The sequence below is a fragment of the Spodoptera frugiperda genome, chromosome 30 (assembly GCF_023101765.2).
Source record: "Spodoptera frugiperda isolate SF20-4 chromosome 30, AGI-APGP_CSIRO_Sfru_2.0, whole genome shotgun sequence".
NCBI lineage: Eukaryota > Metazoa > Arthropoda > Insecta > Lepidoptera > Noctuidae > Spodoptera > Spodoptera frugiperda.
In genome coordinates this window covers 6262039-6406217 of record NC_064241.1, presented here as the reverse complement: position 1 = coordinate 6406217, position 144179 = coordinate 6262039, and the positions used below count along the sequence as shown (strand labels likewise).

The window sequence follows — 144179 nt, the reverse complement described above, 5'->3', positions numbered from 1 at the left end:
GGTACCGACGAGTACGCATCTGGTGAAACATGTGTGAACTCTTGCGAAGAACTAGGCCGAGAGGCAAGAGCTGAAGCCCAACGCATGGCTGAGTTATACAAAGCAGGTAGTCATCTAAGATTAGAGCTTATAGAAAAAGGAAATGCTAAGCGAAATGAAATGGCAGAACAGTTACAACAACTCGAAAAAGACAAAGCTGAGGCTGTGCAGTTGAAGGATGAAAAAGAAAACCTTAAAAATATGCTGGAGGCTAAAGAGAATGAGGCTCTGAAAGTATACAGAGAGGCTGAAGAGCAGGAAAAACAAAGGAAAGCAGAGGAAGAGAAGCAAAAGACTATTAAAGAAGCATTAGAACACTTCAATAAATATGACACTAACCAAGATGAAGTGTTGACAATGGATGAAATAATTGCAGCCCAAGTCTTTGACAAAGACCATGATGGTAACCTTGCATCAGAAGAACTTACATACTTCTTTGGAGAACATGAGAGTGTAGATAAGGAAACATTTGTAACTACAACATGGTCATTGTTGAAACCATTGCTGATGGTCAAAGATGGAATGTTCAAGCCAGTTGAGGAACATGAGGAACTAGAACAAGAGGATGCTGATGAGGCTGCTGGTGATCTTGACACTGAATATCCTGGACAGGATGATGAAGCCAGTGATCTGGACCTTCCTCAAGATGATACTGAAGAACACGAACAAGAAGCTGAAGCAGACCATGGAAGTGTTTATGATGATGAAACTCAAAAGTTAGTTGATGAGGCCACTGAAGCACGTCGCCAACACACTGATGCTGAACGCACAGTTAGAGAAATAGAAGCTAACATTAGGAAAATTCAACAAAATCTGGAGAAAGATTATGGCCTGCAGCAAGAGTTTGCCACACTAGACGGAGAATGTTGGGAATATGAGGATAAGGAGTATGTGTACAAATTGTGTGTTTTCCAGAAAGTAACACAAAAATCCAAGAATGGTGGTGCAGAAGTTGGTCTTGGAAACTGGGGAGAATGGGCCGGTGGAGATCAAAATAAATATGCTATTATGAAATATACTAATGGTGTATCCTGCTGGAACGGGCCTAGCCGAATGACAACAGTACATATCAGTTGTGGTTTGGAAACAAAACTCTTGTCCGTCACAGAACCTTTCCGTTGTGAATACAAAATGGAGTTTAGTACACCTGCAGCCTGTGATGAATCCAGCCCTTCTGCACAGCATTCATCACACGATGAACTTTAATAATTTCAGTGTTTAAATTTTCGCACTTGTATGTGATGTGTTTAACACTAAGTTACAAATATAAATCAGTCATCCATTATCATGTTTCTTTAAGGACAAGTCTCAAATCACACTGCGAATACACATGAGTATAAATAGTAAACGTAAATGTACTGGAAATCAATAAAATTAATATATATCATGATAAAGTAGATGAGTAACAAGTAGTAAATTTATTTTTGTTTAAGTGGAAGTGGCAATTATTTGGAAGATTATTCATCAGTGTTTTGATGTAAAGACTGAAATATACAACATCATACCTACTTTATTTTCTCTCACATTCCTCAAATGCAAGGCTGTTTTAGTTCAAGTAGAAAGAATAAATTTTTAAATGAAGTGAACAAAACATTGTGAGTGATCAATAAAATTATTGTTTTAATATTACCTTGTGTTTTATTGATCATAATTATTATTTTTTATTAACTGATGTCATAAAGGTGCATAAGTGCCTTAATATCCTTATATAAGTATCTGTTTTCCCCTAAGACTAATTATTTTGATGATTCAACTTAAAAGGAAAAAAAATAGGTTCATACTCCAAGTTAACACACTTCACAATCATCAAAAACAAAATTGTAAGCAAAAGCACATAATTAAATGTCGCTCTAAAATTTGAGAACTGCATTGAAAATCATTTTTCAACATATCTAGGTACATGTAAATAATTCATAATCGATATGACATACAATCGATTTAAAAATTCGACTCGTTATATGTGTCTGTAAAGAAAAACTTGAGATAGTTTAGGTATTGAATTAATATAACATGTTGTAGTATCATTACGCAGAAATGTGTTGGAACGGTAATATTATTTCTTATATTGAATCATACATAAAATCAGTAATAGGAATGTAGTAATCGATTATTCGGATCGTTTCCTCCTGACATTCGTCTTAATCGATTGTTTCATAAGTAGCTGTCAGTGTCAATGTCATTGTGTTCTAAAAACGTAAACAAATACACATGGCAATTGCACGAAGCACAATATTACGACTAATAAATTGTAATTTGTGACAGAAAACTGTGATAAATATTCGTTTTTATTTAATTTTGTTCGATACCTGTTAGTGAATATTAAAGATGGATGTAGATCAAATAGTGTCGCGTTCTTCTTTTTCAATGTTAGAAGGAAAAGTAGACAGCAGAATATTGAAAGCATTGAATTCAATGGGTATGGAGAAACCAACGCGTATTCAAGCTGAAGCTCTACCACATTTGCTGCAAGGGAAAGATCTTATTGGTGCGGCTAAAACGGGCAGCGGAAAGACATTGGCATTCCTAATACCAGTTGTTGATAATTTACTCAAGTTAAAATGGTCTGCTAAAGGAGGTAAGAACTCATTTTGCGTTGAATCATTCATAATCAGTTTATAGCATAAGTACCATACCAGTGGATATGCTAACATGAGACAGTAGGTACATGTTTTTGATTAGTAGTATTTTTAGTTTATAGTTTACTGCAAATCCCATAACTAACTAATCCTCTTTTTTCTGCACTCATTTACACCATTATAATAAAAGATAATAATATGTTTGGTATGTACCTACCTCTATAAATACTATAGTCTCTAAGGTATGATAAACTCTTTAAAATCTAAGTAAAAACTACTGCAGACTAATATAATATTACTAAATACTTACCACTTTCTATGACCAGGCACTGGATGTATAATTTTATCACCTACAAGAGAATTAGCATTACAAACATCTGATGTATTGAAGAAACTTCTAATGAACATTCCTCTATCACATTGCCTTATTGTGGGAGGTGAGAAAAGAGCTAAAGATATTATAAAATTGAAGAAAGGTGAGTTATTACCCAACTGCTCTTTACTTATTTATTTATTCTATGTTTTTAAACTTTTCACTACCTCATTGGCTAGACCAATTGGTCTAGCCAATGAGGTAGTCAATAGGCTTGCGAGTATGACTGCTGGGTCAGAGGTTTTGGGTTTGATTCCTGGTTGGGCAAAGTATTACTGGGCTTTTTCAGACTTTTGAAAATTTCTCAGTAGTAGCATGGAGACTGGAACTGTGCCCTAGTTTATGGCAATAGGCACACTCCCTATTACATGGGACTTTTATCATAAATGGTGAAAGGTATACATTGAACAGTGGCATTTCTGACAATATAATGTTTATTCGGATATTACATGAGACATCTATCACAAATGGTGAAAGGTGGAATGTACATTGTTCAGTGGCGTTACATGCCGTAGTACGCAGTACCTATCCCTTCCGGGATTAATGTGACAATAGAGTACCATATTTTTATTTTTTACATTTTATATCGCCGACACAAATCAGAATTTTATATTTATATTCATGAAACATGTTTTGCTAATTTATTCATAACTATATCTAATTTTCAAAAACTTTAGTAGATTCAGAGAATTAGTTATTCATTGCCTTTTTATTGAGCAATCATAAAAAATATTTTAAAAATACAGTGTTTATTCTAACATTTTACATTCTCTGCCCATTTGGCTAATGTAAAATATCCTTCAAATGGATCTAGTTTCTTATGCATGCTTGTACTTAAACCAGATGCATGACTTTATTTCAGTAAAATATTAATAAATGAATCAGTGAGATTCTGTATACACTTTTCTTTGCTGTATTTTATCTATATCTTATGTTGTAGGTGCAAACATCATAGTCGGAACTCCAGGTCGGTTATTAGACCATCTGCAAAGTACTGAAAAGTTTAATTGCAACAAACTGCAGTGTCTAGTGTTGGATGAAGCTGATAAACTTTTGGAAGCAGGCTTTCAGAAGCACATAACTGGCATTGTTAATTTGTTACCAAGTAAGTCAGACTGTGTTTTTTCTAATGTTCTCATTAGTATAAAAATATAATTACTTCATGGTTGGTATGGTGGCTGGGCAATCGCGCCACGAGTAGCGGGTTCGATTCCAGCATGGAACAACTTACTATTTAAAGGGTTGTTGGGGAATCGGCGTTTGGGAAGAGGTGGTAATTAGGCTTCTGATAACCTCAGACAAATGTTTCAAAATTGTTTTGGTTATTTAAAGGCATCAATGAAGAAAATGTTCGACCTTTTCAGATTTTATCGAATTTTATTACATTATGATTCAGAGTTTATGAATTATTTATTAATATAAGTTAACAATATTTTGAAGCAACTGTTCAAACACCTGCCTCAATATATTGTCCAAGTTGTATCTATATTTTTTCAATATGTAAATTTAAATGTTAATTTAAATTTTATTATTACAGCAAAACGACAAACAGTTTTATTCAGTGCTACTATGGGCGAAAATGTCAAGAATCTCGCTAGATTGGCATTGAGAAGTGATCCAATTTTAGTATCTGTGACTGATAACAAAACATCCACAGTGACGGGATTGCAACAGGGGTAAATATACCTATTTATATGTATTACGACTAGGTACTGACTGTCTCGTTGGCCGACTGGTCGTAAAACACAAATGGTGAAAAGTGGGTGTACATTGTATAGCGGATGTATTCTGTGCTACTGCCGCGCGGTTTCACCTGCTGCTCGACTCCTATTGATCGCAACGTGATGTTTGATAGCTAAATCGTTTGCATAACGCTGACGTGTAAGCGGGTTGGCAGGGTAACCGACTGCTGCGTAACGAGTTGCGGGTTCGTTTCCTGCAAGAAATAAGTAAAAAGTCTGGAATTCTGGATTTATACTTGGTGTTAAGCACTCACCCTCTATTAAAAGGAGACTTATTACATTACATCAGACATTTTATAAGCACTTTATAATTCACTATGCTACACTAAAACGAACTCACATGTGGTAAACATGTGGAATTTTTGTTTATTTATATTTACTGATTACCCAAAGCGAAGCGGCTGTCGCTCTTTCCGCATCTATTCAGTTAACTTTAAGTACTTAGTACTTATCTATTGAGTATCAATGAAGTCTAGAGTAGTTATAATAACAAATACTAGACTGATGTTGTTTTTGCAGGTATTATATTTGTCCAGTAGAAAAAAGGATAGCATGGTTGTACAAAATGTTGAAGAAAAGTAAAAAGCTAAAAGTCATGGTGTTCTTCTCGTCATGTAGGTCTGTGGATTTTCATCACGAATTTTTCCAAGAACATTGCAAAGCTTCTGTTTTAAGTATACACGTGAGTATTTAATTCTTATTTACTTTGTTGCTTGCGATGTATAAGTGAGGATACCAGAAGCTCAATTCCTCCCCCCCCCCCCAATCTTCCCAATCCCCGATTCCCCAACAATCTATTCTTCCTTATCTTTTTCCTTTTATTTATCTTTTTTTTATTAATTTTTTTATTAATATTTTATTTATTAATCTTAATTCCTAACCCCTAAAGCCGCCAACGCACTTGCAACGCCTCTGGTGTTTCGGGTGTCCTTGGGCGGATTGCTTACCATCAGGTGATTCATCTGCTCGTTTACCAGCTTATACCATAAAAAACTTTCATTAGTACCAACACCAATGTTACATAAGGCTACGCCATTTACACACCATGGGGGTTGGTAAAGGTGGGGGTTATACGTATAACGTATACCTACAATAGAACCTACCTATATTTAATTTCATCATCATTATGTTTATTTACGTCAGTATTATTTCTATTTTCAATATCATTTATTTTTAGGGCCAGCAAAGTCAAGCTAGGAGGAAAGAAGCGTATCACAATTTTATTGAAGCGCAAAGCGGGGTTTTGTTTTGTACTGACGTCGCTGCACGCGGCTTGGATATTCCCAGTGTTGACTGGATTGTGCAGTATGACCCACCTTCGGATCCTAAGGTATGTTGGACATGACACACTCAAGGAAATCTTTCTCAAATATCATTAAGCGTTAGATATTCTGTTGCATCATCTAAGGTTTATTTTGGTATGCCGTGAAATGTTAGAAATGGCATTTAGGCCACTTAATATAATTGTAAGGAATATTGAGGATATTGCTGGCTCTCGATGGTTGAACGAAACACAACTTCAGGTCTCCGACTTTGGTACACCCTGCCATTTTATTAACATTTCGCCAGCATAGAAGAAAATGATGCTTCTTTTTACGACCGACGCACATACAAACTAAACACCATTCTGTCGGTTCGGTCTTATTTTTTTTTAGCGCTTAATATTGCTACATTTTTCAATGTTGTATCTTGATAAAAGAAATAAAAATAGATTTTTTAACTGGAAGCCTGTTTTACGATACAAGTATACGAGCCATATCAGCGGCTATTAGTATAATTTGAATTATCAACAGTACAATAAAACTGCGACTGATAAACAGTTGAACACAAATTGGGCACGTTGCAAGCATGGGTCATTCATTCCCTCTCTTCTCTTAACATTACAGAATGTTGACATTTAGGTACCTACCTACTATTTTCATAGCCAAACCAAGCCTAGATTGGCATGTTTACTATTTCACCGATATCTTATCTTTTAGGAATATATCCATCGCGTTGGTCGCACGGCTAGAGGACTCAATAATAAAGGGAATGCAGTCATATTATTAAGACCAGAAGAAGAGAACTTTATCAAGTTTTTGGAAAAAGAAAAGGTGTTTTTAGACAAATACACTTTTGGAGAACCTCCTAATGAAGTTCAAGAGATGGTAAGCCTTTCCAAACGTTTTTATACCATACACAATCTTCTAAGGGTGTAATCTAAATTATCCAGATTTTGCTACATCACATTTAGACTGCATGTGACAGCAAATTCAACCTTATTTCCACAAACTAATGCACATATTCCTTCCTAAATAAAAATCAGTGTTGGACGCACGAATCTTGTCAAATACAAAATTAAGCCTTTTGTTTTTATCTGAAAAGGAATGTGTACTTTACTTTGATAAGGATGAATTTGGTTTAACATTTCATACTCAATCCCTGCTTGTTAAATTAGCTGTAAGCATTTTGTCTATATGTATATTTGTTTCTACTTTCTAGCTAGAAGATTTAATAGCGAATAATGGAGTAATGAAGACATCAGCAAGAAAGGCGTACCTATCGTTTCTCAGATGTTATAAGAAGCATCCGCTGAAGAAGATATTTGATATCAACTCCTTGGATTTAAAATTAGCTGCAAAGGCCTTTGGGTTTCAAGAACAGCCTCACGTGGATTTTTGTATCCTTTCTAAAAAGAAGTAGATTGTATAGATACTGTCTATATGTTTTTAAATATTTTGCCTCACATTAGATTTTTTCCTGTGTCGTTTACAAACATAGACACAAATGATATCGAGACCCGAAATAACAATTTATGGATCACACAAAGAGTTGCTCCGTGCGGGAATTACACGTTGCGCGGTTGCTGGTTGCCCAGCGACGTACCAACTGTGCTGTCTTCGTGATTCAATGATCACGTAACTACAGTCACAGTTAATCAAAATTTTTAACTTTTTTAAATAGCTTTACCTACCTATCTTACTTTAACTAAACAATTATTTTCTCAGACGTAGCTCAAACCGAAATGTTAAGTTACTCTTGTTACATTAATCAGAGATATACACTTAAAAAATAAAAACACGTGGCAGTTTATTGGCGTAAAATAAATTGCATTATTATACCTACATGTTTGTTAACACGTAGCTCTTAAAATTAATCTCAGTGCACCCGAAATGATATCACTCTAGATAAATTGCCGCCAAAACATATAACAAGATAATACAAAATATACATAATTATTTTCTTAACTGTATCTTCCCAGTACCGAATAAGAAATGAATTTCCGAGAATGGAAGAAGCCTCATCAAGAATACAAGATTTTGTACCTAACAATGGTTTATCAATTTGTAATCTTATGAGATTATAAATTGTACCGATGTCTAGATATAGGTACCTACTAGTAAGTGTACATACAGATAGGTATACGAGTAGGGTTATTGTAAATAGAGCATTGAAATGTGATAAGTATTTACAACATTGTTGACGACATGTTTATTTAGATTATGTAATTTATTACAATAAAACAAATGTATACATAAATAAAATCGATTTATTTATTTATATTAACCTACGCCTTCCTATTATTTCCTTTTTGCCTGTATATTTTAGTTTTTTCCGCTTTTTGTTTGAAGTTTGTTGGGGCGTTCAAAGACTTGAAGTATCCGTATCCACCACCTCCTTTCCTCTTTTGAGGAGGTCCCTTGTTAGCCACCTTCAGCTCAACTGCTGGTGGCACTGTAAAACCGAATGACTTGGAGACCTTTGCCAAATCGATAGTGTCAATGTCGAATATAGTCTTCAAATGATGAGAATCGTATGCTCTCAAATAACTCTTGAACGCTTCCTTAGCAGACTGGTTCAGGAAATAGTTTTTAGATATTAATTTTTCCAGCTGAAACAATACAAAAAGGTATTAATTTAAATAGTAACAGATACATTTTTCATGATACGGAACGCTTGAGACAATGGAACGTCATAATATACGCTTTTGCTTCATCACCTTTCACATGAATCAATCTCTCTATACATACTCGTCGATTGATTTATAAATATAATTTTTGATATGTGAAATTATTCATTGTTGTGGATTACTAACCTGCAATTGAATATCGGCGACTTTACTCCAAGAAAACTCAAATTCATTGAGTGTGACTCTGGACTGCTTCAAGTACCGGAGGAAGCCAAGCTCTTCGGGGCGGAGGAACAACAATGCATGACCGCTCGTTCCAAGTCCTCGCGCCGTTCTACCTACACGATGGATGTATTCCTGAAATAAGATAATTTCGTCAATTTAAGTAGTCTCAGAAAACATTGGTTGGTCTTGGTTTTGAGTTGGCTGTTGATAAGAGGTCACACAGGTCACACATCCAGAACAAAAATTGGTAGATCCTACAAAGAAATGTTCCGCGACAGATTCAAACCGCGTTTGCGCGACAGCCAGTTGCTCAGCTACTGTCTCAATCGCACAGTCAAAGATTCTCATATTTATTCAATTTTATTTCTTGTTTGAACTAACAAAAATAATGAGAATCTTGCAAGAATAAAAATCAATATGGTGTACAAAGACTCGACAGCTTATGTGTACTACATATAATGAAATAGAAAAGTAGCTGTACCTTAGGATCATCTGGAGGATCATACTGCACAATCCAGTCGACGGCGGGTATATCTAATCCTCTGGCAGCCACGTCCGTACACAACAGTATTCCAGATTCGGCATTACAGAATTGGAAGAAAGTCGTCGTACGTTTTGTTTGCTGTTGTTTTCCCTGGGAAACAAATATTGATAGAATTAATTAAATTAGTAGTAACACCTTAGACGCCATGTCGGACAACGCTGTCCGATACTAGTGGAGGAATAGCCTTTAACAGTTTTTTGTTGGCAGTGAAGGTGTTAAAAAAAGAGCTAGTGCAAATATTAATGGCCTATTTCATCACTTGTTTCGTGCATAAGTTTGTATCTGTCGTAAAATATGCATATAGACTTTGGCTATGGTGAAATCAAGACTTACTAGCGTACTAAACATGTTTGTAGTATTTGAATTCTATGGTTACCTTAAGCCAGCGTTATAACTATAACAGATACTTACATGTATAGACATGACAGGTAAATCAATATAGTTGAAGAGCTCATGATGATATTTCACAGACATACAAGTTGAAAAGAACACCATCACTTTCTTCTTTCTATTCTTCTTCAGGAATGTAAATAGAACCATCATGCGTTTATCTGAAGGGCATACTATGTATCTGTGAAAAAGATGTATAAAGTTAATAACATGTAAATATAAATCTTGGAAGAAATATGTACACCTATATTTTTATAAGTCGTCTCATGTTCTAGGGAATGAGTTTATTGTATAATATTTCCACTTTAGTCAGGTCTCAAGTTTTATAAAAAAACAAGCCAATCAATTCAGCAAAGCACTTTAATATGAGTTTGTTTTACGTTTAACGTTATCGAAATGAGAACGCGTTTAGCGCTTTGATTGACCGGTTCGAATAAACCAACCAACCAGAGCGCCGAACGCGCCCTCGTTTCGATTATCTATATTATCACGTTATGAAACTGCACAGGAATAGCTAGGATGGAATAAAATAATATTTGTATAAGGAATGCAAATAGAAGACACTGCATCATCATTACATGGTTATTATACATACCCTTGTTCTAAAGATTCAACAGTGGCTTGTTCTTTGTGGTCATCAACTCCGACGTAAACTGGTTCTTGTTTCACTGCCAATGCGGTTAAAGATTCTGTTTTCTTAGTTTGCGTAGCACTGAACAACATTGTTTGGCGTTTTTCTGAAAGGAAAACGTTTCATAAAAGTTAGGATATGAGCTTCAATTTTATAAAGAACAGAACTTACTTAATTTTAGTAGGGGGATAATCACTTGTTATATAGGAAATGTTTTCTATAACCCAGGGCAATAACGAGTTAATCTAGACTATCTACACTAATATATAAAGCTGAAGAGTTTGTTCGTCTGTTTGAACACGCTAATCTGTCGTAGCCGTAGCTCCGGTTTGAAAAACTACGCTAGGTAGTCCACAGCTCCGGTTATTAGTTTACTTAAGTCTAAATATAAAATAAGAACTTGTTACATAGGAAACAATTTTACTGAGAATCTCTATCACTTACTTGGCAACAGTCTAATGATCTGTTTAACTTCTTCCTCAAAACCAATCTCCAATATCCTGTCAGCTTCATCAATCACAAGGCATTGCAAGTTTTTGAACAAGAAGTCAGGTGTGTTTTGCAAATGATCCAATAATCGGCCAGGCGTTGCCACTAATATGTTGATACCTAAAATGTAAATATATAAACATTATTAACAAAAATCTGCAACATTTCATAATACATAACTACTAACTACTATACAAGGCGTGAGCCTGATTATGGCGATTTATAATTTTCTTTTTGACCCTTAGTCTAATAATAAAAAAAAAAAAATGAGGGACAATCTTACCTTTAGAAAGTTTTTGGGCTTCTGTACTTCTATTGGCACCACCCATCACCAAACCATAAGTGTGATGATGATACTTCATCAATTCCATTAACACTCCAAATGTCTGCATAGCCAATTCTCTTGTTGGAGACAGAATGATCACACCAGTGCCTAAAAGAAACAAAACCTCTTTAGCTATTCTGCAAGTACATTTCTATCAGTTTGCTTTGTTTTTAAAAGTTCAGATATCCATTCTGTGTTCACAAAACAACCGTTTTTTAAACTCCGCAGCAAATGATGGACAACAACACAAAAGGTGCCTCGACAGTTATTCACCGGAGCCTCACACTACTCTCGTGTTGATGTTTACAAATGTCTTGGAGATATGACAGTCAGTTTTCACATTCGCCTTTGTATCATCATTACATTTTGTGAGAAAAATATAGGAAGAATTAATGTATTTTTAATAATGTTGCCCCAAACTAGTAATATCTCCTGTGTCGTGGGCGTGTTTACAAATATACAAGCTCACATGCACATGACACCCAGGTCAGAAACAATAATAACTATGTAGATCACAAAAGAGTTACTGTGTGCAGGAATCAAAACTGCTACATGTTGCACAGTAGCCAGTTGCCTAGCCACCGCGCCAACCCCACACAATGCATCAAAAATAAGTGTAATATTGTATGTAATCTTTACCAAATGAAATAGAAAATAATTAATAACATATTAAGTTCAAATAACTTACCATTCCGAGGCTTAAATTTCAACTTATAGATAAGTTCTATAGCTGGTATTAAAAAGGCTAAAGTTTTGCCAGATCCTGTCTTAGCTGCACCCACTAGGTCCCTGCCTTCAAGTAGTGGGGGGATTGCTTTAGCTTGAATCTCTGTCATGGTTGTGAAGCCCATTTCTTTGACACCCATAAGAGTTGCTTCACAAACTTTTTCTTCTAGCGCAGTGAATTTTTGTTCAGATAATATGCCAAGGCATAGACTGGAACCTGGCACTGCAAAAAAAAAATGTTTAATATAATGTTATAATTATAAAAGATTTTAAATTTCGTCATATGGGTAGACTTTATATGTGGCTCACAGCAACCCTCTGATAGAATGCTCCCTTGATTTTAAGATGTCAACAATAACTAAAATGTAATGTGCACCTATCAAATGTTTTCATGTGAATTACAAAGGAAAGCAGGTGGAAAGAAATATCAAATGCACAAAAGCTACTGAAGAAATCGGGATAGATTATGGTCTGGAATAACACATAAGCACATTTTTATCCCACTGAAAACACCGGCGAAGGTGCTGGCAGAAGCTAGTAATGTTACTTGTACTTATTATTATGTGGTAATGTATACAAAGAATGAATCTTACTTTCAGCACTGTTCTCATTTTTATCTTCATTTTCTACATTTTCAGTGTCACTGTCATCTTCTTCACTTTCTTCTTCTACAGGTTCAGGCTTCGGTTCCGGTTTTACTTCTTGCTTCACCTTCTTTTTCTTTTCTACAAAATTCAGGGGATTTATTAAAGAAAATGTAACACTTACCATAATATTAGTTTGTTGATATTACTTTTTTTACAACTTTTTAGGTGATAATACTATAATGGGTTTTTATGACAAACTTCTTTTAAAAGCAACAAAGGTAATAAATAAATACTACTTAAACCTCATTGTTATAAAGTTTATATTTATTTAACAAGGAAATGTTAAAATATCTCTCAATAAACACTTACTTTTGGGTACTGTTTTTGTATTTTCATCATCATGTGGCCTTTTCTTTACTACCTTTTCTGTGTTAGTTACAGCTTCAGCTTCTGAAATGTAATAAACTCAAATAAGAAAACATGATTTATATGATATGTTAAAATACTATTTTGTCTAGTTATGAAACTAAATTGGAGCATTCCGCAAATCCAGAAACTATAAAGAATCATGATGGCTATACCGTATAATACGCGTAAATGTTAATGCCATGCCACAAAATAAAAAAAATATAATTGGTCAGTGGGTCGTCTTAGGGATGGATTAGTACACATGCATTAGGTTTATTTTAGGGACTGTGTATTTCATTTTAGTTGTGCAATCTCCATAATTATAACATAATAACCTCCTCTAAGAATAATAACACCATTGCATAAAAAACTGTAACACATGTTATTTTATTATTTTACAGATTTATGAATAACTCTTTGTACATGGCGTTACATTGCATATAATGTAAATAGGCAGTAAGTATAAGTAAGACATTAATATATTAGGCTTAAATATAAAATAAAAGTCCTGAGTTTAGGAAAATAACATTTCAATGTGAGTTTTTAGAGGTTATGTTACCTGCTTTATCTTCCGTAATACCATTTTCGTTCTTATTATTAAGCTTTAACTTTTTCTTCTCACGCTTCTTATTCTTCTTCTTAAGAATTTGTTCAGGTGTAGGCATATTGAATACGGTTTGTTTCAATTATTTATTGATTTCATAAATTCACATAAATACGAGACACACACGAACGAAACGCACGTTTTGAAATACGTCAACGTCAAACATCAAATGTCAATTTCATCGGCAGGCCACAGAGTATAAATATTTAGTGCTGTCATATTCAGTTGTCAAGAGTTAGTTGATTAAATTAGTCGAATCTTCTACGATTAGCTAATACTTTTCTCTGTTATTTAATAAATAAATAAATACTTATTATTAAATTACTACTCTTATATTGATTAATTAATCAAATTACTCCTACCGCTCTAGGTGAGGTGGCATGGAGTCTCAGAATCTTATGCTGAGTTCACATTACGCTAGTATTTTAGGCATTACTGATCCAGCCAGCCGTTTTGTCGCGAGTGAATCGTAATTGCTTGCAAACTACATTTCATACATTTTCTAAGAGAGTACTTATGCTGCAACATTTGAGACTTTGTAAATCTCATTAAGTGTGCCCCTAGCAAAACACATGATTAAAGTAATAAAACAAAAAATATTAAAATAAATTTATTTTATTAATAGATATTCTACTATTTTTTACATTAAATAGTTTAATATTTTTACATTATTGATTTTTATTTTGTTGCCTCTTAAATTTATTTTTTTCTCCTTTTTGTTTAAAGTTTGATGGTGCCTTTCGAGATTTGTTCTGACCCTGTCTACGGTCTTCTTTTTTCTTTTGAGGTTTTAGGCTGGCCACTTTTAGGTCAACATAGGGTCGAACTGCGAAACCAAAGGATTTTGCGGCCGCGTTTAAATCCAATGAATTGATGTCGAATATATTCTTCAGATGATGAGAATCATATGCTCTTACATAAGTCGTGTAAGCGTCTTTAGCTGACTGGTTCAGGGAAGAGTTTCTTAATATCAGTTGTTCTAGCTGTAACATGAAAAAAATAATTAAATTAACTTGCGTAGCAGGTAAAACATACAATATGCATACAAAATTTGTATCTTTTCTCCAGAAAGGAAGAAAGTGTGATGAATTTAATACTTTAAAATATTTTCTATTACAGATTAATTTTGCATTATTTTTATGTGATTTTTAGACTTTTTAATGAAAACTATCGGATAAATAGGGACTAATAAATAGGGACTGCGTTCATATTTCAACACTTTTAATGTGGCATATTATTTTTATATTTAAATATGGCGAAAAATTATATTCATATTATATTACTAGCTGGTGCCCGCGAACTCCGTTTCGCCAAGAGATGTTAATGCGCCAACAGAAGATAAAAAACTATTATAATAGAGTCATTTCCGTATGTTTTTAAAGTGAAGGTGTTGCATGCCAGTTAAATAACCAGTTCTCATATATGTTGATCAGGACACTTTGTACTTCCACCATACCGAACGTCGAAATACATCGCAATAAGCCTAAAGAATTTCTTTATACACCACATTTGATGTTCTACCTGTAGGAGCCAATACAAACAAATTATCGGAGCTAGTGACACGCGAGAAAGCCACATAAAGCTGTCCGTGTGAAAAACAGCTCGTCCTAAGATCGACACCAGCGGCTCGAAGTGTCTGACCTTGTGACTTGTTAATGGTCATCGCAAAACATGGAGTAACGGGAAACTGCACGCGCTTAAATTGAAATGGGAAATGATTTGGGATTAGCGGTATGCGTGGTATAAATACTACTTCACCAGATCCACAACCCGTGAGAATTTCGGCTTCTATGATATTACTTCGAAGTGCAATTACTTTTAGCCGAGTTCCATTGCACAGCTTAGGGGTGTTAAATTACGAAGCAACATTATGGGAATGCCTACTTTTAAAGTAATATTATGTGCGGGGAGTCCAGGTGCAGCGAGAGAGTTTAAAAATTCAACCGGGTAATTTGTAACATCCATTTGATCTACCACTGTATTTATAGACCGGTATACAACTTGGTCTCCTTCAATTCGCTCCTTTGCGAAGCTGTTTCCGAAGATACCAATTCAGCATAATATTCCCGCCTCGCAGCTAAACGTGCCTCATGTTCTTCCTCAGTTTCTTGAGATCTAACTTGTCTCTGGCGTTTACAGGCTCTCGAATATTGAGAAAGACCTGATCTACTAAGTTTGATGCATAAACACACATAAACATTAATGATGGCCGACAACTGTGGAGGGAGTGAGAGAAACAGGAGACCGGCTTCGGTCTCATCCCCACTCCGCGTTGTTCACTGGGTAGTTACACCGATATAGTCTGGCCAATGAGTATCCAGAGTAAAAGCGCGGAAAATTTTAAAAATTAATTAAATTACTAAAATGATTAATAAAAAATAGGGGTTGGTGATAGAAGGGCAAAAACTTAGGGTTGTATGTATTTTTGAATATCGTATCATAAAAAAATAAATAAAAAAAAAATTGTCGAAAAAATGAAAAAAAAAATTTGAGGGGTGGACCACCCTTATTATTTAGGGGTGTGAAAAATAGATGTTAGCCGATTCTCAGACCTACTCAATATGCTTACCAAATTTCAGAGGAATCGGTCGAGCCGTTTCGGAGGAGTTTGGAGACTAACTTTGTGACACGAGAATTTTATATATAAGATAAAAACTTTTAATACTAATATACTATAATCTACTGATTATTAGTATTAAAAGTAAGTTAAATAATTATTGTAAGTTACTAACCGGCTCTTGAATATCGATAACTTTGTCCCAAGAAAATACAAACTCATTCAGTACAACTTTGGCTCGCTTCAAATGGTGGAGGAAGTTAAACTCTTCAGGGCGGAGGAACAATAACGCATGTCCATTTGCTCTGAGACCACGTGCCGTTCTACCTACACGATGAATATAGTCCTGAAAAAACATAATGTAGTCAGTGCTTATGACAATGATAGTATGGACTATGGATGTATCACCGGAAAATAACAATAACCAAACATTTATAATATTAAAACTTGCGGATCTTGTTATTTTTCGGTAACATGTGTGTTTCGCCAATTTACGAAATATGAATATTAAAAACGTTTTAAGCTACTTCGCCAATTTATTATTTAAAATCAGTTCCAGCATTGTTATTTTCCAAACATTTATTATATTAAAACTTGCGAATTTTGTTATTTTTCGGTAACAGATGTGTTTCGCCAATTTACGAAATATGAATATTAAAATCGTTTTAAGCTACTTCGCCAATTTATTATTTAAAATCAGTTCCCAGCATATTTAATGTTAAAAAATCATCACAAAACACAGAGACAACCATACCTTCGGATCATCTGGAGGATCATACTGCACAATCCAGTCGACGGCGGGTATATCTAATCCTCTGGCAGCCACGTCCGTACATAACAGTATTCCAGATTCGGCATTACAGAATTGGAAGAAAGTCGTCGTACGTTTCGACTGCTCTTGTTTTCCCTAAGAAATAAAAATAGATAGAATTAAACAAAAATAAACACTAATCATTAAGAATGCTAAAATTAAATTTTAATTGAATTGCTTCAGATACTTACATGTATAGACTTAACAGGTAGGTCTATATAGTTGAACAGGTCATTATGAAATTTGACAGAATTGCATGTGGAGAAAAACACCATGACTTTCTTATGATTAGTCCTCTTTAGGAATGAGTATAGGATCAACAAGCGTTTTTCTAACGGGCACATTACAAATCCTTGTTGTAAAGACTCTACAGTAGCTTGTTCTTTATGATCATCGACTCCTATATAAAGTGGATCTCCCACCGAAAAGGCAGATGTTATGGCCTCTAACTTTTTACTTTGAGTGGCGCTGAACAAAATTGTTTGACGCTCCGGTCGTAACCGATTTAGGATCTGTTTGATTTCTACTTCGAAGCCCATCTCCAACATTCTGTCAACTTCGTCTATCACAACACAAAATACTTTATTGTAGATAAAGTTGGGTGTGTTTTGCATATGATCTAACAATCGACCAGGTGTTGCTACTAATATGTTAACGCCATTAAATAGCTTTCTTGCCTCTTTCTTTCTGTCAGCACCTCCCATCACCAAACCAATAGTTTGGCGATGATATTTCATCAATTCCATTAACTGTCCATATGTCTGCATAGCCAATTCCCTCGTTGGTGACAGAATAATTGCGCCTGTACCATTTCTAGGTTTGAATCTAAGTTTATAAACAAGTTCAATGGCTGGTATTAAGAAAGCTAGAGTTTTGCCAGATCCCGTCCTAGCAGCACCCACCACATTCTTTAAATCAAGTAGTGGAGGGATAGTTTTGGCTTGAATCTCTGTCATCATAGTGAACCCCATGTCTTTGATACTCTTGAGAGTTTGTTCACAAACCTTTCCTTCCAGTGCAGAGAATTCGTAAACGGATAATATACCGGGTCTTAGGCTGGAATTTGGCACTGTAAAAAAATTAAAGAAATAACCATACAGTACAATAAAATAGTATAATGGGTTGACCACAAATGTACAACTGGGGGAGTAAAATGTAATGTAACAGTATATGTGAGAGCTAGGAGTATTTTTACAATAACTATTGTGAGACATACTAAATTAACTAAAAAAATAACAGTTCACTAGCATACTTTGATGGAAAAATTAAGTCCTTCTGTGACTAGAAACTAGTAGCTCTTTTCTCAAATTGTTTTCTTTAATGTGGGTAAACTGATTTTTTTATTGCATTATAACTAGTTAAGTGATCAATAGTTTTAGAAATCAAGGTGACAAGAGAAATATTGATATTAATTATCATACTTACATTGGTTTTCTTTACCACAATCACTTTCTGCACTTTGTTCACCGTCTGTGTCATTTTCAGCATTACTACCCGTTTCTTCATTTTCAGCTTCACTGTTATCTGATTCTTCTGGCTCTATGTCTCGGTTCACCTTCTTTTTCTTCTCTGGAAAACCAATATTAGGTATTTCTTTACAGAAACTGGAGTTGGGTGAAGTCTCATCCCAATAATATAATTCAGTATTCAATAATTATATTCAGGCAAGTTTATGTAATCAATACAGTAGGTAAAATATGTATTGAAATAGACAAAAAAAACTATATAATGTATTTTAAAAATGTAAACATACATAGACTGATATTGTTAGTCTTTTTTTTACTAACTCGTAGTATATTTTTAACAAATCTTTACATAAAACACTTACTTTTAGATACTGCTTTTTCATTTTCTTCATGTGACCTTTTCTTTGCTTGCCTTTTTGTGTTTGGTACATTTTCTGAAATGGTATTAGAACAAAATAACATACATTGGTAACTAAATAGGTTGTTTAGTAGGTACTTATTGGTTTAAGATGACAGTAAAGTAACACAAACACATAGGTAAGATAGAACATAAATAGATATCGGTAAATACCTGCATGGTCTTCAGCATCACCGTTAATTTTTGCATTAATAAGCTGTAACTTCTTTTTCTCGCGCTTTTTTATTTTTCTCATTAAAATTTGATCGGGGGTAGGCATGTTGAACACGGCTTGTTTTAACTATTAGTTAAAATTAGAATTGACTTCACAAACACACAGGTTACACTCTATTAGAGTTTCGTCAACGAATAAAAACAAAAAAATTAAACGATTAACGAAGGGTTGTTAAGTTCTGTGTTGCACCGTGTCTTGTTAGCCATGTGGATTTGTTGATAATGTTATCAAAGACAATAGGGTTGCGAAAAGAAGAATCGATATTATATTTATATATCGATATTTTCCGAATGACAAAATTACCATCGATATTATTTTTTGTATCTTAAATTGTTGTTCTTTCATATTTTTTAGTTTGTAATGTCTTATTGGTATATGTAATGTGATTTCAATGACAATTAAAATGTTTCAAAGATTATGACTAAAGTGATAATAAAGAGAATCTGTCAACCTAGTGTTAAAAATATTGTCAATAAAAATAACATACTCTTAGATTCAATGTTTTCTTGACAGACATTGACCCAATTTATATAATATCTTTGCGATAATTATCGATATCTATGTTTTATTTTTGTGAAAGATCACGCGAAGTGAAAAGATGAAGGCAGTAACACGGACTCCGGGATCCGAAAGGAAGCAACTTCTTTAGCAAGTTAACTCTCTCTTTCAAGTGTGGGAGAGCCATGCTTCGGCACGAATGGGCCGGCTCGACCGGAGTGATACCATGGCCTCACAGAAAACCGACGTGAAACAACGCTTGCGTTGTGTTTCTTTGTGTGAGTGAGGTTACCGGAGGCCAAATTCCCCCTTCCCAATCCCCGATTCCCCAACAATCCTTAAATTCCTAACCCCCAAAAAGCCGGCAACGCACTTGTAACGCCTCTGGTGTTTCAAGTGTCCATGGGCGGCGGCGATTGCTTACCATCAGGTGATACGTCTGCTCGTTTACTCGTGTTTCATAAAAAAAATAGGATGACAATAATCGATATTTTTAATTATGAATGAGGCCGGGACTCCACCAAAGCGGAGACGAGACGAGCGGAGAGGAGATGTTTTTTAAACAACCAATAGAATTGAGTTATTGACACGTCTCCTCTCCGCTCAGCTTCAGTGGAGATCGCTGTGCGGAGATGTGTAATATTTGTATGTCGCGATGGAAGCGGAGATGTGAGCTGTGCGCGGACGACGCGCAGTGGAGACGAGAGATGTGAGCGGCGTGCAGTGAGCGATGTCACCCTCCCCCCTCTCGCCCGCTAGCAACCCGCAGAACCCCGCGCGCGCGCCGGCCGGCCATCTTGCTAGTACCACGCCCCGCACCCGAGCTGAAAAACATCTCTTCTCGCACAGCACACAGCACACCGCACACATCTCCGCTTTGGTGGAGTCCCGCGAGCTGAAAAACATCTCTTCTCGCACAGCACACAGCACACCGCACACATCTCTGCTTTGGTGGAGTCCCGGCCTGATAATCGATATTTTTTTATTTTCCCATCCCTACAAGTTGACAAACGTCAAAAGTGATAGCCATAGACACTATAAACCATAATCGTATAATGTTGCTAGTTAAATTCAATACTTTTGACGATAATATCAAAAAATATACTTTCCTATGAATTTTGTGTAATACGAAATAAATAATATGCAAAATTTATTGTTTTATTACATTATGTTTTTGGAAATACTCAAATACGTTTGTAATGAATTACCAAACGACGTAATTTATTATTGCTTAGTCGAATAGAAATACTTTTTGATTGTCCATGGCTTCTTATAGCATTGACTGCCGTATTTATTATGTTTATGACATTTACAATATATTGGAATTTTGACATCAACATCAAAATTTGACATTTTCTCTCACATGTTGTTGTGCTGGATAGTTTGAAGCTGGGACTGATTTGTTTTATATTATTCAAAACTTTTATTTACATTCATTTATTGAGTTAAAGCCCAACCCTTAAAACTCTATAGGTACGATTTACTATGGAATCAACCATGGGTTCAGAAGAAAATGTGAATCCGAGAAAGAAATTCAAGTATTTGAAAGAACAAGTGTCTAAGGCAACTCTGCAAGCAGTAAAAGCGATGGGCTTTAAAATAATGACTGATATTCAAGCTGAGGTTTTACCTGAAGCTTTAGACGGGGCAGATGTAGTAGCCACAGCTAAAACAGGTTCCGGAAAAACGTTGGCCTTTTTAATTCCAGCTGTAGAAACTGTGATCAAGTGTATGGAAAAACAGATTCAAGGTAATCAGTAATGATAGTGATAATTGGTTGTTATTATTTTGGAATTTAAGTACGTATAATGCATTGAATAACAAGGATTTAACTCCTTGTTATTCAACGCATTGTTGTGTCACAGAGTGGAATACATCGTCACACCATTTTCCTTCTCTTCCCGCATATGACTTAAAGGCCGACTATGGGACTACACATCTTACAGAGACCAGACAGCAGCACTCTGATAAACCTGAACCTATTTAACTACAATCTCCAACCAGTCTATCAAGTGTAATTGTTAAACTTTTATTTACAGGTACATGCTGTATAATCATATCACCAACTAGAGAACTGGCTATACAGACCTACAGTGTGTTGCAAGAAATTCTGTCACACCATGAAGCTATCACATCAGCTCTAGTTATTGGCGGAGAAAGTAGAAAGAAACAAAGTGCGGAGTTAGCTACAGGTTGGTAATACAGTAGAACTCCAATTATCCGAATTAATGGGGACCGGGACCCATTCGGATAATCAAATATTCGGATAATCGGATATTTAAAAAAAAAATGCCATTGAAGAGAATAAAAACTATGTTTTGATATTGCACTATTTTTTTATTGAATTAAATTGCGGGGGGAAGTCAGTGTATGCACAACGGCAAGTTAAGACAAGTCAAGTCAAGACTTGACGCGCAAACACTGGCTTCGCGGGGGGGGGGGGGGGAGAATAATAGCGCACTTAGACTTTTTTTGGACAATTTTTGTGATTCGGATAATCGGCGATTCGGATAGTCGGAGTTCGGATAATTGGAGTTCTACTGTAATCAAGTATTTTGTGAAATTATATCAATATTGTTATCAGGTCTTCAAGGACTCGGGTCCATTGTATTGTCATTTAATTTATGCCAAAATTTTATGTACCAATTAGTAAACCCGGCAAACTCTGTTTCGCTAACAATGATTTTCCCAGTTTTTTTTGCATCTTTCTTGAATTCTTCTCATGGGTTCCAAAACCTTTCCAACAAATGCAAAACTGTGAAAATTGGTTTGTGTATTCTGGAGTTATAGGGACAGGAGCGAAAAGTCAACTTATTTTTATATTATAGAATCTAATGGATGTACAAAAGTTTATTATTATTATAATTATACAGTTAGTGACAATCACAATTAGGTAACACACAGACAGCAGTAATATAGTTCAAACAATAATCTAAGTACAAGTTAGGGCGCCGCGCGACGCAGTCGCGCGCGCATGTGCTTTCACTACGGGCGTGTAGGGCCGACTGGCGACGTGAGGAGCGGTGGGAACGCCGCGGCTTGCGTTAGCGCGCGAAGCGCGGAACCGACGCGTCGGATGATATTCTCGTTATAACACAGCACGTAAACGACGCGACGGATGATATTCTCGCTACACACTCCCCCTCTAGTTCGGACATAGCGCCCTCGCGTTCGGACTAGCATCTAATTTACGGGGTCGACCACGCTTGCGCTTCTCACGAACCGGAGACACGATGTCGCCGACGAATGGCGTTAAGTGTGACACATGGTACCGTCCAATGTGTTCAGCTCGCGTAAGTCCCTCGATAACATAAGTGGTGGGACTTACCACTTCCCGAATACGATACGGGCCGTCTCTCCTAGGGATGAACTTCGCGGTTTGTCCACGGCCTGCGTCGTTCATACTCTGCGTCTTTAGGAGGACAAGGTCACCTACCTTATAATCCGGAGGCGTACGTCTACCTTCATCAGCATACTTCTTCCTGATGGACTGGGCCTGCTCATGGACATCCCTGGCATCTAGAAGCGCTGTCGACAACCTACGAAGGTAAGGCGTAATACTCGGTACAAAATTATCATTATCCACGATGGCTTTCATGTCAGCTACGACGTCAGACGGTGCGCGCAGCTCCCTTCCGAAGGTAAGAAAAGCCGGGGAAGATCCCGTACTCGCTGTCACGGCTGAATTCATCGCAAACCTTATAGCTGCGAGATGGCGATCCCAAGAGGCGTGGTCCTTCCCCACCAGAATTGCCAACTGGGGTTTGAGGTCCCGGTTCTTGCGTTCAACGGGGTTGCTTTCCGGGTGGTACAACGGCGTCAAAGACTGTTTGATACCCATCACGTGACATGCCTGTTGCATCACCTCAGCTACGAACTGAACTCCGTTGTCGCTGACCATCCTACGCGGGACTCCAAACCTCAAGAAGACTTCGCCGATTAAAATCTCAGCGCACTCTACGCTGGTGGCGGTCTCCAACGCAAATAACTCAACCCAGTGAGTACACACGTCCTCTATAATAAGAATCCAACGGTTACCTTTAGCCGTCTTCGGCAAAGGTCCAAACAAATCTACTGACACGACCTCGAACCGGCGAGTCGCAGCAGGCGTCTGCAGTAGTCCTGCAGGCTTCTTGTTGTCTGCTTTATAACGCTGACAAGCAGCACAACGTCTAACATAGTCAGCAACGAAGGTTCTCATACCTACCCAAAAGTAGCGAGCTCTGATGCGCTGCAGGGTTCTCTCAACACCGAAATGACCTGCGGTGGGAGCGTCATGGAAGTCAGCAAGGATGCCCTCTCTTTCATGACTCGGTACCACGAGACAAGCGGAGTCAGCGTCGTCAGCCTCGGGTGCACACCGATACAATACTCCATCAGACATCAGATAACCTCGTTCTGACCAGCCCCTCCCCCTAGACGGATCGGAGTCCTCCAGATCCTCTACGATCGTCTTCAGCTCGGGGTCTTTGAGCTGGTTATCACGTACGTCGGCAGGTGCCCTGTGCGGTATATCTACAGTCACTAAGCATACCTCGCATCCACCTGGGTCCTTTTCACAGCAGGCGGGGCGGCTTAGCGCGTCTGCGATCACGTTCACCTTACCGGGGGTGTACTGTATCTGTAAGTTAAAAGCCTGAAGGGTCAATGCCCACCTTGCCAAACGGCCACTGGGGGACTTCAAACTCATCAACCAACGCAAGGGTTGATGATCGGACTTAACGATGACCTCTGACCCTTCGATGTAGCCCCTGAATTTAGTCACCGCCCAGACCACAGCTAGTGCCTCCCTTTCCGTGGTGGTATAGTTGCGCTCAGCTGGTAACAGCAACCGACTGGCGTACTCCACAGGCCTCTCATCAGGGCCCTCCCCTGCATCAGAACTGCTCCGAGACAGTAACTACTACTGTCGGTATTAAGTGAGAAGGGCTTACTTTCGTCGGCTTGACGGAGTATGGGCGCGGTGACCAGGAGTCTCTTGATATGCTCGAACGCAGCCTGCTGCTCCTCATGCCACCTCCACGAGCTATTCTTCTTGAGAAGGTCAGTTAAAGGCTTCGCGACAGCAGCGTAATTCGGCACAAATCGCCGGAACCAGCTTGACGTAGCTAAGAAACCTTTAAGCTGCCTCTCGTTCTTCGGGGCAGGCATGTCAGCTATGGCTGAGGTCTTCTCCGGGTCTACCTGCAAACCACCGGGTACAATAATGTGCCCCAGGAAACGCACCGAATCACAGGCAAAACAACTTTTCTTGCGGTTAACACGCAGATTAAATTTATCCAGCCTATCGAAGACTGCCTCCAGATCCTCGAGGTGTTGTTCGAAGGTGGGTGACAGAACAATCAGGTCATCTAGGTAGCCTAGGATACTTACCGATCTACCACCACCCCGGGGGTCTGAGGATGTCACAGCGCCGTCACTGGTCTCGAGTGTCCGCGCTGGTACAACCAGGTTCGACCGGAACCGGTCGATCAGTCTCTGGAACGTGGCACCGGAGTTGCGCAATCCCATGGGCATTCTCTTAAACCTGTAGGTGCCAGAGGGCGTAACAAACGCGGTCTTGTCGCGGTCCTCCTCCGCAACACTTACCTGGAAATAGCCAGAATGAAGGTCGAGCGTTGACATGTAGGCGGTGGTCTTCGCGGCATGAAGAACGTCTTCTATGCGCGGCAGTGGGTACCGGTCAGGCTCCGTCACAGCATTGAGCTTGCGGTAATCCACACATAACCGGACGCCACCGTCTTTCTTCTTCACCAACACTACGTTCGCGGCCCACGGCGACTCACACTCCTCTATAACGTCTGCTCGCAGCAGCTTCTCGAGCTCACCGTCCAGCAGCTGCTTCTTACCTGCCGACATCCGGTAGGGTGGTGAGGCGGTAGGCTCCTGCCTCTCGCCTACTCGAATGTGGTGAGTAGCGTAAGATGTAGCTGGTCCCTCGGTGGCGAAGCGCGCAGCCTTAGATATTATAAGCTGGTTGAGCTGCGTCCTCTGAGCAGGTGACAGCTTAGATCCCTCGTTTTCTCTCAGTGCCAGGCCGGTGGTGTTAACCTGCATCAGCTCTGCGTCACTGGTGGACATAAGACTGTAAGAGCGCACAAAGGGTACCTTCACCTTTGTGGAATCTGAAAAGTACCAACAACCACGTTGAAGGTCAAGCAAAATACCAGATTTCGTAATAAAATCTTGTCCGAGAAGCGTCCTATTCTCCGCCCCTGGTATAACAATAAATGTTGTAGGTACAATACGTCCCTGTACTACAACATTCGTATCGCACAACAACACGTCACGTGTATGTTGGGTCCCGTCGGCCAACCCTATCGTGCGGCGGGCCGATGTAAAACTAGTCCCGTTCTTCAACAAAATAGCATACAAACCGGGGCTAGCTAAGCTTTCGGTAGCGCCGGTATCAAGCACAGCGACACCTAATAACGAAGCCACTTCAATATTTATCGTCGGCTGCGACGTGGAGGAATCGTGTGTATAAGCACTTTGGAAACTTACCTTCCCGTCGGCGGCCGCGGCTGGTGCATCTTCCTTGCACTTGCCTTTACAAGTGGGACATTTCGACCGAATAACGCCTTCACGACCGCAACCATAACAAGCTAACTCATTACCTTTCGACTTACACTCGTCCATCGTGTGTCCGAAACGTTTGCAGCGTGCACAGCGTGGTCTAACACGTTTAGAAGTCGCGCTACTACTATCTATGTTCGAACTAGAGTCGGACGTAGTCGTTTGAGGGTTAACATTTTTCACCGCAGCCGTTTGCGGGTTAATATTTTTACCGGTCGAGGTTGAAGGGTTATCTTTATCACGTAAATTCGTGTTCGCGGTATTATTGTTGTGAGACGATGTACTAGATTGGTTCGCTTCGCCCAGCATCTCCTCTACGTACCTAGCTCTCTCAAGTAGACAGTCGACACTACTTACGCTATCACGCGGAACACGTTTACGGATTCTACGGTGTAACAGGCCATACACTATATCGAGTTGCATTTGTTCTGGTAAAGGATATGGTAACCGCGAAATGTTAGCACGCACACGCGAAATATATACGTCGGCACTTTCACTTTGTTGTTCTGTCGCGAATATGTCGCGTAAGACCCTGTGGGCTGGGCGCGCCGCGCCGTACATGAAGCGCAGCCGGCGTAACGCGTCGTCCCAGCTCTCCACAGTAGGTCGCACTCCTCGCCACCACACGGCGGCGTCTCCGGTCAGCAGCATCGGCAGTCCTCGTAACGCGTGGTCGTCTGAGACGCCTGCGCACTCCTTGTAGACGAGCACGCTCTCGATGAACGCTTCCACGACGTCGGCGTTGCAGGCGGCTCCATCGAACCGAGCCGTGCACCGGGTAAAATTGCTCTGCGCAGTGTGCACCGCGTGCACTCCTGCAGCAGGAGGTTGAGTCGACCCCCTCATCACGCTGGCCAGGATCCTAGATAGCTGGTCTTCTGACATTGTGATCATATTCGTATCGCGTCGGTCCGTTGTGGTAGGTGACGCCGCCGCCATGTTGTCGTCCGCGGCGGTTCCCGCCACTCGCGTATCCGTGAACTCTTCGTCACTATCACTACTGCGGTTCTCGATGGCCGTCTGTCCGCGTGTTTTCGGCATCTTCTCGAGACACGACGGTTACAGCCTCGGTACAGTAGGTACACAACAGACTTCAACAGAGCGTGGAATACGTTCGCACTCGCGTAGGTACTTTCGAGCACGAGCCACGAGTTGGGCGCAATTTTGTAATGGATGTACAAAAGTTTATTATTTTATAATTATACAGTTAGTGACAATCACAATTAGGTAACACACAGACAGCAGTAATATAGTTCAAACAATAATCTAGGTACAAGTTAGGGCGCCGCGCGACGCAGTCGCGCGCGCATGTGCTTTCACTACGGGCGTGTAGGGCCGACTGGCGACGTGAGGAGCGGTGGGAACGCCGCGGCTTGCGTTAGCGCGCGAAGCGCGGAACCGACGCGTCGGATGATATTCTCGTTATAACACAGCACGTAAACGACGCGACGGATGATATTCTCGCTAATATTTTCTTTATGGTATAAGCTGGTAAACAAGCAGACGGATCACCCGATGGTAAGCAATCGCCGCCATCCATGGACACTCCTAACACCACCACAGGGGTGTTGGGAAATCAGGGTTTGGGAGGTGGTTTTCATTCATACAATGAAAGCATTTGTTTCACGTCAGTTTTCTGTGAGGCATTAAAATAAAAAAAGGAATAGTAATATTTGTGGATCAAAAATAGATGTACTAAATCCATGATATGTTGTGCTACCGTCAATTGTCTAGTTACTGTTTCAATGGCAATTTCATATACCTGCACTTAAGAAATACCTTTATGTTGTTTTACTTATATAATTTCAGGTATGCTGTATGTGAAACAGAGTATAGACTATGGTGGTTACATAAATTACTGAAGAAAACTCGTAACTTTAAAGTAATGGTGTTCTTTTCAAGCTGTAAGTCAGTTGAATTTCACCATGAATTTTTCAGCAAGTACTGTGAAGCTAACGTTTTGTGTATTCATGTAAGTATACAAGAATATGAATTAGAATCATATTTGAAAATATCAATTTAACTTTGAGTTTAAAACTTTGCTATCCTGACCCACAGGCTCTTATTGGAAAATATAGGGTCACTGATAATTAGTGAACGATATTTAAGCATGTGATTGTACTCATGATTACAAACAACTTTCCCAAAGAAACTTTTTTGTATACTAAGATTTTTTGATTAAGATTTTGTATAATAAGAGAATAACAAAATTAAACAAACCCTATATATGTCTCTGTATGTGTATTAGAATGTTGTTGTTTTATAAAGTTCTGATTTTTCTTACAGGGTAAAATGAGTCAAATCGATAGGACAGAGGTAATAACGAATTTCTACAATGCGGAAAAAGTAGCATTATTTTGCACAGATTTAGCAGCAAGAGGGTTGGATATACCGGCTGTTGATTGGATCGTACAATTCGATCCACCATCAGATGCAAATGTAAGTTGTATTTAAGCTATTATTAATCGCACATTAGGGTAATATTGTGGGACAGGGGGGATAGTCGAAAAATTCAAAGATATCTAAGGTACAATAGCATAATGTGCTCCTCAGCCTACCCAGTCGGGGATAAATGAGTGACGCTGTGTGTGTGTATAGCATAAACTCGCGTCACTGTCCCACGTGAATAGGTTACAGACCGTGTATATTTTTCAAGTAAAATAATGCGCGAATAAAATATTTATGTTCTTACATTATTATGTTCATCTAAAATGTATTTCAATGATTACAGGAGTACATTCATAGGGTAGGCAGAACTGCTAGAGGCATGGGAGCAGAAGGAAATGCTGTAATTTTATTGCGACCAGACGAAATAGAATTTGTTTCGTATTTGAAAGAATCTAAAATATATTTAGACAAATATGAGTCGTGGGATAAGTTTGCCAATTTACAGCCTAAGGTATGGTATTTATACACTTTACTATAGTCATGTTATTAAAATTTATTTAAGTGTTTATCTAATAAGTTTGCAATTTTCAGCTTGATGCTGCCATGTCAGACCCACAGTTTCATGAGTTAGCGGTGGAAGCTTTTCAAGGGTACATGAGGGCGTTTGAAGTAAAGAAACTAAAACATATATTTAATTTAATAACAATGGATGTCGACGCCGTCGCCAGATCTTTCGGTCTAAAAGAAAGGCCAGATGTTGACGTTCGTAAGTTAACACTTAATAAAATATTGTTCCCCTTTCTTGACTATTTTTATGTTAGTTATTTTATATTTATTCTTTGTCTTATTTCATTTTAGGAATAGGATTCAGTAAAAAACATAGACCCAGAAAAAGGATGGCAGCTATGCTTGCAGAACAGTCAGCTGGGAGTACCAAACGAATAAAATAAGCACAGCAATAAGGGTTCTTAGGTAAGAAGTGGATGTTTTGCTAAGGAAGTACAGAAGATGGTGCTACGTTATGCAAATAATGCAAGCAATGTTTATTAACTATGTTTATTAAAGTTGACTTTAAGAAATAGTCAAATGTACATATACTAAAATGTTATTTTATTTTAAATGTTAAATAAAACAAATAAGAAGTAAATAAACGTTTTTATATTATTAATTATTCCTTACAGGGACAGAAATATGTTTTTACAAGATGAAAATAATCTATCTTCTGACTAGATAAGTCTAAAGGTATAATTACGTATAAAAACCATTCCGAAATTTATACATACAGTGTTACATGAGAGGTGTAGACTAAATAACTGTTAAATTAAACATAGGAACTTTTTAGACCTCACTGAGGCTCTTTATAACATCGAAGAACATTCCGAGCCCAGCTGTGTGTATCCAGCTTAGCTAGAAAAACTTCATGACGCTTACATTTGAGGTCAACTTATATTAGTAATACTATGTACATGAAACTTAGTTTCTATTTAGGCGAGACGCACATTTCGTAGATGTTATTTCTTGATAATTTCTCGTAACAATCTTCATGGTTGTGTTGATGATTGATGGCGTAAATCATAGACTCTATAGTTTCTACAGTAGCGGGACATCGATTTAACGAGAAGTATTGCACACATCGCCACGAGGTCTTGCCATGAGTTGTTGAATGTTTGGTATAAACAAAGTTCATATGCACTAATTGTTTGTGGCCTTTTCTACTGTAGATGTATTTGTAGCGAACTGGTAGCTGCTGGTTTTCATTAGATCCATTCACAACTAGTGATAGAGCACCTGTAAAAAAATAACGTAATTTTAACGTCAAAACTTTCATATAGGAGAAGAAATAAAGGAATATAAAAATATTTTAAATTATATAAAAGAAAATGTCTTTTCAGTTTATATAGCATTTAATCAAATATGGATATAAAAATACATTCGCTTATTATATATCATTCAAAACATAGTTTAAGTAACATCACACATTAAAAATAGCACTTGTTCTTCAGAATAAAAAGTTAAGTAATTGTTCCACACAGAGGCCTTACGTATTATAAAATTACAAATGTAAAAATCAGGAATGTAAATCTCAATATTTCTTATAATTACAATAAATGTAAAAAATGATGTAAAATACGTGTAATAGAGATCATTTCGATATCAAAAATTTTATGTCAAAATACTTGTCCAAAACTAAAAATTACGTAGATTATTAATTATTTAAAAAAAAAATTGTATCAGAATTTATTGTTGCATATCTTAAATTAGTACAATAAATAGACTAGAAAATGAGCAATAAAGTCTTTACAAAAATTTTATGGCGAAATATAATGGCACTTATTACAAGTGTGAAAAATATGTGTACTCTCTAATTGAATGCAAGTTTTATAAAAATAGCTTTGTTTTTAATGATAAATTGGCACTTGAGAGCATTGTCCCATTATCACAGTTAATTAATTATTGTGCTTTATGATCTTTATTACTCCAAAATGTAACTGGTACTTACAAATAAATCTATGCTATAATAGCCTGGTCAAGTAGGCCTAAAAATAGGGACAAGTTACAATCATTCGAATATAGCTAAAGATTGATACTGATGTCCATGACATCATAATGAATGAAAAGTATGGAACGCCATATATTTCGAGTCTTTTTTTCAGTATAATTACATTGTAATTAGTAAAGCAAATGTAGATCTTGTATCTATATTACTTACAAAACAATGGTCAATCGCATTTAATCTTGAGACCAGCTCAATCAGATTTTAGTTTTCAAATCCTTTTTTTTTTAAACTATTATAGTTTAAAAAAAACTTTGCAGATGCAAACTTTTTATCAATATTATCTTCTATATTTATTTTGACCAGGCTATAACTATACTTATGCAACTTTTTAAGATGTTTTTGTCACAATCTTTCCGTTTATAGATTTGGTCCCAAATCTCATTCGAATCTATGATTCAGTTTTGTGTGCAATAAATTTATATAAATATGTAGTAATCATTACAAGCCTTTAGTGGATCGTTATCTACTACGTCAAATATTTTCACTTATATTAATAGCTCCCTTTAGAGAGTTAAGCTTGTATAAATAAATGTTAATTTGCGTAATAATCTCCTTGCAATTGAGATACTCTAAGTACATCATTAAAATGAATTCCAAAGCAAGGTGTTTTGCAAAATGGCAGTTCACATGCGCTACACATAAATCGAGTGTCCCGTCTTCGTCCTATTTTCCAACAAAGACGGCATGAGCGCTGTGGGTATTTCTTCTTCCCATCTTCCTTTTGCGGGATAGTTACCAGCCGGTGCTCCAAGGTAGGTCTAGGATACTCTTCACTTGAGTTAGTTCTCAGTGTATTGTTAGTCACCTTACCATTCACTAAGTTTTTAAGGTCGATGAATAACGAACTCAAGCTGGTATCTGAAATCACGATGGGCATTTTCATTGCACTGTTTGCATAATAAAAGGCACAAAATATATTGTTTATAAAAGATTGTAAATTGTTGAAAATGCCATCGTGTTTTCATAATTATAAGCTTTATGCAAAAGAAAACAGGAAAATTTCTTAGTGGAAAAATAATAAAAATGATTGCATTTTCAACACAATCTCTGATTTTAATTGATAAGTAATATGAAGAAGCATTAATAAGCAAAGAAAATGTTTTAAAACGATTTTTTTGGGGTGATAGAGATTATGTCAGAGTGCTGTATTTTAGAGATTGTTATAAAACATTATTGTGATAAAATATACTTACTGTCTTGTGGGGATGGATAGTCTATAGGTACGGACAGATCTTTTTTTCCTTCTCTAGATGATTCATAGTTTTTAGGTGTAGAACACACTGCTGGATCTGTTACTATGATGTCACTATCATCACATTCTGTCTTCATTTCCAAGCCATTATCTGATAGAGACTGATCTTTACTTTTCTCATTAAAATCTTGTGAATTTGTTTTTGATATATGTGTGTTGTATGAAGCAGAAATGTCCACTGGATTATCTTCATACATGTTTTTCATGTTCTCATAATTATTTGATTGGTACATCTGATTATTTTGAGTGTAGATAATTTTTTCTTTTGTTTTCGGTCTCTTTTCAGGGTTTAGTATGTCTGAAAAGTAATTCTTTTGAAGGAATTCAGTGGATTTCCTTTTAAGGTTACTGATTCTGTGCAGTTTTTCTATAAGTTGCCTTTGTTTTAGCAGCTCTAGTTCATTGCTTTGTGTTGTTTCATCGTTTAGAGTAGTGTCGTAGTTGTCTGACACGCATGACTCTGCATCAGGAGTGTTGTTTTGAGTTTCTGTTCTGTGTTTAGGTAAATCTTGCTCTCTTTCACTGTCTTCATCTTCTTCAGTCTGAAACAGTGACAATACATTTACAATTAACATAGATCTAACAAGTATGAGCTTTAAAACCAGTGTTAAACTAAATACTAAGTAAAACAAACATTAAAGCAACTGACCTCTTTATTAGTCAATCCTTTGATTTGTAAAACTTCAGCTGTTCCTATAAAACTAGTGAGATCTTCACGTTTCACACTAACTTCCCCATGGTACATAAATTGTAGCAAGTCTTTCATTGCTTTGTGAGTCACATCCCTCAATACAACTGGAATATAAGAAAGGTACACATATAGCTAGAAAAATACCAAGAAGCAAATTTACAAGCATAATAAAATTCCAATTAAACAGCTAATAATTACCAATTGGATGTTGACATGGATTCAATTGAAACATTTTCTTGAAATAAGGTGAACATATTGACAGTATTACTTTGTGTGCTTGCAACAAATGACCTTCGACAGCTATAGTAACATCGACGAATTCGCCATTTCCTAATAAACCGGCGAATCCTTTAGTGAGATTCCCGTGAAAATTATTCCAGGACAATGAGAATTGTTGGTCCATTTCTAAACACAGTACAGATACATCTGGAAAGGAAATAACTGGTTAATTATTGTATTTACCATTGTTATAATGAATAATGTCTAAAGAAAGTATTACGAACAATTTACAGCTGTATTTGGTGAAAATAAATTGATAAATATTTTGTGTGAGAAACGTGACAGATGTGAACGGCGCGTCGCGTACGCGTAGTGTTGTGCTTTTAGTGATTTTATTTATACCAAGTAGTCTATGGTTAATCTGTGCCGTTGCTTATGGTTGATTCTTACTAATATTATGAAGTTACGGCAATCGCCTAAACATAATAATATTTGGTCTACTATATGGATACATTTTGAAAATATATTACTATTTCAGTATATTGGATAGAAAATGATATTTTTATGGTATTATCCAAATTACACTGCACACTGTATGCCAACACAACGTAACGTCATGCGTTTTAATACCCGAGGCGGCATAGAGATGTGCATTTAAGCATTGTTGTACCTAATCATTACATGTTATAATATGAGGCTCATAGCTTCTGTGAAAATTTTTGATAAATCAAAAAGGTGCTTTGCTTGATTCGAGAATGGTCAACTTGCTCAGCAATCGCACTTGCTTGTGGCTGTGCTTGATGACTGGCCACAGTTCAGAAGCAGAAGAAAAGGCACAGACTTGAGCGGATAGGTAAATCTAAATCTACTACTACCTAGACATATGAATCTAAAATAAAGCTACAACATACTACGACAATAGGCACTCAGGTAATTTGAATTCCAATGAAGCACGTACCAAGATAAGGTACCTACCTATACGAGTTTCACCAAATTTTAACGACCGTCTGACTTAAAAGTTTTGTTCTCGTTGTTTCAGTGAGACAGGAGTAGGAGTAAAGAGAAAATGGGTTATAACTTGTAAAATTTACGAGACATGTTAATGTTTTTATATTCTTATTGCGTTGACTGTTTATTACCTACCATACTTACTGAAGGTACGTTCAGGATGGAGGAAAGGTACCGTACCTATAGACAAAAACAAATGTATGTTTTGTAGGTAATTTCATATGTTCATATCAAAAGTTATGATTTTAAAACGCAAACTTTTAAGTAACGGTTAGGTAAGTTAAAGAGGGACAACATATTTTTCTACGCCTTCTAACATATTAGTAGATACTATGTGTATAGTACTATGTATACTAAGCGTCAGGATTCGCTCAGTTGTTAGATGGCTTGCAGTTATTTAGTTCGCCTTCCATTAGTACAGAGCTTTGCTAAAACTTTCCATCAGCGGTCGTGGACTAGTCCAGCTAAATTAAGTTTCAACCAAACTTTTAGGAGTTTGTCGACGCAGTGGAATCCCAACGAAGACGTTAGTTACACTGACCAAGTTTTGTTTGTTGTGCGAATTTCTATATTTTGTTTGACGTCTCCAAGTAGGTGACTACTAGGTACCCTGGCTACCTACGCTGATACCTAATTCCCTTAGGTTTGGTAGATAAACAACTAAATGTAACTATTTAATCTAGACAAACCAGACTTATAAACTTCTAATCATTTTCTTTTTAAAAATCTCGACATAATTGATTGAATTATGTCGACATTTTTAAAACCAATGTACACATCATATCTACCTAAATATTTTTTGTGGTTGGACCATTGCTATAATATGTACAAGGAACAATTCTTTGTGAGGTTACTAATTGTTGTTCCTATTCATTTTAACCCCGGATTAGCGGACTACCTCGGAGCTACGGACTACCTAGCGGGTTGCCGGGGTTTCGGATGAGCAGGACTATGAAAGAGTCTGACACTCCCTCTCGCCTTACACAAGGCGGGATAAGTTCTTAGAAGTTCTTAGATTGGGCCTCCTAGCACAGGTATATCGTTTACTTAAAAGGAGGTCTCTATGTTATTATTGTTCTGTAATAGTTGTACAAGTTTCTGCAATAAACATTTTTTCACTTATAATCAGAGTCAAAGCTAGTTCAAAACCTTTGCACCAAAGTAGAACTCAAATAGTCTTCTCACGTAAAAGCTAACGAACTCGTGTGTAGTTGGAGTTGTAGACTCGCGTTCTATTCTCAGTCAGACTTTAAGACAGACTTATCTACTCTGGTGTAACTGTGAACATCATAATTTTACTGGTAAGCAGGAAAGCAGGTACCTACTTAGTAACTAACTAACTAACTTAGTTAAGGATTACACAAAATCGAACACACAGAATCGAACCCGCTACACGTTACTTGGTAGCCGGTTGCCCAGCCACCGCACCAATCGTGCAGTCAAAGTAGTCATAAAGTTACTTCAAAATATAATTTTGAACCTAAGTACATACCTAAATACCTATCTAGTCTGCCTACTTATTCCCTTCAACTTCACTCTCCAGACTGGGGCTTAGGTACCCTTTGTTAACTATTATTTAAACTTAGTGCTGAAGTTTAATACTTAAGTAAAGTTTATTAATTTCGTCTGTAAAGATTTCGCATTATATTTGTGCGTGGTATTGATTTTATCAGTTCCATTAAACCAGTGCTAAAGCCACACATCTCGTGCACTATCGATTATGTGTCAGAAACAGTCATGAGAGGGCGCACCACCAATACTTGAGCATCTAAAGGGCCTGTCTACAGTTTAGTGGTCGCAGCCAGCCGTTAGTACTATTTATTGATATTTTAGAGTATGGGCCACAACATGTATGTAGGTACTTTACATCTTTATGAAAATAAAACCATTTAAGAGGAAAAATATTTTTCTCATTCTCAAGTAGGTAGTTACTTTGGAGTGTCCACTAAATTTTGTTCGTTCTGTAATTTCAAACGTTGGAGTTACATTTTATTTTATGTCCTGAAGTACACGAGGCCAGTGTCTCCCTCTAGGTATCGATTGTAGGACATGTCCACCGACCGCTTAAGCGTCGATTAATTAAGTTCTGTAAGAGCCAGTCACCCTATTTTCTAAGATAGCCCAACCATGACTCCGCACTTTTAATTTTCTGGTGTCACGAGTTACAGCGATAAAGCCATCCCCCCTTCTTCTCCAGTTCTCCAGTAATGAAAAGTATGCGATGAATGGGCTTCTTATTAAAAGTGTAGAAAAGTTTCGTGAAGACAAAGTTCTCTCTATTGTGTTGTTAACACCATAATATAATGAAATTGCTGTGCAAATTCTTCTGTCTTTTTACGGTGTTATATGAATTTTGAATTTTGTTTTTGTCATTTTCACAGAACATTCCCGTTGTAATTGCTAAAAGAGTTCCATAAACTTGATGAGACTTTTAAACGAAAATTGGAGTATGTAGCTTGTATTGTAGGTAGGTACCGCACCGTTTTAATTAATATCTGAAGTTAAAGTATTGCGTAATTAAAATGTCGGTTGTACCTCCAGCCAGGACGGTCTCGGTTGGTCCGGCGACGCGGTCACTCCAATGGAGGCTGCCATTGACAGGTAATCGATGCGGTTTGCTAGTTTATTTGGCTATCGGTTCCGCTCTCAGCATGTGTATCTACTCGATATAATCGATACAGACCCCCGGTTTAATACGATTATGAATCGGAGCGTATTCGATTATAGCAATTCCGATATGACTGCGCGTTTAATAACGTGCGGGAAACTTGGATACTTACCTGTTCGTGTTTCAGATAGTTGTTGGGTATATGGAAATACTTGGGATTCTTAATCCTTTTGGGGAAATGACAATTTAACATTTCAATTAGGGAAACTGGCGTTAACGCTTTACGGTTATACGTACCTATAGATAAGTTGGTAGCTCCTCAAATAAGGTAAGTAATAAGGCAGTTTCCCCGTATTTAGACCTTATTACACCACATATGTAACACATAAATTATTTAAGTATGTTCATTTTAGTTTAATTAAAACTGCAAGTTTAATCCACACTACGATCAAAATTTTGTTGCTAACTCGAAGTTTATACAAACTAAACACAATATTAAGCCACGTTGAAGGCTTATTATCGCTTCTACCTCTAGTTTGTGGGATGCAGAAGTTTGCTGAAACGGATGCACCTAAGAGTGCATCATAATCGCGAGGATTTCAAAACTTACTCGACCGTTGTGTTACAAAGTTTTCATTTACGTATATTCCTTTGTTCAGATAGAATAAAAACTGTTGTATAGAATGTAGACTAGTTTCTTGTGTTGTAGACTCGTAGATATCTGCAAGCATCGAGACGGCAGCTGCGTCGGACGTCTGTAAGTTCAGTTCGGCACGCGCGAGAGATGGGACAACTTTTAGCCGACCTATTTACTGCACAACACCGGATTGGACTTGTACTGCGGTACCTGTAACTTTGAGAGCCGTATCTGATGGATTCAGCTGATGTAGGTTGACAATCTTGCGTGTGTGCCGCGAAGTTTTGTAGGCATGCATCGGCACGGAAACTGTGGGGTTTATCACGGTGTTATACTTAGTCACAAATTAAATTACTTCTTGATACACGTTATTTACAGTAGGTAGGTTGTTTATTAATAATATCTATAGTTATTTATGATGTTGCTTTACACATAATTTACATTCCAACTCTCTGATTTTTCTGTAGCAAATATTCTTGTGGAATTAACGGATTGAAATCAATTATAAACTAAATGATAATCTGTGTAAGTATTTCAGTTACTGCCACAGCAGTCATTTACTGTCACGGCAGCATTTAATTTATTCCTTATCTGAGACATTTAATTTTGTCCAGAAAACAATTGCTAAGGACTCGATTAAGTAATCATTAAAATACTCTGAGTACGGCGGTTAATGTAGAATACTAATGTTATTATATTGTAATCAAATAACCGACAAATTGTAGAAATAGGTACTCAACTTAAAAAAATCCTTGATAACTTTTTTACACGTCGCCATCGATAACAGAATCAGATTAGTTGGCAAATAAAATTAGTGGGGAAAAATTATTCAGGGCGCACGCTTCGAATAAATTGATGTCAGTCGATATCATTAACTTTATCATGATTCTTCAATTGATTGGGGATTTTTCGTCGGTGGCTGAGTTAGTTCGCGAAGTATCCGTATAAGTCGGAAGTGCGAGGACGTGCTCTCCAGAGGGCTTGGAAGTTGGCGCGTGATTGGCCCCATTGTTAAACCTCAATAGTCCGTCTTCAGACCGCTAACTGAACCGTTTCATGCTTCATCCGTCGTGATAATTTCGACTTATCAATACGATTTTTTAGGTCATATCTAATTTAGAGCTTTGTGTGATACTTCAAATAAAATGAATTTTTAATCAAATATACTTTAATTACATACCTACTATTATTATATTAATAGTCAACTGTTAAATAATGAACATTTCATTCGACTTCCGAGCTAAAATGAAACATTATTAAATTCACTTCCACGACGCAACAAAGATGGAACACAAAACAATTTTTAATTAAATTGAATTTAGAAGGGGTTTTTTAATATTAAAAATTCAAAATAGATTATTGAATCGGCCAGTACCCGTGATTACCCTTACAATAACACAAAAGATATTTCAATCAGTCGGCCGCGCCCGCCGCTGTCGGCTGACCGTTTACCAATATCTCAGTTGAATGGACCTCAATTAAGGCTCTGACTAACCTACTTAAAATAAATCTCTTGCTTTAAATTTAATACTTAGAATAACAGCTGACAATTATAATATAGATTTGATCCTATCATGAAGGAGGTTTTTTATGAATTAGGTACTTAGTTTGGTAACTTGGCTTTCTAGTCACGTTTGGGGAATATGAATTGGTTCTCCTTGTACGTGGTGCGAGCTCAATCATTAGGCTGGCTACTTATCGAGAGTAGCTTTCTGCTGCACTCGTGTGGTTATGAATCTTTTGTTCGAAGATATTTTCTCTGTTTGCATTGCGAAGTATAAAAGAGCTGGTGCTTTATGGGTGCATTTGCTTTCAATATGGAGGTACATGCCATCAGTGTTTTTGTCTTCGTATCGGCCGAACCGCACGGTATTTGGGAAAGATCCAAAGAGACAATGGTTGGCTTTTACTGGAATGACTGTGAAAGCGTCAGTGGCCAGTTGGTATCTGTTTACTGATTGTTCCGTAACTACTAAAAGATGAAACACGTGGTTGGACATGTTATGATCTGCAATTTTTTTTTATATTTGATGGGTCGACGTTTGGCCGCTATCACGTCTGGTGGTAAGTGATGATGCGGCCTACGATGGAGCATGTCTACCTAGTATGTAGTGCCCTGTATTATTTAGTTTTGACTAATGAAGCCTGAGATAATTTACTTTGGTATGTGTATCTACAGTACTTTTGGGATTTCGTTTCCAGTTGACTAATAAAATGTAACTGATTTAAGTTAAAGTACAACGAGTTAAAAAAATATTCCCCTTAAGTCGTGTGGGAAAATCATGTGAGATATAATACCATGTTTTAATTACAGCATACATCCTACTTAGTACTTAGCAACACAAAACATGTAGGTACTAGGCACATAGAAATCCTAATCTGTTTCGTAATATCATAATTTACCCAGTGTAAACTGCTTTGTGATCTGACCGGATTCTTAAATAACGCGTCTGTGTTGGACATCTCTAAAGAGGTTTTAGGCAAAAGGCTCGTCCCGGAAAATCTCTTACTAAAAGTTACAGGGTGCAATGACCGGAAAACAGATGTCACAACAACATGCTATTTAGGTACAAAGCTTTGTAAATATTTTTGTGAAAATGTGTGAATTATTATCGCCATCTTTGATTGCTGTGAGTTATTCTTAAGAAACCACTTTATCAATTGAGGTGTAGCTGCCACTATTTGTATTAAGTTGGTTTTCCAAGATTGTGTTAGACATAAGTAAGTATACCTATATCTGGAGTTCTGAGTTCGGTTCGAATTGAGAAAAGTACTTTTTTACACGAAGAAAGATATAGATATAGCTGCTTACTTCGCCGGGGATTAAATGGTGTGATGTTACCTTCGTAGATAAATCAGAACTGTAGAAGGCGAAGAACGATGATCATGATTTTCAGTCAAACACAATTCAATAAGAGATCTCAGAGAGTCAGAGAATACAGTTCAAGATATATCTAAACATCTCCGCCTTGTGTGTTGTTCACACATGTCCTAAAGCATGTTCTATGCTCTAGCACTAAGACAGGCACAAGACGGCGTACGTCAAAACGCCAACACTTACAACACAATACAGTGCTTATCCCTAGTCAGGCGGAGTCCACAGTACGATAATACCTCTTCAGTGAGAGGATTATGCCGTGAAACGATTCTACTTATCGTCGCCTACCGACTCTGCCGCTGCACTGCCAAGTAAACAGCGCCCAGATAGTTCCCTGCCGGCTTATACTGCAATGCAAAATTGTGTCATATTTATTATCCTCAGCTTTCAGTTATTTCTGACATAATTTTATAATTCTCAAACGAATAGTTTAATGAAAACACAACAAATAAATATTTTAGTGCATTCAAATATTTAAGTAAAGCTTAGAGAGATAAAGTTACAGTAGAAGTATGAAAATGCACAGTCAGGGTGTCGGAGGAAGCTGGGCGGGGAGAGCCGCTAATGCCTCTCGGAGTGCGGATTACTTCATGAAATGGTCGCGCTTAGCGCCACTCCAGCGTGAAAGCTGCCTGGCGATCTGTTTGCGCCACCCACTTCACAATACAACCAAGTGTCAGTCAAAAGATACCGCTCCACGATCCACGAATACATTCGTACTATCCAATAACCTTCAAAACCAAACGTCTGTAAAATTGCAAAGCGGCTTTACAATAAAACAATATCGTGTAGATAACACAAGAAGGGTTCATTTGTACGGGAGAGTTATGTTACTATTGACGTCAACGGATATATACAAGCGGGCAAATCCGCGAGTTCCCGAGGGGCTAGCAACCTTTTATGCAAATTATAGTGGCTACCCTAAACTACATTATGTTTATTGTACTCTTTTCCTTTTTCCGACTAGGTACGGGTCAGCATTGAGTCTTTACCGGATTCGGTTGAAAACTGACATTTCCCACGGAGCGATTGCCTTCATCTATTCCATCTATAACTTAATTTATAGGCATAATTCAACTCATTTACTCATGTTTTAACGTGATTTTCTACCAGAGATGTGGCTATATAACTATGCTACGAAGTTGTAATAGCTGCACGAGAAAGATGCGCAGCTCGAGTATGCGATGTATCGATAGTAGGGAAGCCGTCCATAGCACACATCCATAATACGCATCCATAGCACGCATCTTTCCATATAAAAAATATAGCTTAGTTAAGTCCGTTTTCACCATTGCTAAACTATGTGTCATGTGTATTAATGAATATGATTGGTGGAAGCCAAACGCATCCACAGCAACGTAGCATAGCACATCTCTGGTAGAAAATCACCCTTAAGCCTATAAAAATGTGAAAGCAGCCATTGTTTATGCCAACTACTCCAAGTGAGATGTTTACAATTTCTGTTCTAAAATCACCTAACATTCTAATCTACATAACCGTATTCCACCAACCAATTAGGGTTATTGTCTTCTATTTGCTTAGGTATCAGAGAGTTCTCTAGGAAACATTTCCTTACCCTCTCGCACGTCGATTGTTGAACTTCAGTTGACACTTCGGAAAGTTGGAAAGGAACTTTTTATTTTCCCTCCCTCTATTGGCTTCCTTCAGTGAAACTTTGTCTAGTGGCAATGGAAACCAACATTGATTTAAAACAGATGAAACTTGTCAGCGAGTTACTGTTACTTCACGAGTTTTATTGACAAGTTGAAAAACGAAAAAAATGTAGTTCTGTTCTTATTTGCGATAGAAGTAGAGGTGTGGTTTCTAGTTTTTGTTTATTATTGAAGCTACGAAGTAAATATACTTATTATAACAGTAAAAATATAGGATTTTCAGGGCACGTGTAAGTAGTGTATACTAAGTAATGGGCAAAGGAAAATAGTATATGGCATTATGGCCTTATGTACCACTTTTTATTGTATAGTATACATTAAAGATTAAATAAAGTGTTACAGTGTCCAAAATTCAAAATTTAAATAACAAACTGTAAATAAAAAATCCAGTCTATTCGCAACCAAAGGACCCAAGACCACCAAACCCAAATATAAATTCTGTGCTTTTAAGATATTCACCACGTTCCCGTTCCATTGCACAGTTAGACACACCCAAGCCGTCTTTACTGCAATAAAGGATCAATAAATCCAAAACAAAACCCCGGTACGTAACGGCTCAACAGGAAATGTCCCTGTACCTATATTTCACACGGGTTTAGTTTATTTATTCTTTATTGCGTAAAAAAACGAATCGCCCTTTCCATTGACTTTACCCAGATAAAGTTGTTTTGCTTTGTTCGTTTCCTTTATAAAATGTACCTCTAGTTTTGCTTATGGAAAGCTTATTTCTTCATCTAGTCGTTAGATACAGGCGGGGTGACTGCAAAGCCTGGATTTGTTTGGCGCGCTGCAATTACCTTTTGTTTCTCTTGGATTTCTTCAACTTTCTCAAATAGGAAATGTTAAAATCTTAATTTTATGTTTTGTTTTTATTTAGAGCTAAGCTTTTAGTTCGGTGGAGAAATACTGTGAACTAAATATGGGTTAATATTTTAGCATTGTTCGTGGTAATGGCGTTATTACCTACAATAAAACAGTGTAATAAATAATTGTTAATTATATAATTTAGGTGCTTTAAACACATAAACTTGGTCCCAGTTACATCTTAGAATTCCTCCAGTCACCCTGGGTAGATTCGAACTAGTCTTTCAACTTCAATCACTAAGTAGCTTAAGGAGAAAGGCTTTTGTTCAGCAATGAACGTATTCCGGCTGATCATGATTTGACACTTAATGAGGGTGAAGTTTGTAAAAAAGAGTCCTAATTTCCTTGAAAGGATAATTTTAGATTTTGAGAACTTTTTGGAATAAATGAATGAACATGAGAATAGCGGTATACGAACTGAAGCTACTTAAATTCTCACGCTAATAAAGACAAACAGTGAAGGAAAATATCGCGAGCAAACCTGGGCTTATAATTTTTTTGATTATAAGTTTGAAATCGCCAAACCGCATTAAGCAAGCGTGGTGATTAATGCTCAAACCTTCTCCATGTGAGAAGAGACTTTGTTCAGCAGTGGCCACTTATAGGCTGATGATCACCACGGAATTGAAATATCGTAACATTAAATTACAGGTACACATTGACATAAAAATAAATGGCAAATAAAACGATTATTTATTACTGAACTTAGGTTGTTAAGTATAGTAATATAGTACCTACGTTAAACGATGTTTATTATTCATAAAACTTGCAAAGCATCTCGCTTCGAGCTATCGAGTAGAAAAGTTGCATCCGTATAGTTTGTTCTCAGCGCCGACCGAATGGAAAATTGCATTGTTTATATAAAGGTTAGCATGAAATAGGTGCATCTTTTCCATTTGGCCCTCCTAACAAGAAATTGTGGTTTGTTTTGTTTAAAGAAAAATAAAGCAAGAATGTAGTTGTTGCTTTTAATTTCTTTGTTATTTATTTAGGTGAAGTTTGCAAGCCAATAAGCGTTTTTGTGTATGATGTCTAAACATTTTTTTTTGCATTATGTTTTAATTAACAGAACATAATTATTTCATAAATAGTGATAAATACCCAAAAATGTAAAAATAGAGTAGCAACGAGAACGAATTATTTTGCAAAGTTATTAGTTTTCGGTACCCTTACTACAAGTTTGCTTTACGTTTGAAGTAATCAAAACGAGAACGCGTTCGGCGCTCTGATTGGTTGGTTTATGGATCGTGGTGTTCTCGTATTCTAAATTCGTTATTCAAATCGGTCAACTACATATTCTGAACACACCTTTCTCTTTCATTATGTAATTGTCTTTGTGTGTATATTTTCTATTCTAACTCCGAATATTTAGTCCTGTAAAGAGGCCAATTAATAGTAGGTACATACATCAGGTACTTGTGTTGTTACACTAGTTATGTAAGAGACGAACGTATTGTTAAGTACTGAATACTACTCCAAATTCTTAATAACGGCCTAAAATGTTGTTACTGAGAATTTAAAAATTAATTGCCGTACTCAGAGACATTTAATGACAAGTAACGATTTAATGCGAAAACAATTCTTAATTTTGTCGCCCTTAAAAAACTTCAAACTCCATAGTCGGCAGTTGAATTTGTGGCCACTCAACCAACGGGCAAGGCTTTGTGAGCTAAAAAGTTGTATGCGAGTAAAACATCAATTGGCAATCCTAACAGCTAAGCTCTTCCATTTCACTCCCTTTCAAATGCTCATAAAAGACAGTATTTTTTTGTCAAGATTAGTTAGCGGATCAGCGCCAAAATGTCTCGAATTTTCCTTTATGAAACTTTAAACTAGGTGCTCGTACCGACGATAAATAAAGCTTTAGTGCGAAGGAAGAGAAAATAAGGGATGAGTGATCTTTTAAGCCAGGCTTGTCGTAACAACGTGGACGGATTATAAGGAAGAACTCTGATTTAACCTGAACTAGGATTGTTTGTGTACGGTGTACCTTCATATACCACGTCATACATAAATAAATATTATCTCAGCTACTAAGCCCGTCCCTGTATAATTTATTTCTGTTGTTATATTAATAAATAGGTTATTTTGTATTGGTTAAGTATAATGTTTAGCCCGGAGCTGCGGACTGCCTAGCTGGTACAGAATTACCAGACTTCTACAAATTTATTATATGGATAAAACTTCATACCTATAATTAATAAAAGGCTCCGGTTCGAAAGGCAGGAGTAGGAATGGGGTGGTTTTTTGAGTTAGTAAGAGTCTGAAACTCCCGTCTCACCCAAGGTAGAAGAAGTCATTGGATGATTTTTCGCCCTCAAAAAAAGTAAAATGTTTAGCAATAAGTTCTAATTAGACACAAGACGTATGGCATCAATACCGAATACCTAATATTAAGTAGAGTATATTTTTATATTTGTAACTAAAGTAATGGAAACGAGAAACTTGTAAAAACGATCTGAAAGTATTTAGAAATAAAGTCTTTTTCTTTTGAAATACTATTTTCTTTTAAGTTTTTTTTTGCCTTTTGCTACATTTCCACATACATATAGGTAATTTTCGTATTGTAACAAATGGAAACGTTATCTCGGCGCCGGTAACGTTTCCTGTGATCTCCTGTAAGCCGAGATTAGGTCGGATTGAGTAGAACCGTGCCACCGAACTGCTTATATTGAAGACGCGTGTGGAGCCTCTGTACACACTCTTAATTCCTATTAACTTGTCAAGTCACTAACAAGTATATTCCACTGATTATTTGATGAACACTGTGGAGTGGACCCCTCGTTCTAAGTGACCTTTTCAAACTTTGTTGAACGGTGCTAGATAGGGAGGCTCTAATTATACTGCGGCAAACTAAAACTAAACACTTTCTTGAAGTGTTCCTCTTGCTTGGTTTTCACGATTTTGTTTATAGAATCTTATATGTATGTATAGTACTTCCAATTTGTTATTGTAGCTGAGCTAGTGCATTGTAAACGTAACATGAATAATGTCCGCTAGCGTGAAAATTACTAGGTGAGGTGTACTAAAATATTCGCGCGCAATAATAGTGAGTGGCGCGCAATTTGAACGGAATAATCTCCGCATTTAGAATTAGAGGTTCGCTTTAAGTCGTCGTAAATATAGCGCAACATAGTTATTTTGAAAAGGCTTGCACGCCGTGCCCGGGGCGGTTCGCTTGGCGGAATATAATAATAGTCGTCGGGCCACCGCGGAATATCATCTCGGTACATTGTGAGAGGCAGGATGCTCATTAGATGAACGCCCCGGGCCGCCGCCCGCGCCGCGTACTCGCTTAGTGCCTACCTTCAGATACACTGCTCCGCATGCCTGCCGCTGCACTTCGTATTCTAATTAGTTTTACTTTTCACCCTCCCTAACATTAACCGTTTGCCAGAAGCTACAAATTGGTGTCTCGGTGGCCTACTTTTTCCGTCCGCTGCACCAATAATATAAATTTCCAGATCCTTTCCAACGACGTTCTGATAAGGCCGAAACGAGCAACTGAAATGGAAAGTGTTCATACTGAAGTTATATCTTACGATAAAGTTTTAGTTAGGACCCATTATAGGATATACGGTTCACGGATCTAATAGGCTTTAACCTCTTTATGTTATCGCTTAAGTTGAGTGCGGTGTTAACATTATAATTATAACGACTGCTCTTACTGAACACTGGAATAATGTCTGAGCGAGTTTGCGAAGCCGATGTAATATTTTAATCTTATCATTCGAGTCAAGTTTCATGTCTCGCGAGGAAAGTTTGATCCGCGGTTCAAGTTTCGAGACGAACGACGAGCTTACAACTGTGACTGTGGGGCGCTCAGTCTCGGATCTCTGTACTTTAATGGGGTCGACACCATTATTGATGTTACTGTTCCTATAACATCACCTACTTTACATTCATATTTTATAGGATTTGGGAAATGTTAAATAATAGTATAATACGTAACTGTTTATGTTCGTCAAAGGTGCGTTTACTTACAATTCAATTATGTGGACAACAGAAATGTAACAAAGGCAATATGCCACTAATAAACCTTCTTAATACCAAATAATACGCTAAAACTGAAGATTTGAAAATCAAAAATCTTAAAAATGACTTACTTGTACGAAGACTTCGCAATCACACTCAATAAATAAACCTATTCAATAAACGAAATCAATACAAAACTCTCCTTTAACCTTCATATTTCGTAAGTAAAACAAAATTGTTTATCTAGTCGAAGAGTGGCGTTGTTTCTCAAAACAATCTCTTCGCACGAGCTGGTGACTAAGCATTTTCAAAGTTAAGAAGCCTTGTTTGGCCGCTTCCGATATTTGTTAAGCCCGTGTCGGTTTTACAAGATGCCAGCTTGAGATAATTAATGTGAAGCCTCGTAAAGCCCTTCTTAGTAATTTAACAACTTCTAATTGAATAAAACTTAACAACCTTTGTCCTGTTACGTTATAGTAGGTGTGTATAATTATAATTACTGTTTACTTATATCGGAATTGTTTCTTCATAGTTTTACCTCTTTTATATCTGCAGGTTTTGTAGGTAGATTTCAATTTCAGTTCACAATTTAATTTAGCGTTTGTGGATAATATTATTGCTTTTTAATTCCTTAGAACCTACCTTTGAATATCCCTATCCAGAAAATCTTTTTATATTTCGAATTAAATCAATACTTTTTTGTACACTTGGTAATTCGAAATATAAATTTTAAGTAACCAAATGACGACAGTTATAAGTTGCAGAGAGAAAGAGACAAAAAAATTTGCAGGTGACAGCACCGACATTTTGAGGCAAATTCAAATTTCGAACCATTTGATATTTCGAACATTAAGTAGATAATTCAAAATATTTTATGAGTCCCTCCAGATTCGAATTACGAGTGTCGAGTATATTGATAAATAACAACTAAAAAAAATTATAAAATATTAATTTACTTAGTAGGTAAATAGAAAAAAAATACGTTGTATACGAAAACGGTTTCAAATATTTTTATAGGTTAAATAATAAATGACAAGACCTTTACTGACAACAGTTTAAAAATATTATAATTTTCTTTTTAAATCAGTTTAAAGCAACATGTAAGAAATGAAATGGTTTTTAAATGTTCCACAATTCAGAATTCATTCTGCGTTTTACTGGTTTCTTATGGAGTGAAATAAATTCCTGTCGAGACGATTGAAACTAATGACGTGTGTTGTAATCGATTTGTGACAGATTTTCTTCCCTAAATGCCATTTTGAAATTGACTCTACGTGATTTGAGGTTATTATTACCGTACGGTAAATTTTCATGCGCATTTTAACTTATAAAGTAAAAAATATGGGTTACAAATCATACGTACCAATAAGTTACTCAACACTTAATAGGTTAAAAGTCAGTGTGTCAGTGCCACAAGTTTCAAACCAAATTATTAATTAGAACTTCAATAGACAAGCTGTAAGTATACATTTTTATGACATAGGTAGTATTAATGTGACCATTAGCTCTAAAAGATTTATCCACATCGATCAAGGTATCTTCGAATAATCGGTGGACATTCATAAAATATTTTACTTTTGATTACAAATAAAACATCTGCAGCAGGGTTAAACACCCTCGTGTAAACACACGTAGTATTACATCCATGCTCTGAGTTGCACCAGTCCGCGAAGAGAATCAGACGACACACAAAGATGAGATGCTCATAAAAATAAAATACGTGCATTTTTCAATATTCAGGCTAAATATTGTTCCACGTGCAACGGAAGTGTACAAAGCACCGCGTTGAGATTGACATTGTTAAGAGGTTTAGTAACGGATGCGCTTGCCCGCTTACGCCATCAAGATGACATAATAAATGGAGGAGGGCGGTACAATTAATTGCTTCTAAGGAATGCGCCCAGCTGCAGCAGTGATAACATACATATAAGATGAATAGTTTACATCCACTTGGTACTTAGTCATCTATATAAATAAAAATATTGTTTTAATGTCTGTCCATTTTGATTCTGATGGCTCGCCCCCTTTTACACTGTAACTCATAAAATTACTTTCGAAAAGTGAATGTTCCTTTTAATATGGGCTCCTCTACCTATTACTTTAGAAAACAAAAGACACTATCATAGTGTTATGTTTACTATTAAACTTCCCAACAGCAAGTCCATTAACTTTATTCAACAAAGCATTATTAAGCTCACTCCATTTTCATTAAACTGGAAAATTCCAGAATATCATTGATTTTACCGAAACGGTTATTCGGGACGCCCTTTGCCATTATCAGAACATTGTAATGAGCGTTCAATATTGCCTCGTCGCACTACTACAGAGTCTGTAATCTTAAAACGCCACTTTACTTAGAGTCATTCGAGGTAACGAGACCATAACTCCGTCTTGTCTTGGATACGGAGTAATCCCGCCACTCACGAAACTCCGCAGATCCAGATAGAGAATAGAAATACGATTAGTTGGGTTTGTTTAGTTTGATTGGAGCCGCCTAAGCCTGCATTACTTGGAGATAGCACGATTTCTTCGCGTCCGTGGTTGATAACTCGCATTCTGTGTTACAGCTGGATCAGAAACAGTTAATCTGTAAGCCGAGGTTCACACGATACACATCTAAGTCAGACGTTGTCTATCTAGCTTAGGACGGGTGGGAGTGGGTTAATGACTCGGAAATCATTCGGGTTAAGTTCCTTTGGGAACGGATTGGAAGATAAGGGACCAACAGATTTGTTAGTGTCGCGTCGCGCATCAGGATTCGGTGGAACATTTCGAAACATTGACCTTCACTTTGGCATTTATTTTCTTTTTCTTAATCGAATAAAGGTTGTCTCACAAATTGCAAGGAATCTGTGTAAGTGTTCGAACTTAGTTCGAGTTTAGACATTCTATTGTTTGATAAACAACATTGTGGTCGAAACAAATAGGTTTCGGTGTGAAACCGATATTATTGGGGGAATAGTTTACAATTCGTTTGATTCTGTGGTATTAGGTTTGTCAATAACAGTGCTCAGCTTTGAAGGTGACGGTAATTAATAGCAACAGGCCTTTATCTAATGAATTAAAATCACAGAATGGGGTCTCGGAGAGAAAATAGTTTTCGGTAAATTATAAACAGATTAGTTCGAATGTTGTACTACAAATAGTTGTGTATCTTGTGTTGTGTAGTAGCTTCAACACTTTGTTTATAGTCAACAACTAAAGTAGATTAACACTATCCAAAGTTTCAGAAGAGATTTATGAATGCAAACTTGCTAATTGTTTCTCACAAAATTATTGAAGACTACAGAACACTAGGAAGAAACATTTACGTAAATATATTACTCGTATGTAATGAAATTGATATATTTTATGTTCTTCGAAAGGGAGTAAAACAATTATAGAAAAACAATGGCGAGAAATTATGAGTACCTTTAATACGACTGCTATTGTTTTACCTAAACTCTAAATATTATTATAATTATTTTCTGCTACGCAACAAATACATGTTTAATACTATTGTAATTGAGAATATCTCAATTGATTAGCTTTATTTTTTACGATCACAAAATATATTTTTTTATTATGGTATAAGCCGGTAAACGAGCAAACAGATCACCCGATGGTAAGCAATCGCCGCCGCCCTTAGACACCTGAAACACCAGAGGCGTCACAAGTGTGTTGCCGGCCTCAAAACATAGCATAATATAAAGATGTGAATAAAATTGATTAGTTCTTTATTTGTCTATACCTCAAAACAATACTAGGTGTACTACAATCAACAAGACGTCACTCTAGCATGCTTCATACACTTCTTTAAAAGACATATTTAAAAGGTATATTTATCTTCACATTGTATAAGACAACAAACATTATAATATCTTAACCTGCCACTGCACACAGAAGCTGTGTAACTAAGTGAGGCCAGATTTCCGGTTCATTTATCTGGTGTCTCATCATAGTTCCGTTGCAGCCGGATGCAGGCGGTCAACGGTTAATTGATTACCCGGTAGTTAACCGGGTAAAGCGCCGCCTTTTACACATCAAATACGGTTATGTTTGTAAAGCTCAATGCAAATTATTTAAACTTGTTATGTCCCAGTAAATTGGCTTTAACGGACGGTAATTTGTTTGTTGGTGATAGTTTTTGGTTTTTATACGTATTTCGGGGTGTTTTTGTTTTTATTTTGCGATGGAAAAGAAACTGCTTACTGCAAATTTCAATAACCGATCTTAATCTATGTGGATCTTTATTTTTAACAGAAAATCTATAGAACGAATGTCAAAAATCCATCATAATCTAAATATTTTGGATTGACATCGGTTATTGAAATTGGTAGTAAGCCACTTTACGTTCTAGTTTGATGCAAAGAAATATTTTTATTGTCTTGCTCAAATCATATTTATTGATTACATATGTATTTATACGAAATATTGTCTTGTCTCAAGTTATCGATTACGTATTTAGAGAGTTTGATTTGGATTTCGGCGTAGGGCAGTAGGATTAAAGAATGTGCTTATTTGTAGTAATACAAATCTACATATGTGCATGTACAAATCTACATATGAGATTTAGTAATTGGTACATTTTATTAGTCGTTTGTCAAAATACTATTTTGTAACAAAAGTATTTTATATATTAGCATCCAAAAATCATATTAACTCTACATAAATAACTGTGAAAATGTACAAACTAATCTTTACCATGCTGTACAACTACATACAAACACCACAGACAGACTTAGGTACTAGACTTACCAGTTTACCTAAACAAGTAACAACAAAGTCAATTCAAGCTAATAAACTAAGAACCCTCGCTCAAATAGAAATAGAATACCAACAAAGAGGATCGTTTCGTTTGATTTGTATTATAGAGGACCTAATACGAACTTGTCTTACGTTAAAGCGATCGACATGTTTATGACGTTACGCGGTCTGATTGGCCAGCTTTAGTTAAACAACCAATGAGAAGGCTGAATGCGGTGACGATTCGATCGTGTTAACGTAAAACAAACTCGCACTATGCCCTCTAGAACTATTTGTAATGGAAGCTATTGTTCAAATTACGAGCGATTAGCTAAATAAGCGTGAAGTCGTTCAGACGTAATTGTGGAATTAGGCGTAGTTTGTGTTTCAAGTGTATTGTTGTTACATTGTTTGTGTTTTTGGTGTTATTATTTATACATAGGTACGTACGTAATACAATGTCAAGCTTTTTAATATTTTATAAAGAGGTGTTTTACATGCTTTTTATTTAATAACTCCGTGTCGTTTAGGTAGCGGGCTTTTTCCCTGGGAATGGGCCTGAAAATCATTCAATGACTTTGAATGGGCGATGCAGAGAGGGAGTGTCAGACTCTTACTGACTAAAAACCACCCCATTCCTACTTTCAGCCCAGAAATGCCTTTCGAGCCGGATCCCCGGTAAACCCGCTAGGTAGTCCGCAGCTGCGGCGGGCTGGCTGCAAGTTGTAAGTTGGTTTGCGGCTTTTAAAATATGAAAATCTTAATAGTACTAGTATTAAGTGATACTTCAAACACTTTTACTTATTATCTGCGTCCTTTCTTTTCGCATTCCCTTTTCTGATTAATAATTCATTTACTTTTATTTATTTAGTTTATACAAATAATTTGTATAGGCGGAAGGCATTACCTTGGGCATTATCTACCACAAGGAGGAGGCGGGGCGCGTGAGGGAACGAACCTCCTCACGCCCCAGCCGTCGCGAGAGATACTTCGAGCGTCGGGGATCGCGCTACGATCTCCGGCCACCGTAAGTGCGGGTCTGCGGACCCGCAACCAGAACCAGACCCGTGCGTACGACGCGTCGTGTTTTGCGCGCTCCAAAGAGGTATCAGAGCATCACAGATGGAGCCCAGTAGGGCTGATATCTGTCTACCTAACGGGTTTACCGGGGCTCCGGCTCGAAAAGCGAGAGCACGAACAGGGTTGCTTTTAGTCAGTAAGTGTCTGACACTCCCTCTCGCTCGAGAAGTCATTATATGATTTTCCCCCATCAAAAGATTTTCTCCTAGTCAACCTTTAAGTAGTTTTATTATATTTGTGAAGTAATCTAACGAAGTAGTAAGAAAGGTAGATGGTACTGCTTTTTATTAAATACAATCCTGCAATGGTACGACAGTGGAAGTTAATGTGTGTATGTAATTATGTATTTACGTATAGGAGAAATTCAAGTACGGTATCGCTTTCTGTCATTCAAAAATTAATTAATACCACATAATATCTGAATTTCAAAAACGTCAACTACTGCGTTATTACGTAACCGAGTTTATAATAAGGTGTTATCAAATGTCTTGACAGAAGCCCTCGACCGAGCCGCGTCTCTGATAATTGACGCCCGGGAAATTACATGTCGAGCCACAGACAGTTGTTGATGACGTCACAGCACTTGATTATAAACGATTTATTTCACAAATGACGCGACACGATACTGTCGCGAGTGTGCGTAATGTGGTTAGTTAATAAAAGTTAGGTGTGCGCACAGCTTTATGTCGCTTTCTACTTATTAATATGTGTACGCAAAAGTTGCCTTAATTTGTAATGATGCTGCTAAATGTTTTGCTGCTCTCGTTTGCGATGTGGACCCAATTTTTGTACGTCGCCGGCAATTGTTGAATGTAGCTATTTTCTACATGTTGTGTTTTAGTACGGCGTTTTATTTATGTGTTCTGTATTTTACGAAATGTATTGCTTTTTATTTACACTGACTCTTTCTCGTGTTAAAGTACTTTACTTCTGGCTTTAGCCGACATGCTTTATGTATTACGTTCCTCCTAAAACCTAAGTTGAAATACATTTTTAATTAACACTGTGGAATGTGTGACTTTACAGGCAATCCATATTGTTTAACCGTTTAGCATAGTGATTACTTTATATATTACTTTTGGCATAACCCTACAAGCACTAAAAATTGATAGTTAATTTATAAGAACGATAAAAACAAATGACGACTATCGTTGCCTGTAATACATACTTATCATAAAACAGTCGGGCCGCATGGCACACCCGGTTAAGTGGCGGGGTAATTAATGTCCCGCCAAACGACTGCCCCGAATATCCGGATGCACCCGGCCCGGGTATGGTAAAATTCCCGACTATCATGCTATTGCAATAACAGTGAACGTTCTAGTCGGTCGCCATGTTTGGCAATTGTGTTAAGATTTGTTTTGTGTGACTTTTGGTATGTGACTTTACATTGTCACTGTCACTCTTGTAAAATCAGTAAAATACTGACATTCGGGGTTTGATTGAGATTCAGTGTTTGGCATTGAATTCGGCCTTTTGGTAGTCTTTGGCAAAGTTCTTTTTAGTTCTGGCTTTTTGCTGAAAGGAGAAGAGCAGAAGTTTTTACATAGTTTTACAAAGTGCAACTCACTGCGCCACAAGAGACCCCTGATCAACTGATGACGTTTATTATTTTATATATGTATTACGAATTTCTAATTAAAAGTATCTATCTCCAATAGGTATACAGCTCTCATTTTAATGGTTTGTAAAAAGTTAATAGAAAAACGGAATCGTTCCTCGTTCCTAATTGAATGTCCCGTCCGCCATACTCTTCAAGATGTCCCATTTAGGTTGCTGTTTAAATTGAAGTACACAATTAAGGATAGTATGGCACCAAACGACAGTTTCTAGAAAAAAGGACCCTAATTATTAAGTCGTCGATATGATAATGTAACCTAGGGCTTCAAGCATTATTCTATGATATTAGAACACATTATAAAGACATTAAAACTACTCATAACTTCTGTACCTACCGGAATACTTCAGTAGCTACATATGTAGGTATACGCCAAATACCTCGAACCTAATTTGACTGAACGAGCTCGTCCGCCGAAAGTTGGGCAATTATAAAATATTCAACCCATATTTTTCAATGAAATACTATTATTTGTGTTAAGTAAAAGTTGGAGTGGAAAATTCACTAACAGTTTGGTGATTATGATACCGTTGTGTAACTTGTAACACAGCCAATGTTGGCTGCACTCACCAACATTGGACATTATACAGGACAAATGTTGGATGTATGAACTATGAAGTGCAGTGTCGGACACGGAAACGGAACAGCGAAATTCAATAGCGCGCGTGAGTAATAAAACGTGGCCTGTTGACAACGGTCCGTTGCACCATAGTTGAGACTTCATTTCAGTTGGTAAATTTGTCGAGCGTCCGTCCGAAATTGCGAGCTTATTGCGTCCACGGCTTGTTTGTTTGGACGGTCAAAGCTTTGTAAGCTACAAGGTGCGCCCACAATCAAATAAATGTCGCAAAATAATGACGTTTCGCTGCCGCTTTGTAACCCGCAGTTGTTGATGCAACAGATGCAATTTTCTCTCGGCTAATGAATGACGTAATTCGCAGTTTATCCCGGTTTTAATGTAATCAGAATGCACCAACGGAATATGAAATTTGTTTGAGCAAAGAGGTTAAAATGGCCTACAGTCAGGTTAACTGTTCGCTCAATATTAATAGAAAATACAGGAGGTAACATGCAAGCAATTAAAATTGTAATGTGCACTTTTATTAGATGTCAAATATTTACAAGCAAAATACTCGACGTTGGGCAATTTTCCGTTAGTTGCTACTTGACTAGCATCTAATATACTGCTGTAACCAGTCCTATGAAAAGTATTTTTCTCTCTTTATCAAATGTTTGCTATGGAACAATATTGATACAAGATATTTGTAAAAATAAATGCAGAGTGACTTGTACTTTCAAGAAAATTTAATAGAATACGTCTAATAATAAGCTACTTCTAGTAACCAAAAGGTTGTCTTCTAAATGTCTCCATGTTTACCTACTGCAATAATTTCTTTTCACCAGGTATGGCTTTAATTTTGGATTGTTTCAGTTTTCTAAGTACGCGCTAGTAAACATTTCAAAAACAAAATACCTAGTAATACTTTGGGTGATCTGGTAATTGAATTCAAGGCGTTCAATAGTCTTGTTTATCGATTACTTGATCTGATCGCACTGATTATTAAGTCTTTGACTGCCAATAGAAAACTCCGCTAACGTCGGTCACCGGTGACTACCATGGCGTTCAATGTGTTAAGTACGTACCTTTGACAAACATAGTTCTTAGGAAATATTCTTTCTTAGTTACACAAGTTTGTAAGAATGTTGGTTACTAGTGTGGAGTTACTGAGAAAGCCGCTTGCAGCACAGAACTTGACTCATCCGGATAAAGGATGCTCGAGTGGTTTCTATGCTTATGCGGTAGTCGGCGTTACTCCGACTACTCCGAGTATCGGGGAACCATAAGCCCAGATATTCGACTTAGAAATCGCTTCTCTACTGCACGCTTCTCAAACTGTGATATTATGAGTTTTGCTTAGCGTATCTGACTTAGTATTTCATATCTTCATTCAGAAATTTTCTGTTGGGATATAAGCTCGGTAGTCCTGCTGGTAAATACTCAGGTTTGACGTGAGTAGACTCAGTGCCATTACTAAGGTAAGTACTTAGAAAATAAAAACATGTCATTACGTGGAAACTTATCCAATCTCAGAGAAACTCGAGACACGTAATAGTCATATTTGATGTTACGTGACATTATTACCTTATCTTTAAGTATGCTCTCGATTGAAGGTTTTGTTTGTAAGTTAAAGCTGATTGAGTAGTGTTAAAGCATCAATGTATATGATAGTCAATGGTTCTTTCTAAGCTACGTATAAATGTCTCTTAACTTCTTTCTGTAAACTGTCATTACGGTACAAGGGTACCATAACTAATATTTATCCACATTACGAACCGATCGGGTTTAGTCCGCAGTCGCGGCACTTGGCACAAGTTAAATGTAGTGTAAACAGAGGTAGTTATCGCTACCGCGCGCTACTAAATCTTGTGCTACCGCCGCGCTGCCGGGCAAGCGCGCCCGTTTGTCATGTCACCTACCGTCGCTCATGCTATACTGTGCTCGCGTGATTATGATGACCATTTATCAATTACAAACTAGAGTAAAGTACTACAGATGTTTGGATGCTGTTAAAATGTACGAACATTGAACGTAAAATTGACTAAAATAAACCCTAAGCATTTTCCGAAGGTAGATAACGTGTTTGTCACTCTACTGGTTCTGTTATGTTAGTTGACAGATCGCAAACGCAATTGCAGTTTCGATACGAGCTTTGCGGTTTTCGTAGTCTTCAATAACTTACACAGAATTCCGAATTTGTAGGTGTCCGGTATTTTTTGGGTCTCAAAAAGTTTACGTGCTTAAATTAGAAGCCCAGCCGTTAGGTGGGGTATACTAATTAATTATCCGGTGAGTGTAAACAACGCAAAATTGAACCCTATTACACCAGGTCCGTAAACTGAAAAAGGAAGAAAACTGAATAGTACATTCATCAGATTAATTCATTTTCCCCATACTTTTTGTATAGGTATAAAGCAATATGTTCATACATGTACTCCCCGCAATCAATTACGATTTGATTGAAAAACGTATATCCATAGTTTTTGAAATGTGCAAATTCAATCGCGTAATGTTTCGTGTGTTTCGTACAGGGTTCGCTTTGAACAAAGGAAAGCTGATCTAAAAGCAAATATTGCAACGATATTGCATCGCTTTTAAAAATAAAACGGTTACAATTTTACAAGGGCGTTTGTACACTATTGACAACTAAAGTTGATTGGTACGTGTCATGCAGAGAACGTTTTTAAGTGTGGGAGAGCTATGCATGAATGGGCCGGCTCGACCGGAGTGATACCATGGCCTCATAGAAAGCCGGCGTGAAACAACGCTTGCGTTGTTTAAGTGAGGTTACTGAAGACAGATCAGGTGGTCTGCTCGTTTACCAGCTTGTCCCATAAAAAATGAATTCAATAATACGATAATCTTACGATTTTTTGAACTGAATTTGATCTAATGCATCTTATAAACAAAGTTGATAAAGGTTAGATAGTTCTATAGATAAGTCATTACGATCAGATATGAAAAATGACTTTCTCTTTAAATATGACTTTAGATAACGCTCATTCGTTTAAAGACACACTAATTAAACTGACATTCATAGCTATCAACACCTATCGTTATAATCAAATAGTTTAAAAGCTATTAATTTAGGGTCAGTAACCTCTAACTCGTGGAAAACTGATTTGACTTTCTAAATCACTCTACTGTAATAAAGCACCATCATCATTATCAGTTATTGATCAAGAGGGGGTTTGGCAATAATTCCCACGCTTGGCAGGTGCCTTGGGGATTGTACATCGTCGTTGCTGACCATCCATCGACGACTGTTAACAGTTTAAGAACATGCAGGTCCATTAAGTATGTAGAATGGCACATTGATTAGGGTACGTTTCCACAGAAGCGGAACCGCGCGGAGTTCAGCTGATCAGAGCTGTGTAAATAGGTAGATGTTTCGCTGCGTAGACATGAGTGGTGCAGGGCTGAGCTGTGTAGGTGTGTAAGTGGAGACGACACAAATACCATACATTTTAATGTAAATCTTCTCAATTCCGGTAACTCTGTTTCCACTGAATGACATTGAGAAAAGTTTGCATTTTGAGAAAGGTGATTAGTCAATTGTTACAAGTCTCTGCAGTATCCGCGCAGCTCAGCTTCTGTGAAAACACAGCTTAAGCTAATTATAGTTCTATTTTTAAACGAAATTTCTACTTCTTGTTTTTGTCATGTTTTATGCCAGTTTGAAACGGAATTCTGTAAAACGGTTTTATGTAACAACCAACTGATGTTTAGTGACCGATCGACGAGCTTTTAATGATTGACGGGGCACATTGACTGATGATGTATTAACTAAGACATTTAAGTGGGAAATTACAATACGATTATTTAAATGAATTGGCTTAAACTGTCGTAACTGTCGTGTAGTGTTAGGAAAAAAATGTCCAACTATCAAATCCATCTTTTTCATCTTCACTAGATAAAAAGACTTTTAGATATCTACGTTGGGTCACGAAAGTGTCTCCTATTCATAATTTCTTTGAAACAGATTTTTGTAGAGTCCTACCTAAATCTTGGTCCATCTTTCAGAAATTTTGGATGAAATTTCTTGGGAAAACGCCTGAGGGTTCGAACAATATTATAATCCGCATTAAACGATGTTAAAGGACCGTCCATGTTGTCGCCAAGATCTTTTTTTATTTAAGTTTTATTCATCAATACATTTATTTTACTTATACTTTTCATTGATATTGAAGAATTTTGACCTTCAAACATCAAATAGACCGTGATATTTATTTTATTATATCACAATATTAGGTATTTAACACATAGTAACAAGAAACCGTACTCAGTATTATTTTTATTCAGAAAAAAAAACAGTTTTCCTCACTAACAAGAGTTTACAGGAAATAATAACAATGAAAATGTTAGGGAAAACCTTAGAAAAATAACAATACATAATCCCTTAACAACAAGTTCTTTTTTAAAAACAATTTATTGTTTACTCGATACTGAGAAGAATAATCCCAAAAAATATTATAAGCTAAGAGTAAATTGAACTTCTTTTAAAGTCATGTTTAGATTTTTCCTAGAACGTTGGTAATATTTACATGAAACTCACCTTGCACAAATATTCGTATCGTCATACACGTTTTGGCTCAATGGGGTAATATTTCCAATACTAAAAAGTGCAGTGAGCGGTGTGCGCGGAAAAGGCAAGAGATTGGTACATAATATTGCAATCTCCGTTCGCAAACACTTGCTATATACGTTAGGAAGCAATACTTATCCGCGTCGAGCGTTCGTGGTTGAATTTCCCAACGTACAGCAATTCGCTCTTTCGTATTTAACCAGTGGTGGTTAAATTGTCTTGTATTGTATGCTCGTGTACGCATCCGCGTGCTACAATGGTCCTATCGTTAGATTTTTTTCTACTTTTACCATTGTGTACTGAATGTAATCACTTCAATACATGTGATTAGAACATTTTAATATAGTAGTTGATACAGTAGCAGTTTCATTTTATGATGAATTAATCCGTTAGTTTTCTATACAATGTTGTAGATTATGTGAGAATTCAATAGAAAATAAACTATACAACAAAACGACGTCTCATAAATCTTTTACAAACAACGTTTGAAAGCACGCTCACAATCCTTCATTCAGCTAGCTAAGACCCATTCTGTTTTTACGAGAGAAAATTTTAATACCCGAATTTATAGTTGGAAGGTCACGATTCACGCGAGCTAACGTCGTAGGATACTGCGGGGCTTAGTACAGTTAATTCCTGAAATACATTTTATCTTAACCATATTCTGTTTAAAACGTCTCTTAGTGATTACGAAATGGAAAATACAGAAATTAAGGCAAAGTTTCGGCGGGTGCCTCTTTTATGACGTGTTCTTATCTCCCGGGAACGGCGCGTGTGGTGCGAGTGTGGAGTTACAACGTTAAGTTTGCCACTCAAAACTTTGTTTCTCCGTCTTCTTACACCGTATTACCACTGCATAAGGCATAAAATGCTCCATTTCCATATGCCCAGTTGCATTGATAACGTGGCTGTTGTTGTACAAGTGGTACCTATTGTGGCAGTGCCGCTTTGTTTGCGAGTGTCGCCGATATATCTCGAAAGTTTTGCGGTGCAGCAACGCATCTCCCCGAGTACTGGTTATATCAACTCTTATCACGAACGATTAAAATTAACTTTGCAATAGACAACGTCAGGAAAAAATGATTTCAATATTAAGCACGTACAATAAAAGATTCTATTAAAAGTCAATTTATATTCTGTAAAATATTCAATCGATTTGAGTGTAATCGAATTCGAAACGAGTCTGCAAATGATTTAAAAAATATCGCGATTCGTATCTGGAAAATACCGCCCAGCTTTTAATGTGTACACATGGAGTGTTCGATGGAAGGGATTGCAATGTTTGTTTCAATTTCCTGAGGTGTGAGAACAGCCGCACATCGCGTCTCCATAGATCCTCCATGTTTTGCAGTGGAGTATTCATTCATCAATGTAAACTCAAAACTGCAAAGCGGTTAGTTTCAATCGAAACAGTGTTTGCTATCAAACAATTTCCACAAGTAAATATTGCCAATTTTTTGAGAAACGACCTTGTAGGCACGTAGTTAAGCTACCTAGCTTAAATGTCTTTTAATATGATTATAAAGTCTATTGACTTTCTTAGTCCTCAGCTGCTGTTCAAAAATAATTAAGCACTAAGATTAATTAGTCATTTAGACTTCTAAATTACAAACCTATTTATAATAAGGTAGACGACTAATTTTTATTTTAACGTCCGTCTTGTAGATTACTTTAAAATATTAGATACGTATTTTTTATTTTCTGACGGAGACACATAGGTACTTTCGAATAAATATTGATTTGATATATCGCGTGACGTCATTTCTAGATACGTTTTATACGTAGAAATGACGTATCCGCTCCGACTCCTATGATTCGTTTTATCTAAATATTGTTATCTTATATGACAAAATTAAAAAAAAAACACGTGTCTAATATTTTTTCATTACCTAACTGATGATTTCATAACTGAAATTTTAATTTTCATACCCTGTCATCAGCCTTATTGTTGGATTTTTTAATAGTAGGTATACCATTGTCGCACATTTTGTACTGGTAATTGCACCAGATGCAAACGTAAATAATATAGGTAGTCCGTATTACATGTTTTTATTAAAGAACGGGTACGAGATGCGTTTTATTTATTTAACGAAATTGCTTTTCATGTTTCCTTTAATTTTACTCGGCATATAAATATTATTTATCGTAAAAAGAATGTTTTCACTTGCAAACATAATCGAGAAGTTGATTGAAAGATTTGTTTTCTGTTTAAAGAAAATCTGTTAATTTATGGGAATAATATAATTTATAAGGGTGTAAGAACAGATGTTCTCTATTTCCTAACTTTCATGATTCGATGTCATCGTCCATTGAGAGAGGTCAGGCGCAGGCTTTGTATAATGAAATACCGTTGAATTTCCTGACTCCGTCTGATTTTTGATGAGCTAATCTTGGCTTGGCGCAGTAGGCTACGTGCGCAGACGCGTTGGCGCACGTTGCTCATGATGAAGTGTCCCCCAGTGACTCGAAACTAGTACCGTGGAAAAACCATATTTTTTAGTTAACATGTGTTATAGTTTTGTCTTATGTCTTATTAAAACCCTTATTATGATTATTATGAACTTAATTAAGATAAAAACGAAACATTTTCACACTCAAATAAAACAATAATACTTTACACAACCACAATGACGCCGTTAGAAATATGTAACGTGACGTCACATCACGCTACAAAGCACTTTGTGCACACACATTTTATACATAAAAAAAATGGTTTACTCTATTAATGTTGACAAATGCCACAGGCCATGTAGATATTGCCTCAGTTAGTCCTGTTTTTAGGTTTGTAGTTCGCAAACATTCAACGCTGCAACTATTTCCATCAGACTTTGTGCCCAATTGTTAGCAGCATAGCAATTTTGAATAATACATGAATATGTTAACTTTCAAATTCCATAGCTTGAGTTTAACATACATGGGTAGCGAATAGATGGTAGGGATTACGAGGGTCTTTTTTAAAGGGGGAAATCATGCAATGGCTTCTCTCGTCTTGGGCGAGGCGAGAGGGAGTGTCAGACTCTTACTGACTAAAAATCACCCCGTTCCTACTCTTGCTTTTCGAGCCGGATCCCCGGTAAACCCGCTAGGTAGTCCATAGCTCCGAATCATTTGATTACAAGGGCTTAATTTTTGTATTAAGCAATGGGCAAATAGTAAGAGTAAGTAATTACGCTGTATTATGGGGTGTACAAAGTCTTTTGTTTTAAAGAAATCTGGATTAAATAACTAAATATTGAATTTGTAATTAATGACATAACAATATGCAATGTAATAGAAATGTTAAAAAAAGAAACACAACGATGAAAATTCTTCAAACAAACAAACAAACAACCAATTCAAAAAGTTCACTCAAAACACGGAATAAGAAAATTAATCAAAACATTTTCCCATCAACGAACGAATCCTAATAAACGGTTTAACAAGTGAACTGAGTTTAGACAATCAGGCGTTAACGGGCTGTTCATCGGGTGACAATGAAAGTGTTTCATTGAGCTGTCCATTTGCCGAAGGGTAGGTGCTAGGGGGGGGGGGGATGTAGTGATGTCGTGTCACGTCGCCGTCGTGTAAACGCAGGCGGCGCGGAAAGCGCGTTAATGGGTCCTTCGCTTGCCACCTGTCAGATGACTGTCAGCCTGCGCCTGCTTCAGATACGGACACTAAAGTTTCCACACTTAGCTGTTTGAGTCTTTGACGGGCGCCGAAAGGGTTACCAGACTTATTGATGGCAATGTTATTTGGTGAAATGCGTTTAGATACGGTTTTAAGAATTTTATAATATGATCGGTAGTTAGGTTTGGTATAATACTTTTATTGATATAAAAAACGCTAAAGCGACTTCCAAATCTGATATTAACAGCCTTCAAACCTTCAAGATAAGAACGTTCTCCTTTTTAAAAGGCCGGCAACGGACTTGTATCTCCTCTGATGTCGTGGGTGGCCATGCTGATCGCCACCGCTGATTACCATCAGGTGACAGGTCTGCTCGTTTGCCCCTTATTCCATAAAAAAATAATATCTTTAAGACTCATAAAGAAGTCCTATTAAAACTGGTTTGCGGCAAACATGGCTGAAATATCGATCTCTATTTATTTACACAATACATAAACACAGGTGTGCGTCTCAATAAATATGATAGATAGCCCTATAAGGCCGCGTTTCCATTGACGCGGAGCGGGGCGGAGAAGAGCGGTGAAGAGCGGTGAAAAGTGGTCAGTGTTTCCACTGACGCGGAGTTGGGCGGAGAGGGGCGGAGAAGAGCGGTGAAAAATGGTCAGCGGAGTGGAGTGAGGCGGAGCGGAGCATACTTTTGGAATCATATTGAGAGATTGACCATGTCTAAATACAATAGACCCTTTATCGATCAAATATCGCAATCGATATTTTCATTTAGAGTTTATTGTTTTTTTTATATGATATATTAAACTAAATAAGATTTACAAATACCTATAGTTAATTTTATAAACGATATTTCGACATGAAAATAAAACTAAAAGAAAGTATTTTCTCAATTGAAAGTTATGATTTACTTGAATATCAATTATCATTAACGACTATTTGAGTTAAATATTATAACATTGAAAATAAATATATTTTTGTTTGATAAGTAATTTGTTTCGTAGTAATCGATTTTAAGAAAATCGATAAACAACACCCTCACACACGCTACTTGGACATCCCTTTTTGGTTACTTCGTGAATCTTCGTGCTTATTCGACAATACTCGGTACTCGATTATATGTCTCTGTCACACGTTAGCATTGGCGTCTTGTTAGTGTCACTATCCTTGTCTTAAGTACAGTACAGTACCGCACCGCGCTGCTCCGCACCGCCCCGCCGTCCACCGCATAGCACCGCCCCGCTGCCCTCCGCACCGCATAGTCTCGCTCTATATTTTTATGAATATCCGCTCAGCTCTGCTCTGCCCCGCTCATGCTGATTCCATTGAAGCGGAGCGGAGATTTCGAGCATAGTGATTGGTCAATTCGTGCACCGCTAAGCTCTTCTCCGCCCCGCTCCGCTTCAATGGAAACGCGGCCTAAGGATAACGTCACCAATACATTGTATAGTCTTTTGTTTTTTTTTGGAATAAATCTATTGTTCTCCCCTATAGCACAAACACAATGAAGGTATTCAAGCCAATTCATTTGCAAGGGAACAGAAAATCGAGTGTCAATCACGATGGCACATGTTTGATGTTCGCGCAGTGCACTATTTCAAGTCTTGTTTGTTGTTTGTATAGGACAAACGCCATTGTTACTTTGTCCAGACTTTGTTGCTTTTAATTAGAATTGTCTGGTGAATTTACATGGAAGCTAACTTATTCGCTGTTGATTTTGTTCGTTTTGTCCATTTATTTAATTTATACAATTAATTTAAATCTCACCTTACATAGTTTCGTTCGTTCGTAACACATTCGATTAATTGTAGAAACATACTTTTCGAATTTTATAAAACAAATCAGGAATCCCTCGAAGCGCGGTGCTGCTCTAACAAGCAAAAAAGCATTTCCATCCAACTTTTCAGCTAGATTTCCAACGAAGCGAGTCCGTCCACAGTTCAATGGAATTCAGAATTCTATTCCGGTGCAGTGTTAATGAATTCGCATAGAGAAAACTCTATGTAACTAGTTATTTGATGTGTTCGAAATTAAATGTCAGTATAACACCCGCTTCGGGTCGGGATTGTGTTAGGGTAACAAAACGGATGCTTATTTCACAAAACTTCGCTAAACTGTCCGCGAGTCGTGTACCAAGTTTTCGACATGTTACTGAGATCGCATTTCGTATTCATCAAACATCCATTCTAGTCTCAATATACGTGCCGAAACTTGGTATCGCCCTGGGGTTCATCTTAGTTCCCGCAATGGGGTATCCCAACTTGTGAACTCGCGCTGGGGAAGTTACAAACCGCTGTTTACAGCTCGGAGCAAGGTCAACTTAAATATTTCCGATAATATCCAGTTGGTATTGTTAATCCCATTATTGGAAACAGAAGAACAAAGGGTCGACCCCGAAAGTGTTTTCAAGAATAAGAAGAAAAAGGTTGCTAAATCGGTCGTGTTACGATAAATAAGAAGCTCATAAATAACACACCTAACACTGTTATTATATAACAAACCAAGTCAGTGAATATCGTAAGAGTATAAACACAGATTCGCGGCCGCTCGTTTTACTGAGAAGGGTATGAAGGGTAACACGGCGTTTCAAATATAATCGAATAATTCTGTATCAACTTACATTGAGTTTTTGTCTGCAAAAATGTGAAATAGGTAATGGAGTGTGAACCAATTTGTTGTTGTCTTTGCGAAACCGCTGATGTATTTTATTAAAGTGTACTTTTCGATCTAGTTTTGTTCATATACTAAGCCGAACTGTGTCTATATGTTCCATTTTAGGGTAAACAGTGACAAATTGAGTGTAACAAACATTAATTCCCACTAACTTTCGTGTTTATAAGAACAGTGGTAATTCCTTAATCGAATTCCTTGCTGACATTTTTAATTTTGTATAGGTATTTATCCGAGACCTTAGTCGCACGTTTCGGATTAAAAGGAGAATTTAAACAGTGAATAAGTCCTAAGTCAAACCAATTAAACAATAAATTGTATTTCACTCCCTCGCAAATAATTCGATATTAAGGCCGAGTACGTAAGTAATTTGGAAAATTGATAACTTTTAGAATTCACATTAACTAAAGCGTAACTTGAATTATTTGCAATATCTGAACAAAGTTGCGTACAATGGAAGTTTAACTGAGTAAATAAAGATTTTTAGTTTGAAATTTATTTATATTTATAGATTGATAGGCGTCCCTAACGACTTGTAGTTTAGTAGTATTGTTGTAATAAAAAAAATGAATTACGGTGAATTTGATTTTTTCAGCCGCCTAATGTAAGTTTTTAACTGTAAATTAATGGAATTGACATTGATATTCGACAAAACTTATGTCAAGCCCATATATTAACTCTTCTACCGGTACTAAGTATGGAGTTTATACTTGTATTCTGTCGAAATGTGTCTGTAAGTATATAGAGCTGTGTAGTCAATTATATCACCTTTTTATTAATCTGAGGAGGATTTTAGGGTGCCATCTTTTCGGCAATATTAATAAAACTTCTTGCAATACAAAGATGTATGTACCTACTTACATTTGAAAACATCTACTGACCATTATCTACAGAGTCAGCTTAAAAAATTTCGCGAACAAGTAATTCGGCCTCGAGCGATTCGTGGCATTTTCGCTGGCTGGAATAAAACATTTCGATTTCGATTTAAAGCGAGTGGAAGGAACCGAAAGTGCTCGTAACTTTGAATTTCGAAAAGGTATTTGTAATGCTATTATTATAATAACGTAGTTTTCTTGGCACTAGTTTGTAAAATGTATTTATTTAAATCGTATTTTTTCTGTGTCTACCGAAAATATTAAAACACAAATACCTAAAGAAACACATACTAAACAACAACAACAACTTCTTTTCTTAAATGACAAACTATTTATCTAACACATTTCAATAGTAAAAAAAAAACACCGTTGCTAATTTGTAGGAAAATCAAATCGATAGAAAGATATACCTACACAAATTATTTGCCAATAATTTTTAATCTCCAAAAAGTAACTTATCACAAAAATAAATACAAATAAGTACTCTATTACAACTTGCACAGATTACAAAGTGCATTAAAAATGTGTCACATCCAGTTGGCCAGGTCAATGTGATTCCGAGCAGCGTCGCTCGGTCACGTCCCGAAGTGCGGACCGATGTACCGCGAACCGCCACTCCACAGTAAAAAGACCCGCGCCATTCTCCATTTAAATAATATATAGCAACTCTTTGATTCGACGGTCTATATTGTCTGAATGTACGATACGGACGTGCTTTTAATAGCACCATATATTATTGCTATTGAATCCACAAAAAAAGTTTCAATAGCTGCAAACTTAAACATATCGTAACGTATCATTTCATCTTTTATTTTACTCCCTAAACTTCGCACGTTGGTGATCAAGTTATTATTATTATATTGTTACGCCTTTTATCCCCGAAGGGGTAGGCAGAGGTGCACATTATGGCACGTAATGCCATTGTACAATGTACACCCACTTTTCACAATTTATGTTGTAAGTCTCATGTAATAGGTGGTTAGCCTATTGCTATATATCGGGCACATTTCCAGACTCCGTGATACTATTGAGATTTTTTTAAACCGAAAAGCCTTCCAATACGTGTGACCCGGGAATCGAACACGAGACCCCTCACCCATGGGTCGCACTTGCAACCACTCAGCCAACGAGCCAGTCAAGTGGTGATCAAGATGATGACGAAATATAGTTTACTTAATTTTTAGGAGCTTTAACTAAAAATATTCACAATACGTTCAGTGAAAAACTCACGAAACGCTTTCACATTAAAGTATCTCTTATCTTATTAATTTATTTACGATTTCAAATTCCAATATCGCATAACGAGATTCAATAACTAGATTGTATGGAGATACAATAAATTCATTATTCGTATTCATAACGTTTGCGTCTCAAAATACAATCGGATGATTAAATTGGAAATTCAATAATACGTCTACTATATCTGATAATAAAACGAAGCCAAAGATGTGAAAGGGCATCATAAATAAAAGGCTTGAGTATAAAAGTGTTCTTTATGAAGTGTCGCCGCAGTGGAGTGGTGGGCACAAGCCGAGCCGAGCCACCCGGCCGGCTGTCGTTGATACCTATTTGAAAGTCCTGTAATATTAACTGGGCCGTGACTTTCTTACATGTATTATTATCGATACTTTAATTAAATATGTTCAAAGACTTCAGTTAGACATGTTTCGAAAATTCATGTGAGATAAAGTGCACTTTATGATTATTAAAAGATCATTTAGAATTAATTGTGAGAAATAGTACTAGAACATTGACAATTCATCGTGCATGTCATCTTAAATACTTACTTATCATGCGAGTTCAAACTAAAAATTATGGTTTACTCGTACATGACGCGGCCTACTCGTCAGTACGACGCGCGAAGTCGCCGCGTCTACGCACGTTGCTCATAATAAAGAATCCCTCTGACTGACTGTGACTCTAGACTATTAGAGCGTTTCTCCATTAATATACGTAAGTAAACCGTGATTTTTGTAAATGTAGTATGCCTCACGATAGTTATAATAAAAATAGAGTTCAAATGAAAATGTACAATAAAAAATCAGTTATGATTTTTCATTTCGAAATTCCATAAGAAAATTATAACGTCCACACTGTGGTACCTAATCCTGCTACTAAAAGCTAAACAAGTGACAAATAACGATAGTCTAGTATATTAGTATAACGTTGCCATTATTCAGTAACAAAACACAATAAAGATGGTTGGATATAAATATTTTATTGGATAACCCTCGCTTAGTATAAATATAGGACGCGATTGTCGTAAATATTTTCTGTATACATAATGTAAACACTACATCTTAATCCCATAAAAAGGACCCGTAAAATGTGGCCAATGTAGAAGGTATTCTTGTTACCTTCATTATTACTATTGTACTATCACAAAACGTATTTTATGCTTTGATTTGTGTGATACGGAATATCTGAATGTCGTATATGCTTATATGATTGAATATACAAGACTCTACGGTTGGGCAACCAGCTGCCGTGCAACGTGTAGCAGGTTCAATTCCTACTCGGAAAAACTCTTTGTATGATTCCACAAATTGTTGTTTCGAGTCTGGGTGTCATGTGTATGTGAACTTATATGTTCACGCACGACACAGAAGGAAATCCTATTACAGGGAATGGTTAATTAAAAAAAATAAATTCGGATTAAACATTTAATCTTTAGCTTTAAAAAAAAAACACTACATTTATTAAAATTGAATTGAAATTCATTTCAGATTTTGCTATTACTCGTATAAAACCGTGAAAAATAGTTATATGAAAAAGGATTTTGAGCTAAAAACTGTGTTTTATGTGGTGTTATTTTTTCCACTGAGAGTAACGACAGCATATTCCATAAATAGGCTGTATCGTTTAGGCTCGCGGGATATTTTTTTAGTTTTCCACCCATCACATGCGGTTGCAACATTTTACTTGGTGTTTGTATGGAATTTTGTGCATAGCGTATGATATGAGAATTTATTTTTGGAACTTTTACTTAAAACTGTCTATTACACATTTAATTAACTTAAAGGCCGGCAACGCACTTGTAACTCCTCTGGTGTTGCGGGTGTCCATGGACGGCGCGGGTCAATTACCATCAGGTGACTCGTTTGTTCTTTTGCAACATATTCCATAAAAAAACTTATTTAAGTAAGGAATAAAAAAGTCTTGGTTATATCCTAAGACACTGAAAGTATCGATATGTCTTCAAAGGCAAGTGGGTGCATCTCTAGTACAGAGCGGTCCCAACCGACAGAGGGTCGCAGTCGACGAGGGAGACTCTAATAAAATATGTAGATTTGATGACTTGTCACATTTTTTGTTACAAATCTGAGATTCAAAGTTTTTTAGTCACTTTACCAGACCCTTCGGTTCTTTTCATTAAGACTTTAATAATGTGGAATTGGGGTACTTAATCTTTATCATCGAGGATGTGTCGTTGGACTCGATTCTTCACTTTTAATTAACTCACAAGCATTGCCGAGCGTTTCTAATATTCTTTTTAAACGAGGTATTATGGAACTTGATGGAGAGTGATACTTGCAGTTTTATGAGTTCCGATTCTTTATGAATTATTTAACATGGGAAGTTTTACATTCATTTTAATTTATTTGCACATTCCGAAATGTTTTTTGTTCATAAAAATTTGTGTCGAATATTTCGTGTACCTACAAGTTTAATATGAGTATCCGAATACTAGCCACAAGAACACGCCTACGGTTAAGATAACTAAGCCTGTGATTAGTTACTGGCGTAGCGCGGCTACGGCCTACAGTGTAGGCCCTACGCTATCTTGACCTACGAGATTTCGTAGCTAATGCCTACGTGGATACGGCTACGCGCTGTCGTGTTTGTTTACTTCCTTACACAAATTCGAGTATAGAATTTCGGATTATTCCTTTTTTTTTCTAATAATGTTAAGTCTTCTTTCATATAATGAATATTCCCCGAAGCGAGGAATGGCATAATTAATTTTGTTCTATAACTTGAAAAGGCGAGTATAAATATTCTTTAAGATATTGATGGATTTCGGGAATTTCCTATATCAGAATAAACTACGTATCCAGTAGTCTTCCATATGTTTGTTATGGAAAAATACACATGTAAACAGGACTTAGATCATTCATGTCGTCAGTTGTGACCATTTATCCTATTAGTGTCGTGTGCTATTTGCGAACCACGTGCAAGGCCAGGCGACGTCGTTTTACAATCTAGAATAAACTGGATTCATTGTGGACCATTCCTCAGTCTGATTGATGGATCAATTTAGCAATCTGCGACTGTAAAAATACCAACGTTGTTAGTTAAGAGTTCGCACTATAAATTGGCTAACAAAACGTATAGGATTGGCAAAGATTTATAACGTGCTTGTTCGAACGACTTTGGATCTTTGAACGGAGATCTTTATTGTTATTTGTAAGTTAGACTTGGATTGTGAATCCTGTAAGCTGAGCTAGTATTCAATGTTTGGTTTCAGTCGTAAGGAACGCTATGGAAGAACTCTTGTCGGTTAACGGAATAACTTATCAAGCCAAGCGTACAGGGAAAATTCTAAAGTAGGAAAAGTATTTCTTTCCCACAAAATATCCATGACATTTACCTTCAGTAGCTACATATACGTGACATAGCTCCGGAACCTTCAAAAGAATCTTCCGGAGACCCTACGCCGACCGAACAGAAAGCTGAATTTTTTTACGCCACCCAAAGAAGATTAACCTTCGGCAAAAAGGCGAGTTCACAAAACTCACTTCAATAAAGGCGCCTTAAGAAGTAACGCACACAAAACAGCGAAGAAAAAATTATAAGGGAGATATGTATGTGTGCACATGGGTTTAGCGATGCGAAGGGTGTCTACAGTCGTCATAAATCGCTTCGTGTCGTGCCGCTGCACGAGTCATCGGCGATTAGTGTGGCCTCCGACTAGCCCTTCCAATATAACGAACCTTGAGAGGGAACTTATGAAATATTGGCCGAGGGCGCTTTGCGTTGCAATTGTGTTTTGATGTGAATAAAGGTTGTATGTTTTAGATGGATGTGCGATGAATTGGTTAGGGTAAAATGTGTAGGGGTAAATAATTTTTGTAGTGGATATACGTTAGGGTGTTCTTGAGTTTTCTTAACAAATTGGATACGTATTCGCTGTTTCATTCTTACATTAAGTGAATCCAAGGAAAGAGATGATACCTATATGTAATATCTACCGTTAGAATATTTATTATCAAAATACCAAAGCAAACACTGAAAATGATCACCCTAATCATTACAAAACCATACCCGACCACATCCCATAAACATTCAAGTATACAAATTAAGCCATCAATTTATGGCGTACTGCCATACGCTACCTACATATTTACGCCGGCCTGTAGATGGTAGCGAATCAATAGTCCAATCGCTGGCAAGCGCGTACTCTATCAGCGATTAGTTTTGGTCTAGTGGACACTCGGCCGTTCCTTGCCGTCGGAACTGGGAGCTTGTCCATGGGTAAATTACTACTTACGTCGATAAAGCTTTTACCGTGAAACATGTTCCTCGTTACTTCTTTGCTCGGTTCTGATTAATTTATTTGTGTTCGAATTGAAGTGATAATTAGATTTTCTTGTTTTGTATGCATCTGTCTTCACACCCTGTAGGGCTGTTGATAGTTCTGTCTGGTACTAGACTAAACTGTTTAAATTATTTTAAGATATAAATTATATGAGTAGCGTATTGGAATAAATTGTGCCTAATGTTTGGTTAAGGCCATTACTTAATGCAATGAGTTAATCAACTCTGTTGTATGAAATAAATTACAACAAATTACAAAAACCCGAATAAGGAAATGAGTACTAAAAACAAGGACGAGTGCAACAACATGTTTTTAAACTGTCGGAAACGATTCTAGAGTTAAAACGATCTCAATAACTAGTTTAAAATGTATAAAGGGAAAAATGCATCGAAAGAAGTTGAACAAACAGAAAGAAAATAGCGCTGCAAATGTTTAGTGGATAATACTACAAAGAAATTTACCTGAAGTAACTTTTCAACGTTATCTTTAAAAGAAAGTTCAGCATTAAGTTCTATATTAGCCAAAGAATGTCCAAAAAGGAATACACAAAAGCAGGTATCAAGATAAAAGAACGTCTAGTAAAATGTCAACTAGAATCCATCCTCGGCTCACCAACAAAGAATCGGCCGAGGTCCATTATGATAATGAAAGCGACTCCCGTTTGTCTTAAAGTCGTAGCTCAATTTGCAAGGCGAGAGATAAACGCTGTTAAACTGTCGAAGTTCGTGACAAAGCCTGAATAATGCAGATTACACTGAGAAAAATACGGCCGCAGTCAAATCTGCATATTTTATTGGTCCCTTTTCGATGTCCGCTCTCACATTCCAGTAAAAAATTATATCTAAACGTAAGTCCGATATCGCGTTCAAACGACTTCCAACACGTTGAACGATTCTTAATCGCTTTAGTTTGTATTCACGAACGGTGTCTTTGTAAAGTCAAAGTCGTTTACGGAAACCTCATCGAACTGTTTCTTGTACAATCACGGTGAGGTGAATTAATTTCCCCACACTGTTTGACAATTTGCTGAGAGATTCAATTCCTAAAGTCAAACTACAAATTACTGCAAGTACAGGTGAAGTGCTTCACTAGGACTAGTGATGAGCCTTTGTTTCTGAATGGAGTCGCGGAGCTCGGCACGGTTCTAAATATTTGACGGCCTTCGTTTAAAGCATTCGCTGGCTTACGAACAAATTTACGTTTACGAGTTCCAGCCTCGTATTTCCACAATACAGCGGGACTTCGAACTGTATCTTTGTTTTAGAAAAGGCTAAAATGTACTCTGCGGAGATTTGGGTACTCCGCATGATCTGTATGTGATTATAAGATTACTTTAATTACCTAAGTATGTTTATATGTGTGGCAAATATACCGTAGAGGATTTACTAAATGTGTTTCGACCCAATAGTTATTTAGATACATTTGATTTTACACACCTGTGCTTACGGTCGACCCTTTTAATGTGTTTAGTTCGGTTCATTCATTCCGGAGCGAAAGTAGTAACAAATATTTATGTGCGAGAATAATTTGGTGTTAAGTAGGAGTGTTTATTTGTTTTTACATACACGTGTCTGGTCGGAGTCGTATGTATCGCAAACTGAATATAGCGTGTCGTTCACGGTTACGTGATTTCATTTCGCGTAGTATGCGGGTAACCACATTGGTACCTTATTGATATAATGTTTGGCAAATATTATATTGAACACGAAAATTGCTTTTCAAGAAAATCAAGATACTGAAGATATGTTTGTGTGAATTACGTATTGGATGTAAGTTTATGTAGGGCTAGAGATGTGATTTATGTTTCTGTATGCAATGTAATTTTATGGTATAGGTTGGTAAACGAGCAGACAGATCACCTGATGGTAAGCAATTACCGCCGCCCATGGACACCCGAAACACCAGAGGCGTTACAAGTGCGTTGCCTTTCGGAGGTTAGGAATTTAAGAATTATTGAGGAATCGCGGATTGGGAAGGGGAATTGACCTCCGGTAACACACTTACACAACGCAAGCGTTATTTCACGTCCGTTTTCTGTACTTATAAAAAGATGCGTATTAAATATTGGGGTCTAAAATAGTAAGACTACGACAGTATGATGTAGAAAGAGTAGTAAAAAAAGCCGGAAGTATTCAAAACGTATCTAGTTATACATTCCACAAATGAAATTCATTTTTTAACTTATGTAGCCAAAAATAATTATAAAACAAAATATTCGAAATTGTCGTCTTACTCTATAGTTCACTGATAACACCAAACAACCGGTTTCTGATTTTTCTTCCTACAAATTCCTTACCAGTATAAACTGGAACTTGAAAGTTTGCGTTGTTTCAACCCCATGACTTGGGACGCACGTAGAACAAAGACCCATGACAGTTGTTAGGGAAGTCAGAATCCCGAAACTATTGAAGAATATTGTATCACCCCCGTTGATAGTTGAGGGCAGATGGGAGTTTGCTTTCACATAAACTGGTGACCTAATTAGGAAGAAATTAGCAAGAAAAGGTCATTAGAATAGAAAACATTTGAATTTTTAAATAATCATCTTATTAACGCCGTACTCAGAGTCATTTAATGGTTACGTAATTCAGTCCTTAGCAATTATTTTCGATACAAAATCGTTACTAAAGAATAGTTTTAGTAATCATTAAATGTCTCTGAGTACGGTTAGTTTTTCGTATAATAAATTTTTCGTTAATATTTTAGCGATATGCAGATATCAATATCTCGAACACTGCAAGAACGAATCTGAAATATTAATATTTTAGTTAGAAACTAGAAACATTTTAACAACAAACATGTATTAAAAACTATGTAAACTGTGCCTACTTACGTATAGTAAGTAAATAACATATGTATATATACATAAATGTATATCAATCACGCTAGTTATGTATTTACGTAATCAACGTACTAGGTACTAGGAAAATATAATAACCAGTAATCACCGAGTATATAATTTTGATTAATTAATCAATTCTGAAGACACTGGAAATAATTTAGTAAAGGTAATGGTTTCCAATTTGTAAAGTTTTGACAAAGATTAATGATGAAACGTAGGCTTATATTATATGTTATGCCCAATAAATCTTTATCTTTAGTATATCTTCATTATAATTATCTTTAATAGATGAGTTTCTCACTTACCTAATTAAAAGAAAAAACTATATAACATAAACACAAAAATGTTTCTTCTTTCATAACTTTTCGACTGTTTAATTTTGTGCCAGAATCCAAAACTTATTTTCAAATCACTATTAGCTTTTGGTTTGAAAGTCTATGAAAATCAAAATGTGTATATTAAAATACTTAAAAAAACGAACTCTAAAATAAAAGCAATAATTGTAAAAACGCAACAGTAGGTAGACGAACCAATCTCCATAGTCACCTATTTGTTTTACACACTTCACATCGAACTATACAAAACCAGTTCATCATGGTCTAGCTTTGTACAATCTTCCCATACATTCAAGGATCAATTTATACTGGTTATGCATAACTTGATGTGTACACAAGCACGTGGCATTACTGAACAATGTTGGAATGACATCGGCTCGTTGTAACAGGAATTTTGAACTAATTACAAATAACTGACACAGGTACGGATGTCGCGTCTATATGATAGACATGTAGGTCGGTACAGTGAAAAGTTAAATTTGATTTACGTTGTAATTTGTACTGTGTTCTGTTTCGTGTGTAAATAATGATAAATATATTGATGCAAATGGTCAGAGGATTGGATTGTAATTAATTCTTTATTTGATTAAGAAAATTTTTTCTGAAGTTCAGCTTTACTTGGAAAATGTTGGTTGGTAACGAAATATGCCTTTGCGCAGTTTGAAGACATGCCCATAATAATATGAGAATTACCTACGGAAACAGTAGGAAATTAAAACAAAATAAAAAGTAACTTAAATCTTTGACTCCCAATAGAAAACTGTTGACGGCAAATCCTCCGCTAACGTCGGTCACCGGTGACCACCACGGCGTTCAATGTGTTAAAGCGTCGAAAAAATAATCCTCATATAGTTATGATGATTATTTTTAATAGGTAAAAATAATCATCAAAACTATATGATGATTAGGTTAATAGGTAATAGTTTACCTATTGAAAAAATTGAGATACCTTCCAATGAATCAGTAAAACCAATATTTACTAAGAAGTGTTAACTGACTTTGGATGTTCTTGACATTTTTATCTATTCATTTAAAAAATAATTCACAAATAAAGAAGATTTCTTCAAACCTATAATTATTTCATACTTTTGAGAAAAAAAGTAGTACCTACTACATTATTGTTAAAAGAAATTCTTCTATGAATATTTAAATAATATGTGGGTGTATAGTTGTGTACTAGAAGTAATGTTTGTTCAATGTCCAACCCCGTGTTTATGCAATAACTCTCTTTTCTATTATAAAACAGCTCACGAGGGCCGCTTAAATAGAAAAGGTAATAAAAAGATTTATTTCTTACAATTTTACGAACAATTTATTATAATAGAGATCCATATTTTATTATAATATTTATTTCTTGTTTTGTATTGTAAGTGATGTTTAAAGAATTCTTTTGAATCGTTTTCGGTACCATACTTTTCACGAAGGTACACATTTTACTTTATCTGAGAAATCTTTACTCAAAGGACGAGTCTGGAATGCTCAAGGGTATTCATTCATCTTATTATTTTTCTTTAAGAAAAGACAGCGGAGAGCTTATAATTAAGACGAACTAAGAAAATGATCAAAAAATTATTTGGTTAATACACCGTTCGCATTTAAATAAATATATTTTTGTGAATCTCTACTTAGTCGAGTGAAAGTTTTTAGCCTTGGTATCTGTCGGTTCATTTGTCAATTAATCGTAATTATGCGGGATTATGTACTTTTGAAGAAACAGCCATTTTGCATTTATCTTCAAAAATATCGTTGGTACGCCTGGTCTTTGGCTTAACTGGTGCTATTAGCCGTACCATAAATATCAGGGTAACGTATTTAAGGGATTTAGATTTAGCTTGTACGGCCCTGATGGAGGTTCAGCGGGTTACAGCCTACCACAGAGCGCGTTTTATGTTTTTTAAGTGGCCCGAGATTAGATTCAACTTGCCAGATTTAAATCGGTTTCATTACGCTATTTAAACTTCTTGCATGAATAATTATTGTTTGAATAATTTAAAATAAAACGTTTATCAATTTATCAAAGTTAATTCAACCACTTAACTTCTTCGATATCTGTAAGAGCTAAACTTTTTTAGTCTGAACAAATCTACAAAGAGACATATTATCATCTCAATTGTGCGCCAAACGTCTTAGCCAGTCGAGCGGAGTAGCGTCTCGTGAACACAATGCATCTGTCGCTTCCCGCAAAAGTTGTCCTAATCTAAGCGTAGATCATCGCGATTGTCGGAAGATTCAGCGGCGATTAAACGTATTCATAGCGTTTACGTTTTGACGTTGTGCGGCCGTCAGAAGCAACAGGGCCGCGATTGGAGGGCGGGCAGGCGCACGCGCGGTGAGGCCGCGAGCGCCGGGGCGCGGGGGGTGGTGGCCCATCGCAGCCTCCACGCTCGCTCTTAATGAATCGCCGGTACCCGCGGCTCGCGCTGCGCTCGCTCCATCAGAGTGCTCCTTTTAAAAAGTTGTTAAGGCGCTTTTCTCGCCGTCTCCCTCGCGCCCTCTCGTGTTGCAACAAAATAATATCCGCGGGTGGTGGCTTCCGAGGCTGCAACCGTCAAGAGGTAATGCATGCAATCATGCTTAAATACACTTTTGTTTTATACAAACTTTTTATTAGTTTAACCAAACTAAACGACACCGTACAACTTTACTTTCTTGTTTGAATGTTTTTAGTTGCAAGTTTTGTGTTTTTTTATTTTTGTTCTTTTACTTTTTTGTGCACACTTTTGAAAGTTTATAGCAACGTCTTTGGATGATAGTAATACGTTAAACTATTAACATTACATTGTATGTTTATGTAACAAGTTAGATAATAATACAAGTATGTTTGGAAGTGAACAATATTATGAAGAACATTTATGCTTTGATTTAATCTGGGATGTAAATAACGGAAGGGTCAAAAGAGGTCGGTCTCGTGACGATATTAAACCGCGTCGTTGTATATTTCGTTATTATATCGGAGACACTGTTATTTACGCAGTAAATATTTGATAAAAACAACGTTATATACGCTCGCATTATTTACAATTTGGACACGTGATCGTTACATTGGCTCTTAAATTTTAATTAAAACCGTTTTAATTTTAGATGTTAATACGTGATAAAGATGAGTATTTTAAATAACGGGGCCGTTTATAAAGATTTTCTGCGTGAAATGTTATGAAAGATTGAATACATTTGGGTAACAACAAAACGCTGTATTATCGGAGCTATTCGCCACTTTAACAGCGCATTATGAAAAACGTTCCTTACAAATTTGTATGGTGCCGCTACCATTGTTCGTAGTTATAATGGATCTGTCAATGTTTCACTGGAGATGAATGAACTGTCGATGAATAACAAAAATGACGCTTCGCCATTTTCTCTGACATTTTAGATTTAAACTTTAAACATTTAGGTCTATATAGTTGCCAGTTCTTTTTATTTTTTAAACTAGGTTTTAACTTTTGGTATTTATAATACATACTGTTTATATTTCATACGTGGTTATATTTATGATCTATAAGGTTTTGTATCAAATATTAGCTCCCAAAAAATTCACGATTATCGTTAATGACAAAATACTGCTACATACAATTTCCAATTTAAATTTTAATTTAATTAAACACATTAAGCTATCCAAACACATCTACTCGTAAATGCAATACATCAAAAATTAATTGAATTTGTTTAATTAGCTAATGGTAATCAATTAAATAAATAATTACAATTTACATTAGCGCATATCTATTAGTCGGAAAGTATTTTAGGCCATACAAATAAGCTATGGGACACAGGCGTGACGTTGTATATGTATGTATGTACAAATAAACTAACAATTGTATTAAACCTTCTACAGGTATCGACCACACATAAAGAGTACCTTAAAACAGATTTTCTGTACCAACCTCTTTGTCTAAGTTTAAGTCTAACCCTACGTAGACACCTTATTTATTAGCTTTCGGGTTTGGCAGGGAATACTAAACGCTTAGGTCGACTCAGTACATGGTTCACTCTCTACTCTCACATCCACGGATCTATCGCATTCTACACGTTCGTGGCACGGCCTCTAAATTCCAATTCTTCATTGTACGTTACCCGGGAATATTTAAATACAGAAACATTCCATTCTATAGGAATCCATGAATCTTTTAAGGCTACACGCCCCATCCAATAAGGGTTCGTAGCATGTGGTACCCATATGTAACTTTCTCCCTATATTTTCCTTATCAATTCCTTCTTCGGCAGTTATCGTGAGTTCGTTATTGCGGTATCATTACGATTTTTATTGCGATTCCTCTCTCCTCTTACTTACATTATGTGTGTATCTGAGTAATGAAGTTAGTTCTAGTACCTTCAATACTAGATACTGTTCTGATTTATTTGTTTTGGCTTTCTAGACCATTGGGATATTGAATCTAGGCAATACTCGTGGATATCAATATTGTCAATGATCTTTCGATTTCTAGTTATAAGAATTAATAATATTAGTATTAGTACAGAAAACAGGCGCTGGTTTGATATTTATTACTAGATTTTCGAATACTACGGTAATAAATGTGGAAGAGCCATACTTCAGCACGACTGGGTTAGCTCGACAGGAGCGATGCCACGGCCTTACAGTAGTTGGAACGTATTACTGTAAAATTATAGACCACACCACACTATACACTATGGATGCATTAAAGTGATTTGATTTGATTTGAGTAAGGTTACCGAAGGTCAATACCCAATACCACCTTTCCCAATCTTCTTAATCCCTGATTCCGCAATAACCCTAAAATTCCTAACCCCCTAAAGGTCGGCAACGCGCTTGCAACACAACTCTGGTGATTCAGGATGTCCATAAGAATTGTAAATTAAAGCCGCGGATTATCGCTCAACAAACATCAGATTGATTTTTGATGTATTTTTATATGTATGTTTTTAGTGAATAAACGATTTAAAAATACTATTGGGCGGCGGCCGCTTATTAACTTCTAACATAGGTCCTAACATTCTCACAATATATGAGAATACGCGTACTATTGCGTATAATTTCTTCACCCGAATAAGAATACAATACAAAAACTCAATACTTATTACCGCATTATCCGGCTAGCATCAATCTGCTATCAATATAGCTGTATCAAACGCAATCTAATGTAACCGACGATGTTAGCATGATCCATGCAATACCGGCCCTGCATGACGGCAATCGATCATAGCTTAGCCAGCGCGGCTACAATATTTTCATTATACTTGCTGCTACGTCGACTTTCAAGTCACTCCTACGCTACTTTTCTTACAAAGATTTTTAATAAAATAGTTTACACTATCACGACCTAGATTGATAGCTACAATGTTTTAGAAAGCTAATCATTTCATAATTTGTAAGCGAACAAAAACAGCGTCGGAAGCCTTCCAGTGTTGTGCAAAATATTCAATCAAAATAACATCATTGCGTCCGACACCAGAGTTGTTTGTGACCCCTAAAATATGTTGCAGAGGGTTGTGGCACACCCCTAGTTCACCGATGACGTTATTAGGTGCCATGTAATAGGCGGCGAACTTATCGCCATTTATCGGGCACAGTTCCAATCCCGCTATAACTGGGCATCTTTCTAACGGGAAAATTCAATTATACGAGTACTTTTTGTTCGACCTGCGAATCAAATATGTGATTTTAAGGTGCCATCTGCGACACTAATAAACTGCTAGAGTTAGGGTATAAGTGTATTATATTAAAGTTTCTGAACATTACATAAGGATTCGGATGAAATTGGTCACACAGGTTTTCTAGATAGAAAAACTAGTTTTAGTAAGACTCATATTTTGGGATCGTATCAATATTGCGTCTTAAAACATTTACAGCATTCCTTTCAACGACGCTGTCAAGCAACAAACATTATTAAAAACACGAACATCCAAAAATAGCAAAGAAACATTTGAACCAAAAATATACGAGTAGATCGATATTGAGTAGATATCTAATACCTATTTGGTCGCCATGCAGAATAAGGTCGCCCTGTATATAAAAATAAGAAGACATTATATCAGTTTGAGTGTAGAAGCACGCACGCCTTCCCCGATAACATCGTATTGGGTTTCCAAAGGCTCTAGAGGTCAGTCGGCAGTCACTTCACGTAACACTAAAAAATAACATAGATAGAAGATAAACATAATGCGTTCGTGTCTCCCTACGATTTACTTTCTGATTTCTAGGAGATATATTTACTTTTCTTTTTGTAGTGTTGTTTTTTGTGGGAGGTAATCGGTAACTGTTTTGTATTGAGTGGTAGAAATCATTCATGCGTTTAACTTTGAGAGTTATGGAAATGACCACATAATTATCGAAAAGTCTTTATGCTATTATATGTTATATATATAATCACTTGGTCATTGTGGTCTACATCTTTAGGGAATAAATAAATAACTGTTTACACATTTTGAGATACGCTATTATACCTTTGTAACTCGTTTTTTAATTAAAACTCGAATACGAAACGAAGTTACAATCCCTTTATAGACGGATAACTACGCGGTAGGTTGTTGCCACGATACAAATAAAATTTATGCATCTGCAGTAATTGAAATTGCACTACAGAAATAACTTGGAAACGCTTCGCTTGCGATACGGTCAGCGATGGTTTTACGCACAGATGACTTTTAATACCGCAAAAATGAATTGGTACAGCAATAATGATAAATTTCGGCATCGTTTTCAATGATTAAACCTTTATCATCAATGTGAAACGTGTTTTACTGGTTTTATTAATATTACACTAGTGGTTTTTTGGGTGTTAAGTTATTTTTAATGGGTATTTATCGGTTTAAATAGTATTTATGGATTACACGCGTCACGTAAATTTTTTCAATTATGTTCGACGAGTACAAGTCACGAGCAGGAATCATAATTATGACCGAAGTCACAAAGTCAACTATTACTATGTCTAAGAAAACTTAGATCGTGTACCAAAACGTGTACTATATTTTCCTTCAGATCTACTATAAAAGAGTCAATAAGGTCCATTATAATAACAACAGAGCCATGAAACACAACATGTAATAAAAAACCCATTTCCGCACTTTGACATAAGTTAGGATATAATTGTGATACAGACATTTATGACAGTTATTACGGGTGGTGTGAAGCCTGAAAGTCTGACAAAGGGTTTAATAAATAATGTAGCAGCGTATTATAAAGGTCAGAATGGCAGTCGTTACGTGTAGAATACGAAAATTTTGACAATTTCGCCACTTCTTTTACACGTAACAAGGAGAGAGTCTATTGTTGTAGAGGGGGCACTATATGATTCTGGTATATTAGTGTTAATAATCCTTGACTCATGCAAGGAGGGAGGGGGGATTAAAATCCTCGCGTTTGGTAGGTCACATATTTGCGACTTCAGTAGTGTGTTGCATCATATCACATTATATAAGTACCTTAAATAGCCATGGTAGTCCACTCCTTTTTTTAAGAGGGGAAAATCATCCAATAATTTCTCCCGCCTTGGGCTAGACGAGAGGAAGTGTCACGTTCTTACTGACTAAATACCATTCCGTTCCTACTCCAGATTTGAGCTGGAGCTCCGGTAAACCCGCAAGGTAGTCAACAGCTCCGCAGGGTCAAAGAACACAATTGTCTCAAGATCACTTTAAATAGCAATTTATTTCAGAAACATCAGTCAGTTAAAGATAGACATAGAAGAGAAAGTTAGACATTCCTATATGTTCTAGTAACTAAATATATGAATGTATGAGCTACTACGTAAACATAAAGTAGTATATTATCTACAAACATAATAGTGTATTATGAAAGTTTTTCATCATCTTAGCGTGTAGACTTTGTTTTGGCTTAAGTAGACGAAAATAGCTAAAAGTGCCATTTGTAGCGCAGTGCGTAGTCGTAGAAACAAGCAAGGATGGTCGTTTACGAAGTCTGTACACCCCATTAGGTTCTTATCTTCCGTATTCTATTACCTATACATACTATTACATTTAATGGTATGTAGTTCAATGTATTTTTTAAAATATGTCATAGTAAACTTGTTGGTCTAGTCCGTGATGGGTGAAGAATTTTTAGATATACAATTTTGAGCTTTAAATAAGTAAACATTGTCTAAATTAATTGAAATTTTGCTTGGTATATAGCAGTAACTAATTTTTTACTTAGAACAGAAACTCTGCTAGTTAGCTGAAATCTTTCTTCCTCATATATTACACATATTCATTTCAAACAAAAACGAACACAATAAACACAAAACGTTTTGCAAATTGTAAAAAAGTTAAACAAACCTCAACACAATCAGTAAAATTGGTTTCGTTTCAGCAAATTAAATTCGTTCAGGTATCAATATTCACTTAGCTTAGAACAATTTAGTCAATTGCTTCAGTTTACATGTGTATGTAATAGATTAAATTCTAAGAATAACTGAAATCATTCTTTTCTAGAGAATTTAATTGATATAATGGATCTGTGCATTGATCATTTCAATATATTTTCTTGAGTAGTAAAAACATTTTGTGGAATAATAAAATAGTTTACAAATTACAGTTTGTTATGTACATTTGTATGTTTCACCCTTTGCTACGCCACCAGCTACGGCGTAGCACTTGCTACGAATATTCGTAAGATTTCCTTTGGACGCTTTTGAAAGGTTGTCGGAATTCATCTTTGTATTAATATTATTCAACTATATTTGAACAAAATCGAGCTTATTTCTGTTCCTGACTGCTTCTTTTGTGGACTAAATTATATCTATGGTTAGTTTAATATGTCGACAACGCTTCACGATTTTCAGTTTAACAGAAACATTTTTTATGAACAACACACCGCCACAAACATAAATGGTTTTCATGAAATATTAAAAAAAAGTCCAATAATTGCCCCGACGAGGTTTTGATTTGTGACCAGAGGGGAGTTGCTCAATTTTAGATGGTCCCAATCTGTGTCTCATATAATTTATAAAAGTTGGTGATTTAAAATTGCAATTTGAAATTATCACGCACTCGAGAAACATGAATGACAGGCGACTGTAGTTAGAAAAGTATTAGAACTAGTTTCAGAAGTCTTCAGTTAGTATAAAACGTCTATAAAACTTTTTAATTGGACGTTCTGAGGTTAAGTATCAAATGGTGTCAATCGACCTTATTAATAAAAAATCGTGTTACATTTTATTTTTCTTAAAAAGGTTTGTTTAAAACATTAACACATAATAGGGTATATATCGCATAACGTCACTTCTAGGTAAAAATGTATACGTAAAAATAACAATATTTGCTCCCACTCCTAAACTTCGATTCGGTTTTATCTAAGTATTGTGTGCTTATATGACAAAATAAAAAAATACGTGTCTAATATTTATCATTACCTAACTGATGGACTATATAGATTTTTTATTTTTCGTACCCCGTCATCGTCTCTATTAATTATACATAGACTTTTTAGCTCATTTATATGGTACATTACACCAACACACGGATAGACATAATTAAGTTTATTTAAACACATACCAAAATTATACACAACTCTATTTCACTGTCACAAAACTAACAGTTTTAACGCCAGTCAAACCCAAGAAAACATTCCACAAGAATTATCATAAATACTAGCAAAAAAAGAATATATCTAACATAAGTAGTTCCCAAACGCGTTCAACCAAACAAACATACCCTTCGGCTTTATTATATCAGTGTAGATAAGTAATAAACTAAAAGGTACCATCCCGACAGACATGTAATATATTGAGGCCCTCAATAACTGGGCTTATAAAAATCTTTCGCTGACTTGTCAAAGGCACTTTCGAATGTTTGGCGAACAAGCTTCAGGTCATTGAGTATCTTTTCCCTCACCCATGTGGGCACAAAGCAGGATCTAGTTATAATAGCACGCGGTTGCGGCAAAGTGCACAGATGCAAACATTGGTTTCCCCAGGCGCGGTCATTCTGATAAAACGTTGCATAATATCCGTCCGCTATGGTAAAATACACCCAATAAACTATAATTTAACTATGTTCACAATTAATTTAGACAATGTTTACTTATTAAAATAAAGGGATAATTTCCACCTCGGGACAGTCCGCGAATTGTCTAAAGGTCAACACGTTCCGAAAGTTCGTCGGCCGCTGGAATTCAAAACCATCAGAGTTCTAGAATTAGTGGATAAATATTTGCCCTGATCGATTTCATCATATTATTAAATTCTGTGCGACACGAACACGATATTATGATGAGATTTCCGAATACCAATGTCTTCGTTTAACGGGAACAAGACTACCTATTAAGTACTAATAAGTCAAATTCTTATGCGTACGACACCAAGTATGAATGGTATTTTCTAATAAAAACTTCAATAAAATGTACAACGCGACGGGTATTAGCGCCGCGAAATTCCTCGCCGCGTAAATAATAACATAAAGATTTTCCAATACATGTCCCAATAAGAAGCTCGCCGCTGCCGCTACCGCGCCGTGTCGCTCCACCCTCCGCGCATTAGCAAACTGTCGCTGATACACCCCGTGTTTGCCGGGAAGTTGCCTGTAAAGATAATCATAATTTACCAAACTTCTATTCTTTATCTTTGTTTTCCCTTGATTCTTAACTTGATAAGTATAAACACCAGCCTCGGCTGATATTTTAAACATTGTTAACATTTTTTCTTTAGGAAGAAATAAAGGAATTCGAAACTTTCTTAATAAATATAAAACTCGTATTTACTTTTTATATTAGCGATAATAAATACAAAGAAATTCCTCGTACAAAGGAAAACGTAACAACGAGTATAAAAATAAAATATTATTAGAACAACGAGAAGTTGTTTAAAGTATATTCGGTTTTGCCGGCGATATTAAAGGATGGAAATAATAAAATAAGGTCTCGACAAACGAGAGAACAATAATTTAGTCGGTCGTGTCGGAGAACAAATACAGTGTCAACAGATAATAAAGGCAGAGCTGGCCGGTCCCCGCCGCGAACCCAATAACATAGAGCCGCCGAACGTATACGAACCTATATACATCGAACCTGTATAAGGAAAGGATGTCGCCGCCGTACTTATTGCTACAAACTTGGGACCGACCAGATTTGAGCCGAATGCGTTCATATGAAATATCGAAAGCCAAAATATGGGTAAACAAGCTCGTTTATTGAAAATAATATTGAGATGTTCTATCGCAGACCGCTACTAAAACTAAATAAAATTGGGATGGAAGTCCGTAATAGTTAATCAACTGTGAAAATCGGCACTCCTAACAGCTGTATTCAAGGACTTAGGAATTTGTCTTAGTTGCCGACTAGCTAACGGTTCGGTACATACTTGAATCCCTTTCACAGATTCTCCGGATTCCACTGTAACCTCACTCAAATTAACTCATTATTTCGTAACATAGTTTTATTAGCATGTACAAAGTAATTATTAAATACATATATCTGTAAAAAATATTAGGAAATTGTAAGCGACAGATGTCTTTCGACTTGCACGAGCTTACAGAATAAGATACGAAGTAAATATGTTTATATTATGTAAACTTGTCTAGTCGTTTGTTCGCCGCCGCAAACATTATTGACTCCACATTTACCGAATAACCATATTTGAATGTGAAATAACGTCGATCTCGCACGGAGAATAAAAATAACTTGAGAGGAAAATTTGGTAAATCTCATTGACGCTGTCTCCGAGGAAATCACTGGGGCCCGTCGTGATGTCGTGCCGTCGAGCACAAACAAATAATATAGTGGAATTCTTAAAACATTTTCTTAACTTTTACGAAAAAAAAAGCTGAGATTTAATGTAAATACTGACAACCTGTATAGGCTCGAATGTATATATTCTTCGCAATTTCCAAAGATTACACTCATTATTTTTATTACGCACATTACGTTTATCTGACAATGAATAAGATTTAGAATTAGCATGATTTATAACTACGGCTTTTTTATATTCATTTTGTTGTGTTTACGTTTATAGAACTAATATGAGTTTCATTATTCAATTCCATTATATTACGAAGAATATTTACATTTTTAATTGGATATACTTATAAATGGAAACAGAAATTTAATACCAGACTTATTTCTGTACACAATTTATTTTTAGATGGATTCGATTATTCTATATTTAAAATGAAAATGTTTAAACACAACGAACAAATAGAACAATTATTATCTTCCTTTCATTTAATTAAACTTAGTTCCAATAAAGCAAGCGCGAAACCTATAACCAAACTTGCTTATAATTTCATACAAAAATAACGTTTCATTTTAAAACACAGTTCAATATCGACTTTCAATTCCCTAACAAATTTAATAATCTTCCCATAACATAAGAACTCCATAAGAACATAATTAAATTACGTAATAAGTAATACGAATTTAATAAAATATCAAGATTGGTCGGGTATGTCGAAATATTCAAGGATTCCTTAATCAAGTTTAACCGTAATATTGAACTGACAGATAAATGAAACGAGGGTTCTTAAAGACAACGGATTCGATTTGCCATAGATACTGGGTACTTCGCAACCCTTTGGCCAATAACACCCTAGCTTTCGATGCTATTATTGCTGAAATTATCGATATAATCATCATTTTGCACTTAATATAAGTACGTACAATGATTATGTCCGAGTTTTGTTTAAAATCGTTGAGGATTGTATAAATCACTGACGAAGTGGTTTTGATGTCCCAGTCCTGTATAGACTAGATAGTCTAACTTACCTATGGTAACTAGCTCATTCCAATTTCACGAGATTCGGGACATCATCAGCCGGAAGACGTCCACTGTTGAACTAAGGTCACAACAACACCTTTGTTGTTGTGACTGGCGAAAAGTGCATATAAAAATGATATGTGTAACGCTGTCTCTACTTTTGGGACAAAAGAAATATAATATTATGATGAATGTATTATACAAAGCATATGTCCTGAAAAAGGTATGTTTAGAAAAAAACCCTAAATTCGAAAAAGGAGGAACCTCGATTGTGCCTGGCGGACCTAACAGTTGAGCGTTGCATTTTATGTACATGTAAACTTCACATGTGCGATATACATTTTTTTACGTAATCTGTTGACATGTCGTTGAAACTTCAATGTGCGTCATTACAGTTATACTTGTGCGTAGGCACCTTAAAAAAACCAATCAATATACCCAATTTACTATTAGCAGATTTTCCAAATCTATAATAATAATTTGGACTCTATTTGCCTCGATAATCGAACATTAAAATTTAAATTTAGCAAATCAATGAGCAGGCTGATTGCTTATATTGATTTAGTTATAACTGTAACAAAAGAAATGAGTCTAGACGAAGCCCTAATCGTGCTTACTATATGTAGGTATGTACTAAAGGTCATGTTATTGGATCTACAAGCAAAAACAAATGACTAAACATTTTTCGAACAATTAAACAAAACTTGCCAGTTACTTTGTTCACTAGAAGTTATTTTAATTTACTTTGAAGAAGATTCTTTCTTATTCTAAGTAGTTAAGTTGATCTATTTTTATTATTTCGAAATATTGATTTTGCTGATTAATACTGCTTATTTAGTTTTTTTTGAATAAATTAATATTCCGCTCGCGTCATTGAGAACAAAAATGTATTCTATAATTCATTGACTTAAGTAGTTGCTCAAAATAAAGTCCTGGCAATGATATAAAGTAATATGAGGTATTTAAAACGTTTCTTAAATAATAAAGATATAAGAATTATACTTGTGTTTACTAAGATTCTCCCCTCTTACTATGACGTCACGCCTTTCATCTCCGAAGGGGCAGGCAGAGGTGCATATTACGGCACGTAATGCTGTTATACAATGTACACCCGCTTTTCATCGTTTGTGTTATAAGTCCCATGTAATAGGGGGTGAGTGTTACTATGACATGTCCGTATATTTCTATCAATATTTGTGTGTGTAAAACTATCAAACACAATTATACACATGGGAATGTTCTATCCTTAGGATAGCTAGAAAAACTTTTTCTTCTATAGTAATAGGGTTTATATTTCAATGATTTTCATGTCTATTAATAAATAATCATGTATATTGTTATGTATTCAGTAACAGTTTTACTTGGAATACAGATCACATGGCTCGGTTCAAGAGCCGCTCCAATATTTGGGATGCACTTGGTCCAGCGGACCAAACATTTCGATAAATGGAATCTGGTAATACCATCGGTTCCGATTTGTACCGTAAATTGTTAACATACGTTAAATATTGTTAGTTCGTGTTTTGAAACTTGATTTAGGTTTAGATTCATCTGAAAATAACAGCAGTACTTACGCCTACATTACACTATGTAGTCAAAAGTTTTAATGTATAACATTTATTTGTGTCAGGTTTCAAATACTATACCTTTTATTTAAGGTGTGTAAATCATCCAATGACTTCTCCCATATTGTCAGACTTTTACTGGCTAAAAACCACCTCGATCCTACTCCTGTCCTTCAAGCTGGAGCCCCGATAAACCCGTTACGTAGTCCGGAGCTCCGGATCAGGCATCAGTCCTACTAAGCCCAAATTACTATACCTTAAACTAGGTAAAGTTTATTGCAATTACATTCAGGGCCACAGGCAAAAGCGGAAAACCGGCGTAGTTATAGCCGGTAAGAGTCTGAGGATTTCCATCGCGTTACAAAAAAAAAGAAACATAGCAATTACATAAAGCTATGTACATGTCTTTGATTATATAATCATGAAATACATCACCTTAATACGTCAATAAGTATTATTTGGTGTGTCTAGCTGCAAAGGAAAGTGAACCTTACGTCCACAATAAATAAATACCTAACTTAACCATCCATAATTTATACAAGAAAATGTAAATAAACCTTATCGTCACCGAACAAGTAACGCGCACGAAAGCAGATACTTACAAATATTAAGATTTCCACCAAAATCTTGATTACGGGGGAAAATGTTAATATTCCATGTTCATTATCATGGTTTCCTATTTAGTATTAATAAAGAGATAATGAAAATCAGCTTAAGAATCTTAATTTATGATAAGACTCGGTGAAAAATCTTCCTTTCATGACTACTAAAGATACCTTTGCATTTTAAACATGAAAAGTTTGAGAATTATGTAAATTACCGCACAATTCACAGAAGTACCTGCTTAATAGACGATGTTTATCTATAAATGTTCTAATCTTTATCATTTTATTTATTGCTCGAATTATCTATATTCTTAGATACAAACAAAGGGCTGTGAATGTGAGATTTTTACCTCTTTAAATTTACCCTGATGAATGGTGACCCCAATAGGTTCTATACACAGGTCTTCCAAATATCATACATACATACATAACCTCACACCTGTCTCCCATGGGGGTAGGCAGAGACAATGAAACGCCAATTGCTATGAATCTTACATACCTCATTCGCTACATCAACAGTCATCAGTCTTTTCATGCATGCTCTTCGGTTAAGTGTACTTTTAATTATACCCTTTACACCCTTCTTTAACATATCGTCAATCTTTCCGTCTAGGGCGTCCTCTACCGTCTACCGATGGCCCCGCAAACGGCAACGGTCTTCCAAATATCATCTGATTCTATTAAAAATATGAGTGTAATGTTCTTAAAATATTAAGATAAAAAACAAATTTTAGTACGAAACAGAGCACTTGAACAATACTATATTTTGAATGAGATTAGTCAAAAGTTTTTAAACGCTCTCGAAGCGAAACACAACGAGTAAAATTTCGCAAACTTATTCAAGAACTTTGTGGTGTATTTGAAATACAATGTTTATTAAGCCGAAACTATATTTATAAAGTTTAGTTTAAAAGCCACTCAGATATTCTTACTATTTAGTTAGTCGAATCTTATTTCACTTGCAACGCACTTATTTGAAAGTCAATGATAAAAAGTTTCAATTGACTACGAAGGTGGCAAAACGGACCGTTTCGCCCTGCCACTGACAGATCAATACATCTTTTGAAAACTTCCAAAAGGGATTTAGTACTAAGTTAAACCTGAATTTAAGAGAATCGCCGGTAACGAGCGAAGTTTTTGGCCACAATGAATGTAATTAATCGAAAATTTAAATTTTTAACTTTTATCTTCTTCGGTGATAGTGCTTGTCTTGGTCGCACAGCTTCAAACAATTTGTTTTTTGAAAAACTTTCGGATTTGTAATTAAATTTTGTTGATAGACGTCCTTGTATCTACATTATTACACAGTAATCCTTAAGGTTAAATGACAGTAAAACACAATAGAACCACTTTTAGAAAGTAATATAATTTAATCTATACATATAATAAAATCGTAGAAAAGTGCTGTCTGTACATTGAAAATAAAAATAAAAAAAATAGCAGGGGTTATTGTAATGTCGATGTCGAACCCAAAAATGTAATTAACTTTTTTTTTGTCTGTTTGTCTGTTTGTCTGTGCGCGCTAATCTCAGAAACGGCTGATCCGAGTTGGATGCGGTTTTCACGAATATATTGTGGGATGCTTAAATTTACATTTAGTGTTTGTTTCATGTCAATCGGTTCATAAATAAAAAAGTTATGTCAAATTAAAGAATCACGTCGAACATTCTATGCTTATACCATTAATCTCCGCAAAACTATCACGGATTTGGTTGAAATTTGGTACAGATATAGTTTAGAACCTTAGAAAGGACATAGATATATTTTTATTTCAAAAATCAAAAAATAAAAATAAGAAATAAATTATTTATAAATAATTCTATGTCGATCGTTACACGACTTCGGTTCATGTTATTGTTTTAATTCATCGAAAAAAAGTAAATAAATAGTAAAAAGGTATGAAAAAAATAATATCAATATAATAAAACATTTAGTACAAAGAAAATGCTCTAACGGAGTATAGATAATTCTATGTCGATCGTTACACGACTTCGGTTCATGTTATTGTTTTAATTCATCGAAAAAAGTAAATAAATAGTAAAAAGGTATGAAAAAAATAATATCAATATAATTAAACTTTTAGTACAAAGAAAATGCCCGAACGGAGTATAAATAAATAATCCAAGTTGTCTTTATCCTCGATAGATGGCGTTGGGATCGAAATAGATCGCGCTATGGTTTCGTTACATTCATTTGGTTGGGTATCGGCCGAGCGCTTCGGTACTATCGTAGAAAAAGTGTATTATCAGTCGTATGATTATTTGTCTGTAGTGGTCCTGCTGTTTCGTATATTCTAAATTGGTTTCGTTGTATTTGTCAATTAATAAGTTTATTTGTTGGGTTTTCCTGGTTTTTTGGTTAAACTATTTAACGTAGGTTTAGTTTGATATCGATTATTAGTAGTTACTGTAGTTAGTTTTTTTAATAAAATTGTAAGTCTATTTTTTTTTTAATTAGATTAGATTTAAGTAAATTAAATTATTTAGTTTAAGCTTGGTTATTATAGCATAGAGGATAGGTTGTAATTTAATATGATCAATATAATTTATGAAAATTTCCTCTTCTTAAGAAATATTTTTTGAGTGAATTGGATTTCTGAGGAAAATAAGCTGTTTACGGTAGGGATACTTTTTGAAAAATTTAAGCTTCGTTACAATTTCCTGATATAGCTTTTTAGTGTAACATTTTTAGATTTATACGTCAATATTAAACTACGTATTGTGCTTATAGGTTACAACATTATGATATTAACTAATATCTACTACTAAACTATCACGGTTTATTCACGTGCATTCATCGAGAAACGCTCTATTAGTTTCGAGTCATAGAGGGACTTATCATCATGAGCAGCGTGCGTAGACGTGGTGACGTCACCCAGCCTACTACTTTAGTTAATTATGTCTCACGATAGTTATTACAAAAATATAACATTATAATAGACTAGTATTATAGGTTTCTTAGAATTCTTTCATCGAGTAACTAAGTACTGATTTAATCCAATTTGCAAGCTATCCATTTATCCATGTAATATGCAAATCGGTGCTCATTGAGTCCAATTTCATAAAATTATATTTAAGTTACATTTTTACAAAAAATACAAATTTTACTGATTTTAGATTGTGATTTTATTGTAACTTTCGTGAGACATACTAAATTAATTATTATGTTATCGGCTTACTCACGTAACGTTTTGACGAGGAACTCGACTAGTTTCAAGCCATGCTAGGAAAACACTACGGGGAAAGCACTTCACGTAGGCAAAATGATAAATTGATGAACCTGACACGAACAGACAACTACCCTCAGCACAAACAAATAAATTGTGACACACACAAAGGATCGGAAACGGTCATCAATTTATCATCAAAACAACTATCTTGCGATGCCGTCAATGTGTTAGCCCGAGGCCTAGAATTATGCTCCAACCCCTCGGAAAATACCTGTCGAGGATATCATCAGCAGTATCGAAAATACTATTATACGGAATAGGATACCTCGCAGTGATGCCGAGTGCCTACGGCAAGATGTATCATCGTTGTTACGTAGATCTACACCCCCCAAGAGTAACATACCGCGGGAAGAAATGTTTGCACTTCGCGATCTGCGTAACGATCCGGACATTCTTGTGCTACCAGCTGATAAGGGCAACGCGACTGTGGTTGTTGATACCAAGGCGTATGAAGAGAGAATCACGCAAATGGTGAGTGACACCTCAGTCTACAAGAAACTGTCATACGATCCGACAGCCCGGGTGACTACAAAAACTGTAAAGTTATTGCAAGGCCTAGGTGACAAAGACTTGGTAGCACAATTACGCCCTCATAACCCTACACCGCCCAAGATCTACGGTTTGCCCAAAATACATAAACCAAACTGGCCCCTGAGACCTATAGTTAGTCAGATTGATGCACCAACCTACAAACTGTCGCGGCATCTGGCAACTATATTACAACCTTTTACTGGGAAAACGAACTCATATGTGAAGGATTCCCGTCACTTCATCACACTATTGGCTGATATCCAACTCCAAGAAAAAGAGATAATCATGAGTTTCGACATCACATCACTTTTTACAAATGTTCCAGTAGATGAGGCAATAAATATTATCACCACAACTTTGAGCGGGACAGATTTACCTACTGGATACATTGACTGTGTAAGCCATTGCCTGACAACAGGTTATTTCTTGTGGAGAGGGGATTATTACCAGCAAGTGAACGGAGTTGCTATGGGTTCGCCGCTAGCGCCAGTGGTTGCTAATATGTATATGGAGTGGTTTGAGGGTCAAGCCTTAACATCCGCCCCGGTGCGCCCGCGATACTGGTGGAGATATGTTGATGACGTATTCGCCGTCATCAACCGGGAACATGTGGCTGAATTCGTGGGACACCTAAACTCGGTGCACGGTAGCATTCAGTTCACCACTGAGGAGGAAAAAGAGGGAATGTTACCGTTCTTAGACGTGCTCGTGAGGCGTGAAACGGACGGCCGCCTGTCACACACGGTTTACCGTAAACCGACACACACGGACCGGTACCTACGAGCCGACTCACACCATCATCCCTCCCACCTTGCCTCTGTTCCCCGTACTTTAATCAACCGGGCACTGAACCTGTGTGATCCCCAGTACATTGACGCGGAACTTGATCACCTTAAACAGGTACTGGAAACAAATGGGTACAACTGGCGTCAATGTACTCGACTGGCGAGTTCATCATGTAAAAGACGACCGGCAGTTGCGGAGCGGACTCCAGCATTCTTACCCTATGTGAAAGGATTAACCGACACCATCGGACACCTGTTACGCCGAAGATACAGCATCAGGACGATCTTCCGCCCACCCGGTCAATTACGGAACTTATTACGCTCGCCTAAGGATAAGGATCCACTGGCAGTTCCCGGGGTATACATGATACCGTGCGACTGTGGCTCGAGTTACATCGGGGAAACTCGCCGCAATATCACAACCAGACTCAAGGAACACATACGCAGTGTGAAGAACATGGACACCCATACATCGGCAGTAGCCGAGCATGCTTGTAGCGCGGGCACGACTCACTTCCTCCGTTTCGACAAGGTCTCCGTACTAGCGAGGGAGAAATACTTCGTACCACGGAAAGTACGTGAGGCCATCGAAATAAGTCGTCGTCCCAACTTCAACAGAGACGGTGGCTGGGCATTACCTCCTACCTGGAAGCCAAGTCTGCAATCTGCGTCAGCCTACAATGTTGCGGGTCTGGAGTGTGACACAGTGAGCGCGGTATGTGACACCGTTTTTGCGTCGACCCGAGAATCGAACCCAACACCTGCGCAGCCGCCGGCGAGCGAGTCTAACGAGCCAACATCGTCGCGCGCCCAGATAGTACGCGCGATTCCAGGCAGAGGGCGCGATGGGCGCGTAGCTCGAATCGCCAGTAGCAGTGCGACAATCGCCGCGTCGTGTGTCGCGTAATGCTGCTCATGAATATGAGCCTCTAGCATGGCTTGAAACTAGTCGAGTTCCTCGTCAAAACGTTACGTGAGTAAGCCGATAACATAATAATTGATTTTAGATTGATTGCGAATACGAAATGCGTTTTAGATAGATTCAGATTTTTTTTTACTTATCTAATTATTTTAGGTGATGAAGGCTAATCAAGCCTATTCCAAAACTTTGTTAGTTTCATTGTAATGACTAAATTTATATTAATATTGTCTAAACTAATAAATAAAATTGGAATCTGTTTGTAATATTGATATAACCATATAACAATTACATCTAAATTATATTTTTTACAATTTTTGTCGGTCTGTCTGCCTGTCTGTATGTATGTTTGTTCGGGCTAATCTCTGAAATGGCTGGACCGATTTTGACGGGATTTTTATTGGCAGGTAACTGATGTACTAAGGAGTAACTTAAGTTACTTTTATTTTAGAAAAAAGTATTTTATTTTAGAAGAAAATCAAGAACCTAAATTCTGTTAGAAGTCAAGTCTAAGTTATTCTACGCGGACGAAGTCGCGACCAACAGCTAGTGTTTACATAAAAGTTAATAAGTTTAACTGACACTGTCCGTCCTAATCCTTTGTTAACTGCAGTTTTTAGAAAGTACAATATATCGTTAGTCTGAGTTAGCTAGTCAGTCAGCAAGTTAGTCATAGTCTTTAGTTATACAAATACAATTCAAAATTTGTGTAACTAAAGACTATGACTAACTTAAAAGTAACTACTAACTTAAAAAAAGTTCTAAAGAACTAACTTAAAAACATAGGTATTACTTAAATGAAGACTGGCTTTTTAATCGAATGGTTAGAATCACAAGCGTAACTACCAAGCAGAAGGCCTCGGTTTCCAATGTTGGTTTTTTTTCGATAATAACAGCATGGAATTTATAATTGTGTACGGCGCTAGATAGCAAAATTATAACATAACTGGTGAAATGCTTTAATACTTAGTTTGCTTACCCCTTCCAAGATTTAAAGGCATACAAACGGTTTTGTTGTGTTTATTTAACAATAGATATTTGTATGCCAACGTCAATCAAAGCATTCAATAACATATTTCACAGTAGAATAAGGATTAGACTTTCGAAACATGTTGGTAGCTGTTCCGGAGAGGCACGCAAAACATTAATTGCTATACGGTCGGACGGCTTGGCTTCGAACAGATGCATCTCCCGCAAATACCTTGAGTGCTCTCTGTCTTTAGTTACCTATATGTATGTGCAAAGAGACTATTTGTGTGTGGTTCTATGGCATGATAGTAGGATTTCTGGAACAGAAAGATATTTTCATAAAAGAGTTAATTTAAAACGACGAATTTCGATAAAATAAGTTTCACTCCAAAAACAAAATTACAACAATTAACGATAGCAGATTGTATACATTCTCATACAATATAAGATCACCTCAAGGCGAGCGAGTCAAGTCAAACATCGGTTACAAAGTCAACCAAGAATTCGGATACTGTGATTTATTTAATCCAAGTTATTCACTTCGTTTATTAAGCAGAGTCGAGATTAATACTGAGAGCTTAACGTAAGACGTGAACTCGACGCCCCGCAGCCCGCGCCCCGTGAGACCCCGGCACCCCGCGTGACGCCGACAGATAAGCTAATTACTTATTGTGATTTAGCAACCGGTTCTCGACAAATTTTTCGTCAAATTTTCAGAGAGCAATTCTGAATAATAAGTAGACGTCGTCCACCACAATGGCAGCAATTAACCGGACAATTTAACTTTTTAATTGCGAATTAAGAAACTGGGGAGTGCAAAGGTTGAACATGGCCCGTGAAATTAATTGTCAAGAAAGGTTTTACTGTCCGCCGCCCGTATTCTACATAATATCCTCACACATTGCGCCGAAAGAATAATCTGGCAGAGAAAATAACAAAATTAATTTACTCAATAATCTAAGTTATGCAACGGACAAAGGAGTAGCATTTGTTTAATATATATTTCCAAGGTTGCTTAACACCACAGTTTTGAAAGTTTTACCGAGTAGTTTTTATCGGGCTCTTTGTTTTCACCCATAATCCTAGTTTTTCTTAGTGTCCGTACCAAGCAGAGGGAAACTTTTCGAAACTTGAATTCATAAAGAAAGTTTAAAGTTTGAGCAAACTTAAATAAAAACAGAAAAGCTTCATTGTGTAGTCAAAGCGCAGGCGGATTTATCTAATTGTGTTTGTTATCTATGTAACTTGTGTCTGCCCGATGTAACAGTATTATACATACATTATTGTGAAAGCGATTTTAGCTTTGCGTTAATCGGAATTCGGGAATGAGCATAGACAATGTAAACATGACAATAGGAGCAGGAGTAAGGGGCTGGTTAGCAGTCGTATCGGTGGCGTGCCACTCGTGAGATAACACAGCGCGCCGTCTTTGTGGACGGATGTAAAATTATTAAGCAACGGAATGCCGTAAATGGGGTTTGCCTCTGTAATATCAAGGGTTAGAGGCGAGTCGCTCCCAATATGGGCTTTCATACGATTAAGTTTATCGAATTCCGGGTGTAGCTACCTAATTGTGTGCCACGATGTCGGTGGCCGGCGCGTTACGTTGTGGCCCCGATACTGTCATTTTTTTCCTTATCCGCCGAAAATTATAATGTATTTTAACAGCGGCTGTGAGATGGTTTCCCCTCGCTCACTTTTAGCTCAGACAAATTTTTTCGTGCATATTTCAAGCGGGATTAAATTGTTTCAAACTTTGTCGGACAGTCTGTCGAATGCGAGAAGGCTGGAATCGATTGACAGCCGGATGATTCTGTCGTTATGAAACCTCGCAGACATTGAAAGTCGATCGTTTTTAAACGGCGTCAATGTCGAATTGGCAACGGGAATAAAGCAGCCGCAAAGTAAACACCATTCAATTTTATTACGGAGAATAGTCTTCTTTGAAAATCCCTCGGTAGCAATCCCGTAAATCTCTATTTGTCGCAACTAAAACAGGTCACGGCGGAAGGCTATTACGTTCCCTAAATGCTGCCGAACTCCCTGTAGAGCGCTCTAATCCACTCCGAACGGGCTGGTGTCAAACGCAGGCCAGGGTTGTTTGTATTGTTTATTGTCGCGACGCTCGTTCGTACGGCAAAGACGCCGACGCCGTCGCCGGCACGGGAGAGCATGTTTCAATTGATGGAGCCGAACAGTCCCCGGAGTGAACTATTATATTCCTGCCCACGAACGATACTTATCCTCACTTAATGTCTCCTCTACCTTACTTTGAAATCTCGAGGAGCTTTATAGTATTTCAAATAGGCAAGGATTTCTTAAGTACGACATTTTCTGTGTAACAAGTATCTAAAGATAATCGATGTATGTATGTAAATATGTTACATACACATTTTTTATTTCTGATCGCCCTGTGTATGCATGGAGTTACAGCTTTTATCAGGCTGTATATTTGCGAAGAAACGCTTTGTCAGTCGTCCAGTTTTATGCGACAGTTCGGCGTTTGGGTGTGGATGAATAATAAGCACTGAAGAGCCAGCAGAATGGAACAAAACACTTGAAACAATATCGCGACAGAGCGGCAATCATTCCTGTTTTATCTCAGTTTGTGCACGCTGCGCCGCGGAAACTGCTCTAATAAAAAACTACCATGTGTTTCTACGTACATACATACGTGCACACTCTATGTGCACGTATAGGTTACTGCAGTGTTGCACCTGCGTTGTTCCTTGCAGATATGAAGTAAAAAATATTATGCTTTCATTTTTATGGATTTTCAAATATTTTATTTTGTAACACTATATTGTTGGATTCGTTTTGGTCGTAAGAACAAATGCGATTTATAGTCATCGCAGGGTAATCGGTTTTCGATTTATAAATTAATTAATCTAAATTTTTTTTCAAGGGAATAGAATATACTGCGTACAAAAATTTTGTTCTACCTTAAATGCTACTAAAATTGTATTGAAACTACATAATAATTTTAGTAGTAATCGCAACAGATTTACGATTTGAACAAAGAACACAAAACAAAATGTAGCATAATTGAAATTGAAATATATGTAGGTTGACTTTTTTATTTATTTTCTCCATTCAGATTTTAACTCGAAATTTTTCATTTAATTCTCGCAATAGTAATTCTCATGTTTTGTACATATACATTGGTATTCGAAACCATTGGAATTGAAACCGAGCAATATGAATTCCGAATTTTATTTTACGTATCACTAAAAATAAATGAACATAAATATTTGAACCTTTATTTATTAATGTTTCATTTGGATGGTTAGTTTGTTTTGAAGTAATATTTTCAAGTTATAACTCGTAAAAGTTTTTCATACTGCAGCACAAAAGCCTGGGGCGTTGCTAGTTTTTCTATAAAAAATATGAAGTTATTTATTAATTAAAAACTTGTTTGTCTATAAGGTAGAGTGCATCTTTTAATTTGAACTGTTCTGATTTTGCTGGCAATAAACTGCATGGTCCAGTTTCGTAATAACTTTTACTGACATGTCCTCATTGGTTGCAAGGGTGACTACGGTACTACAGGTCTTGGATATTTAGGTCTAGGTTAGGTAAAATGTCATTGTGTGAAAATTATTACTAATCATTATGGACGCGAGGACACCACAGTATTCGAGTATGCGATGTATCCATAGTAGGGAAGCCAGCCGTAGTACATATCCATAGCACGCATCTTTCCGTATAAAAAACATAGCTTAGCTGAGTCCATTTCCTCCAGTGCTAAGCTATGTGTACCAATGAATATTATTGGTGGTAGCCAAACGCATCCAAAGTAACGTACGAAAAACGAAAAGCACTCTTAGGATTATATACGAATCATAAGTTATATAACCACTCTTTCATTGAGGCAATAATACAAATTTATTTTCATTTTAACAATAAAGTCACTTTGCCTTCAAGAAGTTTTCTGGTTAGTTTACTTACAAAGTTTTTCACGGTCAAGTGATGTATATAAGCTATGTTTTACAACTTTACTAAGTCGAGACCCTCGTGGGGGCTAGTGTCGGCAAGAAATTGCCCAGATGGCTCTTAATGAAATAGTACGACGTAACTATCTACTAACTTATGATGTAAGCCAGTAAGGGACTGTTTTATTATGTGTGTAATATGTCATATGGCTTTATTTATTTAAGACTAGCTGTTGCTTGCGACTTTGTCCGCGTATAATAATGACTTTAATTATTTTTTCTAAAATAAAAGTAGCTTAAGTTACTCCTTAATACATCAACCACTTGTCAATAAAACTTCCCGTTAAAAATGCCCCTAGAGACGATATTTTATTGCATACGTAAAATAAGAGACGAAACATTAAGTAATAAGTAATATTTATACCAATCAGAGTTACCTTGAAATGAGGTGGTAGTTTATAAAATATAAAATACAAAATTATATTTTAATCATCAAAAACCTCACCTAAAACACTTTTTATGTAGAGTTACCAAGTCAATACAATTCGGAAGTCGGTACTAAAAAAAAAATTAAGGCGAACGTTCCACTCAGCTTGTTACCGAAATCCGTGCGCATTGTCCCCACGTACTTCATATTCACAACGCTTTGAATCCTGTACTCTCGAAAAGGAAAAATAAATATCCTTTATACTCATTTGATTCGTCTTTTTTGTTTCAGATTTACCGAGCGTGGCCGGAATGAAACCATAATAACAACGTAATTTTACGACAATAAATAACTGTTTTAAATTTACTCAACCTAGGATAAATGATGAACTTTATATAATATGTATTATAAATTCATAATTTTGAGATGATTTAACCTCAGAAGGAGGATTGTTATGACAATAACGCGATGTGATACAATACCAAGCAAGTTATTGGTATCAAATGTCTTTTGGAGTCATGGCGTCGGAATCATCGCGACGCTCAAGATCCGTTTCCATGGAAACCGGCGGTCTACCTTTGGTTTCGACGTTTGCTCTGCTCACTATTGTCGCAGGTAAGGATTGTGTTGAACTAACAGCCAGACTCAATAATATTGTGAATGCATATTTTGTATGGGGCTTATGTTAAAATTCTATGTCCAAAATCAAATCTGCTGATAGATACAAAGGGTATTTATTGACACTGGCTGTAAGTGACTACGCTAAATTTAAATCAATACCTTTATGTTATTTGAAAGGCAATATTAAAGTATGTATTATAAAGGTAATATCTCTGTAGTAATTGCCAATCGCTGATGCTAAAAATAACCAGTCTGCTTGACGTTAAAAATATCGCCTATCAAGTTGACAATCTCCAATAATTCAAAGTCATATTGAAGTCAAAGTCAAAGTATTCTTTTAATTAAACCTTTTGAGATACTTTTGAAAGTCAACATTATTATTGATATCATAATAGAATACTAACTTTTACTCGTGGCATTGCCCATACTCGTATAAAACAGACAACAAGAAATCTATGACAAAAAAGTCTGTTATTCTCTAATTAAGCAAACTTTCAAGAAGATTGTTTAAGTCTAACGAGCATAAAGAGGTAACAAACAAACAGATTAATTTGTAATATTAGTTAAGATTGAAATTCAAAATCTCTATTTGCTTTCTTTAATGTGGAATAAGTTCTAAAATAATATTATATTTGTAACAATTAAGGACCTGGACACGCAACTTAAGGTCTAATAATTACACAAATATTACTATTATAAGCTTATGTATCAATTGTATGTATATGTAGGTACTTGTAATATTATGTTCGTGATAGCACTGTAATTGAACTGAAACTAGTTCCTCATTCCAAGAAGTTGAAAGCTTCTCTCATCATTGAGTGTGTAAACAATTCGCAGACAACACACAACACAGGATCGTAGTACATTAATGTTCCTACAATTTGAAATTGCCATCTTGATTGTTTGTTGTTCTATGTTACTATGAATAAATATTCCGTATAAAGATTATACAATAATTTAAAATACGTAGATTTCTTTGTACTAGATGTACTAATCTGTTGTTGGTTAGCCAAGAAGTGAAATAGTTTTTATTTGTGCAAATAGCGTACAATAAAAGTACTTGGTAACTTACAGAAATAGATACAGAAAAATGATATTTCATTTAAGAGTACTTTCTCAAAAAAATATATCACAAAAAGTTAACGCGGCGTCATTATCCTCAACAATTTTGCCAAAACTCAAAATTTGGTTTCAATAAATTAAAATGTGACACTGCTCTCAACCAATCCAATAAAAATAAGTATAATAATAATCTACCGGGATGCTTAATACCGTTTGCTTGTTAAATAAAAGTTAAAGTTTTTTGAGGAAACACCCTTTAACGCTTCATTAAAATATACAAAAACCCGAATAATGACATCAAACAAGTTCCCGAGCTAGTTTTTCGATTCACCAGTCTCAACTCCCTAGCCAAGGATGTAGAAACTCGCATTTGACTGTTACACAAAGGTATTCCTTTATATTCAGACTCTGACTTTAATTGGTAATAAACATTGCTCAACTTCAAGGCGGAGAGTTAACGCCCATTTTGAATAAAATTACCTTAATGTACCTAACGAATCTCGTTACATGGTTATATTATGCCAATTACCCTAGTAGACAGTATAATGGGTTAGTTCCGAGTACTTCCGAGTGTTTGATAGCTCGTACTCTTCCCGTGGGTGATATAAGAGTTGACCAAGTGATCACCACGGCACAACAGCAGTTCTATTAAAGCTTAATTCTTTTCAATTGTTATGGCAAACTCATCCTTTGTCCTGAAATTGCTGACTGCCTAGCGGGTTACCGGAGCTCCGGCTTGAAAAGCAGGAGTAGGAACGGGGTGGTTTTTAGTCAGTAAGAGTCTGATACTCCCTTTCGCCTCGCCCAAGGCGGGAGAAGACATTGGATGATTTCCTCTCCTTTAAAAAAAGCGGGTTACCGGGACTCCAGCTCAAAAAGCAGGAATAGAAACGGTGTGGTTTTTAGTCAGTTTGACTCTCCCTCTCGCCTCGCCCAAGACGGGAGAAGGCATTGTATGATTTTCTCCCCTTAAAGAAAGAGGATAACTATAGTCCAACAGAGGACTCGTTTAGACTGTTGATGATGATATTCGATGTTCAGTTCAAGACTTTGCTATAACGTTCTTCGAGCTATTTCATTGTGCTCAGAAATTGATCAAAGTGTTGACAGTTAACATTAAATGTTCCTGTTTTACGTACATTTATGGAACAATAACGTTTTCTTTTGTGTTGTCCTTTGTGACTGAAGCGTCAAAGTCACATGTCTTGTTTTGTAATTTATTCACGCAACTGGAACGTTGTAATATGTACTGTGTTCTCGTTTTTCTTTCTTCTTTTAAGTATATCTTACTGACAATGCTTTAGTGCTATAGTGTTTTATTGGTGATGTATAGTAAATAATTTATGAATAACGATTGCCTCAATGATTTTTAACATAAATTGAAATCTCTGATTGTAATCGGGAATTCTAAATATTGACATTTGAAAACAGTTTTCAGATTTCTAGTTACCTGATAAGAACTAGATACATAGATTACCTTGAAATATGATGTTTCAAAGGGGCGTTAAATAGTATTTACTGTAAATGAAAATCAACAGTGACACGTGTAGCTTAGAGTTGTAATGAACTAATATAACTAACTAAAAAGGATTTGAATGACTAAATAAATAACACACTCTTAAGATCTACACGTGGCTGAACTTCTAAGTATTTTAATTTAAAGGTTTTCATTCATATTTTGGAAACAGATATAAGTATTCATTGGGTAATTTCCCAAATATTGGACTACTAACTACGAGTAACATACAAATGGAAGACCTGATGAAAAGCTTAATATCGTGTCGACTATCTCTTGGCGCTTTGAAAACATTAATTTTCCCTTCCTAGTCCTTACATTAAAGTAATGTTAAAACCGGCTCTTCAGTTAGACTACGCCATTAGTTCGTTCGGACTATTTCACGAAATAATAATCTTCAGTTTTCGAGCATTTTAGTCATTTCTTGCGTGTTGTTGATCTGTCCCTTTTAGTGATGTGAACGAAAACATTTCTGTTACAAATATGTCAACTTCTATAAAAATGGTTTCTGAAGATGTCTGTGTTAGTTTTTGAGACCTACTGTGTGAAAAGGAATTATTCAAGTTTGAAAGTTAGTTTACATACATTACAGTATATTTTATGTTAATCGGAATAGGTTACAAAGAAAAACAAAGTCACATTCACGTGCAAGTTCATCTTTGTTTCTTTATGTACGTGTAAGTCGGTACGTGAGTTAAAACTAGACCGCAGTTCACGTGATGTAGCAAATTGTTGCACTTTAACGACTGTCTACAGTGGCGGGCTGCAGTTTAGAAGCAATACCGACCCAGATTCCCTCACGTACCGCCGACGCGCCTCCAACGCGCCAGACGTAAGGAACCCGCACTGAACGCTGCCCTACTGGATTCCAAGTTTAATTGAAAACGCTTTATATAACCTTTTCTTTTAATTGTTTAAAGCTTTCACTTCATCCCCGGCCCGTGCTCTGTGAAATGTTTAATTATAGTTCCTAATGAAAAGTCCACAATTCAAATAAACACGTACAATATAAATAATGATGTTTGTGTGCAATGCGAACGATATGCGTTAAACCCACATTGGATTACAGCTAATCATTGGATTAATTGTATGGAAATTAGTGATCGTACGCGTGGTGAATTTAACGCAATTCTATCAGAATGTAATTATAGACGTCGATGAGCGTGAAATACTGAATAATTGGAACACGTAATCGAATATGGAGGGCTCGACCGGTGAAGTTGGTTAAAATTGATATAATAATTAAATCTGTTCATATTCACTGATAACTTATTAAAGTATTCGGAACACATCCGAGGGTTAATATTTTTTCTGATTTACTAAGTGATGTGAATGATATTTTATGTGGTACAGCGCGTAGGTGATTTATTACTGTAGATATAATTTTATCCATCGCTCGGGTGGTGGATATCAAGATAAAGGGGTCGTCGGTCGACAAAGTTCGTCGCGTAGCTGCCGGCTACTGGCCTCGAGTTATTAATTTTCATTTGACTCGGATAAAAGCCTTACTTATTGCTATTAAACGTCTTTGAGTAATTTGTTTTGTGACATCTTTGCGTTAAAGCCCTTACATAGGCGTTTTAAACTTAAATCTCATAATTTTTTCGTTAAATTGAAGCTACATCCGCAATATTACTTATTGACATAATCCAGACGGATCAGGGCTGGCGGAATATTGCGTTTAAAAGTCGTTTGTGAGTTTCAATTTCCATTTTAATTTTTGGGGATAAAAAATATTTACTTTTAACTCGATAAAGGCATGATATGTGGCTGGAGACGGGTGACGAATGTTCTGTATCGGAGTGTTATTAATTTTCATTTGACAGCTACGGCGGCACGCTGCTCAGAAAGGCAGGCTGCGACGCGACGTGACAAAAGCCGCTTCTCTACTATAAACACAGTCTCGTTTTGTTCCATTATCGGCTCACTGTGGACTGTGTTTCGGAGAATAGTGTAGCACTTGTAACTGGGAAATAGAATACACGAATACGTTGCGTTCGTGTGAAATAAGAATTTTCAGTATATTGACAAAGTAAATTGTAGAATGCGTTATTGATCTATTGTTTGTATGTAGGACATTTGGTTAATTGATAGAGTAAAGGATTTTCTCGGTTTCCTGTAGACTCAAGGTTTGGCAATTTACACAATGAAAACCATAATAAGTAAGTATAGTTTAATCGAAATCACCAACTATAAATAACACGTTACAAAGATCAAAATATCACAAGTAAATCTAAGAGTAAATATTACCCTCATAATTGAGACATAAAACAAAACCAGTCAATACAGTAATCAAGCCAATGACTCCCTCACTATATTACCTAACTAACTTCACAACAGATAAAGTTTCACACTAGAATTCACTACGGGCGAACTGTACGCGGTGAGATAGAAAATCTTAAGTACTAAGTGAGTGAACACGTAAACAGCTAAGTTAGGAGCGTATTACTAAAGGCTCCGGTGAATCAGATCCATTCCCGTTTAATTTACAAGGGTCATATTACCAGCATTGATCCGGAAATCCATTTCTCGGCCGCGCAATGAAATGATTTTAATTTTTTCCACCATTTATTTATCTTTTCGATATACTGAGTCTTGAGCAAAACATGTTGGGTAGGTCTGTTGGTTTTATTTTGATATATGCTTATGTTTAATTTTTATTTATGTTAATGTTGCGTCTGTGGTTTTCAAAATGACCTCTTCTCATGTCCAGTACCCTACGAATTTGCTTTACGTTTAAAGTGACGAACTTTACGAAATCCATTAAAATAATGATGATACGTTTAAAGTAACCGAAATGAGAGCGCGCTTGGCGCTCTGATTGGTTGGTTTTTTCGAGCCGGCCAATCAGAGAGCCGAAGCCGAATACGCTCTTGTTTCGATTACTTTAAATGTAAAGTAAATTCGTATTAAGGGTACGGTAGTGGTAGCGAATTTGAAAGGCTCATAATTATCATAATGGAACTAATATCACTAGTATTCTACTAAGTTCATTTTACATCGAAACATCTCTACTGACATGATTTTAGATATCATGATATTTGCTTACCACAATGCAAATGCCTATACATTGTTGTAAGAAAACTTCAAAACCTAAAAAAACCCATTTCCTAACTCAGTTCAGAACACGGACACGGCTGTAAGCCTTTTCCTTTCACAATAATATCGCCCAAAGACTTTCCGCCTACGGTTGACTCGATTATGTTTGCCGATGCATCGTTCGATATTCAGACGATTCCATTCGATTCCGTCCCCCGAAATTTGGGGAAACGACTAATGCGAATGTGGGTTGTTCTGATAACTCGAACAATTGGTGACAAGTAAACGTTCGTTTGTATTCATATGAACACACAATATTATACTTTATAGCTGTTTGTATTAGGTTTCAAATCTGTTCTTTCTGAGTTTTAGCTGTAGAGTAATAGAGGGCAGATGTAATTTTTTTTAAAGTCTTATGCTGATAATTCTCTTTGCAATTTAAATGTTTTGCTGAACTCAAAAATAGAACTTATAGCGATACGATTTAGGTACAATTTGGATTGAAACGTAGCACAAAATTAAACCACGCAGAAGTAATGTAGTGGTTCCTAATTATATTATAACTAGTGGTCGCCTAGTGGTCGAAATTCGACCATATACGATTCAAGGATAATTTTTATTTAACGAATTGCTAATAGTTTTGTAAAATTCAAATTAATATATTCCGGCGCATCATGAACAGGAAAACTCTATTCATATGAGACGTCAGAATATCATCGTAATGTCTGTCAATTTTGACGTTTTGACAAATACAATCAGATACTATGCATGGTAGTTGTGTGTTATGTTTTATTTATTGATTCAATGTACTTTGTAAGCATTATTTTTGAAAAATATTAGCGTTCTGCACTTCTCCTACACATAAACTATAAGTGTATCAAATTTTATGCTCCTACGTCCGCGTTTTCGTAAAAATCCAAAGTTTTTGCATCACGTATTAATATATAGAAGATTAATTATTATGTTATCGGCTTACTCATGTAACTGTTTGATGAGGAACTCGTCGTACGCTTTCGTGTGTCGCGGAATGCTGCTCATGAATATGAGCCTCTAGCATGGCTTGAAACTAGTTGAGTTCCTCGTCAAACAGTTACGTGAGTAAGCCGATAATATAATCTATATATTAATACATGATGTAAAAACTTTGGACCCTTTTTACGAAATTTGCGCGGACGCAGGAATATAAAATTTAGCACATTTATAGTTTATGTGTAGGAGAAGTGCAGAACGTTAATATTTTCCCATAATAATGCTTATAATGTACATTTAATCAATTAATAAAACATTACACACACTACCATGCATAGTATCTGATCGTATTTGACAAAACGTCAAAATCGACAGACATTGCGATGATATCCTCACGTCTCATATGAATAGAGTTTTCCTGTTCATGATGCGCCGGAATATATTAATTTGAATTTTACAAAACTATTAATAATTCTTTAAATAAAAATTATCTTTGAACGTATGTTAAGTGGTATTGTAAATTAAATCGTATATGGTCGAATTTCGACCACTAGGCGACCACTAGTAATTAATTAGTATGTCTCACAAAATGTTATAATATAATATATTATAAATTATGATTGGACAACAATGTAAGGTAAATTCGAAGTTAAGATAGTGTAGGGTGATAGAAAGTGGAACAACATAATACACAGAATCATAATTACTGTTGTTAGTAAAGCTCTAAACGTGCTCTGTCAAAAAATTTCAGGGAATTCATATTTAGTGAATGTCCTCAAAAAAGATGTTTAGGAAATTTTCTTTGAACAAAACTTTGTGACCTGAAAACAAAACGTTTTATATTCTGCGCACACTACTTATGCTAATTCTTTGAGCTTAAGCTTTGAACTGTTAACCTTACAGTGCAGTTTATAAAGCCGACGTATTTCCAACCGCAGTGTTTGTAGGGGAGGCTAATATAATGCTTAAACATTTTTTTTTTAAATTACTAAACTTTAACTACTAGTTCGAAATTCTTAATAATCGAGAAGACTGGAAGGAACTTAATTTATCCCTAGTTTTTATTGTCAGTTGGTTCAATTTAACTCAGACAGAGAACTAGAAAATCAAATCAACTCAATCAAAATATCGAAAACTCTTAGACATAAATAAGCATGGTAAATATCCAGTCTCAAGTACAAATGTTAGAAAAAACCAACTGTTAAAAAAATATTAATAAATCTTTTTTGCTGTCTTCTTCTGCCAGAAGCTCAAGTACAATTCTTCTGCTTACTCTCCTAAAAACAAACGTGATAAAAGCGATGTTTGTTCGGACTCTACACAGCAAACAGAACCAAACTCATTTCATTTTTCAGAATCAAACTTTTTCCAGGAAAAATCTTGCACACAGATTTTTCGCAGTAGCAAAGTTTGTTACTGAAAAAAATAGGAGGTATCTAAGCAGAAAATACTTTCAATTATTTCTATTTCCATCTTTTACCTAAAGTATTTTTTTTAAACGAGCCTTCAATTTTTTTATCTCCATTTTTTTAAATCAAGTAATATTCTTAAACCCTTCTGTTAATTCTAAAGAATACTATAAACTGCCATACTGTACTGAAAACCGCATCAAAATCGGTTCCGCAAAACGCGAGATAATCGCGCACAAACATATATACAGGTCAAACTGAATATTTTCTTTTTTGAAGTCTCTTTAAAAACGTTGCTAGTCTGACTGTTACGAGTCTGAATCTGATGGTAGCTGTGGTGCTATATACCCCTACAGTTGAAATGTTTAACAAATGTGGTATTTTAGTGGCCAATTTAGCAACAAATACTGAAACAGATATTGTTACGTACTCACACCGAGCTAGTTCTTCTTAATAACAAAACGATAATAATAGTAAATATATTTCTATCTAGCAAATATTAACAGAGCTTTGACGGGCAGTGCTATATTTAATTCTCTTTCGTGATTCATTTTGCTTTAGTTATAATTAGACATTATTTAAAGATAGTCTGTTCAAATACTTCATCATAGTATTGTTTAATCTATCTATAATAGAAAAATTAATGGATCACTAAATGAGTTGCTAATAGTTAATCTCGAGTACAACTGAACCGATTTCGCTAAATCTTTTTGTGTTGGGTTTGCTATTTTTAGAAAAAGGTTCGTATGTAAGATAAAAATAACAAAAATGCTCCGAAAATTTTCATGGTAAAATAAACTTCGCGAGGTCCGCTAGTGTAGTCTAGTTCTAGCATGAGGCTTCAAATAATCAGATTTTTTATAATTCTATTAATGAGTTGACAACCAGCTATTTAGAACCAATAAAATGCTAAATAGATTTAGTAACTTTAAAGAGTTTCCACCAATATGAGCAATTAATTAAGTCTTAATTCAAATGAAACATTATCCTCATCAAATTAAACAAATCAGTCGAACAATTCAGAACTTGTTTATAAGTAAATTACATTTTCAGTTTCCAATTAATTTAACTCGTAAAATATTTGTGTATTTACACTAGAGTTAATTATATTTTTCACGTCAGTTCTATGAAACATTTACACCTGAACGAGCGCTCGATTAATTAATGTAATTTCGTTAATAAAACTTATAGGCTTCATTCGCTTGATTAATTATTTAAAGTTCATATTAATACATTTTAATTACCTGCAATACATTTCGGTGTCATTGTAACGAAATCTTTGTCTTTTTTATTTTAAAACTGTTATGAAAAGGAAGGAAGGAAAGGCTCTTTCCTAATTTTCGTGTAAACCGAAGTAGCAATCAAATGCTTGTAATGAGAATGGGTTCAATAAAACAACGGGCAAGGCTGAAATTCACGATCCCTCGATCCCCAATTGCGGGTACTCAAATGTAAGGACTTTTTTCTTCAGTGAGAAACATAAATTCAATCGTACAGCACAAGTTGATTATGTAGCCGATCAATTGTCTCGGGAGATGATATAGGAAAGTAAGTTAAAGTGGAAAGTAGACAGCCGCCATTTTATTGCGGCAAATCGACGAATACAGAGAACGCTGTGTAGGCAAGGAAAATGCCGAACGGGTGGGCATTACTTTTCCTCTACATGAATGCCAGTGAATTCATGGCCTTTACAAACTCTACTGCAGAAAACCATTTGATTTGACTTTTCACAGATATCTCTGTCATTACAAATGAATGGGGAAAAATAATGGAAGCGCCTCCATTTTTTTAATTGAATCGTTTTGTGGTACGGGCTAAAAAGTGAAAAATTTATTTAATCTCAGCCCCGCATTAGCCGAATTGAACGAAAATATTCGGCGTTCCGAAATCCCGCACGAAGCCATTAATCGTTTTGATGTCACAGTATGGGACATTTAGTGTGACCCTTTTTATGCGCCAACCTTTCCCGATTTACGTCCCTAATCGCCGAATACCGAATGCCGAAAACTGAAACTCAGGCGTTCATATGTTGGTCGCGTTAAAGCGGTGCCAGTTCATTGTGAAGGATTATACAAATGATGTTTTGGAACATGAGCTACTGTATTTGTTTTACAAATCGCCACTTCGCCACTTCTATGCTTTTGCAGATTTGGACTCGACCCTCTGTAGGTGTATTTTTGTTTGTTACCGTACATATACTATTTGCTTGAACGTGAAATGTATTCATTATTATCAGCTTTTCGGAATATTGGAAAAATGCTGATTTACTTGTTATGTTTGTATCAAGATCTGAATTAAAAGGAGTATCGATTACTTACGGTAAACAAAGTAGTTCGCAGCGATTTTTGATACGGATGCAGAGATTTATTTAATGAAAGTAGATCAATTGCTATAGAATTCAGTAGCATCAGCAATTTCCCGACTTTTGTTTGTGCAAGCCTGACCCAATTTAAACCAATTTGAAAGGCCAATTCGACCTGTACCTATTTCTTCTGATTGTATTTGGCTATCGTTGAATGTAAAGCTGATTCAACTGTTCGCTGTATTGTTTATCAAGAGCCCTTGCAAAGTGTCAGTTAATTTATTCTAGTAATTGTGAGCTGGGTTGATAAGCCTTTGTTTAAAAGGTGAAGGGCCGTTTAATGTTGTTGATAGGTAACTGGGAGGTATACGTGGAATTCTTTAACAGTTTTCTCCAAATGTTAAGTGCTTATAACGGTAGCTGCGGACTACCTAGCGGGTTTACCGGGGCTCCGGCTCGAAAAACAGGAGAAGGAACGGGGTGGTTTTTAGTCAGTAAGAGTCTGACACTCCCTCTCGCCTCGCCAAAGGCGGGAGAAGTCATTGGATGACTTTCCCCCCTAAAAAAACGCTTATAACGGTGATTTGATCTTGAATGTGGTTTGTTAACAGGTCAGCTGCAAGGATCTGGATACAGTGAGCAGGAGCCCGAGTTTCTGTCTCCGTTAGAGAACCTGACTGTGGCACAGGGTCGAGATGTACACTTCACATGTACTGTCAACCATCTTGGCACTTATAAGGTGAGATATAGATGTTTTTTCGATCCGTTTATACTAAATAGTAATATGTGATCCTAGAACTGTTGCATGAATAAATAAGTACGTTCGATAAGTAAGTACGTTCCCAAAGTTGTATGGACGACGACGACCTATCTAAATTAAGTTCCTAAAATCAGGACCCACCTTGAGAGGGAATTAAACTGTTATCAATATGAACAATAAAATACAGAATGGTTGGTTAGTGTGTATTTTTACAGATAAGGCCCACTAAAAATTTCCTCGCGTCCCATAGTCTAGAAAACCCTGGTATACATGCCTTTTGTGTGAAAAAGCTAAAATAATAGCTAGTAGGTACCTACTCTTGCACCAGCGTCCAAGCTGTAATACTGATCTAGAAAATTAAGCTATTATAGAGTAGGTATAATATTTATGTGCAAACCTGTAATATATAGTTATGAAGAAAATTTATTCCGTTTGAACAATCACACATATATTACACATGTGAATATAATACACACATATATTAAAGTATCGTGTTAATGTGAATTGTCATTGCTGTTTATCAGACCACAAAGTTTAATAACTCCACCCGTGAACTGAGAACTAAATACATATTTACCAACTTATAGTTTAAAGTAGTTTGCCCTATTTCATGTTGACTCAATATTTTGTGGGACAAAATTCTTGTCACACTCATATAGAGAGTGTTGAATAAATGTATTGTTATTGATTTTGAAGAAATTGGAAGTAGCGTATTTCCAATTTCTATTTCTTTCAGTTTAAGACTAAGGAGGGATTTTGTTGTTATGATCGTTATTGTGTTTGAGAAATCAGATATACTTGATATAGGCAGGTATTTACATTTTTAAATAGAAAAAATCATGTTTGTGTTAACATGTGTATTTACTATTCATCAAGCATAGCTTTCTAATTTCTTAAAGCTATAATTCAGCGGCACACCATGGCGGCGCAACCAGTCACCGCTAGCAACAAAATATATACAGCTTTGTAAAGTGTTACTCAGCTGGTGTCCGCTTGGTTACGCAACCATAATAGCGGCGCGAATAGCTCGAACGGGAGCACAGAATGTTACTGGTTGCGTCACCACTAATTACTATAATGTCGTTTGGTGTCTCACTCATTCCGTTCGGCTGCCAGTGCGATATCTTCAAGGTCAATTTTGATGCTGTAGCAGTGTGGTGTGGCAACTTTAGTGCCTGTATGATGTATAGTTTAGTAGCTTACGGACACCAGGGTGATTTTTAGAAGCTAATCTATATTCATACAAAAATAAAAATTTAACTATCATTGTGTGGGTATAAAGTTTTATTGAAGCGCTGTTGAGTGCTTTGCTATTTTATACGGACATTGAACTTTTGAAATGCGATTTCAATTTTCTTGTCCTTGTGGATTTCTTAATATGAATTTGAACGTACCACTTTAATCATACATTAATTTCATAAATTCCAAATAACACTAAACTTTTTTTGTAAAAAGGGTCTTCGATTTTCTTTGCCGCATCAATTTTTTAAAGACAGGTATATAATATCCTCAAAACCCTCTTCTAAGTCTAATAATACTATGCTGAAAACTGCATCAAAATCGATTGAGTCAAACGTGAGATAATCACGCATAAATACACATACATACAGGTGAAACTGAGAACCTCCTGTTTTTTAAGTCGGTTAAAAACTTATTACACTTCTTTCTGAGTTCAGAGTTAAAAATGCCATACAGTGAATTTAGTTGCTCGTTTCATAGCGCACATTTCTATTAAAAAAGTAGTCGTTGAACTATTTCCATTTGGATCGATTATTTTTTTCCCGCTCCGCCGTACCAATGGGAATAGATGATGCTGTATTGGAAATATGTAAATATGGAAAATTACTGCGAAACTAGACTGCATAGCTTGCATCGAACTTACATAGAATTATGTGCGCAAATGAAGGATATTTTAATGTATTGGCATTATTCAGATTTTGTGCAGCACCTGAGAATTTTCGACAAACCAAAAATTACACTTATCTTGTTTAATGCTTGACTGCACAGTTGGCGCGGTGGCTGGGTAACTGGCTGCCGTGCAACGTGTCGCGGGTTCGATTCCCGCACGGAACAACTCTTTGTGTGATCCACAGATTGTTGTTACGGGTCTGGACACAGAAAATCCCAATTAGGGATGCATGTGAAATTGTATGTTTGACACAGGAGAACATCCCAATGTGGGACAATATTTTTTTTTAAATGGACATAGGTTTTTCTAATAGCAGGCTACGGAACTCAATCTTCATACATTACTGCGAATTTTGGAGTTGATATACTCACTATTTTTCATTACCTGTCGATACTTTAAATTGATAAATATAATTAATTTAAATACAATTTCTTTCCACAGGTGGCCTGGATAAAATCAGACACGAAGACGATCCTAGCGATCCACACACACATGGTGACCTTGAACCCTCGGCTGTCAGTCACCCACAACGGTCACAACACCTGGAAGCTCTACATCAGTAATGTGGAGCCCAAAGATTCTGGCACCTACATGTGTCAGATAAATACAGACCCTATGATGAGTCAGGTAAGTTATAAAACTCTTTGATTGATTTTTTGACTACAGCTGAAGAAACGAGGCATTACGAATGTAGCACGAACATGCGGATTGCAGAAGGTATGTGAGAACCTTTCATGTAAAATACAGACAAGCATGATATTCTGTCGAATTTGGCTAAAATTCCGTACAGAATCTAACATATCTGGGTAAAGACCAGAAAGAGAATCACTATTACATGTCGTTTTTTTTGAGGGGGGGGGATCATCCAACATTCAATGACTTCTCTTGCCTTGAGCGACGCGTGAGGAAGTATCAGACTCTTACTGACTAAAAACCGACCCGTTTCTCCTCCTGTTTTTGGAGCCAGAGCCCCGGTAAATCAACTTGGTAGTCTGTATCAGGATCTGCTCCGGATCAGGCATCAGCCCTAGTGGGCTCTATCTGTGTTGTACGCAACAATTACATATCTACGTGCAATAAAATAAAACAAATGTAACTCACTAGAATCCTATAAAATAAGTGATTACAAAGTTTTCAGTAACAAAACATGACGTTGAACATAATATTACAAAGGTTTGGCTACAGGATTTGAATTTGAACTTTATGTTTGTACATTGTTAGTCTGTTTTCGTAAAACCAGAGTACGAGGCCATTTCTAATTAAAACAATGTTGCAGTTTGGCTTGCTTCTGATTTCCATATACATAATACTAGGTTTGCATCGAGTGAATTTAAATAGAAACATAGATTAGAGATGTTGCAAATAATATCTGATTCTCACACATATTTTTGGTACCTTAAAGGTACCTACTATGACGAATACAAATTAGTTAATTAGGTCTACGCCTTTCCAGCTAACAATACACATTACCGGCTCCCGGATATAATTAGACTAAACCAAGCATCCATCACAGAGTAAAAGCAAATCATTAAATTGTGTAATAATAATAATTACAGCCGTTATCAAGTCATGAGTAAATAATAATTGGAGTATTGAACATAATACCTTTGTCATAATATAGCATTTACATTTCATAGTTTAATTAGTGCATCGTTGCTAATCAATAATGGATGGTAATTACCGTTTATATGTGAGAGCAGACGGTTTATATTAAAATCTATGCAATCGATGCGGATCGTCAGCTTGCAGCTTGCTCCGGGTCTATGTCACGTGCCGAACGTTTCATCTGATAAATTAAATTCGTATTCTTTGTGTAACGATTGTACATTTTATACATATTCTGTGCAAGCACGGAACGCGTCTGTTGCATGTTATTCTGGCTGACTTTTTAGTGATTTAACAAACGGCGTAAGCTAGCTTTTATACTATGGATATTTTTTGCTGCTCGCTGCCCCCGACTATGACCGCATTTTCCGGGATGAAATATATTCGTTGTGCTAATCCTAGATACGCTTCAGCGTTGCACTGAAATGTTATCCAATTCTGTGATTAGCTAACTGGGTGCGGTTTTGTGTTATACTCGTACAATCTGGATTTTAGCCACAGTTTATTAGAATGAAAACGTTTGGTTAAACATTTTTTACGTTAACTCACGGGATTTATTTCGTGTTCGTTGCTAAATCGTTTTTTAATATAATAATAAAGTGAAGTTGAAGAGATTTCGAGAAATTTTGCTGCTAAACGAAATAGGAATTCTGGATACGATTATACGTAGACATATTCGAAGGGGGAAATATCCCCCATTTCATGTTCACTTTGATTTTCCTGTTCCCCTTTTGTTGGATTGATTGACACCAATCTATTGTCGTGAGTCTATTGCAGAAAAAACTTGGCATATATTTGACGCGTCTTGCGTTGCGGGGGAACTTTCAATATTTGTACTACAATGAGGTGAATATTATTTACACACATATAGTAGTAAAGTTATGGAATTGATTAGATTCGTCCTTTACCGTTTAATACGCCTGCCATTAGCACTATATTCATGAAACCATTTAGTAAAGTAAGCACGTACCATTTATCATACTATTAAAAGCGTCATGGCGTATAAAATGGCATTTTCAATAAAGTTATATCGCTTTAGGGCTAGTGTATCGGAAATATTGACTAAATTGACAGATTAATGATCTATCAATTCTAAGATAAGAATCTCGGACGGTTCTGCTTGGCTAGACACGCCGATGTATCGCGATGAGACATCGATACCTACGCGACTTGATTATATTCGTATAAAGGTTATGTAGTTCCGAAGGAAATTCATATTGAGTAGTGAATTGTAAAGATATGGATTGAGTTGATGTGATGTAAGTTTTGTTTTGTTAGATTAGGGACTGTTTGTTTGAATATAGAGAGATGAAAGCCAACAATGATGAAATGATAAGAATTTTCGATCGTGTAGGAATATTCTCTGGTAACATCGTTCAAACATTGTCAAAATTATTGTCACATTCAACATCAAACGTATATAGTTCATAGTTTCTGTAAACAAACGCCTTTGTACACCAAAATTTAACAGATATTCCGTTTAAGCGCCAAATAACTAGAACATTTTTAATCACTATGCATGCTGTCGTGTTCCTTAACTACATCATCATAAAGGCTACATTCCTAAACACGGTGTGTCAAAGTGTAGACAAAATTGTTACGGCGAGGCATCATTCCTGGCGCGCCGGTGACGGAGTAACTTTCATACAATATTATTATAACCAAGGCACTAGCTTACCTAAGCCAGGCAATACCACGTGATATTTTACTGCAAAAACCTCTATCGAATGTTGTGTTTAAAGCTTTTTGGCTCCATATTTTTATACGAAAAGTATTTTGCGGGTTTTAATAATATTAATGTAGTGATAGGTAGATAAGAGATGATAGGTGATATGCCATACGGTAATAAGTTCGCCTTATGTATCTTTATTTAATTGTATTGTGTACATATAAGACAAATGAAATACGTAACTTTTTCTAATTTCAGTGAAAAGGGGTAAAGTGATATTAATTACGTTAGTCTCAAAAACTGCTTAGGTACGAGTTAGTTAACCGTTTTCAATAAAACAGTTAGCAACTGAGAATAATTTGTTATTAGTAAGATTAAGGAATTGTTTCACAATATCTGGATAGCCGATATGTATCAGATAACTTCAAATTAAGAATGTAATTTTTATATACTATCTGTCACATAAGTTTATCAGGTAATTTTATGATGGTGGTGAAACAGGCGCTTAGCCTACTCTAGCCTAAATGGTAATTAGTCTAACAGAAAAAGACACGGAACGCTTCCTTGTTTTTGTAGAAATCATTCGAAGCATAGAAAAATCAAATCTAGAAAACAAACATTTTTCTAAGCGAAGTTAGTTTTAAAAAGTGCGCAGTATAATATGCTAACAGAATCCCTTGTATTATTACAAAGAGAAAATGTGTAGACTAGCATATGTGAACGCTTATATGGTTATACGTCGCTCTTATTTACTGCAAAGGGTGCTATTGGATTCTGTGTTTATGAATTTCAATTTTAAATTTTGTTCTTGATATTGCGTTAGTGTTATTAAAACGGCTATTCGAAGCTGTAATAAAAATTCCCTGTGAATTTTTGTTGAAATGGCGAGCCATTAATTGATTGCTCTGTTAGTAAAATAACTTCTGGGTATCTCTACTCGTACTTACCCAAGACCATAGTTCGATTTTCAGGTCGTGAAAACTATTTCGTGAATTTTCAAAATACAGTGCATTAAATTAATAATTACTTAAATAGGAATGATATAAATTAATTATCTGACTGACCAATTTGTTTTAAACGTTAACGTTTTCTTTTATGTCCTGTTGCGGGTGGCATTTACAAACATACAATTACATATACACAAATTGTTTTTTTTGGTCCAACATACAAAAGCCGGACATTATTCTATATCACACATTCTATTTGTAGTATTGTATAGAAAATCCCAAATATCTGATTACAGTATAAGGAAACCCTAACAATAAGGTGTCATGGAGTACTGTTCTCTACATTAAGTGCTTGACCCAATCACTTAACGAGTGCTCTCAAGGCGTTTATCGACCCTACTCAGTAATAGGATATCAGATATGATATGATTGTATGTTAGGTAATGTGTTGTTATGAATATTGGTAGATTCTTTTTGAAACAAATACTATATCATCATTGGTTTGTTATTATCATCAGCTGGAAGGTATCCATTGCTGAGTACAGTTTTTTCTATTGCATAGAGTGTTTCCAATAATCCCCATGCTTGTCAAGTGACTTGGGTATCGAAATTAGCTACAACAGTTGGTTACATCACCAGTTGGAAGGTATCCATTGCTGAGTACAGTCTTAGTATTGAGTGTTTGTAATAATCCCCAAGCTTGTCAAGTGGCTTAGGTATCGCAGTTAAGACCAATAGTATGTTAACTGTTGGTTACATCACCAGCTGCAAGATATCCACTGCTGAGTATAGTCTTGCATGTTGTATAGGGTTGGCAATAATGCCCAAGCTTGTCAAGTGGCTTAGGTATCGCAAGTTAAGACTAATAGTATGTTAACAGTTCATTATATCACCAGCTGGAAGATATCCACTGCTGAGTATAGTTTTCCCCATTGCATAGAGTGTTTATAATAATCCCCATGTTTGTCAAGTGGCTTGAGTATCACAGTCAGGTACAATAATAGGTATATAATTGGTTACATCACCAGCTACTAGGTATTTATAGCTGAGTACACTCTTCCCCAATGTATAAAGAGTTTGCAATAATCCTGAAGCTTGTCAAGCGGCTTAGGCTATTAAACTCACTGAAGACATAAAATATGGCGACAGGTAACAAAAACATTTTAAGAACCTATGTTTTTCACTTCTATATTGAACTTTATTTAAGAATTGGATCTATTACAAGATAAAACTTATTTTCTAAACCTGATAGTTCAAGTTCGTTGAACCAAACAAACAAAGTCAACTTTTTAGTTTAGTTTTAGATAATACTGTCACTGAACGGGTCTTTTTAGTTCAGAAAAAGGAAGAGAGAAGATTCTATTAAACTCAGAAACACTTTTTCCTTATTTACATTTTGTTTAGAAGTATTCTATTCATAGTTGAATGAAAGAAAATTGTCTTAGTTAAAACTATTCCAATCGTCGACATAACGAGTTAAAACAAGATTGTTTTTAGTCTAATTAATACTTTACTAAAAGGACGTGCAAAGCAGCATGTCTTTTATTTATATATTAAATTTAATGGGCCACTTATACCTAATTTTATAACGAGGCTGATCGAGGTCTTAGGTTAACGCCACATATCGTACAAAATTCCCAAGTTTTTCATTCTTGAGATTTTCAGAATTTTAGTAAATCAAAATTCTTATTTTTCTTTACCCAGCTAGAGTAATGGGCCTCAAAGCCTTTGCTAAGCACGCTCGTTGAGGTATTTTAGTTAAAACCGACTCTGAATTTACTAACAGGAAAACATTTGAGTGGCATTCGTTGGTCGACTCAAGTCCTTACCCTGTTATCATTGGACCATTTCCCTCACTTCGGAGAATCCCCTGGTTATGTAAATAGCAATACATTTCAAGTCAAAAAGCTGTGTGTGTTATTTTGGGCGGAACAACATGTCTTTCATAGTCATGCGGGCATTAAACGTAAATGTTTTCTCTGACTGCCTCGGTGGTTGAATAGATTCAAGTAAAATTGTCGAGCTAGGAGTTTGTGGTTTGATTCTTAAGTTTGGACTGTAATATTTGTTCTCTATTCCATCGTGACTTTAATATTTTGGGCTATACGTTTTTGTTACATGTTTTTGAAATAAATGTCATAAGCCAAAATTTTAAATCGTACATTTTTATCACAATGGCATTCAACCTAATTATTTAAATAAAATTTATTGATAAGTATTACAAACTATTAATTTCAATTAGAATAAGAAGGAACATTTCAACGTCTAGTAAAACAATCACAAGTGTACTGACTCTCTTGTATCAGTCAGTCCCATATTGAAGATATGTGCTTATTCTAAGGGTTTCTATGGAGAAGAACGAGCATGAAACTCCATAGGTTACATCTTTTCAACTAGGTTCACAATACAATAATTGGTTACATTATTTAGTTGGTTCATTTATGTGAAATACTGAAATCACATAGTTACCTAATGTACTGGGAGTTTAGATTTACGAACTGTAATGTAAGGTAAAGAGCCTGTAATTACCCTGGGTGTGTATTTGCGTTTGCCTTTAATTACGTGAGAAGAGTTAGTAAGACGATGTACCTACATCTGCTTAACGTTCTGAAATAAAAGCTGTGTTTCACTAATATAATGTTATTTCCTTTGGCCGCGATAAGCGATGTGGAGTAGATACTCCGAATTTATTACGCTTATAAGTTGTAGCGGAAAACTTTTGTTGTACGAGGTAACCCTTGGCGTAGTTTCGTTTTGTTTGCTCTCGTTATCTTCGCGATGAGATAAACAAGTACCTACACATACTACATGTAACAGGGTTGTACCAAAATATTATCTAGTTGGATCGTGTTGAGGAAAAGTTCAAATGTATTAGGTATTTGGAAATATTCGTATTACTCTGTACTCTGTATTGATTCGTTTGTTATTGCGTGCTGTTGTGCAAATTGGTTTTTGATTATACTCGTGCAGATGTATTTGTTTTGTGGGTTCAGCGTTTTGCTGTGGTTCCGTTTTGTGTAGATGTGTAGTAGAGTTTATAATTGAACAGTTTTGCATACGATAAAATGAAAATTTAAGTGTGTATGTTTAGTTCAGTCCAACAAAGGACAAACAATATAATAGTAAATAAGGACAAATACAAGAAGTACAAGGCTCACCTTGTACTTCTTGTATAAGATAAAAATAATAATAAAAATTCTCTTATACTAGTCTCTAGTATAAGAGAATTTTTATTATTATTTTTTCTTTATTTTAGTTTAAAGTTATAGTAAGTTGTACATATTCGCAGTGTAAATCTATTAATTTTAAAAGACAGTTAATAGCTTGGTGTTAATTATAGTAAATGGGGTTTAAATTGCCATTACAGAATCTGCAATCACACCCAAATAAGTGAAGAACAAAGATTCAATAATAATTTAACTTACATAAGATATAATAGAAAAGCCAATCACCTTTTTTCCTAGTAAAGATTTCTATTCTATTCAATTTCTCTCCACTGAACTAGCCTCACAAGCCGCCACATCCATCAAAGTTCGATTCATAGAGCGTCATCTTCCCGCCTTAATTGAGTTTAGTCACATTCCTTTGTTGCCCTTTACAATCTGTTATAGAATAAACCTGAGAGATTGATATAAACTGGGAATATAGATAACATAGGAAGGTTTGAACGTTGTTTTAGTAATAGGTGTATGTATATTTAGAAACATCTGTCATTATTCTCTGTTGGTTATTTAATGATCGTGTTTAATTATATCTTTTTTGAGACATACTAAATTAATTATTATATTTTTCGGCTTACTTACGTAACTATTTGACGAGGAACTCGACTAGTTTCAAGCCATGCTAGAGGCTCATATGCCATTAACACAATTCATTATAAACAATTTCCTAGCTTACAAAAATTATAAACTATTAAAAAAAAAAAACAACTAAAAACCGCAAAACAATTGACCCACACAATTACCAGAAAACCCCAACAAAAAACATTAAGCAACAGTTACCCAACTTACAACAAACAGACATACTCGTAAGAGCCGACACTTATTAAGTTATTTACCTTTAGTGGGTAGAACGTAGAACAGTGTCGTCGACGCAGGGTACCGGTGGAATTTTGTCAAGTCGTGCGCGGAATGCACGCGCTTGCCAAAGGGAGGCGCGGAATGTCACCACGACATCTTCATGAGACAACTTTGAAACGTGGAACGTTACTGTTTATGTTAGTGCAAAGCGTTGTACAACTACATAGTTGTTGCTGCAGAATTCTAAACGTTGTCGTTCGAATTTTGAATAGGTATAATATTATTTTTAATTAATTTTGTTATTATTGTGTTGATTTTCGTTCTAAGTCAAAGTCAAATCATTTATACCAATTAAACCATAGATAGGTAGGTACTTTTGAAATGTCAATAAATAAAGAAATAAATAATAGTCTGTCAGTCTGTCCGTCAGTGGAACTAGGTGGTTTGTTGACTAATAATATAATTGAACCTTACTAATGGATCTCATAATCATTTTGATCTTGGTAAATCTAAGTGTAAATTTTGCGTTACAATAGGTATATTGAACTACACATTACTAAATCCTTACAAAGGGTTTATCCTAACAGCTTTTTTAATTCGACGTGTAAATTAACACATAATATCACTACAACAAAATATGTGGGGCAATATGCAATTAGTTTTTTCACGAGACTCATGGGTCTGGTTTAATCTTTACACATTATTTTAAATTGCAATTCTTCAGTTAACGCGTACACGAGCTTTATAGAGCAATGTTTTGTTGAATAAATGTTTAATGATAAGTGCCAGATAGTATTTCTTTAATTTTCTCCAGCTACGTTATAGATGTTATGTAAGAGACCTGCTTTACTCGAAATATAGCTTGCATTTCAACAATAGATAGTACATTTATGCCATAAAATTAGAATCAAAAAGCTTTTTGAAAGGAAACCTTAAGTTAAAGCACAATAGTTTGAAAATGCTTTCTGCAGCCAGTTGAAAACTTCTCTTTATTTACGACAACAACAAGTGTAGAATTTTAAGAATTCTTTTCATCATTATTATACGTTGATATCTTCGTACAAAGGAGACTGCTCACTTTACGCCTTGTATTTGCTTAGGGCCGCTATTACCCAGCGCTAGCGAAAAGGCTTTTTATTTACACAAACCGCTACTAACACCTTCTAAGAGTTAAAGTAAAGAATCAAGTTACAAGTGCATCTTAGCGCTCCAAATGTTGACACTATTAACGCTCCAACACTTGAATAAACAGCTCCAGTTGACTATCAATTAGCGAGAAAACATAAACGAAATAGTACCATAAATACGCGTATTATGATAATTTTATATCTTAAGCACCAGCTCATATTAGCCACCTCGTTTATTGCAGCCATAAATATTTTATAACCCACTCTTCGCGATACAAACGTCACATTAGCAGTCGTATCACAGTATCTACTGCTACATTTTAATGCTCATCGATTTTAACACTTATGCGAGTGTCCATTAAGATTAATTTGACGTGTAATTATTTTACTTTCATCAGCACAACAAATACACGCACGGTTTCAACGGTCATCATTCACGGCCGGTCGGTTTCAGGCAATTAAATAAATATTGACCTACTAATTGTTTTTGCGGCATTGATGGGAAGCTGTGTTGACAAAGGTTGTGATGGACGACCGGTTTTTTGTAATCCAATCCAACCCCTTTATCTCCCCTCACAAAGATCACATTTCAACACAGTCAAGTGGCCACTATATAATAATAATAAACCGTTTTCCTATCAATCAAACAAATTACAAACTTCCAAACTTTGCCGTTCAAATAAAACTCAGTCGCAATTTAAATCCGTTTTGATAGCAAATACTTTGCATAACTTAAACAAAGCAATTTCGTAATTACAAATCAATACGGCAGCAGTTCATAAGTCCGAATTGTATTAAATTGTGAGTATTTAACGATTGGAGAGGCTCTAAATTTAATGTGGGTACCTAGGCTGTTGCGTACCTACTTCGAGGGAAGTCTACACACGAGCGTATAAATAAGCCTTCAGCCGGCTGTTAGCGACGAAGGGTATTTTCAATATGGGTAATTTCGCCTGGAACACAAATACTTTAGCAGCTTTATTGCATACTGGAGGATTAACTCGGTATATGAGCGTTGAAAAACGAGAGCTTCTGGCTTCCAGTAACATACAAAAACTCCTGGTATTTTATCTTAATTACTTAGAAATCTTTGTGAGAGTAAATCCCTACCCTTATGTTGTCCATCGTCGCGTAACTTTATGAGCGGATTACTTTTATGACCGGGATTAAAGTCCCGTTTGCGAAATGTTTACAGCGTTCAACTCAGTGCTCAGTCGGACGATAGATGCTCTCTCAGTATGGTCGACGATTTTAAAACGACCGGTATAAAATATCAAGAAATCCTTTGAGGTTTTCAAAACGGCAAAGAGTTTCGGACGATGCAAAATAATAATGAAATTCGTGAAGTAGAAGAATCTTCACAATTATAAAGTTTATAATAAATCGTTCCTCCACCTCATAGGATAATATTTAAGGAATTTTCATAACGAAAGCTTTGCAATTTAACAGGTAGGCAAAAGGCCTTTTGGTATTTGTAAAGGTCAGCGCCGGAATTACGATGGATTAGTTTTGTAAATCAGGAAAAAAGGTATCACGCTACAACAGGCATAAAAGAGGTTTGTGTGCGGTTTGTTGTGTGCTAACGTTGTTTTATTTGAGTTACATTTATGTATTGTGTTAAGGCGAAACACAAAGGTTATCTTCAAAGAAACCCTAGAAATATTATTATCTCTTGAGCCTTTCATATAAACACATAATATGTTTGTAGTAATTCCTAAATGAAGCCGTTACCTCGATAAGTATAACTCGGCGACAGCACAGAATCCCGCCGCTGCTAAGGAGCTTCATTCTTGGCACCATAAACACATTCTTCGACACATAGTTGCCTCGTGATGTCGCAACTAAGGCCCGCCGTAACAAACACTTAGTAATACGCCGACGGAGGAATTTGAGACGCTCCGAGGAATCCTTCCTTGTAAAATGTGAACCTATTGTGCATGTTATACAATTATTTCACCTTCAATATAAAGCCGAGGCTTTGGAGCGACCGCCTAAAATTCAAGCGCTTCTAAATATTGTGGCAAAGCTTAGCTTCCTATGCGGGATTTACGATGCTTACAGGATTATACGTAAGCTCGTTGAAATATTATCTCGAGCATGTTTACTAGAATAGTCATAGTTGTTATGGATTGCGATACTTCCCGTACACAGATATTGTTATGCCGCCCGGAGCCTGGCGCGCTATGTACTCTCGCTAACCGGATAACGTGCCAAAGCTCGTTGGAAGTAAAATAAATAATACATAAAAAGAAAGTAAGTAGAAAGCTAGAGAGTAGAATCAACAAGTGAATTATTTCTTAGCCGAAAAATCGGCAGGCGTTACTCAGCATTCTTTTATTGTGTCGGGCTACAGGTGCGAGCTCAAGCCAAAGTATTTGCTTTTTCATAAGGGTTTGCTACTCCACAACTGAATATGGTGAAAGCCGTCTCGAGAATACATCAATATTTATAGTGTCTGAAGAGATTTTTCTCTTATTATACAAAGTTTTCCTTTTCGCGTTTATTCTAACGTTGTGGATTTGGTTACACAATATGCGAAAAGTTTTTTTATTTCGTCAGGAGATTTATATTTGCGGTAGCTACTTACGCGTTGAGTCGTAAATGCAGCGTTATAAAAGCCAGGGGTTCGGGTCAAAAGGGGGTGAAAAAAATAGGCGATAAAGTGACGGCTGTCGTCCATCATGGCGAGTGTCAGTCGGGGCAGCTTTAGCTTCATATAATTGGTTGGACGCATCGGGTTTCCGCGAGGTAATCGACGTTGGCCGGAAAAACGGTGTACGTCCGACGCAAGCCTTCACGTGCGAATGTTTGCACTGGCAATCTCGTGTAAACCTTAATCCGGGAGAACGATAAAGAACGTGTGGTCGGCTTTTATGAACATCGAGTTTTATGGTACTATTTGTGCAAGTTACTAGAGCTCAGTTTATGGCCACCATACGTAAGATTAATCCACTGTTCACCTAATTACTTGGAGCCAAGACCTGAATCCTAGTATATGGCTCCCACAGACCTAAATAGGTCAGCAGCTTTCAATTGCTGTCAAACGCTCTGCATACCAATTAAGCTTCAATTAACTAACCGAATTATAATGATAATCAATCAGCCGTATTCGCAGCGTACCTGCATAAATCAATGTCTTTGTCTGTGCACCACGCGACGTGCAAAGAACACTGAATAAAACATTACACCACTGCTTACCATAGATAGACAGAAGATAGCTTTTTTAGTCACCAGTCGCATGCAAACAAGTAAATACTTTTATTCTACAAGATTGAATTTCTAATTACAACTAACTACATATTTTATTTGAGATGGAAAATGAACTTAAAATACCCTAACAAATACCAGTCCAACTCAGCACACAAACAAAAGAAATAAACGAGTACTCGTTCAACGAGCAAATACCAACAGAATAATGAGTTACGCCGTACACTACCGCTGACGTGTAAAAATGGTTAACTGTTCGAACACGTGGTAGTTACTTGTCCGTCTCCCAATCGTACGGTCGTGGCACACGTCAGGACCTCACTCAGCTGAGATGTTTCACCGAAAACAAATGACTCACTTACCTGTTGATGCGAACCAACGAACCGGCACAAGTCTTTGAATCTATAAGTTGAAACGACTACGTGACTTGCGTTGCGCTAGTGACAATGTATTTTTATTGTTATTCACTACTGTGATAAGAATAGAATGGAAATGCTTTTAGATAACGTTTAGCGCTTTCAAATTTACATATTCAAGTTAATCTGCCAATAAATAGTGCTGTTAGCTGCGATAACAATAGAATACGCTCAGCTTTGAAATTACGTCACAGCGATTCAAGTTCGGTAATCAATATTCAGAGCACAGTTTAAGACTAATTCTGAATAGTTACAGTATAGTCTGCTTTGTTTTGGTAATATTGGGAGTTTTTATACTAATTAGGTTACTAGGTGATTACTTTTTATGTCGACTTTCAGTTTGGCTTTGGCATTGGTACCAAACACCTGAATTTAAATTACACTGTGATTTATTTAAAGACTGCAATGTTCTAAATTTCAAAAATGAGACAAAGAATTGCCGTATCATAAAGCAGCGTAAGAGTGAATATAGTAAATGTGGCCACAACGCCCAGGCCGCAGCCATACGTCACACCTAGCACATTGTATATTCAGCGACAATAGTATTACACATACTTATATTTATTTATAATGTGAGGTCGCGCGCTTCCCGGATGTAAATCTCGGAGCTACTCGGTTCGCGGCCTGCACCACGAATTTACATAATTCATGTGACACGAAACTGTCTCCAAGAATTTACACTGCGGGGAAAAGAGACAGAAAATATACTAAACATTTTACAAGATATTTAAAACATCAAAAATGTTACAAGAACTTTGTCTATTCGCAGTCAGTTTAAAAATTGTAGAACGTTGAAATTATATCTGTGAATATTTGCTGGCGGAATGCGTGTCATTCAGTGGCGCTCAGTCGTGCAACTCGCGAGGAATTCTGTCAAAGTCCGTGTGTCGCTGGCTTCCTTCAGAAATCGGAATCGCAGACAATACGTGCTGTGTATCGCATTCTTACACAAATGTTATTGCTATGTCGCTTTACCAATAAAACCAATGTTAAAATGCATGTGTTTTGTTTATGTATTTATTGAATTCATGACATTATAATTACTTAATATCAAAATATTTTATGTGTTCAAACCCTCGAACACGGAACACACCATCATTCGTTCGCAAATAAACACAAAAGTCCAGAGTTCCGTAAAAAAATAAACAGAGGAAATATAAAAAGTGAAATTGCTCTTTGTCTTTCACCATCAAAGGGGTGTTGTTTAAGGTACATAAAAATATCCAAGTGGCGATTTTCGCCGTCTACCTGGCCCACGAATACCGAGGTCGGGTGTAACGCGGAGAATTTTGTCAAAGTCACTCCGTCGGGCCCAGGAATGGGGACAATACGTCTTCATGCAACATTCACGGACCTCTGACCTTACATTATTAGAAACGGGAGAATAACTATAGGAATACAAACTATGGGATTCCAATCGTATCTTCAGTATAAACCTCGACATTAACTTTCAGTCCAGGTTGTGGCTGTAGATATAATCGGTTACACAAAGGACTTGCGTAAATGGTATCTTAGGTGCTATTGTACTTAGTGTCGGCGATAAACGATGCAGTATAACGTTACACAATAGCATTCTATATCAACTAATGTTCACAGATATAACCACTTAGGCAAACATCTGTTCTAAGTTTATGAAGACTAAAGTGCACTATAAAGTTAAAAGATTAACAAATTACACTAATCCAGACAGAAAATACTTTAGTTACTACAAGCTACGTTCATTTTTACCAGAGCAGAGCAATTAAACAATAACATTTCGTGTATGAAACTAGTATAATAGTCGATTTTCCTCCAGCAGCGACGTTCTACGTTAAGTTAGTTGTTTTCTCGTGGGAGCGAGCGCCGTAATGACTGTGTTTTCCTTTGTCTGCAACGCGAACCAACTAAGAGTATGTCAGTAATGTCCCCGATTAATATCTGTGTGTTGCGTGCGGCTCGAATACGTTCAAGTTTTTATGGCCAGTGCCTAACTTAATTGACTTCAACAAATGGCTAGCATGTACCAATTTGTAGCTTGTTGCAGTGCTACGTGTTCGTAGCAGTTCGTAGCGTGGCCGCTACGCTGCCATCGTTTAGTTCAGTCCGTCTTGCTACGGCTACGCTACGGAACATTTAATTCAGTTTAACGAGTTTTACTTCATCTCATTCCATTACCAACACATTTTATTCGTACGGGTTGAAATGTTATGGGAGTTCGCTAGTTTTAAATGGGGCTATGTCGTTGATTAAATGAGTGAATTCATGATTCAGAGTGTTAAGTTAAGAGGTGATTTAATTTTATGAGAAATGTATTTTGTTAAGTAGCGTTAAATGCTTTTGTAATTTTTAGTTAACCAACAGTCTACTAAAAATAGAGTTTAATATTTTTATTAAATAGACATTTCAATATTTCGCAACACGTGTTTAATAAAGAAAAAAGGCTCTGATGAATTTATCAAAGACACGTGTGCTTTATTATGGTAATTAATTATTATTTTCGCAGCAAAATTAATGAGTATATTTTGCTCCGTCAATTTTAATCATAGTATAATTAAAGCGTAAAGTGATGGGCTGTTAAAGTAATCTTTCCAAGTGTGATTAGAAATTAATGAAACAAAAGATGGAGTACAACAATAAAATTAATTATTTAAAAGATAAATTAAAACTGTTCTTTTGGTTGAGTGGTTTGTTTGAATGTAAATAAGGTATTGAGTTGGATTCAAGGGTTGATATAACATTACACATTTTATTTTAACGGAAGGGTGAGCGGTCTGCTCTTGAGCAAAGTATTATTCGTATTTTTAAACTTTCAGCTATGGTGCAAATCTTTCTCTTGTCAATCTCGCAGAAAACCGACGTGAAACAACGCTTCCATTTTATTTCCCAATCCTCGATTCCCCAACAACCCTTTAATTCCCAACCCCCAAAAGGCCGGCAACGTACTTGTAACGTTTCTGGTGTTTCGGGTGTCCATGGGCGGCGGTGATTGCTTACCATCAGGAGTTCCGTCTGTTTTTTTTCTAATATATACAATTTACTTTGTTAGGTATGAAATTGAATAAGCTTTCATATACATAAAACAAGCGAAAAATTCAAATTAACGGTTTTTATACAGTGACGTCACATTACACAATTCGAATGTGATTTCAATTGTGTTGCAGTTTTATTTGTTTTCATATATTTTTTTATATACATTTTTTTTTTATTAAGTATTAATAAATTTTCATCTACAAAAAAAGTGAAACATCACATTACACAATTCGAATATCATTTCAATTGTATTGCAGTTTTATTTATTTGTTTTCATTGTCTGTCTGTCAGTACACAACTATAATAATAAAATAGGTTCAGTTATTCGATAACAATTCGAAATGTGTTTGAATAAATTTTCTAACTGAATTAGTGGGAGCCTTGTTTACGTTGTTCATATACATATTTTGGGTGATAGTACATTCGAATGTGAAAGGGAGATAAGGGTTGCTGTCTGAGTAGAATTAAATGAAAACGCATAGTTATATGTTCTTTTTTATTTGTAAACTGAAAGTTTTATTGGAAATGAAAAGTAAAACGTCACAACATAGTTTTAAATGTAGACTGTTATGCAAGAAATCTTAGGTTGTCTTTTGTCCTTAGAAAAAAAGATTTAATAGAGTTCATCATGATATTGCTATTACATGGGACAAATAAAAAAACTGGTTAACAGTGGGCGTTTAATAAAATATTACAATTTAACAAACTTTTTAGGAATCTCTGATAAACAGTTGGCGTAGTGGCAATCGGCTGCCACGCAACGTGTAGTTGTCTCGATTGCCGCACAGAGCAACTCTTTGTGTGATCCACAAATTGTTAATTCGGGTCTGTGTGAACTTGTATGTTTGTAGACACACCTACGACACATGAGAAAATTATAGTGTGGGAACCTTTAAAAAAAAAAAACAAAATGTGTGAGATTATTTTATTCGGCCTTATAGAATAACAGTAATATTGTTATTTAATCAAATATTGTACTATGAAAAATTTCCTTTACATCAAAGAAAGCAGGCAACTTAAACTTGAAAAGTGCAACTCTTAGAATGTACAGTCCGAAATAAAATCGTTTACTCTTGGCAAACAACGCAGTTTACCTAAAGTTAGCCATTTGTGTAGAAGATTGTGGGTTCGAGTATTTATTGAGGCTACAGAATATTTGTTTGGGGATTATTTGGTTGTGTGCTGGGTTGAGCAGATTTGTTGTAACAATTAAACAACGTTTGTGTGTCTGTCTGTCTCATTTGGTAATTGTAAGTCAGACTGTTAACTATGTCGTTAGTGTATGCTTGTGTTACTGTCAATCAAGTTTTTGTGTTTGATTCTCAGGTCGTGCAAAGTAGCATTGGAGATTTAAGTAATAGCACGATATTATGCGTTGAGTCTTAAATTGTGCTCAGTACATGGCAACAGACCTATCACCTTCAAAATAAATATTTATTAAGGCCAGCGTTGGCTGGCCTTATAAAGTGAAGGGTGTAACATTCGTTCGACTGTTTACACATTACATTTTATAAATCGGCCTAAAATATAACAATCAGTTAAGGGCTAACATAGCATACAAGATAGAAAAGTTATAAGACCAAACTTGAGAAATAAAATATAATAACTAAATAAATAAACTCAGCAAAATAATGAATATAACCAACCTATTTACTTTCAAGTTTATATGCGATTAACTAATGTAAATACTAGTAGGTTTATATTTATTTTTAATAAACTCCAACCTAGAGATAACAGCTTTAGTAAATAATCCGTTCTTCAGATCTCCAAATGAAGCCTATTCCCCGCTCAGTCTCAAACTATGTACATATGTGTACATAGTTTGTATATGTAACTCCTAACCGTTATTAATTATAGAGAGCGACATTACAAGTTATATTTAATAACTGTCACGTTTGTAATTAAGATCCCTTAGTTGTTGGTTAGGTAAGGGGTTCGGTTCAAAAGGCACCGATGAGGTTATTTGATTACAATACTATTATAGTTCACTTCCATACGTAACGTGTGCCTAACGTTAGTTTTTGACGTTTACGTTTTCGTTTGGTCGTAAATTTTTAGTTATTGTTTTAGTGTAGGAAACGTAAACGGGGAATAAAGGTGACTTTGGACTTGGTTTGCTATTGTTTGTGTAGTTTTATTTCTTTGCCGAAAGAGTTATTTTTATGTTCCATTGGCTTATTTGAACAAATAATATTATTGAATTATTTTTTTGAGGGAAACATCATCCAATGATTTTTACCACCTTGGTTGAGGTGAGTGAGAGTATCAGACTCTTACTGATTAAAAACTACCCCGTTCCTACTCCTGCTTTTCGAGCCAGAGCCCCAGTAACCCGCTAGGCAGTCATCGACTTATGATAGCATTTTCGACCGTTTATAGTATGTTTTATTGATAAAATATAGGAACATCTTAATAAACTATATTCTGATTTTAATCAATGATTTAATTGTTGTGAGATTTTAACCTTATCTATTGACGTAACGTAAACCATTTATTATCTTCTTTTACTGTTAAATCTTGTCTTCTTCTACTACCTGCATACAACTATCAGCGTAGTATACTAAATACACAACATTTTCTCAGATGGGGCACCTCTCAGTGGTGATACCACCAGACATTGCTGATGACGACGGCTCCGAAGCCAGTGCTCCTGAAGGAGGGGCAGTGGAACTTCGCTGCACAGCGGCTGGAGTACCAGCTCCCATCATATCTTGGAAGCGGACTGGAGGAAGGAACATTGTGTTCCGTGATGATAATGGGAAGGAGGTTAAAGGTGAGCTTATATTATATTATAGATTTTTTTTTAATATTCATATTTTCTGACCGATGTCATGATTAGTAAGAAACTTTTTTTAAAGGTTTTTTTTTAGTCAGCTAATATCCTTAAAATCTTTTCCCATGACTGAAAACTATGCTGAAAACCGCATCAAAATCGGTACAGCCAAACGCGAAATTATCGCACAAAAATATAAAGAGTAAACCGAGAACCTACTTTTTTAGGTCGGTTAAAAATGTATTTCATATCTACAAATGCACGTCTCTGTGTACTGTGTACGCTTTTAGGAAAATTGTTTCAATCGTTTCAAATATAAAACTTCACAATGTTATATTTGTATTAGTAGAGTAAGGCTAGTGCCAAATCAGCTGAATTTAATCGCAGAAATCTACGTACATTTTACAAAAGAATACCAAGGTTTTCTTGCTAAACACTGGGATTATGTCCCTGAGAATATTATGTAAATGAAATTCTGGCAAAGATTCAACCCGATTACAACTATGTTAAACTCCATTTTTTCTTTTAGCCGACTAAAAAAAGGTTCGTCGTTCCTTACACATAATATATGGAATCTGCATTAAATGCAAACTTGAAAAGATTAATGTCCTATTGACTTGGGAGAAGAATTTAGATATATGATCTAAATCCTTCCAATTGAGAGAGTTTTAATTTCTTGATAGGCTTTCTTGCGACAGTGATTGATTGAGGAAATTCCTTATTTTTTGAGTGAAAATAAAACGGGCGTCCCCTTGCATTTTTCTCGACGTAGGTAAGTGATTATGCTTCAAAAACAATGTATTGTTATAACGACAGATGATCTCGCGAAACTTTTATATTGAACCCAATTAACTAATTAGGATATAGTAAAGGAGAATTTTATAAATCCTTTTCTCTCTTCCTCGTACCAATTGTTTGAAATAAAAGATAATAATCAACGTACCATTTAAAGGCAAAAAATAAAACGTCAATTTTCCGTTGAATTTTATTCGCATCACTGAGATCCGGCTAAGTGGTAAAAAAGAAACAAGACTAATTTTGCATTCAAAGCCCGCCCGGAGCGGGCGCAGGTGCTAGAGCGGTTAAAACATTGGAGTTTTATGGGATTTATTAAGATATTGCCCTAAGGATATTGGAAAGAAAATTCCAATTCGATATAAATGTACAACGTGCTCGTATAATGACATCTAAATAATGATGGAACGAGATGATCGCGTACATATAATCATGCACGTTTATTTATCTTCTGCGAGTAGATAAACAAATTATCCATATCGACAGCCGAGACGAACCGAGCTCGCGTTATATAAGAAACGCCCACTCAGATTGGTTCTTAAACCGATTCATTTTATACTCTCAATAAAAATAAATACATTTTCTTCTCCGCTTTAATTAAAACCTATGATTTTACACAATAAATAAATCATTTTAACGAAATGCTCACGTAATATTTAAATTCAATGGGAATATTTTTCCTACGATAAAAAAATACAGGGCTGTCAACATTAAACAAAAGAAGGCGACGTCTGATGCTCACGGCCGGAATTCATTTCCGCGGAAAAAACGTGTTCAAAGAACTCAATTACTACTTAAACAAAATATTGTAGCAATCCGGGTTTCAGTCAGGAAATTAAACGAACGGCTTAGTGACCGGCCTGACAAAAGGCTGTTATCTCTTATAGTTATAATGACATACCCTTTACAGCGCAACGCGACACTAGGTGAAAAGACATAGGAGTTAAAGCAATTATAGGCCTAGTCATTTTAACACATACGCATCGTTGTATTTCTAATGGCGTGTAATCCTTTATTCTAATTTATACCTTAATCTAAATGCATTAGACCCAAAATTGCCGGTCTCTGTTGGGCTATTTAAAACCTTTTCGGTGCGGTGTTTTACGAATTTGACCCGTTTTATTTAAGCCATTAAGCGTAAACAAAAGACTGGCGTCCCTCTGTAAACGGAGGGTGGTTGTAATAGTTAACAGAGTGGTGGAACCGGCTCTGCCTTTGTATTAATTGGACATGTTAAACACGCTTCACTAAATATGTAAGAATTGCCTTCGTTGTTGCTATTCGCGTCTTCGTTTTTCCACATTTTTCGTTTCCCTCCCTGCGGTGAACGCAAGCCGGGATTGGATTATTGAGAATTTGTTTCTGAGCACAGAAATTGTAAATCGTTGATTCTATCACATGTGTTGTTAATTAAGAACTTGAGCGCTTTGTTTATAAGTTTATTAATTTGGAAATAAAGTATTTTATCTAACATAAAATGAGATTAATCCTTGACTTTCTTTCTATAATTGCCTAAATCGTATTATTTTGTTGTTACACTAATTGATGAACACAATTAGTTTTAAGTAAGCTGCTGTTTCTCTCGTCCTTAATCTATTTGAAATCTTCTACGAAATCTGGGAACAATACGAGGAAATTTGGCTCTTATGGCTAAATAAGACATAAGCCGGAAGCCGATACGTGTCATTGAATTAGCAACATATGTAACAAGGAAACTAAGACTCTATTAGATGTTAATTAATTGTATTTTTGTCTGTATCTACGTCAGCTTTATGGTGTAAAGAAGATAAGGCAATTTGTCATTAATTACCTATTTTTGTTTCACATGACAATAGGATGGAAAATTAATATGTGATTAAATATATCGGATATAAGGCTCATTGTCATTTCCATACATTAAGTTTTAATTATATTTAGGCGCAGAGAGATCCTTTCTAACAATCCTAGTGAAATTGCTAAATAAATATTATTTCTGCCAGCGGCTTCACCCGCGTTTCCGTGGAATAAAAAGTATCCTATCACCCAAGTCAGCTCATACTCTGTCTGTATACCAAATTTCATCAAAACCCGTTCAGTAGTTTCAACGTGATTGACGATATCTCACGGTAATGCGGGCGAAGCCATTGGCAGAATATAGTATCACATATTTAACATAAATCACCAGCCTAATCACATAACAATTAATGTCCTTTAAACTCACAAATGGCGCAATATCATCATTTAAAATACGTTCACTTGCAGAAAATATTTCAAGCAAGAAATGAAATCGGAAAACAATTAGTCTTGGAGTAATAATAACAGGGAATTGCTGAATCAGAGTCGACGTCTAAAGTAACAAGTTGGCTACGACATGTCGCAACTCGCAAACCAAGTTTATAACCCGTTAATAAAATACAATTTCATACAAACGCCCGCTTTTGATATTGTACGCATTACGTAGTAACAGTATTTTATGTGCCCCTAGTAGCGGGGGTCGTATGCTATAATAAAGCAATAAATTATTTCCATTTAAATTTAATTTGACAGCCATCCTGAACGAATAGCTTTAGCAGCTTTATGTTTTGATTAAAATGTGAAGATTTGGGATAAGTGTGTGGATTTTGTTGTGTTAATGAGGATACTTTGAGAGGCCTTTTGGTGTTTTAAGGACAAAGAGGCAGTCCAAGTATTGTTGATTTACATGGGATACTAACATTTTTTAAATTATTGCTTAAATGATAAGGTAGCGGTATTTATTTAGTTCATTTTTCAGTATATTTCGTTTAATATTTTTTATTAGGTTGAATGACTCCATATTATTTTTAAAATGACATGGGTCCTGATTATTCCTATGACTCCATAAAATTATAAAGAAATTAGTTATCAAACAATCAAAAGAGAAAATAATTAAGAGAATGAAATTTGGAACAGGGGTAGGTTATGTTCTGGAGTAACACACAGAAATCTTTTTATCTCACGGGACCGCGGGCGAAGCCGTTGGCAGAAGCTAGTACATAATATTGGTAAAAGACAAACAACATCTGACAGCTGCAAAAAAGCAATCACTTAGTACATTCAATTTGAAAGAAATGTACCTAGATTTATTTACCCAGCAGTGAGGATGTCCTCGAATTCTCTTTCAACATGGAATTTTTATTAGCACTAATGAAAACTGAACTTGATGCCGCTTTGTTTAACACGGGCAATAAAGATCATAGTCGAGCTCAAGTTATTATACCTTGCCACCTCATTCTTGCCTCCTTTGCAATTCTTATTACGACATTGACACTCTTGAAGCAAGAAAACAAATTGCATTGGTAACATTTATTCGTTTTTTAAAGGATTTGTGTAGTGATCTCTAGTTGTTTTTGCGTTTTCGTAGTTTTATTATGATTGAGTTTTTAAAATAGTTTTCACGACAAACTTACATTTTTTTTAAACGTTACCCCGCGTTTATACACATACAAGTTCATATACACAAGACACCCAGATACAACAATTTGTGGATCACATAAAGAGTTGTTCCGTGCCGGAATCGAACTCGCGACACGTTGCACGGCAGCCAGTTGCCTACCCGCCGTGCCAACCGTGCGTCAAGATTATCACGTTAATCAAATTAGAAATTACGTTAACAACCATGTGTGTGAATCCGACTTGGTTTATGGTTATTCAACGTAATGTTATATCTCTATTTTATTATATAATATACTTAAAGGATAGGTTTAACAGAATATAACATCTTATTTAAGAAATTATCTCTAGATTATGGTTGACACCAAACAATTGGGTACGTACGTACATCTCATTGTTAAAGTAAGGCGTAATTTTTCAAACCAAAATGTATCTCCTGGGTGTTGCGCACTCAGTTACGAAATTGTTGTAATAAATATGGACCAAGATTTTGCCGCTTTAGCAAATTTATTCATGTAAGACGCCGTTTCGCTTTATTCATAACTTGTGAAGTTGCTAGTTTGTTTGATGTCTCGTAATGTGGACGTGGAGATGTCACGTTTGCTCTCAAATGCAAATGTCAATGCCCTCAGTCTGTAATTGACAGTTTCTTTTAGTACTATCGAAATATTTGCGCTCATACACCTAGGCACTCTAAATTAAACACATTCAATACTAAGTAAGCTCTATTGATAGCAAACAAGTCTGTGTAGGCAGACAACAAAAAAGTACTATCATTCAAGTTTATTGAAACGTCTTGTGAAAAGTTATATCAAATAATTTAGTTGATAACTTTTTGTTAGATAAAAAATTTTGAATTCTTAAAGCAATTTTTATGTAAAATATTTTATCTTCACTTACTGGGACATTACAAATTTTACGACTAGGTACAAGTTTTTTAAACGGTCGTTCGATGCGCTTGTTATTCTGATTTATGATAAGCAATAAAGACGCCGTCTTTTAACTTGATATAGGGCCAGATCCTGTGAAAGGTGCTTTCTGATACTGGACTAAAGGTCGATGTAATAAACACCTAGTTAGGCCGCTTTCACGTGGGTAAATGTGACCTCAAACTTTGGCCTAAGTTAATACCTAGCTTCTACAGTTAGGACTAAAGCTAATAGATCATTGTTAACTTTTGAAACCTAAATTTACGTTGTATTTTAAGCGATCGATATGATTGTATATTTTACAAAGTGGTGAGATGAGGCGTATTACATTTTTTTTCTAAATTGAAGTCTATGTTAAATAGAAAAGGTTCAATTTGCCTTACAGCTGGAATACTATGTCACCATTGTTCAATTACCTAAGGATTTTTTTTTTAATATTTTGCAATATTAATTAATTAATTTTTGTTATCCAGTGGTAGAGAGTTTCGTTGGCTCGACTTTGGCGCTAAAAGGACTTCAGCGTTCCGACATGGGAACGTATTTGTGCATCGCAGCTAATGGCGTCCCGCCAACTAAGAGCAGGCGATACGAAGTCTCAGTGTTATGTAAGTATGATATGTTTTTAAATGAAAATAAATTGGTGTTTACGCCCTTTTTATTATATGAAGATATAAACAAAGCGTTATAGAATATTTTTTTAGTAGGAAATTGGGTACAATGGAGTTTTTAGTTAGTGTTTAGATATGAACTTTTGATTGGAAAGGTTAATAACATAATGATTCCATTCGATCTCGGTTTCTTATACAGCGTAAGCATATGCACAGGCAACAACAGTGAATTAAAAATATAAATAAATTTAACTTAAGACTTAAGAAAATACATATTCAGATTGTGTTGTATACACATCTACCTACCCCGTCGGGGATTAAAAGGCGTAGTAGTAGAGATACTCGTATATCTCAAAGCAAAAGTTTAAGCATTTTCTTGGTGTGACATTTAAATAAGTTTGTATGAACAAAGTACAAGAACAAACTTATGTGAAAATACAGAGATTCTGGAATATAAAGTATGCAAGTTATCTCTTTAACAGAATTGGCCGACTTTAAAGGCTTGCGTAAACCTAATTGAGTGGACTTAATTTCAGCCTAGTTTAACTTGGCTGATCATTTCTTTTGTATGGGTAATTAGGTTTATTTTGTAGTGATACTGTTTAGTATTTAACGTTTTTAAAGGTTCAAAAGACTGAAAATTAGCTTTTATGTAGTAACACATTAAAATTTTCATACAACTATCGTAACTAATTTTACTTGCTTTAGGTTCCATTTTCAATACACTATAAACGTGACTTAGAACCGTGTCAAATTGACTAATGTGTAACTTAGAATTTATTTTATCACTTATAGAACACGTCCCTTACTTTGATATTCAGGCTCTTTCACTCTAACCCCTCCATTATTTGTGTCCAGTCGAGCCGATCGTACGTGTGGGGAGTCCAGTAGTACTTCGGGCGGCAGACATGCAAGTCACCCTCCAGTGTTACGTTGAAGCTTCTCCTAAATCACTTAACACCTGGCAGCGAGGAAAATCACAAGCCGGTAAGTTATAAAAGAATGTTGAATTTGAGGTCCCACGTTGGGCGCCAGTTTGAATAAATATACAAGTAGTTTATTTTAGTACAGATATTGGATTTGACCTAATTCTTTGGTTTTTTTATATTCAAAGATAAATAAAGTCGATGAAATACTTAAGTTCTATTTAAGTGTTTTTGTTTACAAGATCGATTAAAGAGTCCCATGCTGGGCGCCAATAATTTTCATGCAACATTAAAGTTTTGATTGATTCAACAATTTTAAATTTTTCTCTTTAGGTGGAAAGCTGCTGAACAGCTCAAAATACGTCATATCAGAGGAAATACTGAACGAGTACGCTTTGCGAATGAACCTGACTATAAATCGACTGAAGAAGGGAGATTTTGGCGAATACACATGTTCGGCGGCCAACGGGTACGGCAAAGCCGAGGGCATCATCACTTTGAAAGGTAAATTCATTTTATAGTACGGTCATATTAAAGTCATGAATAGTTAAAACCCGTAATAGGTTTTGCAGGTCACATGAACTCGAGTATAAAGGGAAGTGAAACACGGTTGGGACTTGCTGTAATGTGAATTTTAGATCAGTGCCAATACTTTGTTTTACAAGGAACCGTAACTTTGTTAGAAAGTCCGTATACTCATATACTTTCATGTCTCTTTTGTGCAAATACTATCAATTTTATGTATGTAATTTCGTAAGTAATACTAATCAAACACTTCTATTTCTCAACAGAAACGCCGCAACGGACTACGACGACGACAACGACTACAACTACGACAACAACAACAACTCCGCGCCCGACAACAACTACGCTTGCGACAACGAGACCTCCGAAGCGTCACCTCAAGAAACAACACGACCGCGGCAACCAGAACGCACTCGACGCCGACATGCGACAAGCGGAGCTCAACAACGCCTTCAACTTCTACAACAGCGCCTTCACACCACCCAACAACTCCGTCAACGAGTACGCCCAAAGAACCGAACGCCAGAAACTACGCCCCACTGGCTCAACACGTCAATACATCGTATACAACAAAACTACCAAAACCCAAAACACCATTCTATTTACCATGTTCACATTACTACTAAAAGTTTTTGTATAGACAGAAATTAGATTTCTGATTTATTTAAAAAAAAAATATAGCATTAACATGTAGTGATAAAAACATGGCTGTTGAATTTTATATGTGTAAGTACGTATTTTGAGGTTGTTGTAAACGTTTTAGTGGATCTTGATGTTAATATTGTTATGTAAAAACATTATCGGCAGTTGTTTAATAAAAATAATGAGTTACGGCCTTAATATGTAAATTGAGACAATAAATACGAACGTTCTTAATAGTAAGGCTTGACTGTCTTTGGCCTGTTTAAACATAATTGATTAATGCCAGTGACTAATTGCAAGTACCTACATACATTGAAAGCCTAGAGTTAGCATACGCATTTAATTAGCTTGGTAAATATGCAAGAAATATTAAATAATCACTCGCATTCATCAAAATAAAACAGGCATTTTTTCCTAAAATTGCTGTTGAAAATAAATTTGTATGTATGTACGTAAAAAAGAAAATATCATTATTATCATATCAGGCGGCTATTTAATAATGACATATGGAATAAAAAAAAATTGATAGACTTGAAACAGATCGAAGGAATATCTGAGAAAGATTTAGAAACTCCGTTTAGCTAACATTTTATTATTCTCGTATTATTATTATTCTATACAATTCTTATTATACAATAATAATGGCATAATAAACTATAATATAATAATAACTTGTATTTATAAAAAAATATGATAATTATAATGAAAATTAGTGGGTAAACTTAGTGCGTATTAATTTGTATATGACAATACATTTGTAAAGACAATAGTAAGTAGTGGTAAGTTAGAGACCAGTTGATTGTAAACAATAGTCGATTTTGTATAATTTGCCCTTAATAGTTGTAGAATTATACCAGTTTTGTATAAAATGTTATATAAAAAAGAGGGTATTCTGTATAAAAAGGGTACCCAGAACAACGAAGTATAAGACCAACATTACAAGATATCCGTGTGTTTGTAAATTTTAAAGTAAATTGTGTCACAATTGATTTACAGTAAACAAAATGCTAAACTTTATATATTATAATTTTAGTTTTTTAACTTTTGTATACGCAAATATTGCATGCTTTATATAAATTATGTTAAAATTATATTTATAATTTAATAATTTGATTTATTTTCTAAATTAAAGTTATGTTTAAAATTAAGATCTAAAAAATAAGTTGATTATTTTATAAATAAAAAAAGAAAGTGTTAGATGATAAAATTTGATATTCGATAATAATAAATTTATGTCTTCCGGATAGTATATTAAAGTAATGTATTCGGCTCATTCGTGTTTATGAGTTATATAAAATATTAGACGAAGTTCCTTTTGGACTTCACAAGTAACGTAGTCTTATGTAAGTGACGAGAAAGAATTTATCGTAGGGATAGTGTTACAATGAATATAAAAACATGAATTTTGATAAGAATCGATTCTACTGTAAAAATGAATGAACGTGTATTTAGTAATAATAATTATAGAATTGAATAATATTTAAAATTGTATCACGATTTAGTTTTAGTCTTACTGTAACTTGTTTGTGTATTATTTTAACTAATCGACTATTACAATCTGGCTACTTCTATATAATAATGTTATACAATACGAGTATGTATACTTGCATTATATTTATACAATCAATTTACTTAATATTTATATTATTTATCGTAAATATATGAATATCGTAATTATATCAAATTTATTTTTAATGTTTACAATATATTAATCGTCTTACTAACAATATCGGATGACAATAAACGTACTTCCATAATCAATTTCACTTTTAAATAGATTTATGAATAGTAAATAATATTTTGTATAATTAATATTCAGTTTTTATTGTAAATATATTTTTATTTTAACGTATCTGTATTTTTAAATATAAAATTGGACTAATGAAAATTAATTTTCAAATAATACTAAATGACAATAATATGACAATCATTGTAAATAATGGAATTCATGTTAAACCAATTTATTAGTATGAAATGCGACTATTTATCAATGTTAACTTTAAGATGTTGATATCATTTTATGACATTTTAAAATAAAAAATATAATCAAAGTAATCATACTGAATAATGTTGCTTATTTATTTACCCCTGCTTTTTACTTTATAATGAACTAACGTAGGATTGTGTCTAAGGAGTAGTTTAATATTTATATTATAACTTAGACATACTACATCGATTTTTATGTTTTTCTGCTTACTCACGTATACTGGACTAGGAACTCGATTTTAGTCGCCCTTAGTTACGACAGTCACCTCGTCGTGTGTCGCGGAATGCTGCTAATGAATATGAGCCTGTAGCTGGCTTGAAAGTAGTCGAGTTTCTCGTCTTAGCATGGCTTGAAACTAGTCGAGTTCCTTGTCAAATATTATAATTACGTGAGTAAACCGAAAAATATGATAATTAATGTAGTTAATCTATGTTCATACCGTAAAATACTATAATAGTACCTAAGTACCTACTTTAATGTAGGTATAACACAAATGAAGTTTGTCCTGCGGCAACATTTCTCACTTGAGCCAAGCCAGTTATGTACTACGTATTGTTACCACAAGTACCAATGAGCTCATTTATATGGCATATAACATTATGTAGTAAGGCTGGATTTCATATCGACAGTGCAAAGCAGATGAACTCAAGATAATAGCAGAAGCATGTAGGTACTGCACTATCCGTATTTAGAAAGGTAAGTAAATAAGCGTGATTATCCCAGGCAAGGGTTCGATTCCCGGGTCGGGCAAAGTATTGCTGGGCATTTCTCGGTTCATCGAAAATTTCTCAGTAGTGGCAAGGAGTCTGGAATTATACCCAGTATGTGGCAATAGACTCACCCCCTATTACATGAAACTTATATAACACAAATAGTGTTATAAGTCGTTGTCGTCAGGAGTTGTGGTATTGTGGATGAAACAGGATGCGTTTGTTGAAGACCGGTGGATGACGTGGCCTTTTGGTTACCTTACAGTACCTTGGTTACCCAAGGTCCCGACTAATAAGGTAGGCTTCAAGGATTGTTTATATAAAGAAGCACTGAATAAAAAAACAATGTAGTTACGCCAGTTGGCGTATTACATTTAACCCACCCAAAACATAAATGTGAAAG

The 144179-nt window shown here is 35.9% G+C and overlaps 7 protein-coding genes across 9 annotated transcripts in view; 4 read left to right on the top strand and 3 right to left on the bottom strand.

Annotated features, from left to right (window-relative positions):
* LOC118269710 (glucosidase 2 subunit beta) overlaps positions 1–1668 on the top strand; it is a 2117-nt gene extending 449 nt beyond the window's left edge. Inside the window, exon 1 of the mRNA XM_035584967.2 lies at positions 1–1668. This exon is cut by the window's left edge and continues 449 nt beyond it. Within this exon, the coding sequence (XP_035440860.1) occupies positions 1–1245 (1245 nt within the window). The 3' untranslated portion in view covers positions 1246–1668.
* Positions 1669–2245: 577 nt separating this feature from the next.
* Positions 2246–8254, top strand: LOC118269714 (ATP-dependent RNA helicase DDX18-like). Of its 2 annotated transcripts, XM_050707093.1 has the most exons (9): positions 2246–2614; positions 2942–3091; positions 3929–4093; positions 4526–4664; positions 5250–5412; positions 5908–6060; positions 6710–6877; positions 7212–7389; positions 7972–8254. In XM_050707093.1, the coding sequence occupies exons 1-9, from the start codon at positions 2365–2367 to the stop codon at positions 7986–7988; spliced, it is 1383 nt and encodes a 460-aa protein (XP_050563050.1). In that variant the 5' UTR covers positions 2246–2364; the 3' UTR covers positions 7989–8254. The 2 variants fall into 2 exon arrangements, with proteins under 2 accessions (XP_050563050.1, XP_050563049.1); XM_050707092.1 differs by lacking the exon at positions 7972–8254 and having other exon boundaries at positions 2251–2614; positions 7212–7412.
* On the bottom strand, positions 8244–13714 carry LOC118269708 (probable ATP-dependent RNA helicase pitchoune). The gene is made up of 11 exons (XM_050707090.1): positions 13504–13714; positions 12906–12986; positions 12543–12674; positions 11912–12172; positions 11182–11331; positions 10854–11018; positions 10374–10515; positions 9800–9959; positions 9326–9478; positions 8806–8976; positions 8244–8601 (listed from the first exon to the last, which is right to left on the bottom strand). Exons 1-11 carry the CDS (start codon positions 13607–13609, stop codon positions 8278–8280), a joined length of 1845 nt encoding a protein of 614 aa, XP_050563047.1. The 5' UTR covers positions 13610–13714; the 3' UTR covers positions 8244–8277.
* Positions 13715–14145: 431 nt separating this feature from the next.
* LOC118269709 (uncharacterized) lies at positions 14146–19245 on the bottom strand. Its single transcript, XM_050707091.1, has 7 exons — positions 18954–19245; positions 18745–18816; positions 18342–18485; positions 17108–17985; positions 16860–17012; positions 16281–16451; positions 14146–14531 (listed from the first exon to the last, which is right to left on the bottom strand). The coding sequence occupies exons 1-7, from the start codon at positions 19057–19059 to the stop codon at positions 14217–14219; spliced, it is 1839 nt and encodes a 612-aa protein (XP_050563048.1). The 5' UTR covers positions 19060–19245; the 3' UTR covers positions 14146–14216.
* Positions 19246–20854: 1609 nt separating this feature from the next.
* Positions 20855–29488, top strand: LOC118269712 (probable ATP-dependent RNA helicase pitchoune). The gene is made up of 7 exons (XM_050707149.1): positions 20855–21262; positions 21552–21708; positions 27898–28060; positions 28375–28527; positions 28820–28987; positions 29068–29242; positions 29335–29488. Exons 1-7 carry the CDS (start codon positions 20998–21000, stop codon positions 29424–29426), a joined length of 1173 nt encoding a protein of 390 aa, XP_050563106.1. The 5' UTR covers positions 20855–20997; the 3' UTR covers positions 29427–29488.
* Positions 29489–29616: 128 nt separating this feature from the next.
* On the bottom strand, positions 29617–33628 carry LOC118269716 (protein tramtrack, beta isoform). 2 transcript variants are annotated; one of them, XM_050707094.1, is made up of 5 exons: positions 33480–33628; positions 33175–33402; positions 32935–33080; positions 32227–32827; positions 29617–30264 (listed from the first exon to the last, which is right to left on the bottom strand). In XM_050707094.1, exons 2-5 carry the CDS (start codon positions 33377–33379, stop codon positions 29957–29959), a joined length of 1260 nt encoding a protein of 419 aa, XP_050563051.1. In that variant the 5' UTR covers positions 33380–33402; positions 33480–33628; the 3' UTR covers positions 29617–29956. The 2 variants fall into 2 exon arrangements, with proteins under 2 accessions (XP_050563051.1, XP_035440868.1); XM_035584975.2 differs by lacking the exon at positions 29617–30264 and adding an exon at positions 30362–31891.
* Positions 33629–77418: 43790 nt separating this feature from the next.
* LOC118269944 (lachesin-like) lies at positions 77419–143147 on the top strand. Its single transcript, XM_035585339.2, has 9 exons — positions 77419–77836; positions 101197–101520; positions 112435–112562; positions 114934–115119; positions 133075–133264; positions 138852–138983; positions 139845–139973; positions 140246–140416; positions 140704–143147. The coding sequence occupies exons 2-9, from the start codon at positions 101409–101411 to the stop codon at positions 141075–141077; spliced, it is 1422 nt and encodes a 473-aa protein (XP_035441232.2). The 5' UTR covers positions 77419–77836; positions 101197–101408; the 3' UTR covers positions 141078–143147.
* Positions 143148–144179: the final 1032 nt, after the last annotated feature.

Coding starts and splice junctions, on each gene's coding strand:
- LOC118269714 (XM_050707092.1), top strand. CDS start 2,365: ATGGATGTAGATCAAATAGTGTCGCGTTCTTCTTTTTCAATGTTAGAA. Junction 2,615..2,941: donor AAAATGGTCTGCTAAAGGAG/GTAAGAACTCAT, acceptor TTCTATGACCAG/GCACTGGATGTATAATTTTA. Junction 6,878..7,211: donor CTAATGAAGTTCAAGAGATG/GTAAGCCTTTCC, acceptor TCTACTTTCTAG/CTAGAAGATTTAATAGCGAA.
- LOC118269708 (XM_050707090.1), bottom strand. CDS start 13,609: ATGCCTACACCTGAACAAATTCTTAAGAAGAAGAATAAGAAGCGTGAG. Junction 11,019..11,181: donor AGCCCAAAAACTTTCTAAAG/GTAAGATTGTCC, acceptor TTTACATTTTAG/GTATCAACATATTAGTGGCA. Junction 10,516..10,853: donor GATCATTAGACTGTTGCCAA/GTAAGTGATAGA, acceptor TTTTCCTTTCAG/AAAAACGCCAAACAATGTTG.
- LOC118269709 (XM_050707091.1), bottom strand. CDS start 19,059: ATGCCTACCCCCGATCAAATTTTAATGAGAAAAATAAAAAAGCGCGAG. Junction 17,013..17,107: donor TACCTGTTAAGTCTATACAT/GTAAGTATCTGA, acceptor TTTATTTCTTAG/GGAAAACAAGAGCAGTCGAA. Junction 16,452..16,859: donor ATCCTCCAGATGATCCGAAG/GTATGGTTGTCT, acceptor ATGTTTTTTCAG/GACTATATTCATCGTGTAGG.
- LOC118269712 (XM_050707149.1), top strand. CDS start 20,998: ATGGAATCAACCATGGGTTCAGAAGAAAATGTGAATCCGAGAAAGAAA. Junction 21,263..21,551: donor TATGGAAAAACAGATTCAAG/GTAATCAGTAAT, acceptor TTTTATTTACAG/GTACATGCTGTATAATCATA. Junction 29,243..29,334: donor AAGGCCAGATGTTGACGTTC/GTAAGTTAACAC, acceptor ATTTCATTTTAG/GAATAGGATTCAGTAAAAAA.
- LOC118269716 (XM_035584975.2), bottom strand. CDS start 33,379: ATGGACCAACAATTCTCATTGTCCTGGAATAATTTTCACGGGAATCTC. Junction 33,081..33,174: donor TCCATGTCAACATCCAATTG/GTAATTATTAGC, acceptor CTTATATTCCAG/TTGTATTGAGGGATGTGACT. Junction 31,892..32,226: donor CTATCCATCCCCACAAGACA/GTAAGTATATTT, acceptor TCGTGATTTCAG/ATACCAGCTTGAGTTCGTTA.
- LOC118269944 (XM_035585339.2), top strand. CDS start 101,409: ATGTCTTTTGGAGTCATGGCGTCGGAATCATCGCGACGCTCAAGATCC. Junction 101,521..112,434: donor TCTGCTCACTATTGTCGCAG/GTAAGGATTGTG, acceptor GTTTGTTAACAG/GTCAGCTGCAAGGATCTGGA. Junction 133,265..138,851: donor TAATGGGAAGGAGGTTAAAG/GTGAGCTTATAT, acceptor TTTGTTATCCAG/TGGTAGAGAGTTTCGTTGGC.